General features: G+C 39.5%; 2 protein-coding genes across 3 annotated transcripts in view; one reads left to right on the forward strand and one right to left on the reverse strand.

The window, feature by feature from the left end:
• Window positions 1–9,219: 9,219 nt before the first annotated feature.
• Window positions 9,220–88,872, forward strand: PAPSS2 (3'-phosphoadenosine 5'-phosphosulfate synthase 2). Of its 2 annotated transcripts, XM_082673754.1 has the most exons (13): window positions 9,220–9,357; window positions 59,928–60,045; window positions 63,802–64,037; window positions 65,279–65,417; window positions 65,958–66,076; window positions 66,206–66,319; window positions 68,573–68,684; window positions 71,822–71,836; window positions 75,166–75,371; window positions 83,214–83,349; window positions 84,606–84,874; window positions 85,950–86,179; window positions 86,987–88,872. In XM_082673754.1, the coding sequence occupies exons 1-13, from the start codon at window positions 9,328–9,330 to the stop codon at window positions 87,126–87,128; spliced, it is 1,866 nt and encodes a 621-aa protein (XP_082529880.1). In that variant the 5' UTR covers window positions 9,220–9,327; the 3' UTR covers window positions 87,129–88,872. The 2 variants fall into 2 exon arrangements, with proteins under 2 accessions (XP_082529880.1, XP_082529881.1); XM_082673755.1 differs by lacking the exon at window positions 71,822–71,836.
• Window positions 88,873–97,306: 8,434 nt separating this feature from the next.
• Window positions 97,307–144,179, reverse strand: part of ATAD1 (ATPase family AAA domain containing 1) — a 55,806-nt gene continuing 8,933 nt past the window's right edge. The window contains exons 3-10 of the mRNA XM_082673758.1: window positions 139,235–139,333; window positions 137,276–137,396; window positions 131,892–132,092; window positions 125,402–125,508; window positions 112,150–112,239; window positions 109,064–109,114; window positions 100,789–100,922; window positions 97,307–99,005 (exon numbers count right to left, since the gene is read on the reverse strand). Of these exons, the coding sequence (XP_082529884.1) occupies window positions 98,885–99,005; window positions 100,789–100,922; window positions 109,064–109,114; window positions 112,150–112,239; window positions 125,402–125,508; window positions 131,892–132,092; window positions 137,276–137,396; window positions 139,235–139,333 (924 nt within the window). The 3' untranslated portion in view covers window positions 97,307–98,884. The remainder of the gene's footprint in view (window positions 99,006–100,788; window positions 100,923–109,063; window positions 109,115–112,149; window positions 112,240–125,401; window positions 125,509–131,891; window positions 132,093–137,275; window positions 137,397–139,234; window positions 139,334–144,179) is intronic.

Below are 144,179 nucleotides of genomic sequence, written 5' to 3' on the forward strand. Positions count from 1 at the left end.
TTGCTTTTAGACCCTCTCATTGGACAGAGCTAGGAAATATAAGCATGTATACTAACACATTTATATACACATGTCTATATTTCTATATCTACCTATCTGTATATATATTAAAAGCCTGTGAGTTCATGCTAATACCTCTGATTCCAACCCAGCCCTAGCAGGTTCATCCTAGCTTTCCTGGCTCCTCATTTGTAATTTTTTTCACTAACAGTGAGAAACCTGGCTCTTATTACCCATAATATATTTACCTATTTGTTCAAACTTAATACACATATAAAATAGTCTCAGAATTGCTAACCCATATCCCTGTGAGAAGCAAATTTACAAACGAGAGAACGGTGTTTGCATACAGTTCTTTTTGTCTTTAGCTTCACAGTGGGCAGTCAAAATGCTCTTTTCTAATGTAACATAGGTTAGTTCTTTGCCACTGTCTTCAGTGTGGTCATGTTATTCATTTATAACACACTTATGTTCATATTTTACCATTTGTATTTTATTTTGGATTTCCCCCACATACAGTTTTTTTGTTGGTCTGTTTGTTTGTTTTTAGTTCACATTCAGTAAAATTTACTCTTTGCAGTATACAGCTCTATAGGTTTGACAAATGCCCAGTCAGGTGTCTGCCTCCACAGTCATGGGACAGAACTATTAGGACAGTTCCATTGCCCCCTAAACCCACCCGTACTGCCCGTTAGAAATCAAACTCTTCTCCCAACCTCAACCCCTGGCAACCACTGATCTGTTTTTTAATCCCTGGAGTTTTGCCTTTTCCAAAATGTCATTTAAGCAGAATCATGAAATATTTGGGGGGGGGGTCTGGCTTTTTTCAGTTAGCAAAATATTTTTGAGATCCTCCTGTGGTATGTTGTTTTATGAATCAGTAGTTTCTTCCTTTTCATTGCTGAGTACTATCCCATCATATGGATGTACCACTAAAAGGTAGTACATCCATTCACCAATTTATTCATTCACCATTTGAAAGGTAGCTAGATGGTTCCCAGTTTGGGGTGATTATGAATAAGGCTGCTATAAACATTCATGTACAAGTTTTGGTGTGAACATAAATTTTCATTTCTTCTGTGTGAAACCTTAGGAATGGGATTGCTGGGTCACATGGTAAGTGTATGGTGATATATCGTTTTTAAAAATAACAGTTTTGTTGAGATATAATTTACATACCATCAAATGTGTTATACAATTCAATGTTATTAGTACAATCACCACAGAGTTGTGCTACCATCACCAATTTCTAATTTTAGGACATTTTCACGCCCTGCAAAGAAACCCCATGCCCATTAGCAGCCACTTCCCTCAGCCTAGGTCTGACTTCAGCCTAGGATTCTCTTGGTGCGCCCTGTACACATCTCTTTAATGGAGCTGACCCACCCTTGTATCACAGCTCAGAGAGCTGGTGGAAGACCATTTGCAAGTAAGAGCCCTGTCCCCTCTTCCCTCAGCCTAGGTCTGACTTCAGCCTAGGATTCTCTTGGTGCGCCCTGTACACATCTCTTTAATGGAGCTGACCCACCCTTGTATCACAGCTCAGAGAGCTGGTGGAAGACCATTTGCAAGTAAGAGCCCTGTCCAGGCTTGACCTTGCTTGGAAGCAACTTCCCCCTCCCCTGACTCCCCCAGAAGGATCCCTCAACCGGGCTCTGATTTCATTCTTTAAGTCCCTTGTTCCCAAAGTGTGGTCTGAATTATGTTTGTAAGGGGAAAAAAGGAATGTTGTTTTCTTACTTTAAGTAAATAACTAAATTTTAAAAAGTAACCAAGTGTAATAATCCATACCATTCCTCCCAAACAAGAATTACAGAAGGGGGTAGGGTGGGAAATTTCCTTTATAATTCCATAGGAATTACTTTACTGCATGTGTGAGATTCAAGAAGCCTAAATAGATGAGATACCATGTGCTAGAGAAGAAACTTGATCGTTGTATCAATTCTTCCCAAATTAATGCATAATTTATTTATTAACAATTCAATAGAAGCCCTATACAGTTTTAGGGAGCAGGGCAGGGAGGCTTAATAAAATAATTTAGTAATTAGTCTGGAAGAACAAATGACCAAAAAAGTTCCAAGTTATAATTTATAACTGATCTGCTTCTCATAGTGGCTCCCTGGTGGAGAATCATAAGGATTTATTACTCAACAATTGCAAGGGGACACCCCTGCCAGCTAACATTTTGCATCACGGAGGAAGCACCACACACCAGTAGAAGAAAGGATAGATTTTTCAATAAGTAATGTTAGAAAAAATGATATGGTGGGACAATATTTTCAAAATATTAACTGATTTTTATACCTAATATTCCCCTGTCCTGGTTCTCTACCATTCGCGCAAGACCATTCTGGGCTCAGGATGGAAAGTAGAAAATATAACTGGGGTTTTCCCCCGGTTTTAAAGCCTAAAGCCCTTAAGAAAAAGAAAGAGCTCTGAATAAACAAAGCATCTGGGAGAAAAGCACTGAGGCCTAATTAAAACCCCTCAACCAGAATTAGAACTAAGCGATCTTATGGAAGAATTCCCAGGATGGGATTCAGGAATGTGTGATTTTATAAATGTAAATTTTGTGCACTGGTGGGCTAGATTAGTGGTTCCCTACCTGGCTGCAAAGTGGAATCACCCCCAGGGTTTAACATATTCAGAGCGGGCCCCATCCCAGAGATCTGTAGATTGAGAGGGAGAGAGGGAAATCCAGGAACCTGAATTTTTTTTTTTTAAAGCTTCCAATGTGATTTTAATGATTAGTCAGAGTTGAGAATTCCTGGTAAAGTCTATTTCCTTCTTTGTTAATCCTGTAAGACATTTTATTCACTGTAGTGGGATGGTTTTTAAGAATATCATCCAAGGTTATCTCCCCAACACACCCTTTTCTTCTCTTTCTACTTACTTTCAAAATTTCCTATAAAAAAATGAAAACATATGGGGGAGTTGGAAGACCTATATTTAAGGCAATGATCTCAGAACGTGGTCCCTGGATCAGCAGCAACAGCATCACCTGGAAATTGGTTGGAAATGCAATCCACGCTACACCGCCAGGGTGAGAAACTCTGGGCATGGGGGAGGGGGAGCAGTCTGCAATTTCACACAAGGAATCTTGATGCAGCCTCAGTTTTGAGAACAAATGACTCTCTTAAAGTCAAACTTTGAAAACTTCTGATGCCTGGGACCCACCCCCAGATTTTGATTTAATGAGTCAGGTGTGTGGTGTCCTCAGATGGTTATAATATACAGTGAAGTTTGAGAGCCCTTGGGGCTTCAACAGAACTTCCCCCTGTTCAGAGCAGAATTTTCTTTCTAAACTAAAAGTGAAGAAAAGAAAAACAAGTGTGTGTGGGGGCTGGATTTAATGAAGAAAAGACAGTGTTTTAAGAATAGGGGGATTTCAAGGTTCAAGCCTAAGTTTGTTTCAGCAGTGCATATTAATAATTTGGGCCAATATTTATGATTTTATTATAATGGGACTGTTGCCCCATTTATCTTTAGGAGCCTAAGATTACCCCTATGATTACAGTTGTATTTTTAGTTTTTTTTTTTTTTTTTTTTCCTGGTATGCGGGCCTCTCACTGTTGTGGCCTCTCCCGTTGCGGAGCACAGGCTCCGGACGCGCAGGCTCAGCGGCCATGGCTCACGGGCCCAGCCGCTCCGCGGCATGTGGGATCTTCCCAGACCAGGGCACGAACCAACGTCCCCTGCCTCGGCAGGCGGACTCTCAACCACTGCGCCACCAGGGAAGCCCTCTTTCTTCTTTGTTTTTCCTTCTCTCTTTCCTTTATTCCTTTTCTTCTTCCTTCCTTAAAACTACTGTCTTAAAATCTACTAAGTTTAGTTGGATTTTTCTAATAATTTAAATTTAAGTTAAATAATTTGTTAATTCAATAGTTAATAGTTAAATAATTTAAGTTTAGTTGGATATTTTTCTAATAATTTAAAGGCTCTAAGTGACATAGATCAAGTTATCTTCCACCTTGCTAAACATCTTTAAAAAGAACCTGTTGAAGACTGAAAATGCAGCCAATTAATAGACTCAAGTAATTGATTTGCCTGCCATTAAACAAATGCAACTTGTTTCCACTGAGGTTTGTTGAATTTTGGAGTGAATTTTCCTAAATACCCTAAATGTTTCTATTTTGCAAAATGTGTGCACATACTAATAAATGTACTTCTTTTTAAACTAATACAAAGAGTAGACAAAAAACTATGTACTGGATTCCACCCGAGAAATGGCAGAGGAGCGTTACTCCTGCCGGGAAGTGTAGGCCTTTCCTCTGGTTGCCTAAGTTCTGTGGGCGGCCTTTTGGTAATTGGGTCAGAGTTGTGCAATCTGGCTGTCAGCAGCTTGTCTCTGCTCTACCTGGGTCTTCAGTGACAGGCTGAGGCACTTGAAGGAGGCACAGGGGATACCGGGGTAGGAAATGAATGCTTCATGCAGCTGGAAACATCAGTCCAGGCAGCCTGGACCATCAGTAGGGTCACAGATCACTCTCCTATCTAGCTTTCTTTTATCCTTGAAACGCAGGTTAAATTATCACCACCCATTGGAATCTCTTCGCAGTCATCACGCGTGCGCGCTTTCCCTATAACTTCGAATATCCCTTTATTCTGGCACTTAATCACATTCCTTGGAATTGTTTGTGTACGTATCCATCTCCTTCACCTCAGGACGGTGACTTCTCATCTTTGGACACAGCAAATGGCTCTATGACTAATGAGTAAATACAAGGCCAGCCACATGGCTAATGCACCCCGATGAGCATAAAGAGAACATGCAAAATCACGGCGCTGCCTGATTGTACATGGCACGTCCTCTATTACAGCCTTCAGCCTTCCCCCACTCTTCCGTTGTATCTCCTAGACTCAGCAATACAGATACTTATAATTTTCTGAACATACCGTGTTATTTCATGCGGCTCTCTGCCTTTACATTTTTGAATTTACACATACCCTCACTCTATGGAGGGGAAGGCTGGCAGAACCCTACCCTTCTTTCAAGTCTTAGTTTATGTATAATATTCCCCAGGAAAAAACCTGACATCTCTCTCCACTCTCCCTCCTTTCAAAGTTGAACTCTGTGCTCCCACAAAATCCTTCCTTTTAACTGACTGGCCAGTTTAATCCACGCTCTCCATTTCTTCTGGAAAAGATAATGCCTGATGCCCACAGCACACTCGGTGTTCTTTGACAGTAGGACACACTGGAATGCCCACACACTTTAGCACCTCCACTCCCTACGCTGGATGCTTACTGAGATCCATTGTGTTTATTTCCAAACCTATTTATATAAGCCACTTGTACCTATTAGTGTAACTAAGTAATTTAGTTAGATGTGACTTAAGTGAATAGCATATGAGTGGGAAAAAAGAGTTGTGTTTTCCATGAGAATAGATGGATGCTTTGGAAAGACCCTTAATTTTTAACTCTATAAAACATCAAACTGGAAATTGTTGAAGTTGCCTATGAAAGTGGTTTTTGGAACTCCCACCAGTGTACCCATACCACAAGAGAAACCTTTAGCCCTACATCAAAGATTAATGAAGTGCATGTGTTTAAGTCAAAATAAAATATCTAAGGTATGCATGTATCATTTTTACCTGTCCTAGTAATATATTGTAATGTACTGGGGTGGGGTTGGGAGGAAGAGACTGTCTCCTTCACTAGATTGTTTCTTGAAGGCAGGGACCATGTCTTGCTTGTCTTGGTAGTACCTGTGTCTGAGAATGGGAAGAATATTTGAATCCTAGAGGACTTTCTCTAAGGACTTCTTGACCCAAGGAAATGCTACACTTATTTCTGTACACGGGGTTTCAACAATTAGGTCCCTTTTATGAATTACAGCCACTAGGGGGCAATGCAACTGCATTCCTTTGGAACGGCCAATCCAAGGAAGATGCCTCCAAACTAGATCCCCTAAAATGTGATAAGCCTCCCTAAAGTGTATTGGGGAACCTGTGGCATAAACATCTCATCAACACCATCATTCTTTGTATATGTGTTTCCCTGTTTATTTGGGGAAGCTGACTCCATTTTTTCTAAACAATGAAAGGACCAAGTAGTAATCACCACCTTATTAAGTTAGTTATTATAGCTGAACCAATTCCTGGAAGGAAGAAAACAAAAGAAAAACAGGAAGAAAATTTTGAAACCCTCATGCAAATGTTGCGAGTAGTATCAAGGATTGTAAATTGGTACAGTGCAGGCCACAGTGTCTTACAGTGGAGTCTCAGAGGAAACACTACTGAGAAAGTTATGGAGAGTGTGTCCAGATGACTGAACAGATCTCAACCCTTCCTTCCTTCCCCTAAATGAGTCTCTTCCCAGTTCTGATGTTCTAGATTCATAGACTTCAAAAATTAAGCTGCTGGGCTTCCCTGGTGGCACAGTGGTTGAGAGTCCACCTGCCAATGCAGGGGACACAGATTCGTGCCCTGGTCCAGGAAGATCCCACATGCCGTGGAGCGGCTGGGCCCTTGAGCCATGGCCGCTAAGCCTGCGCGTCCAGAGCATGTGCTCCGCAACGGGAGAGGCCACAACAGTGAGAGGCCCGCGTACCGGGAAAAAAAACCAAAAGACAAAAAACAAAAATTAAGCTGCTAGTTGCTCATACCTTTTCAGAAGGAATGTCCTCTCCTAGGAGTAAGAGGGTAGTGAGAGGAAAAAGAATTCCAAACGTCACCTTTAAAAGAAAGACCCTGGGAAAATAAAAAAGAAAGATTATTTTACTTTTCAGTGAGTTGCCATGCTGAATTACAGCTAAACTGATGATCTGTGAAGTTAAGGGATCTTAAACATCGCGGTTTGAGTCCAAGGGAGCTGAGGCCTCCTATTTCACACGTCTTTGAAAGTAATGAAAGAATATCTGTTCCAAAGTACTCTGTTTGAGAATTAATTAAATCTAAAACAAGATAAACAGTCCAGTTTGCAATTATCATGGGGGTTTTGAAGTAGTTGAACTAGAGGCTGAGTGATTCACTGCATCTGGGGAGCTGACTGACCTGGGTTTGAGTCTCAGCACTGCCCCTAACTAGTGAGGAGGGTCAGATTACCTCTCCTCTCTCAGCACCAGTTTTGCATTGCCCATCTGTGAAATACAGGGAGAGGGAAACTGGACAAACGATCGCAAAACCTCCCCCAGGTCTAAACAGTCATATATTTCTTTTCCAGGAAGTTGCCCTTATGGATTTGCCCTTAACATCCTTCTGTTTCAGCTTTTAAAGAAGCAATATGAAAAAAAAAATCATGCAAATTGCTATTTCTCTATCAACACTTAATTTACCTTTTCTCTTAGGGCAGAATCTGGCAGGGTTCAAAATATGGCTGGAACTGATACAAGTGGATTTTTCCAATAAAATTAGAATGGGATGTTACTGTTTAAACCCCCAAAATTCAAAACATGCTAGTTTGTGTGCAGAACAGAAACTCAAACCCAGCATTTGCCCTCTAGCTGCTCATATCTGAAGGGAGTGGTGGCAGCTTACTTCAAATGAGTAAGAAAATAAATATACTGATATTTCAAGACTGGACAAACATGTAGGCTGCCTTTTAAGTTTCTGACTCCTGATTTATTTATTTTTTTCCCAACTTCCCATGGAGAAAGGCAATCAATGAACGGATATTCAGATCTTTAGTGTCTGTCTGGAAAGCTGACAGTCTTCCAGAAATACAATTAGATATGAAAGAAAAGTTCCAATCCTCCCTTCCTTAGGCTATCACTTCAGCCTTTTCACAGAAGGAAGACCAAAGTTGGAATGGGCAGTGTGGCCCTTGGGCATCTTCATGGTTCTTTTGTACTATCCTATTGATCTGTTTGTCACATTGTGCAAGGAATTAAGGTACAGAGGAGTGTGAGGCCTTGTGACTGCCCTCAAGGTGCTGTCACTAACCATAGCTTCTCCTTCCTTACTTTTGCTTGTCCCAGACATTTGAGTTAAAAGAGTTGCCCTCTGACAAAACCTTGGAGCCCTAAGGTGTAGTCCATAAGCCTTGTCAACTTGGGCCTCCTCTTACTTTTTTGCCTCAGGGCCCATCCTGGTTTCTGAACACACGGAAGTACTATAGGAATGCTTTGGGGGATGGACTGAAACAAGTGGCTGGGCTACTACTGACCATTTTCCCGGGCTGGCCTTGCCTACTCAACTTTGTGAGTGGAGCAGTGCCTCAGCTGGCCCATCTGTAACAGGAGGAAAATATTGTGAGCTCCAAAGGAGTGAATGCATGTAAACCCCTTAGTCCCGTGAATGGTGCATAAGGTGCAGGCAGGCGCTGCGCCTCCTGATTTCTTCTTTTTTTTTTTTTGCGGTAAGTGGGCCTCTCACTGTTGTGGCCTGTCCCGTTGCGGAGCACAGGCTCCGGACGCGCAGGCTCACGGGCCATGGCTCACGGGCCATGGCTGACGGGCCCAGCCGCTCCGCGGCATGTGGGATCTTCCCGGACCGGGGCACAAACCCGTGTCCCCTGCATCGGCAGGCGTACTCTAAACCACTGCGCTACCAGGGAAGCCCTTCTTCTTCTTCTTCTTCTTGATCATCATCATCATCATCATCATCATCGTCATCATCGTCATCATCATCATCGATGCTGATGCTGGTGTAGAAAGCCTGGACTGTGGAGGCTGACGGCCTGGGTTTGAATCCCCTCACTTGGAAGATAATCTTGAGAAAGTCTGAAAGCCTCAACTGCTTCATGGGAGAAAGTAGGACTCGATTCCTGGGTCAGGGGCCACAGGAGGCTGAAGGCAAAGGTCAGCAGAGTGCAGAGAGAGGACCAAAAAATGTCAACCGTGGCTGTTATTACTGCAAATGAAGACAAGCTGGGCATCGGTGCCCACTAAGGACCATGCCGACAAGCCTGGCAGTTTCAAGCTGGTCCCAGAGGCAGGAAGCCTTCCTTGGAGAGGCGCGGGGGTGGGAGGTGGGGGAAGCTCAGGCAGCCACTGGGAGTGGGAACGCGGACAGCGAACTTGACCTCCGACTGCACGCGGGGCGTGTCCATCCGAGCCCCCGGCTGCAAGGTCCTGCCTCCGACCCGGGCTGGCGGAGCCGCTCCGGGGCGTAGGGGGCCGGACCCGGGACCCCGCCCAGGAGGCGGCCGGGTCCCCTGGGTTGGGCGTTGCTGGCGGAGCCGACGGGGCGGAGAGGAGCACGGCGGGAGGAGGAGGGGGAGGGGGCTGGTCAAGGGAAGTGCGACGTGTCTGTGGAGCCTTTTTATACCTCCTTCTCGGGAGTCCGGCAGTAGCCACTGCCGCCGCCACCGAGCGTCCTAGCGCTTCCGCTCCCAGGAGCTGGGCTCCGAGTTCCAGCGCGCAGGGCACCGCCGCAGCCAGCCAGCATGTCGTCCGGGGTCAAGAAACAGAAGACGGTAGGCTTCGAGTCTCCTGCCTTCCTACTCCGCTCCAACCCCGGGACGCTCGGAGGCGAGCAGCCCCGGCGCCGAGGCTGGGGCGCGGGGAGGAGGAAGAGGAGGAGGAGGGAAGCAGGAGGGCGAGGCTCGGCCGGGACTCCCGGGGCAGCCCTTGTCGGGCAGCCCCTTCCCGCCCCGCGCCTCTGGGAACCTGCGCCCCGTGGGGTCGTCACGGCCGGGACAGACCTCCGGAGCTGGCAGAGTGGGTCCCAGTTAAGAGAAAGGACCAGAGATGGGGAAATTTCCTTTCTTCTCCAAGAGCTTTTCCAGACCCATCTTTTCTTCTGAATGAGCTCCGCGCGGGTCCAGCGGGTGGTGGGCTGAGGGAACTCGGTCCTGCCAGGTTTGGTCGCGGGGCACACGTCAGTGAGTCATTGGGGTTTTGTCCACGGAAACTCCTTGGAGTGGACTTTCATGACAGACATTCATAAAGGAAACTACGACCATCTAGACGTAAGGGAGGAAATTGCATTTCTACACTGGCAGGACTCTAGCTTGATTCAGCTCCCTGTTGGAATCGGGTGGCACCTCAGGTTCAGTCATGGGGGGCCTCTCAGCTTGGTGGAGTGAGATGAGGGGACTGTTTTCAGGAGGCTCAATCTTATCCAGGATTAATCTGGGCCATCCTATTGTGGGAAATAGAGAGTTCCTCGAAAAGTTTCTTTCCCACTTAGTGATAGGGGCTCCTATAAAATTTGCATCCTTAAACATGGCAGCAGTGATCACAGACTCTTAGAGTCGGAAACAGCCTTGTAGCCACCATTTGGGCCACACCAGGGGTGGTCTGCAAGCCTTGTTCAGATCCCAGCCAGCAGTCTGCTGAGCGCTCACCTTTTCACTACCACACTACAAGCCTCAGACGATTATGGTGGTTAGGGAATGGGCTGACCTCTCTCAAACAGTTAGACTTGCGCTTGGCACATAGTAGGTGATCAATAAATAAATGTTTATTACTATTATTATATAATACTTATTACTGAAATATCTTTGAGGTGTTTTTGTGGCAGGTGGCGGGAGAGGTGAAAAAAACATGAATTGGGGAAGGGGAGTGGAGGGGCCATGCAGGGGCCAGAAGTGTGGACTTCAGCACCAAGGGGAAGGGAATGGGGGCTCTTTGGTTTCAGGGAACCACACTGGACCCGCAGGAAGATCCAGGGGGAAGGCGGCATCAACTTGAGAAGGAAGAATGGTCGGGGTCCAGTTGCCTTTTATAGGAGCGATTTTAAAGTGGAGAGACTCTCAGTATTACATTCGAAAATATTGTTAAATGCAAGTCACTTGTGTTTTATTCCTATTTAATTTTGTTAATTTCTGTAAAATTCTCAAGGGTATCTTCTAAATGACAACCTGCTGTGGCACTTAGTAGCCTTTTATATCAGTGAGGTTTTAATTCTTACCTCCTTGCTTTCATCAAGAATTCCTTCCCAATGGGCTTGCTTTGTCAAGCATTAGTAATGAAGGGATAGGTGGTCTTTCCCCTTCATGCCTCCAGTCAGCAAGAGCCTGTGAAGTGAAAGGTTTGAAAACATGGGTTTTACACACTGATCGCGGCAACTGCACAGACAGAGAAAGTGAGAAATTTGAGGGCCGGAGGGTTTGGTTTTTGTATTTACACATTTGGAACCTTCTATTTTTTGTTTGGAGGTGTATGTGTGTGTGTGTGTGTGTGTGTGTGTGTGTGTTCTGCATAGGATGAAATTAACACCTGAAACAGCTAGTAGGACTTGTGAACTTTTAATTAGCCAACATGGTTATAATCCAGGGCACCAGCACAAGTTCCCCAAAGGGGCGGATAGACACTATTGGGTAAAGCAAGTCAGCTGTAAATGCATATGAAATCTCTCAAGCTTTAAATATTAATTCAAAATGTGTTTTGAAACTTTGCAAGCCAAAACAAAATCTGTCCACATGTGTGACCTCTGAACTAATCAATTATTTGAGAAGTGAGTCTTGCTGATCTAGGAAGGTTTCCTGGAAGTGAGGCTGGGCTGATCTTTTTAGGGACTCGCAGAAATCATTACATTATGTTCTCTGTTGTCAACAGGGGATGATCAATTCACACCCCAGGTACTGCAGTAACTCCAAATATTTGTTGAGCCCCTACTGTGTGCCAGCCAGGATACTGGGGTGAATACATCTTTCCCGGGGTTTTTTTAGCCACCCTCTCTGGGTGAATATAGCCTTTTAGTTCAGACCACTGTTAGAGGAGTAGGTAGTTTTGGTTTAAATGTGAGAAGGTAGGATGATTTTCTCACAAGCTTGAGAAAAGTAAAAAAGGAAAGTTTCTTTTATAAGGGAAGGTAGCACATTCCTCCTGTGTTAGGCATCCTTACCATGGCAACCAAAGACAGCTACGTGTCACAGCCCTCCCTCCCACCCTTGATTTACTTCCAACCCTGGCCACCTCCCATCCCGTCGACACACACACATAGATCCCAGGAGAAGGAAGGAGGCAGACTGCAGCCAGAGGACTGGAAAGAAAGGCAAAGGCCTGGTCCTTTCTTCTTGCATCATGTCCTGGATTAGCATTTTTCAAGGCCCACAGACAATGTTATGTCCTGGACACAACCAATCTAAAAAAGTCAACTGAGATATTAAAATATTTTCCAAAGGGTCAAACAAGCCAGTGTTTGGAAGGGAGTGAAGGGCTACTGAAAAGTTAAAGCTCTCCCTAAATGTAAGTGATTATCCACCTTTTTATTATTTTAAAAACTCTGTACAATATTCCGTTATTTTCCTGGAGGTAGCTACTTTTAAAACTATTTGAAGATGCTGTGTAAGACAAGACATGAATTTCCAGATGAGCAACCATTGGAAGGAAGGAAAAACAAATACTTCCCAGAGTCCTGGCTCTAAGCTGTGCTGTATTTCATTTCATCCTCACAGCAGCCTTCACCCCAGAAAACCGAGCCTCACTTCTAGGGGAGGAGAAATGCCAGGAGCAGGTCAGGATTTAAATTCAAGTTTGTTCAACTTTGAAGCCCCTGCTTCTGCTCCCTCTATTTCTCTGGCCCATAAATTTCCTCATCTGTAATGACTTACCCCTTACAATTGTTGTGAGGAGTAAATAACTCCTAAAAACTGTCTTGCTCAATTCTAGGCCCATATGCAGTTGCTACTGTTATTATTTTTATTACACCATACTGTCTTGGTTTGCCCAGCAAGGAGAAGAAAGCACAGGTCAGACCATTCCAAAGGCTCAGTAAATGACAACCATGAGAATATTTAATAAAAGCAAACAAATAAAGAAGTATAGAGGTGATGATTTGAATTCTAATTGTAAAAAGCTGAGTAGAAGACAAAGGTTGATAATTAGTGTGGGCATACCAGAGTAACCCAAATAATCAGCAAGATTTTGCCAACAACCTTGGCCAAGAAAGGCAATCTATATATAAGTAAATTTTAGACTAATTTCTCTTCACCCTTCCTGTGCCTTCAACTGTTTCCAGATCTATCTTAAAATTAATGTTGTCTGATTCATGCTGTTATTCCATGATCATCTCTTTGGACTTTTACCGTTAAAGATAAATATCATTAACTCTGAGTTTTTTTTATCTCTGAGATAGTTATCTTTATCTTTCAGCACTTTGTCTTTCTGTTAATGCATGTGGCTCTCTGGTTTGCTTAGAGGATAATTAGGCTGAACTCAAACATGGAACCTTTAGGGAATGAGAGTCTGAGAAAGGAATCAGTGATGTCAATTTCAGTCCTAGGCGATTACTGTTTATTTCAAAACCTGTCACTAAATAGTAATGGGCACTCATCTTTGTGTTTGGAAGTCTTTGGAAAACACAGAAACTAAAAGTAAATAAACATAAATATAATGGCATTTCAACTAACCTTTCATCCCTTAGGTGATTTGCTCATCCGACAGGTGAAATGGCACCTGTCCCCAGCAACTTTGCATAGAGCCTGACACTGAGCAGGTGCTCCGTAAATATTTTTTGCATAAAAGGCTGCAAATTCGTTAGTGAATGAATTTGTTTTTAGCATCTCTATTTTGCTTAGATTTCCCCCACTCCCCTCTTACCTGTCTGCTCTTGGGTGCTTGCTTATTTTTGCCTGGATATTCATCATTACCACTGAAAAATTTCCTGTAGGGATTCTTTGAGGCTTAGGATGAATGGCCTTCCCCCCACCCTGCCAACCCCCTGGAGGACTTGCTTTTGTCTCTGCCAGGTGCCTGGTGGCACTACTAGTCTGGCACCACTTTGACCTAAACTTACCACTTAAAGTTTTTTGGACCACCCAGGTGACGTGAATTCGAGCTGCAGTTTTGCACACAGGGACCAGCTGGTGAGTACAAGTCCTCATGGACTACGCCCCTGTGCGTCCTTATGTACACTTCCCATGTCAAGGCCATTGTCCCTGCAGTCTTTCGAGGTGGGAAGTGGGTTGATTCTGGTTCACTGTTATTTTTAGGGGGTGACTCTTGGGAAACTCAGCTTAGTGTAGACAAAGGCCTTTGTATTCTCCCCACTTGGGTACGTTCTAGTCTTCGATTTCTGTTTCACCTCCCCCGTGAGGCTGTCAAAATCCACGCATATCTGCCCCTTATCAGGGCAAAAGTGCCTCCCCGCTTGCTTACCTCTTAGGGTCTTGCTTTCCCGCACATTTTGGCCTGGTAGTTCCTTACTATCTTCACGGGTATTTGATGTTTCTAATTAGATTATTGTATATTATAGCCTGCACTTGAAATTTGTTTTTATGAAGGATTGGACTGTATAACCTAGACCATCATCGCTGGAAACAAAAAAATCTCTGCCTTTTCTTGATCCCTGTGTATCCTTAACATTTCATATCGTACCTTTCCCTTATTATACCTAGGACATTCTTATAAAAGGAGTACTTTAAGAACAAGTGAACTTAAGTCAGAAATATTTAATTTAAATTAAATATTTAATATCCTTTTAAAATATTAAATATCCTTTTTCCCTACAAAGTGCTAAGGTCTGGGCTGGGGGCGGAGGAGGTGAGCAGTGCTCACCTTGTCTTGTGGCCTCTGCCTTACAGGCATCCGTAGAGATGTGCATTGTCCTGTCTCATCCTTAGTGTTGGTCCAGTTCAAGTGCATTCCTGTCTGAAAGCTCCTTCAGTTTCAGCACCTTTCCTTGCTTCTCTCATGCTCTCGTGGGTACTTTGAGGTCATTGTGCTGCCCCAGCACAACTCTGGGGGAAATTCGGTTAGGCTGTCTAAGATCTTTGACATTGCCCCCCTACTCCCAGAAGGGTGGGAACTGCGCTTCTGCTCTGGTGTGACCATGCTGGGACTTTGAGGGGCTCCAGGGGCTGCTGGCATCTGTCCCTGCTTCCTCTCCCTTGGGATCTGTTGAGGCTCAGCAGCACAGCCAGTGCCCCTGCTTTCTGGATCCCCGAAGCTATTTGGTTCCTCTTACCGCAAGCCCAGCACCAGGCCCAGGACACCACTCCCCTTCTCAGACTCACACTGGCATCTAAGCTCCCTTTGTTTCTGATAAATACTAAATAGAACTTTTTCAGAAAGGTTAATTAACATTAACATTGGATTCGTGACAAATGTGGTCTTATGGATCCTCTTTCCTGCCTTTTGATCACCAAATAATTTTTTTTCAGTTTAGAATAAGTTGGCACACAAGATGGAAATATTTTTTTCTCTCTGCAAAAGAGCCATTGTATTAAAACTTAAAATCTAACTTGCCTCTGATAACACATGGTGCGTAAGGTGACTTCCATCAGTTGGCTGGTGTGACTTCCTTTAAAATCTAATCAGCAATTCTTTCTGTATTTCACATTTACTCCTGAAGTTGATTTTTCTATTACTGGTATTGTGAAAACATGTGTGCAGCATAAACATGGCAAGCTCAATCTAATATCTGTGTAGCACCAAATTAAATTTTGGCAAAAAAAATGTGACCTGTTATCAAGCTTTTCTAAAAGAGTTACATAAATATATCAAATGCTACATCATTAAAAGTGATCATTTCTATGCTAGGTTAATATTTGCTTTAAATATCTAGTTAACATCTTTATATGTTTTGTTATAAAAATATGGATTTTTACCCACCAAGCATCTATGTCCAGTCTAATATTACAATTACGTTTTTTTCTTTTTAATGCATGCTGAGGGTGGGCTTGAAAAATTATTTGCAGACTTTGCTTGGAGACCTAAACCACCTACAGTGTAGTCTGAGATTTTATCCCCATTACTTCATTCATCTATACCTTCCCTAATCATTTATTTATGGATAACTCATGCTTTCTCAACTTTTAGCAAAATAGGCAACTAAGATGTTGGTGATGATTTTTATTTTTATATATTTCCTACTGTTAAAAACCTGAATTAACTTTTCGTCCTCTGCTGTGATTCCATTGTATATTATTTTGTTTTCCTTTAAGAGCTCTAAAAACTTTTCCTTTTTTAGTTTGTGTCAGATCCTCACTTACGTATTTATTCACTTCATTCACTGAACAAATATTTTTTGAATGACCCAACCAGGACCTTTCGTTTCCATTGTTTACTAGAGCTACCAAAGCCTTATATTCTTATTTATTTATTTATTTATGTTTGGCTGCATTGGGTCTTCGTTGCTGCACGCGGGCTTTCTCTACTTGCAGTGAGCGGGGGCTACTCTTCGTTGCAGTGCGCGGGCTTCTCATTGTGGTGGCTTCTCTTGTTGCGGAGCACGGGCTCTAGGCGCGCGGGCTTCAGTAGTTGTGGCACGCGGGCTGAGTAGTTGTGGCTTGCGGGCTCTAGAACGCAGGTTCAGTAGTTGTGGCGCACGGGCTTAGTTGCTCCGCGACATGTGGGATCTTCCAGGACCGGGGCTCGAACCCATGTCCCCTGCATTGGCAGGAGGATTTTTAACCACTGCGCCACCAGGGAGGTCCCCAGCCTTATGTTCTTTAATTATAGTTTTTTAGGCCATTCAAACACTGTCTTTAAACTATTCAAAACATAGCGTTTACTTTTTCTAACTGCAACACCCCACCCACAACTTGTGTATTCTTTCAACCTTCTGCCCAGTCAGTATTACAGTGACCTTGCGCCAAAAGCAATAAAATTTCCAACTGATTTTTCATACATTTTTTAAAATCCCTTTTTTTTTCTCCTAAATTAAAAATTTAAATTATTTACTTTTTATTCAGGCTGTTCCTACTTTAAAAATGTATTTTTTAAAGAACCCTAGCACTTTACTTCTGGAAGGAAAATTAAGAGCTCATGTTCAAGCCGTTCAAGTTGATACACAGTATTTCAGAGCTTTGCTAAGCCCCACGACCATCTTCCTGGCCAGCTGGTTGGTGAAACCACCACTGAGCTGGAACTCTGAGCACCTAAATACAGGCCTAGCACTTTTCTCTTTATTGTGTGCCCTTTGAAAGAGGCCTTTCCCATTTTCTATAGCTTTCTTTTTTTCTTTTACATACTGAGAAATAGTTTCCATAAATTTTAAAAAAAAAAAAAAACACTCCCAAGTTGGTTATCAGTGAGTCACAGTTACACTTTTTTTTTTTTTTAAATAAATTTATTTATTTTTGGCTGTGCTGGGTCTTTGTTACTGTGTGCGGGCTTTCCCTAGTTGCGGCCAGCGGGGGCTACTCTTCGTTGCGGTGCGCGGGCTTCTAATTGTCATGGCTTCTCTTGTTGCGGAGCACGGGCTCCAGGCGTGCAGGCTTCAGTAGTTGTGGCACGTGGGCTCAGCAGTTGTGGCTCGCAGGCTCTAGAGCTCAGGCTCAGTAGTTGTGGCGCACGGGCTTAGCTGCTCTGCGGCATGTGGGATCTTCCCAGGCCAGGGCTCGAACCTGTGTCCCCTGCATTGGCAGGCGGATTCTTAACCACTGTGCCACCAGGGAAGCCCCACGCTTACACTTTGATTTAGCTTTAGCATCTTGTTTTGATATTCTGGAGATAGAAAACACGCATCAGAGAGCAGTGTTTGAAAAATGTAACTTTACCATTTTGAAATATTTTTCATGGGCCAGTCTGTTTCTCTTTAGAAAATTCAACTCATACCCTCCCAAACTCCCCAACCTCACATACTCTTCCTTAAACCTTCTCAAACAGTTTAATTATTTTATCAAAAACAGGAAAAAAGATAATAATGATTGCATAGTGTGCAATACAGATAAAACTATATTAGGCAAAAGTTGGGGCAAGTTCAGTTATACATTAAGGTCTCAGTTCTTGTTGTAGTTCTCGGAATTTCCAGTTTTATCTCTAAATCCATTCATTTCCATTGTTTCCTAAGTTCATGAAGTACAATGAAGTCGATCACAATAATTGTGTGATCCTGCCAACCAAATCTAACTAATTGCTGAGTTCCAATAGAATCTTTTCCTGAATTATATGAATAAGTACAGCTCTTGGGCCATTGTGTCACTAATACAACAATGTTCCTAGTAGTTACTAAAAAATAAAATTAAAAAATTTGCTTTCATCTACTGTGTTTAAATCAGCCATTTGACTAAGAAGAGAGCTAATAAAACATAGAGATTACAATTCTGACTATGGGATTTGCATATTTATCAAGAGTTTCGATTTTTAGAGCATGTTTTGTTAGAAAATTCCCACTCTGTTGTGACTTGTTTATCATCTGCATTGAGAACCTCTGATGTGGCAGGCACTGTTTCCAGAGCCTGCCTGTGCATTAACTCATTTAGTCCTCACCATCTCCTGAAGCAAGTTTGTGAACACATAGTCAGGAGGGAACTCATTTAACTGAAATAAATCTTTAGAGAGTTCCCCACAGGAGAAGTTAAAATCTTATTAGCTCCTCTGTAGTTAATAAGTTGTTTATTTCATAGAGGGAATGAGACAAACGCCAAGTAGCAAACACAGCAGGATTGGGCAACTAGTAATATATTACTGCTTCATTTGTAAAATATTTTGTCAGCTGCCTACTGCTGATATCTCAACATAATAATAAAGAATTCTATTGAGACATTCCCCAGCACTTTTGTAAAAAGAATAAGCGGCATACACTCGCAAATGCATGTTACCCTTGCCATCACACACATTTCTTTCTTTATGGTGACATAAGGTGAATAATTGGAAAATAAATTTTCTTTGTGCTCAGACTCAACAAGTAGGGGTAATAGTTTTTATTGCCTAGTTTTACTACTAGGTCAGTATTCAACAAATGTGAACAGAATGATTTGTTTCCACTAAAGCTGCTAATACTTGAGCCAAGTTGTAACAGTGATTTGTCAATGATAAAAGGAAACCAGGCTACCCATGTATTTTTCACAAAATAAAAATTTGACCTACCTGGAAGTCAAGGCTTAAGGATATTGGCAACCAGATAATGCTTCCATTTCACTGGGGACCAATGAGGAGTGCCTGGAAATTGTGAGGTCCTAAATGGTGCTTTCCATGACGTTTGGAAGAAACATTTGGGGAGTTTGTCTCATTCTGTCATCATAGGTCGGGAAAGTCTTAAGTTTTCAGCAATCCTGGGCCATAGCCTCATTGACAGCCACTAGGAAGACTTGGATTCTGATTGCCAGGAGACCACTGTGTAAAAGGCCGGAGCCCACGCTCAAGGGGAGAAGAGCAGCGTTGGCTGCGTGTAATTGTAGGGGCTGAGATCGAAGTCCTTTAATAGAGAGGTTACCTTATTTAAATGAAGGGAGTAGTAGTGACAGTAGAGAAATTAAATCTCAGAATCCATGCGTTCACAGTGTGAGACACCTTGGGTACAAAATTCTGTTAAAAGGATGTGTTGCCTCTGCTTACTCAGCCATTCAGTGAATGGAAAAGTCTGAGTCATCATAAACACCTGGTTTCTTCCATTTTCTTTTCAGTGTTGAGGCTCTGGTTTAGTAAGTCCTTTAAACATCACATTGTGATGTTCATTCTTGATTAGGTTAAGAGTCTCCCTCAAGGTTGAGGAAGGTACCTTGTTGATCCAGTTGAGTTCCTTAGATAGGGGAAGGGAACAAGTATTTATTCGGGGACTTTCCATACAGGAACTCATCTCCTCCTCACAGTAACCTATGGAGTAGTTGATGTTCTTATCCCCATTTTATAGTTGAGAACAGTAGGCTTATTGAGATTAAATAACTCGCCTTAGGATGCATTAGTGTGAGTGGCAGAGCTGACTCCCTCCTAAATTCGAATGCCATGTTTTCAATGATTCTTTTTTTTTTTCATTCGTTAATGTAATAGATGTTATGGATACTACAACTGTCAAAATGAAGATTATTCTGATGATTGAAACATACATTTAAACTTTGTGGATGCAGATTAACGCAGTGAAGAAACTGAAAAGATTAGGTGGTCGCTTTGAAAGGGATTTTCCTCAGGTGCTTTTTGGAATGTTGTATATAATCTTTAGAAGATGTGGATTTGAGCAAATGCCATTAAAAGGCAATAAATGTTAGTTTGGATGACGCTTTGCGGCCAATTTTAGGAACGGTAGTGTTTGGAATCGAACCCAACATTTCACCTTAATAATACAAAGCTTCAGTGTTCTAGTGGGTGAATGCATATACCCAAGAAAAAGTGTCCTTAGAAATAATTGCAGTGACTTACATGTAACTCTAGACCTGGCCTTGTTCATTATGTGGGCGCTGCACAGTCGAGCATTCATGAGTTACAAGTTCCCAAAGCCCCACAAGCTACAGGCCTGTTCTCTGGATGTACTAGAGGTTTCATTGACATTTCCACAGCTCAGCACAGAATTTTAATCTTTCATGGTTCAAGGAGCTTGTGTCATATACACAGCCTCATTACCAGAACCAATTGCAAAAGAATATGAAGAAAATACACAGAGGTAATGAAACACAGCCTTCAGTGGAACACTTACAGGGCTGGTGTTTAGAAGGGCAGCTAAGACCTGTGCTGAACACTATAATTGTGTGGATTAGAGCATCTTCTGAAGGCAGTTACACATTTCTAGGAGACTTGATTTGATGTGTATTGTGTTTCCATGAGGGCAATTGCCCCCTCCCTGAATTATAGCAGGGTTCCTCTGGGTCTGCATTAATACCTTTCTTTCATCATACTCATCAAGGCTTATTCATAAATTCTTATTAATTATCCTAGCCGCTCTCTAGAATGGGTGGGTATAAGGATTACAAATCTTTACTAAAATAAAGAGATGGGATAAATTCCCTACGCCTTCTGGTGAGCCCATATAATAGTAGAGACAACCCAAGTTTGCCAAGTTCAGTGGCCTAGTTCTTTGTTTGGTCTCCAAGCAGACAGAAGCTCAGGGACACCTGAATGATATTTAGAATGAAGGCTTTCATATTGGGATTGTACCAAGTTAATTGTGTGCTGTGAAACACCATATGGCCTCATTTTCATTGAGACATCTAGTGCTGTAAACACTACAATACATGAATTAAGTGATTCAGCTAATTATACCCATTTTTTATATGCTTCTAAAAAAATAGCACGTGATCCTTTAAATAGAGAAGGTTGTGTATTCAAATTTTATTACCATTTTTTCGGTGTTGTGTCTGTATGTTTATTTTAATGAGGAGACTGGAAACTAAACCATTTCTTTGCTGCTAATTCATGCTGGATTACCTTCTTATTTCCATGGGACATATGAATTCTGAAGCCACGTCTGTCTCCATGATAGCACCCTGCTTGGATCTGTGTATAGTTGCATATAAAGTATAGAAGGAGTTATTACCTTAAAAAGCTGATTTAGACAGAGACTTGAGGAAAGAGAAGGATACAAGAGTCAAGGAGGTATCTGGAGAAAACTTGATCCTGTAGACCAGCAGTTAAGAAATTATGTCCTGTGGCCAAATCCAGCCCTCATCCTGTTTTGGTATAACCTGTAAGCTAAGAATGGTTTTTAAATGGTTGGGTAAAAAATCAAAGGAAGAATTATATCTCACAACATGTGAAAAGTGTATGAAATTCAGATTTCAGTGTCCATAAATAAAGCTTATTAGAACACAGTGATGCCCATTTATTTACATGTTGTGGCTGCTTTCACTGCAGAGATGAGTATTTGCAATAGACTCTATGGCCTGTAAAGCTGAAAATGTTTATTATCCGCCTCTTTAAGAAAAGTGCGCCACCTCCTGCTTTTGACAATGGGGGACCAGTGTTCAGTTCCGACTGACAGGTCAATGGCCTGTCAGCACATCACTCACATCTGACTTCAGAAAGCTGAGTACCCAGCTCTACTTCATGAGCCCCCAGTTGAATCGTGTTTGCTGTATTGCCATTGTTTTGTTTTAAAAAAAAACATTATTTTTTAAAAAGTTCTAGGGAACTCATTGTTATGTCTCTTTTAATGATATTATTGAAGATATTGTTCATTAATTACAATGCATGATATTCTCTTTATAAAGATCCATGGGAGAAATACCTCTTCAGTCTTAGTACCAGAAAGGCTGTATTTTTTCTGAGGGTTTGTGTGTGTGTGTGTGTGTGTGTGTGTGTGTGTGTGTGTGTGTGTAATCCTTTGGAAACTGTGCATTCTGTGACTGTCCAGCTTTATTTTTGCCAAAAAGCTCGGAAGCAAATTTGTGGCTCACTTTCTGTTTTTGCACCAGCTTCGTGCTTGGTATCATTTCACTTTATGCCCCTTCTGTTGTTTTCTCTTTTTCTCATCCACTCAGAAGTGAGCTTTTGCTGTGCTTTATGGATCCTGTAAGTCACTGTACATGTTTTAGGAACTATGCAAAACATTAAAACATAATTAAAAATAAGATGCATTTGAACTTTAGCTCCAGAAACTCACAGAGCATTTCTTACGGTCCCACCTCAGAGAGCCCTTCACCTTTTCCCTACTGTTTTGTGACTTTCCAGCGCTCTGTGTCTGCAGGACCTTATGGAAGCCAATCCTTGAAATGCTTATTAAGTGCTTTGTGGTCTAATGTTCTATCCTTGCTGGAGGCGTATCATCAAACCCCCTCAAGATGGATAAAGATATAGATCAGAAGTTCTTCATCTGGAGTCCAGAGGATTTAGGAGGGTTGTGAACTTAGATGGGGAAATTATATTTATAACCTATAATAGAAATGTCTCACTTCCTTCAATGATGATCACAGACAACAAATCATAGCAGTATTAACAGTACCTGTGATTATATCAGCAATGGAAGTTACAGATATTTTCATATCACGTAAGTTGTTGCCGATATTGCTGATGTCATGAAAATAACTGTGTTCTTTATTACTCCGAAATTTAGATGATTACTATAGCTGTCTACCTAAACATCAGGATCTTGTTTTTTAATATGCTGATAAAGAAGGACATTTATTACTGTCCTGTAATTTTACAAAACCATTTTGATAACTAATTCATTTTTTTTTCTTTGCAGTCATTTGTGTTTTATGCATTTAAAAACATTTTTCTGAGAAAGGGTCCATAGTCTACCAAAGGAGTTCTTGACTCAAAAAAGGATAAGAAAGCTCTGTGCATGGGTACACCCATGCAGGCCCACACACACAGTTTTTACAGGCAGTTCCAGGATTCACAGATGCCCAGACAAGGCCCATGTCTAATATGCAGTTTAAGAACTCAGGCCCTATTGGCTAAAATCCAAGATAGAAGGTCACATGAGGGAGGGTTTTTATTTTGTTTTATTTTCTGAGGCCCAGTTCAAATGAATTCCTTCTAAGAATCAACCTGCAGTGCTTAGTCATAATCTTAGTCATAGTATTGATTCTGGCTGTTATCATTTAGCATTATCTCTTTTATCCAAAAAGCAAGGAATGAACATGTCTTCGTAAAGTAACCTCTTGGCTTTTGCCATATCAACTCTTGATGTTTTTCAGTGAGAAATTAAAAACCTACCATTTCACACTGTTTGATTTTTAATTTCTATTGAAGAGAGCTTTGAGTCTTTGAATGGTCAGAGCTTGATATGTACGTATGTCATAAATTTGGAATTGGATAAAAAGTACCAGTGCCACCAGATGTTAATGACATAATACCTTTCATGTTCTGTGCCTTGAATGTTTTTATTGATGTTATCTTTACTAATCAAGCATATTTTTTTGTTCATGAAGCCACAGTTCATGTGAGAATATCATTCTCGGATGATATTTGTGTGTTGTACACCCCTGCTTAGGGTTTGCTTTACACTTGCACGGCTTTTATGTTTTTTTGAGTTCCATTTCTTGTGCTGGTATTCTGAATTCTCCCCTTCATTTATTGAGATCTCGGTGGGACCTTAGAGGTTATCTAGTTTGGTGTTTCTCAACCCTGCTACATTTTACAAAATATTGATGCCTGGACACCACTCCCAAGAATCTGATTGAATTGGTCTGTGTGGGGTTCTTTAAAAGCTGGGTAAGAGGTTCCTCAGTTCTGCCTGCCTTGAGAACCAATGCCTAGCTTAATTCCTTCCCCATACAAATGTGGAGCATTGTGACATGCCTGAGGACCTCCAGCTAGCTAGTAACAAATGGGTTTTCTCTACTTCAGAATGCTGTTTGCTATTTTCAGATTTTTTTTTTCAAAAACGCTAGGCCATTTACCAGCTAACGCAGACTTCTGGGATGGCTGCGTTCCTCACAGAATATTTAAAATTAAATATTATGGCTGGAATGTTTAAAAGCTTGCCACCCTTGTCCTATTTTAACATTACCTAATGAACAGACAGCTTTCTGGAAAAACCCGGAGATCATTCTTTCTTAGTCAGTTGTTCCTGGCTGTGGTGACAACTTATCCCTGGAAATTTGCCCCATTCCCAAATCACAATGAAGAGAGTGGCTTGTTTTTGTAAGTAGCTTGTGATTCCTGATAATGTAAGTCTCCAGATCTTACTGTTGAACCTGGCACGTTCCAACAGGAATAAATCTAAAAAGATTCCCTTGTCACATTTGATGGCCTTGAATATTAAAGACCCACATTGGAAGAACTCTCCAGAAATCAGCCTGCCTTTCCATTGTGATTTGTCAGTGTAACTCCGACATTTCTAGGAAAAATACATAAATACCTCATGGGCAGAAATGCTGTCCGTTTATATATTTCATACCTATCATCTGAATTTACTAAGAATGAATCAAATTAATTTATAACCATCTGCCTTTTCCACCCAAGCTAATAAACTTCTTGCCTTGTTTTGTCTGATCATGGATTTTGATCAACTTTATTTATCTCATTGGGTTTAAAAATTAATAATGCATTGCCTTATATGGCACTTATCTTCATAGAGATTATTCATTCTTAATGTAGTAAATGAAAGGAAAAAACAGATTTAATATAGATATTTGACTTAAAAAGATTAGATGGCTAATGCAATTCTTTTTTTTCTAATTTATTTTTTATTGCAGTATAATTGATTTATAATGTGGTATTAATTTCAGGTGTACAGATTTCAGGTATAATATATATATATTTTTTTCAGATTCTTTTCCCATATAGGTTATTTCAAAATACTGAGTATAGTTCCCTGTGCTATACAGTAGGTCCTTGTTGGTTATCTATTTTATACATGGTAGTGTGCATACTTTAACTCAAACTCCTAATTTATCTCTCCCCCTGCTAATGACAATTCTTAAATTAATGGCAAGTTTTCTGATCTACAGTTGGTTTCTTTAGGACAGCAGCTTTCTTTTTGTTTCTTTTTCCTTCTGTCCCTTTTTTTGTTAATTAATTAATTAATTTGGTTGCGCCGGGTCTTAGTTGTGGCAGGCAGGCTCCTTAGTTGCAGCATGCGAACTTTCAGTTGCTGCATGCATGTGGGATCTAGTTCCCTGACCAGAGATCGAACCCGGGCCCCTTGCACTGGAAGCGTGGAGTCTTAACCACTGCGCCACCAGGGAAGTCCTCCTTCTGTCTCATTTTGAAGTGAATTTCGTTACAGGTATTTTGAAAGCAATGTGTCCATATATATTAAACCTAAAAGAATTAAAATTTTCCTTTTCCTATAGTTCTCCTATAAAACTATCAGGACAGAAAATAAATTTCACCTACAGCAGCTCAGAATACCTTGGAATCAAAAATGACACAGTGGGCTTCCCTGGTGGCACAGTGGTTTAGAATCCGCCTGCCAATGCAGGGACATGGGTTCGAGCCCTGGCCTGGGAAGATCCCACATGCCGCGGAGCAACTAAGCCGCCTGTGTGCCATAACTACTGAGCCTGTGCTCTAGAGCCCGTGAGCCACAACTGCTGAAGCCCACACGCCTAGAGCTCGTGCTCCCCAGCAAGAGAAGCCACCGCAATGAGAAGCCCGCACACCACAACGAAGCGTAGCCCCCGCTCACCACAACTAGAGAAAGCCCACACGTAGCAACGAAGACCAACACAACCAAAAAAAAAAAAAATCTCCAATGCCTTCTTTAAAAAAAAAAATCTGATACAAAAATGACACACTAAATGGCTTGGCCTCTAGAGAAGAACAAGAAGAAAAGGGAATTCTGCACTAAACCCTCTCACCAGCCCTGTACAGAATCAGCACCAAGAACTGTCAAGTAAATTGCCTCCCCAAGGAAGCTCTGTGTTTCTCTTCTAGATCATCTTCATTTTTGCAGGCAATATAATTTTGAAATTTTGTAGAGTAGAATCCCTTTATCGAGTTATTACTGGAGAGCTATCTGCTATCTCTTTATAGGACAACAACATTATCTATATAATATATAAGGTTTATATTATATGCATGCATGTGGATTGTACTTTGAACCACTTTATGTCTAGGGCCGATTCTAGATCTGTACCTGCCAAAGGATGAACATTCAAAAAAATGTGATCACAGAGTTGAGAAAACAATCTCTTCTTTTTAGCTATTCTTAGCCTTATGAATATAGATAAGCATTTAAATGTATATTTTAATAATTAATTTTGAAAAGAAAATATTTGATGGAACAAAGATTTAAGCAATAAAAAAAAACCCATAAAACTATGAGGAAAAAATATAGATCTTTTATGATCTCACAGCTGAGAAGACCTTTCTAAGTGTGACACAAATTCAGATACCACACACACACACAAATATACACACACACAAATTTTTTAATTACCTGCCAAAATTAAAAAAAAAATTAAATCAAATCAAAAGACAAACAACAACCTAGGGGAAAATTTCTAATTCAGAGAAGACACAGTTCTGCTTTCCAAAATATACAGCACTCCTACAAATGAGTATTTAAAAAAATCAGCAATCCAATAGAAAAAAATGTGGAAAAAGAACATGAATTTCACAGAAAAGGAAATACAAATGGCTCTTAAACATATGAAAAGATGCTGAATCTCATTCATTATAAGAAATACAAATGAAAAGTATGAGATTGAATTTTTCATCTATCAGATTGGCACAGGTAAAAACTTACGCCAACATGTTATATTGGCACATGAGTGAGACAAGAAACAGTCTCATACACTGCTAGTGGAGATGTATATTAGTACAATCTCCATAGAGGTGTTTGGAAATATCTATTAATATTAATATTGAGCATATCCTTTGAACTAGCAATTCAAATTCTGGAAATTTTTCTATAGAGATCTTGCAAATAGGTAAGATGATGTACATGCAAGGATATTCTTGGTAACATTTTGTAACAGAGGGTTGGAAACAGCCTAAATATCAATCAATAAGAGAATTCTTTAAGTACATGTTATGGACTATTTTGTTATTATAATATATGCATAGTAGAAATTAATTTGCCACTGTTAATAAAGAACGAGTTGTCCCCTAGTTATACCAATATGGAAAGATTTCCAAGCATTTTGTTAAGTAAAAAAGGCCTGGTGCAAAAGAGTATCTATAGCCTCGTAACATTTGCGAGAAAAAGGAAAAAAGATGCATATAGTTATAAGTGCATAGAATATCCCTGGAAGGATGCGTAGTAAATTAATAGTATTATTGCCTCCAGCAAAGAGAACTGAGTGGCTGGGTAGGAGATTTACTTTTCAAAAAGAGAAAGCTATATCTATCTATCCATCCATCTAGATAATAGCAACTGTGAAAAGTCTGTGATTTTATCCCAGTTGCAATCTAATAAGTTAACTTGCCATAGTTGCATGGTTGCTGGCAGAAAACAAAACTCCTGAGTCAGAGACAAAGGGCTTTATTACTCATAGCACAGCAATCAGTATGAGCATCAGTGTGTGTTGGTTTCTCTTGCCCCCATCTCCCAAGCGGGTGACATGGGTGCATCTAGATGGATATCCGCACAAGCAGTGAGTTTTATTATAGGAGAGGAACTGTAAGTGAAGGGAACCTGAATCTTTTTTATGATGGGAAGTAGAGAGGCTGACCCTTTGCTCTGGAGGAGACGTTATCTCTCTCATCCAAGGCCGTTCACTATACAAACATCCTTGAAAAGATAGTCTGAAATAAAAGGCAATTAACACTCTGAACATCAAAAGATGTACAGAAACACAAGAGAACAATGGAGAATTGTCTGTCTCTTGTTTATTTGTAAATATGTGCATTCATATACATATATGAGGTTTGAAGGCTAACAGTAACTCCTGATCATTTGAGCCTTTCAGATAAATTGTGTGGAGTGTGAACTCATTGGTTATTGTTCAGATTGCTAGGCCTGGATCTGGTGTCACTTAATTGCCTCCATCAAAGAATGCTATGTCCATCCACCTCACTATTCCATTGTATATATGTGCCACATCTTCTTTATCCATTCATCTGTTGATGGACACTTAGGTTGCTTCCATGTCCTAGCTATTGTAAATAGTGCTGCAATGAACATTGTAGTACATCTCTCTCTTTTTTTTTTTAATTTATTTTATTTATTTATTATTTTTGGCTGCATTGGGTCTTCGTTGCTGCACGCAGGCTTTCTCTAGTTGTGGCGAGCGGGGGCTACTCTTCCTTGTGGTGTGAGGGCTTCTCATTGTAGTGGCTTCTCTTGTTGCGGAGCATGGGCTCTAGGTGTGCGGGCTTCACTAGTTGTGGCTTGTGGGCTTCAGTAGTTATGGCTCACGGGATCTAGAGCGCAGGCTCAGTAGTTGTGGCGCACGGGCTTAGTTGCTCCACGGCATGTGGGATCTTCCTGGACTAGGGCTCAAACCCATGTCCCCTGCATTGGCAGGTGGATTCTTAACCACTGTACCACCAGGGAAACCCCCATGTCTCTTTTTGAATTAGGGTTTTCTCAGGGTATATGCCCACTAGTGGGATTGCTGGGTCATATGGTAGTTCTATTTTTAGTTTTTTAAGGAACCTCCATACTGTTCTCCATAGTGGCTGTATCAATTTACATTCCCACCAACAGTGCAAGAGGGTTCCCTTTTCTCCACACCCTCTCCAAAATTTGTTGTTTGTAGATATTTTTCTTTTTCTTTTTTTTTTTTTGCGGTACACGGGCCTCTCCCTGTTGTGGCCTCTCCCGTTGCGGAGCACAGGCTCCAGAAGTGCAGGCTCCGCGGCATGTGGGATCTTCCCGGACCAGGGCGTGAACCCGTGTTCCCTGCATTGGCAGGAGGACTCTCATCCACTGCGCCACCAGGGAAGCCCTGTTTGTAGATTTTTTGATGATGGCCCTTCTGACTGGTGTGAGGTGATACCTCATTGTAGTTTTGATTTGCATTTCCCTAATGATTAGTGATGTTAGCATCCTTTCATGCGTTTGTTGGCAATCTGTATATCTTCTTTGGAGAAATGTCTATTTAGGTCTTCTGCCCAGTTTTGGGTTGGGTTGTTTGTTTTTTTGATAATGAGCTGCATGAGCTGCTTGTGAAGTAAGTCAGAAAGAGAAAAACCATATGCTAACACATATATATGGAATCTAGAAAAAAGAATGGTCCTGATGGACCTAGGGGCAGGACAGGAATAAAGACACAGACGTAGAGAATGGACTTGAGGACACGGGGAGGGGGAAGGGTAAGCTGGGGCCAAGTGAGAGAATAACATTGATATATATACACTACCAAATGTAAAATAGATAGCTAGTGGGAAGCAGCTGCATAGCACAGGGAGATCAGCTCGGTGCTTTGTGATCACCTACAGGGGTGGGAGGGAGATACAAGGGGGAGGGGATATGGGGATATATGTATACATATAGCTGATTCACTTTGTTACACAGCAGAGACTAACACAACAATGTAAAGCAATTATACTCTAATAAAGATGTTAAAAAAAAAAAAAGAATGCTATGGCCACGAACTCCATTCTGCACCTGATACACTATCTGTAACTACAAGTTATTGGTCAGGAGAGGCCCCAACTGAGAGTGAGAACATGTATGAATCCGCACAACTCATTCTCCCCTACTGTAACAAACACCGGGAGTTGCCACCTTGGGCATTTGTAGTACTCTCAGATTTGGGAACTAGACGCACTGTTTTTCTTTAGCTCTGGAGTGAATGCTAAAGAAAGTGCTTCCTTTATTTGGCTTCATTTAGCTCAATTGCACACTGAAATCAGTTTCAGACCTGTGCTTTGCAAAGTATGAATTGAAAATGGGTGGCAGCGGGGAGGGACTTTCTTGGCTTTGGCACCTGGATAACAAAGTAACCCAGGAACAGGCTTTTATTCATCAATGGAACACACTGGATTTGTGTCTCAGAGTTCAGGGTGGGCCAGCAGGAGTCCTGGTGGGTCTGTGGAGGGATGAATTAGCGTCCTGTTGGAAAGGTGCTGAGCCCCTCCTGAGTCACCTTGAATGCCCTCTTTTTGCAGCAGCCACAGCAATGGCCCATATTTCTAAACTTTTTATTTAAGTATCGTATATAACATATGTATATGAATATATATAAATCTTAAGTGTCTGCCCGATGAATTTTCATAAAGTGAACACACTTGTATAACCAGCACCCAGATTAAGAAACAGAATACTGTCCGAATCCCAGAAGCCCCTTCCAGTCACGAGCTCTCCCTCTGAAGGTAATCATCTGATTATTTTGGCCTGGTTTTGAACTTTAGAGTACAACTAGAACTGGATATCATACACGCTGTGTATGGCTTCTCTTGCCTCAAGTTATATTTATGAGAGCCCTCCATATCGTCTGTACTGTTAGTGTGTGGTTGGAATTTGTTCATTCTCATTGCTGCATAGCAGTCAGGGGTGATTTTGTTCCTCAGGGGACATTTGGCAACGTCTGGAGACATTTTCTGGTCATTACAACTGGGGGGAGGGAAAGTTGCTGCTACCCACCCTACAATGCACAAGGCAGCCCTGCAACAGTGGCCCAAAATATCACTAGCGCTGAGGCTGAGAAACCCTGCTGTATAATAATAATATTCCATCATGTGAATATACCACGATTTATTTACCCACATATTCCTTAGAGCCTCAACTTCAGCATTCATGACCATTATACAGCTCAGGCCTGGCTTCGAAATTCTTGAAACTATGCTTACCACAGTCACATCAGACTAAAAAAATTACCAAACAGGATATGCTTTTTACATTTAGGATAAGTGTTAGAATCTAAATGAAGTATTATGTGTAGTCTTGGTCATAGACAAAAATTGTATATTTTGGAATCACTACAAGAATTTGAACAGATTCTCAATGAGAGAATGAAATGGGCTAAATCAAGTAAAGATGTGAAGGACTATTGTTAAAAACAGCTTTATTGAAGTATAATTTACATATCATAAAATTCATCTAATTTAAATGTACAATGGAAAGATCCCTAGTAAATTTATAGAATTGTGCAACCCTCACCACAATCTAATTTTAGAACATTTTCATTACACCAAAAAGATCCCTTGTGCCCATTTGTAGTCATTTCTGTTCCTAGCCTGAGTCCCAAGAAACCAACAGTTTACTTTCTGTCTCCAAAGATTTTCCTTTTCTGGATGTTTCCTACAAATGGAAACATAAAATAGGTGGTCTTTTGTGTCTGGCTTCTTTCACTTTGCATAATGTTTTCAAGGTTCATGCATGTTGTAGCAGATATCATTACTTTATTCGTTTTTATGGCTGAATAGTATTCCATTGTATCTGTGTGTCACATTTTGTTTATCCATTCACAAGTTGATGGACATTTGGGTTTTCAGTAGGGACTGTCATGAAAATGAACATGGAGTATTTTTCTTTTAATTGAAATATAGTTGATTTACAATGTTGTATTAATTACTGCTGCACAGCAAAGTGATTCAGCTATATATATATTATATATATACATATATATTCTTTTTCATTATGGTTTATCACAGGATACTAAATATAGTTCTCTGTACTATACAGTAGACCTTGTTGTTTTTCCATTCTATATATAAAAGCTTACATCTGCTGACCTCAACCTCCCGCTCCATCCTTCCCCCAACCCCCTCCCCCTTGGCAACCATCAGTCTGTTCTGTATGTCTGTGATTCTGTTTCTGTTTCATAGATAGGTTCATGTGTGTCATGTTTTAGATTCCACTTATAAGTGATATCATATGGTATCTGTCTTTCTCTTTCTGACTTACTTCACTTAGCATGATAATCTCTAGTTACATCCATGTAACTATTTCATTCTTTTTTATGGCTGAGTAATATTCCATTGTATAAATGTACCACATCTTCTTATCCTTCCATCTGCGATGGGCATTTAGGTTGTTTTCATGTCTTGGCTATTGTCAATAGTGCTGCTATGACATAGGGGTGCATGTATCTTTTTGAATTATAGTTTTGTTCAGATATATGCCCAGGAGTGGGATTGCTGGATCATATGATAGCTCTATTTTTAGAGCCATATTGTTTTCCACAGTGGCTGCACCAACTTACATTCCCACCAACAGTGTAGGAGGGTTCCCTTTAACATGCAGGATTTTGACGCATAGCTAGGTAAATGGCAAACACAAGTAGACTTTTGAAGAAAGGATATGATTCTGGGTCAGATAATCTGTATTATTTTCAAGGATAATTTGACCAATTAAAAAAAAGAATAGGAAGGGGAAAAGACTGGAGAATGATACAAGGAATATTAGACTTGCAGGAAAAGGAAACCTCTGACATTTACCCATACAGACCCTAGCACTTTTGGAGGCATTTTATAACCAAGTAGCCTAAACTACAGGGCAGCAAAGCTCTGCCTTAAGGCGAAAGATAATAGATAATTGGTTGCACTAAGAGAAGTTCATTAAACACGCCTCATTTTAGTATCTTATGTTAAAATAAATCATAACTCAAAAGGAGAGACCATTACCAGAATGGATACATAAGGGACCAGCATATCCATTAACAAAGAATGGTATAGAGAAAGGGGCACTCAGGTGAAGTCAGGGCTTATACTTCATTGGATTGTGAAGATCACAGACAAAAGCAGCACGAGAGTATTCTTTAAATCATAAGGCAATCTCTACAGATATTAGGGCTTACCCCTTACTAAATAAAGTAAGACCCCCCCGAGGCTAAGCATATGGAAATTGGTCGTTGAGAGCCAAAGTAATTACCTAGAGGTAGAATTGCCTCCTCTGGAGCTGAATTTGTGCCAAACACCAGTGGAATGGGGAGCTCCCAAAGTAATGAACCCCTAACCCCACACCCTTCACCTTCACTGAGGGTGTTCACACAGTGGGAACATATTCTTTAGCCCCATGGGATCGTGCGGTTTCATGGAATGGAAGTTGTTCACTTTACTAGACCTGAATAATTATGCAATAGGTGTAGGTGTGAGGGGTCAGGTGAGAATGGAGAGGGTCAGAACACTTTTTGTAAACAGGTTCCTTCTCCTTTCCTCCCCTTCTCACTCCCTCCTTCCAAGGCATAACTTTTTTTTATATAAATAAACAAAATTCTTAACATAGTAAGAATTTTTTTTATGCAATAGAATAAACAAGATAAGGGACTTCTCACATTACAAAAAGACATCCTTCTCAAGGATTTGTTTATACAGCATTACATATACAACATTATATACTCAGTAAGGCAAAATGAAGCTGAACTGTTTAAAAAATTAAGGTAAAGCAAATCTTATAAGTTTTTTTTTTTCTCATTTTACTAGAAAGGAAGCTAAACTATATCACAAGTTCAAGTTCATATTGTTGGCAAACCTATTAGTGTTTTCCAAGCTTATTTGGCCAATGCCCACTTTTTTGTTCCCACAGAAAACCATAATCTCTCGAGGGACAGTCTGAAGAACACAGTTTGTGAAATGTTGATATGGCCAGACTTCATTTATGGTTAGCGCCTTATTTACATTACTGATTGAACTCTCAAATGAATCAGATTGGTTAGTTTAGATGAGAAATTGAGTAGCACTTCATTCCCATTGAACAAAGTACCAGATTTTTCTAGTGCCTCCAATGAGGTAAGTTGGCTCCACTATTACTGACCATAAATAATATGACATGTGGCACCACTCGTCAGCCAATTGCATTGCTGCACCCAAATGAATTATTTGTCTTGAAATCTTACCCTCAACATTCTAATCACCCAATCTAAGTTGAATGAATATTTGTTGTCTTTAGTGTGTGTATATTCAGGCTTAATCTGGCACTCTGGCTGCCAGAAAACATGTAATCTCTGTAAATAACAGATAAAACAAAATTAAAGTCTAATATTGGAAAATGTAAATGACATCCAAACTTTTAAAATCATATTTGTATCATGTCATTTCAAAGAAATTCAAGTGTGCATTTCTATCCAGGTTCAACAAATGTCCTATATGAGAGAGAAAGAGAGAGAGAGAGGAAAGAAGGAAGGGAGGGAGAGAGTAGAGGCAAGGGGTGGGTGGGGAGGGAAAGGAAACACAAAAACTATAACTTTTGCTTACCTGATCCGGGTTCCCATCTTGGGAACCTGGATCAGGTAAGCAAAAGTTATAATTTTTGTCCATAAAAGATCTGAGTTTGCTTAAGCTTTGTCCATAAAAGATCTGTGTTTATGTCCATAAAAGATCTGTGTTTGCTTACGTTTTGCTGAGTTAGTTTGTTCCCGTGGGTCTTACTGAAGAGCAAAGTATAACACGCAGCACCCCTTCCCGAGTCCTGCTGGCACAAATTAACAAAGGGACAGCTTGTGAGGTTGGCACAGGCTTGAGGCTGATTTTTCCAGTTGAACCAATAAGACCTTTGTTTTTTGAAGCAGATTTAATAAGTAACATCCGAACAGGGCATCTTTATAATGTACACTCTGAGAGGATTTCCCAGGGCTATATAAAACCACCTTAACTCCATGGGAGTCATTCTCTAAAAGCTTGAGTTGGAGCTTTAAGATTAAGTCCTTAAGATGGAAAGTGCATATATGATAATCACGCAGAATATTTGTAATAGAGAAAAGTTATGAAGCACGGCATCTAAAAATATGTTTGAAAAAGAAAGAAAATATTTAGAAAAACAAGCATGAAACGATAAAGAATAGTCCCACCATCAACGTCAAACCATCTGCCTCAAATAAAGCTACTGCTGACAGTGTCGCTATTAGAAGATATGCAGAGCATATAAGTGGGGATGGCTGCGGTGCTCCTTTTAGGCTCCTCTGCATAGGTAAGTGGAGGAGACTGAGTGAGTCAGAAGGAGGAGGAGTGTAGAGGAAAAACACAGTCAGATTGAGAGGTTGAGAGGGAGAGCCGAGCCAGTTGACTGTGCCCAGAGTGAAGACGAAGCATCTGGAAGCCTCTCTTGTTCATTCAAGTAATAGAGATAGAGGGTAAGGAGGCTTTTAAGCCCTGAGATGCAGTTTGTGCTTTCTCCACAGATTCTGAGGGTAGTGTAGAGTATTCCTAATTGTGTAGTTCCCACATGCAAACTAGGCCCAGAAGCACAACAGTTCAACAGTGTGGGCCTTGTGTATGTCTGAGGGAATAACGCCTCACATCCACTCTGTTGCCGTCACCTGACAAGAACCAAACAGAATTCTGTGGTGTAAATTTGCATTAGTGTGCAAAGTAGCCGCATCCTGCAAAATTGTGGTTGGAAATATTTTGTCTTGGTGTGGATTCATGAAGGTTTAAAAACATGGTCAGGCATAGAGAACAGACCTGTGGTTGCCATGGGAGAGGGGGTGTGGGAGGGAAGGACTGGGAGTTTGGGATTAGCAGCTGTGAACTATTATATATAGGATGGATAAACAGCAAGGTCCTACTGTACATATAGCATGGGATATATTCAATATCCTGTGATAAACCATAATGGAAAAGAGTACATATAAACAACAACAAAAAAAGGATGTCAATATGTGTTAAAAAAAAAAGGCATGGTCAGGGAACCAGTCTCACCAAGAGCCACTTTCAGGTTCCTCCACTTATTATTGCTTATACTACATAGAAGCAAAAAAAGTAAGAGTTGATATGCAGCCTGTGCAGCCATTTTGAATCCGTTTATAGTCACATTGTATCCATACATGTCTACAAAACGCAGCAAAATAAAGAGTTGTGGGGTGATCGTAATGCATGATCAATGAAGACTGAAGCCAGCCCATGGGGTTAATCCAGTTAAAAAAAACCCTAGTCTTTCCCCTGCGGACCTAGATTTTTGCCTTGACTAGCTGGATAATTGTTGCAGGAGTTTCCTTCTGTCTGCCTGTGTGAAAGCAGCCATGGGGTATGTGATTGAATGTAGACAGTTTGTCATTCAAGTTGTAGTTGCGAAGGTAAGCCATGTTCCATGTGGGTCCTCAAGGAACGGTTCATCTATGCCCATCACAAGTCTAGTTCACGGTGTGACATGTCAGTTGCACATTCAGCTGTCTCAGGAGGTCCACCTTGTCTTTGAACACTACACATTATTTGCTTTGCCTGTTTTTGAGCTCTAGATAAATGAAATCATACAGTATGCACTCCTTTTGTGTCTGACTTCTTTCAACATTGTGTTTGCAAGACCCATCCTTATTATTGTACATCATTGTATATTGTTCATTCTCGTTGCTGTTAGCATTTCCATTGTGTGAAACACTGTGATTTACTTACCAGACTACTGTTGAAAGGCAGTTGAGTGTCTGTCAATATTTATAACAACCTGTGAGGTAGGTGCTATTATTCTGTCCATTTTGCAGATGGGAAAACTAAGGCTTTGAGCAGCTTTAGAATTCATTTATCTCAAGTCACACAGGCTACTGTGGTCTAGCCAAACTTGAGCCCAGGTCGCCTGACCTGAGAGCCTGTGATCTCCACCCTCAATCTATTTCTTTACTGAAGCAGTTCTTTGATCTGTTTTTTGTCTTCTGTCATTTTAAATGATTCAGTTGTGAACCTATGGGAGCTGGACCAGGAGACAAATTTCTGTCACCGGACCACACATGAACTCATCCCTCCCCCTGAGACTAAAGCTTTGTTCCTAGGTCAAGTTTACTGAGCTTAGAGTAAGGGCTTGCCCAGGTGGTTCCAGTAGTTCACCTGATGTGTCCAGATCCCTGTAAATGCTGTGTGTGGTCTCAAGCTGGGCTCCCCACTTCAAAAATATATTTAAAAGCTGAAGAGACTCTTGAGAGGAGAGTGAGCACATCTATTGTGTTAGTATATCTCTGGCTTTAACTGTTTTGGTTCCATGATACGTGAAGAAACCTGAGGACTGTTTTGGGGTTTTTTGTTTGTTTTTTCTATATTGAGGATTTTTTTTTTTCTGTATTGAGCCTTCTATGGCTGTTTGTAGGAAAAGAAATGTCAGTTCATACTTTATTTTTTAAGAAAATTTTCACAAGTGCATTTTTCTTCCTGTTGCTTCCTGGGAGACATTCAAGTGAAGGTTACAGATTAACATTGGAAAGAAAGACCAATTTTCTAGCCTTGGGGTCAGGAACCCAGTACAAGGAAGTTTATAGGAGGCCAGTTTTTGGCCTCTTCCTGGATGGAAATGGCGGAGCATAAACGGGACCACCCTCTCCCGAATTCCATCGTTAGTAGCAAATGAGATGTTCTGCTCTTGCGTCTCTTCATGACCATCTTAGACCAATGCAGAAGTTTGCTGGATCTTTGGTGTGATGACAGGAGAGAATACAGAGGAGACCTGTACCTCCCCTCAGAGGACAGACAATCCCTACCCAGGAAGGCAGCTCATCCACTTTGCTTCCTGCTCCAGAACATACGGGGTAATTTTGACAGCCTTCAAATCTGGATGGAAGTTTTGTTTGTTTGTTTTTGTTTTGTTTTTAAATGAAAAAGTTGATTGTTTATATATGTATAGGTAGGTTTTACAAATTTTTAAAAGGCATTTAATAAAAGTTAAATGTGCGGTCCACCCTCTGTAGAACTTCATCCTTTTCTTCCAGACACTCTTTTCCACTGTGGAATTTGTGAGCTGTGCTAGCCAGAAGAGCAGCAGTGTAAAAAAAAAAAGGCAATTTTACTCATTGGTGGTTAGAGGGGGAGGGTGCAGCTCTTTAAAAATGTCCGAATTCAGTCTTTCTCCATTTCTGAAACTGCATTCTCTTCTTCGCAGTGTCTTCATATAATCATCCTCATGCCCCACCCCATACCCCCTTGCCCCGCCAGGATTCTGCATTCCATCTCAGCCACTCCCCTAGCCAATGAACCTGCTCACTTATTTCAAGGTAATGTGGGAAAGCTGTATTTCTTAAGATAGAGTATTAGGTCTTGCTGGAAAAAAATATCTAAACTTTGAAAAATATTATGTCTGACACTTCAGAACTGGCTGTAAAACTCTAGTCTCTTTAGATAACACATACTGTTCTCCTATAATGTGTTTGTCTTTAGCAGTTACCAGTTTAGAACGAAGACTTTTAAGCTGTCCTTTCCCCTCTGATTGACATCAGAGAAGAAGGGCATTCCATTCCTATAAATTATTGAAAATAATTTATAAAGAGAGAATTTCATAAATGGAGTATTAAAAAAGAATGAGGCACAGAGATAAACATCTTCAGTGTTCAAATGGCTTATGTATGTAGTAAAGGCAAGGCTAGAACTTATTTTCGGAGAAGTAAACCCCTAGTAAGGTGGCAGATAAAATACAAGATTTCCAGTTAAATTTGAATTTTAGATAAACAACAAATAATTTTTTAGTATAACTATGGCCCAAATACGGCACGGGACATACTGTATTTTTATTTGTTAAATCCGGCACCTCTAACAAAAATTTTCAATATGGTTTCAGCACAATTTCAATCAATTAATATTTTCTGAGCACTTTCTGCCCAATGGTTAGGCTCAGAGGTGGCCTCAGGCAGGCCTTGTGTGTGTGTCTTTCACCATTGTACCCACAGCTTCTAGCACAGTCTTTGGCATATAGTTAGTGCTCAATGAATATTTTTTGAAAAAATTAATCAAAGGAATAAAAGAAATCTAGAATATGATGAATTTATGACCTGTGTAACTTAGGTAGGAACACAAGCTCACATATATAACAAGTTAATGTGACTAATGCTATCTTATTTTGGATTTTAACTAGTTAATTTACTGACTAGACTAGCTCATTTATGTAAAGGATCCAGATTCTGAATATGTGAAAGTTTACTCCCACTTCGAAAAGAAGTGATAACCGAACAGGAGATTGAACAACAGTCTTATCTAAATTTAATGCAGTCTTCTTAATTATCTATTTAAAACTGCCCTACTGGACATATTGCTACCTATCTTCTTTCACATACACTTTTGTTCTAATGTTCTAATCAAGTAAGTCATGTATCTGTAATACATTTATTCCTGACAGGATTGAATTTGATCAAGAGGAAAACGAATGTGTACTACTAGTCAGGTATAACCTTCCATACTATAAAGTAGAAATTATTGATCTGTATTGTTTCTCCAAGGAATTTATAACTCTTTATAACACTTTCATTTATAATAGCACTAAATAAAAAAGTTGATTAATGTAATATTTTTCCAGTGTAAAAATTAGGCATATGGAAATTCTTATTGTTATTGTTAGTTTCACTATTTTGCAAAATATAATGATATAACACACAAGAAAATTTAATATAATCATAAATTCAGATCTCAGGATTGTAAGGACCTTAAGTATATTATTTATAATTGAAGCTATATATTCTCTCCTCTTTTTTTAAAAAAAAATATTTATTTATTTATTTATTTGGCTGCGCTGGGTCTTAGTTGTGGCATGTGGATCTTCATTGTGGCATGCAGGCTCCTTTAGTTATGGCATGCAGGCTCCTTTAGTTGCAGCATGCAGGATCTAGTCCCTGACTGGAGATCGAACCCGGACCCCCTGCATTGGGAGTGTGGAGTCTTACCCACTGGACCACCAGAGAAGTCCCTTCTCTCTCTTCTTCAGAAGAAAAACCTGAAGAACTATAGAAATTTGCAAGGAACAAAAACCCAACCACCCTTATTTATTCAAACTTCCTTGTGAGACTGACTGAAACAACAGTCTATTTATCTCACTTGCTTGAAGTTGTACTCAATTGAATTATACATTCAATCCTACCAGTTGTGTCCAAGCAATAGTATAACCAGAAAAAGTTGGAGTTCCAATTGAAAGAAAAGACTGATAAATTTAACTATATTTAAAAAAAAAAGGTATGGCAAGCAACACCATAAACAAAGTTGTAAATAACACCATTCACAAAGTCAAAGTACAAAGAGCCAGTGGAAAGATTTCCTAATATATAAAGAGTTCCTATAAATCAATGAGAAAAAGACCAACAATGCAATAGAAAAATGGGGAAAGGGTACAAATGAGAGTTTGAAAAATAAATAAATAAAGAAAATACAAACAGTCCTAAACATAACAAAAGGTGTACAACATCACTCATAATAACAGAAATTCAAACTAAAATCATATTGAAATACCATTTTCATCTATCAGATTGGAAGAAATCCAAAAGTCTTGATAATGTACTCTGTGGCAATGCCATTGGGAACCTGGAACTCCCATGTATTGCTGGTGAAAGTATAGATTGGTATAATCTGTAGAGAGTGATTTGATTATATGGATCAATAGCACAAACGCCCATACTGATTGACCTAGTAATCTCACTTCTAAGAATTACTCTCATAGACATATATTCACAAGTGAGAAATCAAGGTAATTCATTATTGCATTGTTTGTAGTGGTACAAAGTTGGAAGCCTTTGAAATTTCTATTAAAAGAGAGCTAGTTAAATAAATTATGGTATATCCATACAATGGAACAATATGCAGGCATAAAATGAATAAGAAAACTCTGCATCGATGTGGAAAGATCTGCCAACATAGATCTGAAACAGCAAGGTGTGTAATAGTGTGGAAAGAAGGGTTAAACAAATAGTGTATACATGTTTTAAAATTTACTTCTATTTGTATAAATAAACTGACAGGATATACAAGAAACTAATAAAAGTGCTTACACGTTTTCAGAGGTAGGGAGGGTGGAGATGGGGCAAATGGGTGATGGGCGTGAAAGCAAGACTCTTCTGTATACCTTTTTGTATGTATATATTGAAAGTTTGTGAGTCATGTAGCTATTACTTATTTAACAACTAAATAATAAAAAAGAGTATGGCATTGCATCGGCCCAGAAGCAAGAGACAGCTTAAACTCTGAGGGGAACTTCAGGGATTCAGACTGACACCTGTGTGTAGAGTATGAAAATGGAGAGTGTGAGCGATGAGAGGAAAAGACGCAGGAGGTGCCACGGAGGAGGCCTGATCACTGAACTGTGTCAGAGCTGGCAGGTGGGAAGGAGTCAAACCAGGGGAGCAAAGGTGATTTCTAAGTCTTAGAATGAACAAACTCCCTGCAGAGGAGGGAGCCCAGGAATGGATCTGGGGAAGGGCCCAGGTGATTTCTAGGAGCCAGATCTAAGTAGAAAGGAGTGGAGGTCAGGACTATATGTAATGAGATAAGCAAGATGCACATCTTCTAGAGCCCAGACTGTATCCTCTGGGGTGTGGGGTAGGGAAGGCTTCTTCTAGGCAGCATTTATGCATTCTCGTGCTTTGTCAGCCAGCCCCAAACACATCTTTACCAAGAAGCCATGGTAACTTCCAACAACTTATTTGCCCCCTGTGGTCTTATTTCTAAACTGTGCTTTTAAGATCCCCAAAGATTGCTCGACTTGGAATAAGAAGACTTGGATTTGAGACCCTGAGTGACCAGCTGTTATGACCTTGGGTAAAACACTTTGAACCTCACAGTTTTGAACCTCAGTTTTGCCATCTGTGAAATAGACACGCAGAGACAAGCCATAGTCTGCTGTGTTTTGTGAAGCTCAGGTGCAGCTTTAGAAACTCTAAGGTTTCTGTGACAGGTAAGGGACTGATTCCTGGCACTGTTTTTGTCTATGCTTCTGTCAATAGACACAGCTGCGCATTCTGCACCTAGATAAGATGGCCATGCATGGTTTGCTCTGTGCTGAGTTCGAAAGAGCAGGGCATGAGGAGGTTTCACAGCTGGAAAGTGAAGGAGAATGCCCTGGAGTTTTGAGGGAAATCATATTTCTTTCTACACTACATGTTTCAGGGAAGACTGAACAGAGGGAAGCACTGGGGCAGTCTTCATAATTTGAAGTATCATCATCCACTTAATTATTATTATAATTATTTTACTAGTAAGTGAACTATTTTAATTATCATTAGTAACAACTATTTGTCTCATTTTAGCTAACATTTAGTGAGGGCTTAACTACTGGCCAGGCCCTGTGCTGTTTTATGTACATTTTCTTATTTAATCCTCATACAACTTCACTAAGGCAGAAAATGTTATGAAAACAATTCTACAAAAGAAGGAATGGAATGGTTAAGTAATTTGCTCAAGGGCACGCAGCTGGCACGAGAAGAACCAGGAGGCCCTACCAGTCACTCTGACGTGGAACCCATGTTAACCTTTATGCCGTTCTGCTTCTTTAAGGGAATATACATCCAGTTGAGGGTGGGAGCAAGAGTTTCTGTCTTTCTGCACTGTGAGTTTTATTCATATTGTTAAATTCATCAGACAATACTAACAGGTTTGGCTGCCTCCAAATCTGTAACTCAGCCAAGATTTTGAAAAAATGTTTGACATTCTTATCACCCAATCTTACCACCTGCGCAGCCATGTTCTTCCAAGTCTATCTCAGCCCCTGGCCCTCTACCTTCGCCCATAATACACATTTGGATAACGAATCAAATTTTGTGAACTATCCTGGGAATGAAAAATTAGTTTGAGTAAACATACTTAACATTCATTCAGTAAATTCTAAACTCCTATGATATTCTAGGTACATGGATTCCAAGACAAATGTGGATAGAGCAGACTGGCAAGTTCCCAATCTGGTGAAGTGGACAGACATGTCAGTAAATACAATAGTCCCTCCTTATCCGCTGTTTCACTTTCCGCAGTTTCAGTTTCCCGAGTTGAACCATCGTGTGAAAATATTACATGGAAAATTCCAGAAATAAACAAGTTACGAGTTTTAAACCGTGCACTGTTCTGAGTAGCATGGTAAAATCTTCCACTGTCCCGCTCCGTCCCGTCTAGGATGTGAGTCATTCCTTTGTCCAGCATGTCCATGCAGTAAAAGCTACCTGCCAATTAATATAGGAAAACACATAGTATGTGTAGGGTTCAGTACTATCTGCTGTTTCAGGCATTCACTGGGGGTCTTGGAATGTATTCCCTGCAAATCAGGGGGGACTACTGTGACCATAATTAACATAAGTTCTCTAGTATCGTTAGTGTCTCCTAGATTTGCCTGAGCATTAAAGTCACCTGAGGCACTTTCGAAACAACTACAGGTTCCTGGGCCCTACCCCAGACCAAATGAATCAGAATCTCTTGGGGAGAGTCCTGGGAATCTGTGTTTTTAACAAATACCCTCTCAGAGTCTTACATCAGAGTCTTAAGTAAGTTTGGGAAATGAACTATCAGTAGAAACAGGATACTGTGGGGTCAGAGGAAGAAGCTAAGTCTGTCTGTGGGTGGGGAAATTAGCCAAAGGCTCACAGCAATGTTTACGCCACACCTTCGTGAGTGAGTAAGAGACAAATCGAGAGAAGGGCACTCCAAGCAAGGAAAATGTGGGTGAAAGCACAGAAGAACGGCGTGGTGGGGGCTTGTTCTGGACTGGTGCATGGGGTTCAAGGCCACGAAGGGCAGTAGATAAAGCTGGACAAGGAGGTCATGGCACCAAATTGACGTCTCTGGACTTTACCATAGAAGCCAAAGGATTTTAAGCAAGAGAATTTTACTCTGGTGGCAAAGGAGAGAATAGCTTGAGAGAGATGAGGAGTCCAGTTTGAAGGCTGTCAGGGAGGTTCTCGTGAGTGATTAGCTAACAACAGTGAGATGATTCGAGAGGTATCTCTTAGCTAAAATTGACAGGACTCAGTGATAGATTGATTTTTTTTTTAATGAGGGAGGGTGCAGTAGGATGTCTCCTAGCTTAAATAATAGATAGATTTGTGGGCCATTACAAATGATGAGGAATATGGGAAGAGGAGTAAGGGGTGATGACAAGAAAATGACTTCTTGTCGATGCTGAGTTTCAGTGGCTCTGGGTGACTATACCTGCTAGGCATTTAAATATTGATATTTGGGGCTTCCCTGGTGGCGCAGTGGTTGAGAGTCCACCTGCTGATGCAGGGGACACGGGTTCGTGCCCCGGTCCCGGAAGATCCCACATGCCACGGAGCGGCTGGGCCCGTGAGCCATGGCCGCTGAGCCTGCGCATCCGGAGCCAGTGCTCCGCAACGGGAGAGGCCACAGCAGTGAGAGGCCCGCGTACCGCAAAAAATAAATAAATAAATAAATATAGATAGATAGATAGATATTGATATTTGAAGATAGAGATTTTGCACTCCATACATATTAATAGTAGACAAAGCCTTGGGAACAGGTGAGAGTCACTAAGGGATGTGTAGGGGAAGAGTGGAAGGGCGCTGGAGAAGAACCCTGATATCTAAGGGATGCGGAGGAGGCGTGTGTGAAGGAGCCTCTGGAGGAGACGTGAGAAGGCAGAAAGGCACAGGGATAGAATAATATCTTGGAAGCTAAGGAAAGAGGGAGTTTTCCAGAAAAGAGTGGTCAGTGGGATAAAATGGAAGGGAGACATTGTTTTACGGATTCGTGGCCTCTCAGTTTCTGCTCCCAGTGCCTTGATTTGGCAACTCTAGTACAGGTTCTACATGAATCTCCAATCTAAGGACTGAGTAGGTAACTGACTGGGTGTTTTGTATAGCTTAAATTCTTAAGAGAACCTCACTGATTCAGCCCGTGCATTGGTTGCACTTGGGTCAATGCAGTACAAGCAGCGATGTCTGGGGAGAGTAGTTGGGGAGGCTGAGTCTGTAGCTGTGCCCAGGCAGACTCACTAAGTAGAGTATGCAGGGGAAAGAGATCAAGTCAGATGAACACTGAAGATCTTGTCAGTGCCGATCGTTATGGTGATTACTGATTAGGCGCTGTTTTAAACAATTTACATGCAGTAATTTAATCTGTTTGAACCTACTGCGGGGCACAGAAGTCATATTGCAATGGATTAGAGCCCTTTACTCCTAATAATGACAGTGAGTCTTGAGAAAGGCATTAATCTGGTTCTTTCACAATTGCCCTTTGCTTTGTGCTTCTTTACAGAGGCAGAAGCCTTCTCTGGGTCCACTCTTTTTTGTTTTTAATTGAAGTATAGTTGATTTACAATGTTGTGTTAGTTTCAGGGGTACAGCAAAGTGATATATATAATCTTTTTCAGATTCTTTTCCCATTTAGGTGAGTATACTTCCCTGTGCTATAAGTAGGTCTTTGTTTCTGGGTCCGTTCTTAATGATCAAATGGAAGACTGCCTTCTGATCTTATTTCCTTTTCCTGAGTTCTCTTAATTGCATCATGAAAATATTACACATAAAAAGAAGTCTTTGAGCTGGGCAGATATGACCACACGAGCGTTCTATGAGTCGGTTTACTCCAGAGCTTGATGGGTTTAAGTGACCTTTCTTATCCTTAGGAATCTGCCTCACTGTGAACCAAGAATATAGGCAATGTAGCAGATGAATTTTTAATCTGATTTTTTTTGAACAGAGAGTAAACAATGTTTCCATATAACAGCCTTTTGATGTAAACTTTTCATAATGGTGATTTCAGGCCATTTCAAGCTGATGGGCTCTTTTAGTTCACAATAATATACATTTTAGTTGCCTGTCTCTGGGTTGTTTATGTTATATTTGTGAAGGAAAAAACAGTGAAATAATCCATGTGAGGATGTGCTCATAGAGGATGTGGTTCATTTAACTTATTCAAGCAATGCATTAAATAAGTGTCCAGTTCTGTATTCTATTGGATTTAAGTGTTAATGACTTAGATTTCAGCACTAACTGAAATATGTTAGGTCCCATCAGCTTAATTGATTCTTAAAGAATATGGGAAACTCACCAGAACTACAATCACAAATTGTTATACACAGTTCCTTGATGCAAATTTCAAAGAATATTTTACAAATGCATTTGTGAATGGGAGTTCTGTTTATTATAAGGTTTGGACTGCTTTGGCTGTTTTCTGTAGTGATGGCTGTGAGAAGACTTAGGACATGGCAGGTCTCACTTTAAGAAGGGGGTAACCTTCTGCAGGATACAAAATTAATGCACAGAAATCTCTGGCATTCCTATACACTAATGATGAAAAATCAGAAAGAGAAATTAAGGAAACAATCCCATTTACCATCGCAACAAAAAGAATAAAATACCCAGGAATAAACCTGCCTAAGGAAGTGAAAGACTTGTACTCAGAAAACTATAAAACACTGATGAAAGGAATCAAAGATGACATAAACAGATGGAGAAGAATCAATACTGTGAAAATGACTGTACTACCCAAAGCAATCTACAGATTCAGTGCAATCCCTATCAAACTACGAATGGCATTCTTCACAGAATTAGAACAAAAAATCTTACAATTCATATGGAAACACAAAAGACACTGAATAGCCAAAGCAATCTTGAGAAAGAAAAATGGTGTTGGAGGAATCAGGCTACCTGACTTCTGACTATACTACAAAGCTACAGTAATGAAGACAGTACAGTACTGGCACAAAAACAGAAATGTAAATCAATGGTACAGGATAGAATGCCCAGAGATAAACCCATGCACATATGGTCACCTAATTTACGACAAAGGAGGCAAGAACATACAATGGAGAAAAGACAGCCTCTTCAATAAGTGGTGCTAGGAAAACTGGACAGCTACATGTAAAAGAATGAAATTAAAACACTACCTAACACCATACACAAAAATAAACTCCAAATGGATTAAAGACCTAAATTAAGACCGGCCACTATAAAACTCTTAGAGGAAAACATAGGAAAAACACTCTGACATAAACCACAGCAAGATCTTTTTTGACCCACCTCCTACAGTAATGGAAATAAAAACAAAAATAAACAAATGGGACTTAATTAAACTTAAAAGCTTTTGCACAGCAAAGGAAACCATAAACAAGACAAAAAGACAACCTTCAGATGGGAGAAAATATTTGCAAATGAAACAACAGACAAAGGGTTAATCTCCAAAATATACAAACAGCTCATGGTGCTCAATATCAAAAAAAAAAAAAAATCCAATTAAAAAATGGGCAGAAGACCTAAACAGACATTTCACCAAGGAAGACATACAGATGGCCAAGAGGCGCATGAAAAGATGCTCAACATCACTAATTATTAGAGAAATGCAAATCAAAACCACAATGAGGTATCACCTCACACCAGTCAGAATGGCCATTATCAAAAAATCTAGAAACAATAAATGCTAGAAAGGGTGTGGAGAAAAGGGAAGCCTCCTGCAATGTTGGTGGGAATATAAATTGATACAACCACTATGGGAAACAGTATGGAGGTTCCTTAAAAAACTAAAAATAGAACTACCATATGACCTGGCAATCCCACTATTGGGCATATACCCTGAGAAAACCATAATTCAGAAAGAGACATGTACCACAATGTTCATTGCAGCACTATTTACAATAGCCAGGACATGGAACCAACCTAAGTGTCCATCGACAGATGAATGGATAAAGAAGATGTGGCACATATATACAACGGAATATTACTCAGCCATAAAAAGGAATGAAATTGAATTATTTGTAGTGAGGTGGAGGGACCTAGAGTCTGTCATACAGAGTGAAGTAAGTCAGAAGGAGAAAAACAAATACTGTATGCTAATGCATATATATGGAATCTAAAAAAAAAAAAATGTTACTGATGAACCTAGTTGCAGGGCAGGAATAAAGATGTAGACATAGAGAATTGACTTGACGATACGGAGTGGGAGGGAGAAGCTGGGGTGAAGTGAGAGTAGCATCGACATATATACACTACCGAATGTAAAATAGATAGCTAGTGGGAAGCAGCTGCAGAGCACAGGGAAATCAGCTCGGTGCTTTGTGATGACCTAGAGGGGTGGGATAGGGAGGGTGGGAGGGAGGCTCAAGAGGGAGAGGATATGGGGACATGTGTATGCATATGGCTGATTCACTTTGGTGTACGACAGAAACTAACACAGTATCGTGAAGCAATTATACTCCGGTAAAGATCTATTAAAAAAAAAAAGAAGGGGGTAATCTTCTTAGCCATAAAGGTGGCTGTAACCACAGTTTAGAATATGTCATTTTATTGAGTAGTGATACTAAAGCATATGTGCGGATGAGGACCAGAGTTTGTTTAAGGATATCCACATCTGTCAATCAGCCAGCAAAATATTTATTAAACTTCTATTATTCATTCAACAAGTGTTTACTGAATACTTAATGAAGTCCAGCTATGTCACATTTGCTTGCTCTTTTTAATCCTTGCAGCAGTTAACAAGAATTATAATCCCACAATTTGGGGAGACTTAGAGAGGTTAGACTTAACTCATTCAAGGTTTTAGTGGAGTCAGAAGTTGAATTGACTCTAAACTGTCCAGCCTCAAAATCTATATTATTTCCTCTTAGCTGTGCCCTGTTGGGAAATCAAAGCTGTATAAGCTACGGCCCCCACCATGTAGGGTTGACAGTGAAGTCTAAAATACAAGTCTCTAAGTCTATAAAACATTAGATATAAGTCTAAAATATCCAGGATCTAATGGGGACAGGAGTTCAGCAGAGAGGCATCAAGGAAGGTATTTTGAACACGGGGTTTGTGCTGCTTGTTTATTTTGGCCACACCATGCGGCTTCCAGGATCTCAGTTCCCTGACCTGGGGTTGAACCCGGGCCATGGCAATGAAAGCCCAGGATCCTAACCAATAGGCCACCAGGAAACACCCTGTGCTGCTTGAAGAACAGGCAGTGTGTGGTTAGGTGGAGGGTGTGAAGAGATTCTTCCAGATAGGATGGGCTGAATGAGAAAAGGTGCAAAGCCAGAATGAGCTGTGTTCAAAACCTCCTGCTTGGAATAGAAGTTCTGCAGCCGAGAGTAGAAAAGGTTATCAAAATGGTCGCTGGAGCCTGCAAATGAAGGGCCTTAAATTCCAATCTAAGAATTAGGACTTTATTCTGTGTAAGGACTTCATTCAATGGGGAACCATTGAAAGTTCTGCGTACAAAAATAACATGATTAAAAGGCGTTTTAGAAAATTTGTCTGATTGTCAGTTGGAAGAGGAAGTGAGAGAACTAAAGATTATTAAAGGGGTTCTGAGCCAAGGGATGGATGTGATGAATGCTTTACAACCTTGGGGAGACCAGGACGAGCAAGATTCACGGGGGACAGTGCTGAGGAATAAGGTTCAAAAAGCCGGGCCAGGGCTTCCCTGGTGGCGCAGTGGTTGAGAGTCCGCCTGCCGATGCAGGGGACACGGGTTCGTGCCCCGGTCCGGGAAGATCCCACATGCCGCGGAGCGGCTGGGCCCGTGAGCCATGGCCGCTGAGCCTGCGCGTCCGGAGCCTGTGCTCCGCAACGGGAGAGGCCACAGCAGTGAGAGGTCCGCATACCGCCAAAAAAAAAAACAAAACAAAAAGCCGGGCCAAGCCACGGGGATAGTTATTCATGGCAGTGGAGGGCAGTCCAGCCAAGAGGAGACTCCAAATTATGGTCAAGAAGACAAGCAAAGGTCAGAGCTGGAGAAGGAGTTCATAGCATCCGGAGGGCTGAGGAGTGAAATGTGATTATATATGAGAAGCAAGCCAGGAGGACCTGGAGCAAGTTCTGTTGGAGAGGGTGACACAGATGAGGCCGCTGGTTCTGGACTAAGACTGAAGACCATCTGGAAGCCTGCTCACCACGTAATGGGGAAATAGGCCTGAGCACTAAAGTGGAAGTCATGGTAAGGGTCTAGGTCAGGGTGTGAACAGTGGAAACTGGAAGTAAGATCCTTATATGAGAGATAGATACTATGAAGAAAAACAGGACCTGTAGATGGATGATACATAATTAGAGAGGAATGAGAGCAGTGGCTCCTATAAGCCCTCAGAGTCATTTTAAGAACAAGTCATATTCCAGAGATTAGCTTGGAAATGAATTATGCAGGCCTTGGAAAAGTTTCATCAAGAACCTTTCTCAGGCTTCCCTGGTGGCGCAGTGGTTGAGAGTCCGCCTGCCGAGGCAGGGGACACGGGTTCGTGCCCCGGTCCGGGAAGATCCCACATGCCGCGGAGCGTCTGCGCCCGTGAGCCATGGCCGCTGAGCCTGCGCGTCCGGAGCCTGTGCTCCGCAACGGGAGAGGCCACAACTGTGAGAGGCCCGCGTACCGCAAAAAAAAAAAAAAGAACCTTTCTCCATCAGGAAATGGTTTTTTAAAACTGTCAGTCTAATGTGCCAGGAATATTGCTACCCCCGGTATAACCATGGAATCTAAACTTCCCCTGTCCTCACTCACCATCTTTCCACCTGCTTCTCAGTGCAGGTGTGAGCTGTCCCCACCCAAATCGCTGAAGGAGGCTTTTGGGTCCAGGTGTGAAGATTTGTGAGCATCTGTGGGTGTGTGAACCCCTCTCCTGGGGGTCCTGAGAAGGAACTCCACACACATACACCCCCAACTTCCAGCCACATATTTCTCCATCCTGAGTCCACTCTAGGACAGTTGCAACTTCCGGATTCTTTGGTCCAAAAATATTAACTCTTTTACCCTGCAATAAACTTCATCTAATAGCTTCACTTCCACTTTCCTGCTTCTGAAGCAAAAAACAGCCATTTTGAGGGTTTTTTTTTCTCCCCTAAGGAGTTTCAGATCTCCTTTTTCCTCCTCCTTTTTTATGTTATTTACTCACATCCCTCCATATGGAAGATTAAGGGCTGCATGTGTCATAACAGGAGGTTTGGGGACATAAGGAGGGCTGAAAGAGGCTGAAAGAGAATTAATTCACCTCCATTTTGGAGGGACAAAAGGGGCTCAGAAGGGGGCACTGCTAGGTTTCACCAGTTTCCTCTAAAACCAAAATCTTTCTTTCTTGTAATATTTTAGAATGTCGCCATAAACAATGTGGGTATGTCACAACTTATCTATGTGTTTAACTCTTATCAATGTCTTATCTATTTATCTTTCTGTCCTTCCTCTTTACTCCATGGTGTGCTTATAAAAGGATTTCTCAAATAACTCCAAGTAATTTTAATCCTTAAATTAGAAGTAAAATAATAGAGTCAGTGATTTTAAGAAATATGATCAGGAAGATAAAGAATCCAGCAGTGCAGAAGCCAAGGTGATTATAAAGTATTTTATTTATTGCCAAATCTTGTAAAAATGCACTCTTAAAAAATAGACTTTATTTTTTAGAACAGTTTTAGATTTATGGAAACAATTGAGAAGATGATACAGAATTCCCATGTATCCTGCACTTAGGTTACACTGTTACTAACTTTAGTGTGGCACATTTGTTACAATTAAGGAACTGAAGACACATTATCATTAACTGAAGTACATACTTTTTTCAGATTTCCTTAATTTTTATCAAATATTTTTTTCTGTTCCAGGATCCCATCCCACATTGCATTTAGTTGTCATGTCTCCTTAAGCTCCTCTTGACAGTGACAGCTTCTCAGACTGTCGTTGTTTTTGATGACCTTCACGCTTTGGAGGAGTACTGATCAGGTATTTGGTAGAATGCCCCTTTCTTGGAGTTGGCGTGGTGTTTTTCTCACGGTGAATGGGAGGTGACATAACGTGGTTGTTACGTCAAATATGATGTCAGGCCAGAGCAGGGATCCTGCCTGGTCTGCCCAGTGTGCTCCCTGCCCGATTGGCAACTCCTAACAATTGTACCCCTCGTGGCGCAGGCCTCTCTCTGTCCCCGCGGCGTTGGGGGGCGTCAAGAGGGCGACAAGGGGGTGGTGTTGGCGCCCGGGCTCCTGGGTTCACTGGGTCCGGCATATAGATATATATGATTTAGAATGGGATTAATGTTATTTCCTCTGTAACCTGTTTCCGCATTTGGGCGTACAGCATGATATAGTCTGAGGTCAGTAAATACAGATGTACACATTCCGCATATGGATATGCCATAAGCTATTTAATTGATGGAAATTTTGATGGCTTCTATTTTAAATAATATTATTATGAACATCTTTAGGTAATGATTCCTTTTTCTGTATTATGATGTTGAGGTTCTTTGAGAATTAGCGAGACTAGCAGGGGAAATCATAGTGAGGCGTTGCATGTTCTCAACAAGACTTGACTAATTTTATTTCCATGGAAAAATGTGTTTTAAACTAAAGTTGAAAAAAACATTTTTAAAGAAGGAGCTTTTTTTTTTTTTTGCCACATAACTTGGCGGGATCTTAGTTCCCTGACCAGAGATCGAACCCGGGCCCCGGCAGTGAAAGCACTCAGTTCTAACCACTGGACTGCCAGGGAATTCCCAAGAAAGAGCTTTTTATCTTCAGAATTTTAAAACATATTACAGAGCAACAACTATCAGTACCATAGGTGTCCACACTAAAAGTAGAAAAATTCTGTAGAAATACGTAAGAATACATAACTTATAAATACATAAGAATTATAAATATATAAGAATTCTACAAATAGATTCAAACTACTAAAAGATTTTCAAAGTAATAGGGAAATGAATTATAACATATTTTGAGATCACTGGATAATAATGATGGAAAAGAAATAAAATTGACCCATGTAAGCACATGACACATTATTAAAATGTCAGATGTATCCAAATAGATAGAATAGTTTAATCATAGTTTAATCATATCAAAATAGGGGTCTAAAGAACATATTTGGCTCAGCTATGATGAATGATCAAATGGAAGACATCAAAGACAACAGGAATATTTTTATATATTCTTAAAATACCTTTTAATATGATATAACATATTACATATAATATATGTGCTATGTAATAAAGTGTATATCAAAAGGAAAGTGAACAAAAAGTGTATATTATAATTAATAAAATTTTTACTATACAAAATACAGAAAAAAGTACCAATATGCTTTTGGCTGCACCACACAGCATACAGGATCTTAGTTCCCCAACCAGGGATGGAACCCATGCCCCCTGCAGTGGAAGCTCAGAGTCCTAACCACTGGACTGCCAGGGAATCCGCCCACAATACATTTTTGAAAAGTGGATGAGGTCATTGCCTAGATTGTCCTTACTTAATACCAAAAGAGACAAACACACAAATATCATAAGTAACTTACAACATGGAAAAATACATATTCTTACTAGTAACTAAATAGGTACGAAGTAATCTAGGGGGGAAAAAACATTAAAACTGCAAACATAACAAGTTAGTTGGAATATTTAGAAACAGGTATATTGTGGTAGCCTGGTAACTTGGCTCTGTCTTTCTGGAAAATGAACTGGCAATACATAATAAGACTTAACGAAAGTTTATAACTTTTCATACTCAGTTGTTTCACTTTGGGCTATAGACCCCAAGGAAATACTCTGAAAGGAAATAAATATAAATAGATATTTGTAATGGTAAAACATTTGAAGCTACTCAGGTTAAGTAATGAAAATGAAGTAAGAATGATCTTTTGATTATTTACATTTTTATGTAGTATCAAAAGCCATGATATGCGTGATATCATTTAGTCCTCAATGAGGAAGCTGTGACACAGAGGTCCCACAGCTGGGACTGGAAACAAGGAGTTCTGTCTGGGCAGGAGTAAGACCTGCACTTGGAGTCAGGAAGCCTGGCGGTGTGTTCTGTGTCATGCAGGTGTGGGACTTCAGCCGGTAGTTTGAGGATCTGCAAATGGGTCACAATGCACAGTTTCCTCAGCTCCCGGGCTTTGAACAATAAGTGACATAATGCCTGTGAGAGTGAAGCTCCTACCATGAGCCTGAGAGGGTGATTACTGAGGTTGCTGCTTTCTGCAAGCAAACCTTTAAATGAATCTTCAAACTGCACACCGAGGTCAGGGAGGTTTGGGACACTTTTAATTAGCAAGACAGCAATGAAACCATAGCCCAACAGCAGTGAGGCCAAGTTCAAAGGCAACAGCAGAGTTGTCATTAGAGAAGGAAAGTGGATTTCTTTGCACTGAGGGGGAGGCAGGAGGATGTAGAGGGAATTCAAATCCACTTACTTGTTTGTTTGTTTATTTTAATTAATTAATTTATTTTTGGCTGCGTTGGGTCTTCGTTGTTGCCCGCAGGCTTTCTCTAGTTGTGGCGAGCATACTCTTCGTTACGGCGCGTGGACTTCTCATTGTGGTGGCTTCTCTTGTTGTGGAGCATGCAGGCTTCAGTAGTTGTGGCTCGCAGGCTCTAGAGCGCAGGCTTAGTAGTTGTGGTGCACAGGCTTAGTTGCTCCGCGGCATGTGGGATCTTCTCGGATCAGGGCTCGAACCCGTGTTCCCTGCATTGGCAGGCGGATTCTTAATCACTGCGCCACCAGGGAAGTCCCACTTACTTGTTTTTGATTGAAGACATTAGGCACACATCAAAAACCTTTGAGCACTGAGGAACTCGTAAACTCACCTGCGCTTTCCAGCTTCCTCTTTCCTCCAGCGCCCTCTCTTTCATAAGCCTACTCACTGTAGCACAGGCTCTGATTTTGCTCCAAGGGTGCCCCGCCCTGCCGTGAAATCATTTGAAGTCTTTTCCCCATGTAGCATCTTTTCTTCTAGTCATGCAAAACCAAGGCCTGCCGTGACCTAGCCTATCCCACCCTGAGTTCCAGAAGCTCCTTCATACTCCCCTTTAAGCATCTCCGATGGGAGTGAGGGGTAGATCTGGCAGAGATACTCACTGCAACCCTGGGCTGGGTGATCAAGTCCCATCTTTACTAGCTCATGAGGCTAACCTGGGGCAAAGGCCATCCTCATGCCAGTGACTAAGCATTCATGACTGAGACAGCCAGCAGGAGAGCAGTTAGTGTGGGGTGGGTAGAACAAGGAGGCTTCAAACTGGTGCACCTTGGAGAGGCATGTTACTGGCTGGGCTTTGAGTCAAAGAAGATGATAATCAGAACGGCAACAACATCCTCCTCTGCTCCTGTGCGTGCGTGCGTGTGCATGTGTGTGTGTGTGTGTGCTTCATCCCTACAAAATTGCTTTCCTATCCATTGTCTGACTTGATCATGACCCCCCCCACCCCACACCTCCCCAGACTTTCCTTAGAGTGGACCTAAGCCTTAGAACACTTCTAAATCTGGGTGACTTAGGCCTCAAACTACCATGATGTCTCCGGAGTAGATTAATGCCTCCTGGGCCTCATAAGCCTCAACAGCTTACCTTGTCATGTATTTTCTTTGATACTTTATATAGAAAATTATTTAATCCATTCAGCAGCCCTATGAGGAAACTATTCTTAGCCCCATTTTACAGAACAGGAAATGGAGGATTGACGATGTTTATCACTTGCCCAGGGTCACTGAGCAAGTAGGTTAGGAAGAGGGTTTCAAACCCCGATTTGCTTGACGCCAAAACCCATCCTCATGTGACTCCTGGGAGTTTTTCTGGGTCAGTGACCTGGAAGAAGCTAGGGATTTTTGCATTTTTTTCCCTTAGGAACCCAGAATAGAAGTATGCCACCAACTTTGTGGTTTCTGGGCCACTTCCGGTTAAGTGTCAGTGTTAGACGAGGTGCCGAGGACGTCTCTGCTCCTTTGCTACTCACAGGGAGGCATTTGTTCTTTAACATGTGCTTTGCTTTCCATAGAGAGAATCCTTTTTCTGACAGCCACTTTCTTTCCGAAGCTTAGAACACCATATACTCTTAAGAAGGAAGGAAGGGTTTCAACAAGGAAAAGAACAGTTTTCGCTGCCTCACCCCTTTGCAGTTCAAATATCCTTCAAAACATCTGCTTCTATTTTATTTGTTTGCCTTTTGGAGAAAATCAAGGGTAAATTTGAGATAAATAAGAAGCAAAATATCTTCCCGAAACAAACAAAAAAGCCCCAGTACCTGGCCATCTGAAAAGATTTCATTTGTTTGTTTAAAACATTGTTGGAGTGATAGAAAATCTGGACAAACACCCATGATTAAGATGCAGTTAATAAAAACCAAAAGTTCAGAGATTAACTATTACATACTGTAAGAGAGTCGTTCCTTCCTGTGGACTCTGATGTTTTTGGAAAACCAAGTGCTTGTTGGGGAGGCAATTAACAAGATGATAACAAAGTTTCCACAGAAGACTAGCAAAGCCTGGAGTTTATTCTGGATCTCAGCCTCTAGGGAGAACGAACAGCCAAAAGAGAGGAAAAAAACCCATCTCTGTGGACAAATTAAGCACCGGTGGGCATTCACGTGCACAGGTGGGCAGCAGCCCCTTAAGTCAAACGCGCTGTGATGGGATCCGAGCCCTCTTCCACAAACGCAGCTGTGCTGAACAATATCATTCCACCATCTGAATCTTTTTTCATTTTTTAGGCTGCATTGGGTCTTTGTTGCTGCTTGCAGGCTTTCCCTAGTTGCTGGGGGTGGGGAGCTTCTCATTTCAGTGGCTTCTCTTGTTGCGGAGCACAGGCTCTAGGCTCACGGGCTTCAGTAGTTGTGGCACACGAGCTCATTAGTTGCGGCTCGTGGGCTCTAGAGTGCAGGCTTAGTAGTTGTGGGGCATGGGCTTAGTTGCTCCACGGCATGTGGGATCTTACCAGACCAGGGATCGAACCCATGTCCCCTGCATGGCAGGTAGATTCTTAACCACTGCACCACCAGGGAAGTCCCCCACCATCTGAATCTTATTAGGTATTTTCGTATTTGCTTAGTTTTTTTTTTTAATGGTTCTTTTTTTGCATGTGGTAAAATTTACATGTAACGAAATACCCATCTTAAGTGTACATTCCCTGAGTTCCGGCAGATGCAAACACCTATGTACCTCAAACTGTTATCAGGACGTACAGCATTGCCATCACCCAGAGGCAACTGCTGTTCTGACTTTGCAAATTAGTTTTCCCTGATGGGGGATGTCATATAAATGGAATACATGTAGTTTTTTTGGGTAAGACTTCTTTGACTCAGCAAAATGTTTTCATTTATTATCATCCTCATTGCATATATCAGTAGCTCATTCCTTTTTATTGCTGATTAGTATTCCGTTAGAAGAGTATTCTGTAATCTGGGTGTTTTGTTTTGTTGTTGTTGTCTATTTTCCTATTTGATGGACCCTTGGTTATTTACAGTTTTTGTCCAAAAAAGTTGCTAATCATATTCTTGTACGAGTCCTTTTGTGGGTATAAGTTTTCATTTCTCTTGAGTTAATGTCTATGAATGCAATTGCTGAGTCCTAAGGGAGGTAAATGTTCAGCTTTACAAGAAACTGCCAGGTTTTTTTCTGAGATGGTTGGACCACTTTACACCTCCACTATCAACATATGAGAGCACATGGGCTTCCCTGGTGGCGCAGTGGTTAAAAATCCACCTGCCAATGCAGGGGACATGGGTTCTAGCCCTGGTCCGGGAAGATCCCACATGCCACGGAGCAACTAAGCCCGTGCACCACCAACTACTGAGCCTGCGCTCTAGAGCCCGTGAGCCACAACTACTGAGCTGGCGTGCTGCAACAACTGAAGCCCACGCACCTAGAGCCTGTGCTTTGCAACAAGGGAAGCCACTGCAGTGAGAAGCCCGCGCACCACAACGAAGAGTAGGCCCGGCTCGATGCAACTAGAGAAAGCCCACACACAGCAACGAAGACCCAATGCAACCAAAAATAAGTAAATAAATAAAAATAAAATTAAATTAAAATTGAAAAACAAACAAAAACGTATGAGAGCCCATCCTTGCTGACTTTAGATGTTATCAGTAGTGTCTCATTTTGGTTTTAATTTGCATTTCTCTCATGACTAGTGACATTGAGCCCTTCTTCATGTGCTTATGGGCCATTTGTGCATCTTCCTTTGTGAAGTGACTGTTCAAATCTTTTGCCCATTTTTATAAAGCGGGTTGTCTCTTTATTATTGAGTTGCAGGTATTCTTTATATATCTTCATGTCAGAGGATGGAGGGAACGCATAGGCCCACTGAACTAAGAAGGCATCTTGAGACTGAAAAAAGTGAGGCAGGCGACTCCATATAATCAATGGATCAGTTATTATGGGGTAACTTACTCACAGGATGGGATCACGATTGTGTCCACAACAATCCAGAAGCATTCACAACTGTACTCCGTGCCACCGAGGGGCCATTGGGACAATTTTATATTAACCTAGAGTATGGGGGTAGGTACTTGGAAGAAGGACGTGCCTTTCTATGTCAAGACTTACGAACGGGTAATGAGTTTCATGGGCATCAGGAATACGTCAGTGAAGGTTTTCGTCATTAGGGACTAACAGGGCATAGAGGAGAGGTCACCAGGTTCTAATGATTATTAAACAATATGTATTAACTACAAAGCCCTCGATGACAGAGAAGTGATTCACTTTACATTACAGTCCCTGGCAGGGTCAGCAGAAGAGCAGGAGAGACTGTTAACGGCCCAAGATGGCTTCAGTTATGCTAACAGCCATACACTTCATACAGTAGAGAGATATATGTCTGAGACCCACACTCTCCTCTGAGGGGCCCAGTTACTTGATCTTTTTGTCTGTATTTCCCCCTAAAATGTTGCCAGGAATTCTGCTTTGTTTAGTATTATATTTCCAGTGCCTAGTATGGCCCCTGGCACTTAGTAGGAGCTCATTTACATAAACATTTACTGAAAGAATCAATGAATGAACGGATGAACTGACTTGTGGACCTGATATCCACACACAGTGTTCTTGAATTTAATGGCAGGGATTAACAAGGAAATGGAGAGAAAGAAACTTTTAATGTTTTCCTTGAGCCATAAAGTGTACTTGGCACAAAAGACCCAGGATACCTTCAGGGGATTTATTCACTCAGGGAAAACATGGCTAGAATAGCTCATGGACTAGCCTCGTTTGTCTCCCTTTATGAGTCCTCTCGTGCAAGTCACCCCTGCTGTCTCCTATCCCGACCCCTTCCAAGTCTTGGGTTCTGACCAGGTTTGATTGATGGATGATCAGAGCGTCTAGCCTTGGAGAGTTTTAGGTAACTTAACCCAGCCGATCCCAGCTTTCAACACCTACCCCTTGGTTCCCGCTGACACTGATAATGCTGTTCCCTGCCAGCTGGCCCCTTAGTTGGGCTCTGTGCCTCACTAGCAGGCCCACCCCATGGGTGTGCACTGCCTTTCTGAGCCCCCAAGGGCCAGCAGGGGGCTCCTTCCTCCTTGGTCTTGAAGTGGATTTCCTGGTGCTAATCCAGGTGGCTCTCCTGCTGCAGCTGTACACTGAATAATCATTGTCAGCGTCCACATTTGTAGGGAACTTGGCCATTTACAGAGCATGTTCCCATCCATTATCTAGATAAGCCTCCAAACAGTCCTATTTGTATTCCCCTTGATTTTTTTTTTCCCAAAGGAAAGGCATAAAGAGGTGATTTAATTTGCTCCAGAATGTAAGAGTTGCCCTCATGTGACCCAGAGTTTTCTAAGACTGTCTGGGTCTTGCTCAAAGAATATTGGAGATTTTTTTTTTTTTTTTTAGCTCTGGCGGGTATACATGTACAGTGTTTAAAAGGCTTCATAGATTTTTACAGTTCAGCAACTTGGATTACATCTGTCATTAAAAATTTAATTACCATACCAAAGACACACATGGGCAGTTCTTAACCTTTTTATTTTTATTTAACCATCATTATGGTTTCCCCTGACCCACCCCCTTCCCCTTTGGATCACATCTTCACATATTATTTTTTTTAATGTCCACCACAAACTGTATTTATTGACTCATTTTACCTTTTTTTATTCATCAGACATGTACCTTCCAGTCAGAGTTTAGGGTCAGGCTCAGATAATCTGTGCCCTCAGGGGGCTGATTTTATTACAGCCAAAATAAGTACATTCGAGATTTGAGTTAACCTCCAAGACTAATAACTGGTACATTTCCATTTCTTCAGGCCTTTATGAAAGATTAAAAAGTTCATACACTGACCCTTGGGAAAGTGGAAGCAGATTTTAGTACTTGTGAGAAAGGAGTCCTATTTCGGGGATAAACTCTCAAGTTGCTGACGTCTATGTCTGGGTGGGAACAGGAGGGGTATAATGGCCTCTAACTCTTCGTTCTGTGATTGGAGCCTCTCCCAGCTCTCTAGAGAGGAGCTCAACCAGCCTCACCCTATTATTTCCTCAGCGGCTGGAGTATTTGGGCTATTTTCAGTTCATGCCCGTGGGACTTGGGAAGAGCATGCATTTACTGAAACAGAGACATTCCCCTAACCATTACCTAAAGGTACACATTTTAATATGTCATGGAACCAGAACTTTTACATTGCATCAATAATTGCCTCATTCAAATTATACTTTCAAAGGGCAGTGATGGGTATGCTAAAGGCAGTGTCTGTTTCTAAATTAGTAGAGTTAATTAATGTTACTCTGTGTGCCAATTATAAAAAAAGGAGTTTCTGTTAGGGAAGACTATTTATGTAATCTGTTATTTTATTATATGTATACATATGAGATTTATTATTTTATTAATTGAATGCTGTGCTTGCTCTTGTTTTGTAGGAGACCCAGCAGAAATCCACCAATGTTGTGTATCAGGCGCATCACGTGAGCAGGAATAAGAGAGGGCAGGTGGTTGGAACAAGGGGTGGATTCCGAGGATGTACCGTGTGGCTGACAGGTATGCTGTGTTGAGATCTATATATTTTTTAATGGAAAACTGATGGTGACACACAATTTTTAGGAAGATAGTGTCACTACATATTACATGTGTATTTCAACATTCGAAGGAGGCTGAGAGCTGTGATAGAAAGCTTGGGTGTTAGTCCTAACTCTACCCATCAGTGAGAAATAGGACTTCCATCAAGTCATGGAATGTCTCTAGTTCTCTGTTTTCACCTCTTTGGCAGGAAAGGATGGGACAAGTTGATTATGACATTCCCATTCAGCTCTAAGGAATTCTGTAGTTCTTAATTTCATGCCTAAACACATTTACTGGCAGTTATGAACGGGGCTCTCCTAATTTGACATCAAGCATTTGGCTGTCCATTAGAGAGATTCTTTATTCTTTTCTGATGTTTTAATATTCTAGGGGGCTATTTTACTTATTTTAAAAAATTAAAATCTGTGCAAGAAGCAAAACTAATGTTTTCTGCGTAGCTGAGTATTGTCCCTTGTGTATAAAAAAAGAACTCATTCCCACCGAGGTGACCAAATGAATCTCCCTTTTCTTGTGTTTATATAGCCCCAGAATGTCAAAGCTAAGGGTTAGTGACAGAACTGGAATTAGTCCTCGGCTGTTACCTTATACTCTGAGTACAAGGTAGAGGAAGTTGATTCCTGGGAATGCAGGTCCGACATAGGCTGGACTCAAAAGAAAAAAACAGGTTCATTTCGTAGACATAATATTTCATATGGAGATGAACTCAGATGCAAAGATATGTCTATCCAGGTTATGAAATCAACTCATGTGTTACTGTTTGCTCACAAATGCTGATTTATTCTAACCTGAAGATAGTTCTAGAAAACACAACAAGCGAGGACCTGCCTTGCGTCTTTTCTTGCTATTCTGAGCCTTTCCTATTCCTGTCTAAAGCAGCCTCATTCTTCTCTTTCAAGTTATTTCCTAGTGCCTGTGGCACTTGCCCTTGGTTTCCGGCTTTCATTCATCCCTGGAAGAACAACTTTCCCTGCTTCCAGGGTGAGGCTGGACAGAGGGCAGGGAGGCTGCTGTGTTCTAGAAGGCAGATTCACCTGCCGCAATTCCTGATATGTTTCCCCCGCTCCCTCTGAGAGATGTGACGTGCAGCAGTGAATAAAACAGCATGCTCCAGACGTTTCCTTCTTGCTATGTGTTTGCCTTCATGAGATGTTTTGCCTTCATGTGCTTGTCCAAATTTTGAATCAGGACATACCCACAGAGTCCATTTTTCTTTCTTTTTTTTTGCGGTAGGCGGGCCTCTCACTGTTGTGGCGTTTCCCGTTGCGGAGCACAGGCTCTGGACGCGCAGGCTCAGCGGCCATGGCTCACGGGCCCAGCCGCTCCGTGGCATGTGGGAACTGCCCGGACTGGGGCACGAACCCGTGTCCCCTGCATTGGCAGGCGGACTGTCAACCACTGCGCCACCAGGGAAGCCCAAGTCCATTTTTCTTAATGTAAAACACCCTTGGAAAGACAAAAAGAACAGATAGAAGAGAAAAAAAAAATCTCAAGGGTATACTTCCTGTCTTTTCTTACTCTCAAAAAGTCATCTTTTCCTAGTTTATTTTTTTATTCTCATATTACAGACATTGGATATTGACCAGGCAAATCAGGAGAAACCAAATACTTGAAATCTAGAGAGTTGGAGGTGGGTACCGGCTTCACCTACATTAGCTGTGTGATTTTGGACAAGCCAACCAACCTCTCTAAGCCTCGGTCCCCTTATTTGTAAAATGAGAATAAAGATAATACCTGCCTCATAGAGGTATAGGTAGAACAAAATGAAATAAAGCATATTTGCACTTAGCACAAGTCCTGGTCCCTAGTAAAACTCTCAGTAAACGTAATTGGTGTTACTTCAATGTATTAAAATAAATATTCCAATGATCTATTTTAATACAGCTAACTGTGTTAGAAATTTCTATTGTTTCTCTCATTTTCTGATGCAAGAGAACGTACCAGAGATTCAGGAGTCCCATTTCTCCTACCCCACAAGTGGACATAACTTTTAAGAGGAATTTATCACATGAATTTCTATCCAAATGCAACTGAATTACATAAAGATGTAACAGACAATGGCTTGATTTACAAAGATTGCCAACACATTCTTCACGTAGCCGTTTCTTCTAATGATCCTCTGTCAAAGCCAAGGGCATGACTTTAAAACATAACTAAAAATATGGAAAATACTTGTTTACCTTTCATACATCACCTTTCTTTCCAAGTCTCTCTGTCCTGCATCCCTTCTTTGCTCTTACTTTTTCTTTTTCCTCTTTCCCCCTGCTGTCTTCTCTGTATTAACAATTTCTTGACTTTCTTTTCTGCCCCCGTCCTGACTCTTCCTCTTCCGGGTGCTGTCTGACAGTGGCTTGGCATCACTGCATTTTTCTTCAGGTTCAGAGATCTTTAGAACAACTGAACTTTTAGAGGGCTCCTTTTCCAGGGTGGTTCAGATTTTGAGCTCTTAAGTAATTTTGGCGGGTAGCATCTCATTCCCTTTCTGCTTACATTCTCCCTCATGTAGAAATTATAGTGTGTGTTCCCAATCACTGTGCTTTGAAACCGTGGTAAAAGGCACCTTGTAACTCCACTCTCATGTAAAGACTCCAGACGCCTAAGAGTATATGGCAACTCTAACTACATCTACAGCGTAGCTCAGGGTGGTTCTCTGTCTTTGTGTTTTGAGAATCATTTTGGAAAATCTTGAAAACAAAAGGACAATATGTTGGTTCTCTTGTCAGATGGGTGCCTAGCAGCATCTACAAGGGAGGTGGGCCTCCCAGTCTCCAAGGGCTGGCTGTCCCTCCACTCCAGCTGATTGCTCTCATAAGGGGATATGAGGACACCACTGCCAGAGCCTCTGATTTTCTTTCAAGAGAAGCCATCATCTGAATTTGTATGCACAACTTTCTAGTCTATAAAATACACTGCGGGCAAAGTGTTACCAACTCAGGTCCTTGGACTCCTTAATCAATAGAAATTGATAAGAGGCCAGACAAGGGATTCAGGCAAGGCTTTATTGAGGTCCCTGCTGCAGCAGGAGGGAGCGAAAACAAGAAACAATCGCCCTTGCTCACTCCTAAGGTGGGGCGAACCGGTTCCTTAAATGGGATGCGAGTAGGGGCAGATGGGGGGTCAGGCTGGAGCGGTGGCTTAGGGGGTCTGCTGACCCTCTTGGTGGTGCTGTGTGCAGGAATCACGCGCAGTACCCTGCTTTTGCTGCCTGCACCTCAGGAATGGCAGCTGGTTTCTGGCCTTTTTGTATCTTACTGTTTATAATTTGCCCCAACTGTGGCCGCGTGCAGGTATTTTTAGTCCCTTATAGTTTCTTTGTTTTCTGTTGCTCCAGGAGACGTTTGTCCAGGTGCGAGCACTGTGGTAAAGGGTCCCAGGTCCCAGCCCATCCCAAAAGCAGAACACACCAAGGACCATATGCAGCCTGCCAAGGTCTCCCTATTGACGAACGCCTTTTGCTTTGAAAGGCTATAATCCTAACAAGGGACAAATAGTTTTTTCAAGATTTGAAAGAAATGCTAGTACTTGACTTGTAGTAAACTTTGCTTTTTCTAGATTTGAATGGTTTTGATTTGAGGGCAATCCAGTGATTGTAAGGAGGGTTTAATTATGCTTGAATTAGGTAAAAATTAGGATCAGTTCACAATTCGGATCAGAGCACAATTTATAATCTTAAACAGTCAGAGACAGTGCCTGTCCTGTCTTGCCCATTCTGAACAGGTCTCTCTGGTGCTGGAAAAACAACGATCAGTTTTGCTCTGGAGGAGAATCTTGTCTCCCACGCCATCCCTTGCTACTCCCTCGATGGGGACAACGTCCGTCATGGCCTCAACAAAAACCTTGGATTCTCTCCTTGGGACAGAGAAGAAAACATCCGCCGGATTGCTGAGGTGGCCAGGCTGTTTGCCGACGCTGGTCTGGTCTGCATTACCAGCTTCATTTCTCCTTTTGCAAAGGTAAAATGCTTTGGCAGTGCACACGATTGCCACACATAGCACCAGTGCTCTCAAGCTGCCAGGATGAGGACCCAGCGGAGGGGAGGACAGAGGAATGTCATACTTCCAGTCTCCCCCACTGGCTCTCCTTCCCCCACTTACTCCCTCATTTCCTCTCTTTAATATTGGTTACATAAAGAGAGTTCCTTCATTTCCAGATGCCAGGGCACCAGGTGACATAAACCCTTCCACTTTCACAATGGTAAGGTACACTTGGCCAGAGTTGAAAGGAAGAGAAAGTTAAACCAGAAAAATTCCAAAGCTCAGTAATTTTATTGGGTTGGCCGAAAAGTTCCTTCGGGTTTTAACCAAAAAGCCCGAACGAACATTTTGGCTAAGCCAGTATTTCTCCAGAAAGTCAGAGGCTTTAGCTTACTAAAGAAAACAGCAGTTCATCGCCAATGCATCAGGTTATGTGTGTTTAATGTTGAAATCAACGAGGTGGAGAGTTACTCCTCTTGTTTTAAAACAGGAAATTTCTGTGAATTACATATAAGACACTATGTACTTTGAACACATCCTTTGAATGAAATGCTGTCATATTGCCAGCCCTGTCTTTTAGTTGGGATTCTTTCCCATTTTCGTTTGTTTGTTTGTTTGCTTTTTTTTTTTTTGGAAAGTACTTGGGAGAGTTGTTTACTAGAGTGAAATTTCTGGAGTTTCTCTAAAGGGCTAGTTTCCTGACATCTCTGAAGAGCTCAAACCCCAGTGTTATCTTAAGGTCATGGAACACCAGAGCACACAGTATTTTGTGATGAAGAATTTCACTATGAAACCTCTTCTTACATTCTTTTTTTTTTTTTTTTTGCCAAGTTTTTTTTTTTTCTTTTCTTTTTAATTTATTTTTGGCTGCGTTGGTTCTTCGTTACTGCACATGGGTTTTCTCTAGTTGCAGTGAGCGGGGGCTACTCTTTGTTGTGGTGCACGGGCTTCTCATTGTGGTGGCTTCTCTTGTTGGGAGCGTGGGCTCTAGGCATGCGGGCTTCAGTAGTTGTGGCACGTGGGCTCAGTAGTTGTGGCTCATGGACTCTAGAGCACAGGCTCAGTAGTTGTGGCGCACAGGCTTAGTTGCTCTGCGGCATGTGGAGTCTTCCCAGACCAGGGCTCGAACCTGTGTCCCCTGCATTGGCAGGCGGATTCTTAACCACTGCACCACCAGGGAAGTCCCTCTTCTTACATTCTTAAAGGTAATTATTTTCCAGGATCGTGAGAATGCCCGCAAAATCCATGAATCTGCAGGACTGCCATTCTTTGAGATATTTGTAGATGCGCCTCTAAACATTTGTGAAAGCAGAGATGTAAAAGGTCTCTACAAACGGGCCCGAGCTGGGGAGATCAAAGGTAGGAGAGCCAGTTCAGCGGTATCTTTGCCACTTACTTGTGCCACCAATTCTTATTAGTCTGTGCCCAGAAATCTGTCTGAAGTTTCAAAAACCGTTTTCCAAAATTGCATATAGTGCACACAACTTTTTATCAAACCGTAATATCTTCAAAATGTCCATGGGCTAGTTAAAAGGTGGGCTTGTATTTTTCAAGAACTATCACCCCAGCCACAGCAATCAAGTTTAGAGAACTAAAATGGATATGTGTATGTGTGTAGGAGGAATCTTTCAGTTTTCCTCCTGTTTTCCTTTTCCATTCTAATCAGCTGCAGAGGGCTTGGACTCAGACAGATTTTGTTGATAATCGGGACTTTCTGTATTGAAACCACAGCTGTATATGTTCTTATCTATGGCTAGAGGGCAAGGATAGCTGTTTGACCTTTTCTGTTTTAATCTGAATACAGCAGTTGAAAACATTATTGCAACATGTGTTATGTCTTAGTGAGTAAAAAGATTGTTCTGTTGGTGCAGATGTGATTTTCAGCCTTCTGCCTTGCAGGGTTTACGGGTATTGATTCCGATTATGAGAAACCTGAAACTCCTGAGCTTGTGCTTAAAACCAACTTGTCCTCGGTGAGCGACTGTGTGCAGCAGGTGGTGGAACTTCTACAGGAGCAGGTGGGCGGACTGAACGTCTTTTTTTTTTTTTTTTAATAGTTTTATACAGTCATAAAAGATCATCTGTTTACTGAAGTGTTCTTTTTATAGTTTTCATTCCAAACTGTTACCAAGTCTGCTTCATTTCAGAACATTGTACCCCACACTATAATCAAAGGCATCCACGAACTGTTTGTGCCGGAAAACAAACTCGACCAAGTCCGAGCTGAGGCCGAAGTGCTCCCTTCGTTATCAATTACCAAGGTAAGATGGTGCCCACTGGCTAATGGAGACTTAGGCTTACTGTCAGTCATTATAACCCATTTACAGTTACTCTTAATTAATTAGGAAGGTAGACATAAGGAAAATGCAATGCCTATGAAGAAAAACACTTCATTTTGCCGATTTTTTTTTTACCTCTTCTTCAAGAAAATCTCTCATCAAGTGTTGCCCCAGGCAGCTGATCAATGCCATGTACAGAGGCAGACTGGGAACGTAACTTCTGTATTTGCAGAGGACAGTTTTATATGGTTGTCATTATACCTTCAGTGATGCCGGCGCTCAAGCATTAGGCAGTAATTGTTTGTTGGCAGGTGCCGAGAAAATAGTTTGTCCAGAATACAGGTGTTTCTTGGACCTTTGAGAAGGAATTTGAAGAAAACAAGAAGCAACCCTGATCTAAAGTGACATGAATGCCTTGATCTTTTTCCTACTCTGCACATCCCACTCTTCCCTCATCAGGGAGAGTTCAGTCTGAGGAGAGGGAGCTGTGGTTGCATTGATTTTGCAACCTAGAAGATGTTAAGATGCAATCCCAGCAAACAGCCCTGCAGATACCTTGGCCTGTTTACTGGTTAGTGTTAGTTGGTTCATATAAGGTGATCAAGTCTTCACTGGTAACCTTTTGGTATCCATTAAAACCTTGGACATTTTTTTTTCTTTCTTTTTTTTGCGGTACGCGGGCCTCTCACTGTTGCGCCCTCTCCCATTGCGGAGCACAGGCTCTGGATGCGCAGGCTCAGCGGCCATGGCTTACGGGCCTAGCCTAGCCACTCCGCGGCATGTGGGATCTTCCCGGACCAGGGCACGAACCCATGTCCCCTGCATCGGCAGGCGGACTCTTAACCACTGCGCCACCAGGGAAGCCCTGGACATTTTTTTAAGAGGCAGAGTACATTGGGAATGTCCTTCAGCTCATGAAGACCCCAGGCTTTAGTAAGTCGTGACGAATTTATAAACACAATAAATTCTGAGTTTTCCAATGCTCCAGGCAGGTGAGAAACACATAATCATAATTACAGTGCGGAATAATAGTTCCAATAACAAAATGGTCTGCAAGGTACAGAAGAACTTCAAAGAATCTAATGATTAATTCTCCCGATCCTAGGGGTGACAGGAAAGATTTCAGAGCAGTGGCCCATGAGCTGGGTTTTATTTTTATTTATATCTATTTATTTATTTTGGGCGGGGTTATTTTTTTATTTTTATTTTTTGAACTGGGTTTTAAATGATGAACAGGGTTTTCAGGTAGAGGGGAGGATGGGCTTGAAACCACGTGTGTGTTCAGACTGCACACTGTCTGGCACTGTTGGTGACTAGGCCCCCAGGTGGGGAGTGGTGCCAGGTGGACATCCCTGTATGAGCCCCTGGGGCCAGAGCTCGTAGGCCTGTCAGTATCATGCTAAGAATTTTAGACATTTGTCTTTTTTAAAAAAAATTAATTTATTTATTGTTTATTTTTGGCTGCATTGGGTCTTTGTTGCTGCACGCGGGTTTTCTCTAGTTGTGGTGAGCCGGGGCTACTCTTCGTTGGGGTGCGCGAGCTTCTCATTGCGGTGGCTTCTCTTGTTGCGGAGCACAGGCTCTAGGCGCACAGGCTTCAGTAGTTGTGGCACGCGGGCTCAGTAGTTGTGGCTCGCGGGCTCTAGGGCACAGGCTTCAGTAGTTGTGGCACGCGGGCTCAGTAGTTGTGGCTTGCGGGCTCTAGGGCGCAGGCTCAGTAGTTGTGGCGCATGGGCTTCGTTGCTCTGCAGCATGTGGGATCTTCCCAGACCAGGGCGCGAACTTGTGTCCCCTGCATTCGCAGGCGGATCTTAACCTCTGTGCCACCAGGGAAGTCCCTGGACATTTATCTTAGTGTCAGTGGTTTGCTCAGTTCAGTCAAATAACTAGCACATTTGGTGAAAAAAATGTAGCCAAACCAGAATTTTTGTGGAAAAAAGAATGAACGGTGAATCTTCAACACAGGTGCACATTGTAAGGATAGATAGAGCCTAAAGTGTTCAAAGAAATCATCCCAGTTTGAAATCTTTTCACCACTCTCCCACAGAAAGTTCTAGACTCGAACTTCTCCAGCCCCCCTAGATCATGGGTCAGCATTACATATGGGAACGCTTAAATCATAAAAGGTTCTGCCGTCATTCTCCTGTCAACTGAATAAGAAAGGACTGCCCTGGGGCCAGATGGCTGGGAAACGGAGCTTATGGAAATGTTCACCTGCTTTTTTGTGTCTTGCAGCTGGATCTTCAGTGGGTCCAAGTTTTGAGTGAAGGCTGGGCCACTCCCCTCAAAGGTTTTATGCGGGAAAAGGAGTACTTGCAGGTTATACACTTTGGCACCCTGCTAGACGGTATGGGTTTTTGTTTTTTCGTTTGTTTGTTACTCTTTATTATTAAAGAAAAAAATATTTCTCAGAAGTTTTCACAGGAACAAGAAATGCTAATCCTTGGTTCGTAAATCCTATTGTGAAAATATTTAGATTATTTATGGTGTGTCCAGTTATGTATAAGCTTCCATTTTTAGGATTTTTTTTGGTTATCCTCAAAGGATTATTGATTATCTAAAGCTAAGGAACCAAAAAATAAAGGTTTGACTTGCACACAAAGCCAAGAGAAGGTTAAGTCTTTTTCACCTCCACCTGCCCTTTGCTGACCGTGATATTCATAAGGCAGTGGACAGTCAGAAGCACCACTGGCAGCTGCTTGGACCATCCTGGGGAAGCCAGGATGGACTCAGCACTCATTGCTGACTTGCAGGATGCCTCCCATCCCCCAGCAAACATTATTGCAGCAGCTGCTTTCCTTGGTGGATAATAAAGGGTTGATATTCATGCTCATACGTGAAATATATTAGGATGGCTTCATCCACTAAACTTTAATACGGGGCGTTAAGGCAGCTTTCTGGGCAGAAGCTGAATGGCTCTTAGAGAACTGCTCCTGTCAAGCTTGGAATGATGTCTCATTCAGAAAACTTCCGGATCCTTCTCTGATATTTCCTTCCTAGAACTGTCTTGACCTTATCAAATAGAACTTATTTATTTCAAGATCTTGGGGAATACTGATAAGTGGGGGAGGGAATTTGTAATACGGAGCAGGGCTCCAAACCTTCTAGGTAGAAAAATCAAATCAGATGCTCTTTCCTGAGAAGGATGTTCATGTTCTAGGTTTGTGCCTCTGCCTGGGGAATGGGGCGTAAAGCAACCCCAGTTGTAGTTAGGTTTCAAAACTCCCCATACCCTCAAGAAGGCTCCTTAATTCCTATGTAAGTCAATTACTAAAAATACATACCAGGGATGTAATATGCTGCACACCTCTACCTAAGTAGAGGCAGAATATCATAGTGGATAAGAGTGAGCTGTGGAGCCAAACTATCTGGGTTCAGGGCAAATTACTTAAACTCTCTGGGCCTCAGTTTCCTCATCTGTAAAATAGGGATGTTAATAATAGTACCTACCTCAATGGGATGTTGAATGTTTAAAGGAATACAGTACCTGGTCCAATAGTAAATGTTCCATATATTAACAACCCCCTCACTGCATAAAATTAAAAGGACTTCAAAGTCTTGAACAGACCAAGAAGCTTATCTCTAGTCACATCTGTTTGGAAGTAGCACAGATAAGATGTTCATCAGCTAGCCAATAAATATTTATTGAGTGTCCTCAGATGTCAGGGTTTGTTCTAGCTGCTGGAGATAATACGAGCTTGCTGGGACAGGCAGTGCAGTTCATCTTCTGAACTCTAGTCCAGAGGGGTTTTCCCGCCACATCAGTGGTTGACAAACTTTTTTTTTTTCAAGTCATAACTATTTCAGTGAAATCTGAGGCAATATATACAACAGATAAAAATGGAACTGCTCCTTTGGAAGAAGCGGGCTCAGTCTTTCTCCCACCTGGACAGCAGCCTTGAGGGTGTCTAGGGAAAGCTGGTTGAAACACTGCCCTCTACCACACCATGACAGTCTCATGACAGAGCTTGGCTCGATGGCTTTTGGACTGAGTAGACACGGTTAAATTCCAAAAATGACGTCTCTCTGTATCAGAAGGTGGGCAAGGTATCATTTGTATGGATATCATTTAATTTTAACCAATTTATGAAAGTTTGAGTCACCACCATTGAAAATTTGAAATAATTTTTGTAGCCATAGACATGTGGCCATTTTCATCTACCATTAAACAATCGCACATTTCTTGATCACCTACAATCTGCAGGTAAAATTGTTTCTATTCTGACCCTGTCTCCCAAAAGTATTTTGTTGGTTTTAATTTTCTCAAAGGTTCACTATTTCCCCCTATAGTAAAAAAAAAAAAAAATTAGCTCAGTCTACTTAGTCCAAAAGCAAAATAAAAAATCATTTTTTAGTATTTTTGATGATTACATAGTATGAGTTACTCCCTATATTACTCAAGGGTCTATTTTCATGTCAGTGTATTATTTTATTTCTCACTGGATATAGCTTGGGGGGGCTGTCATAGATCCTCCAATGATAAATGTCACATCTAAATTTAAAAATGGAACCTTATGTTCTTGACTGGTGGCATCCAAGTAGGGTTAAGACATAGCAGCCTGATCATTTAATGGCAAGTCTTCTGCGGCTCTGATCATTTAATGGCAAGTCTTCTGCGGCTCTGACTTTCCCAGTCAGGGCTTGAGAGCTTTTCTATATACTGCCAGCATTTATTCAGCACATAATGTGTTCTGACCCTGGTGCTTGACATAGGACATCACATTTAATCCAGATAACACCACTGTGAAGGTATTTTGTCCATATGAGGAAATAAGTATTGGGAAGGTTAAATAACTCCCTCGAAGCCTGGATTCAAATCCAGGTTATCCTGGGACTGGGCACACTCTCATGTCCTGTAAACATCTGGAATTCTAGGACGTTCTAAAGCAGTTTGCCTGTATACCTCCCAAAGCCTGGTTTGGAATCATCTGACAGTAGTTATAACATCACATATTTGTAAGAGACAACTTCTTGCTTAAGTTGGAGGGGCTATTGACATATGTTATAATTATTTAAAAACATAATTATTGGGCTTCCCTGGTGGCGCAGTGGTTGAGAGTCCACCTGCCGATGCAGGGGACATGGGTTCATGCCCCGGTCCGGGAAGATCCCACATGCCGCGGAGCGGCTGGGCCCGTGAGCCATGGCCGCTGAGCCTGTGCGTCCGGAGCCTGTGCTCCACAACGGGAGAGGCCACAACAGTGAGAGGCCCGTGTACCGCAAAAAAAATAAATAAAAACATAATTATTTAAAAATGCTTTTGGATTGTATTGGACATTATTCGATACAAATTCTGGTTTCACCAGCTTTTTGCTGTCACATATGCTCTATTTTTAGAAATAACAGTAACAAAAAGCTCAGTATCTTTGTATGTTGTATGTATGAAGCTTCATAGTAGTTTGTTCCTTGTCATTGTTGCTTTACTATTATTTTGGTGGAAAGTTGAAAACAATGTGTTTCTTAATTTTGTTTGTATTTCTCTAGGCATGTTCCTTCCTGGTATGTACTTTAACTTTATAAGTAGTTAAATTATTATAATTAGATATGTTATATTAACTAGAAATGGTAAGGACATAACTAGAAAAAAAAATCTAAATGAACCAGTTGGAATTGCTAACAGTTCATGATCCAACCAGTTATAACAGAATAATGCTGCATTCTTCTGTTGATAGGAGTCCAAGTAACAGGAAATTTCTGGATCAGATGCAGCTGTTGTTTATAATGTTTTATTTGGCTGACAAATTAAACTTGTTTCTGAATTTCTGTTGCACATTTTGTTCCTGAGATTTTAAAAATTTATGATCCTCTCTGTTAATTACTTATACTGAGTGTTGGTCCCCATTTTGTTTCACAAATCTGGAAATTTTTTTCTATTGCATTTATAAAACATTTTTAATTGATGAAGGATAAATCAATTTTAGATACAATTTAACGTGGATGCACCTGGTTGGATTGTGGATGATTGTACTTCGTTTGTGATGAGTAATTATGCATGAATTTAATTTCAAGCTATGACAATTGATAGTTATAAAACTGGGAATAAATATGTACTCGCTGCAATTCTAAACTTCTGCACTGTACCGGAAGAAAAAGGTAAAATTCTGAAGATATCATTTATCTTGAGTATTGTTTTCATCATTGCTGTTTTTCCTTGAAAAAGATGAATTAAGCAATATAAAGTATTTGTTTTTGCCCAGAAATTGTCCCAAACAAATGATAAGCATATCTACAAGGTTAAAACAACAGGTTTGAAAATTATTTAAAGCAAAAGCAAGATTATTCAATTAAACATGAAGTTAAGTGTTGGACTAACTGTGGATAAAAAACTACGATACTCTTTTCCAAAATGAGTTATACTGCAGTAAAATAATCAGGGTGGTTCCCACCAGAGCTGAAGCACATGATGGAAAAAGGCCGAAAGCCCGAGTCAATGTTTAAAGCTATGGAGGCTATTTCAGCACAGAGTTAAATTGTAGGATAATTTTATGTATTAGAAAAGTTGATTAAGATGATAGGGAAACCCCAGTAAATCTGCTTTACCTGTGTGGGGTTGTAGCTACAGGTGTATGAGATCAGCTGGCACTGTTACTTGGTAGAACTCCCTTCCACAACATCCCACAGATTAGTCTCTTGACAGCCTGTCAGGTAGTGCTGTTTCCTTAGTTGGGATTTTCACTCAAGGCCAAGATGAAGGTGGATCAGAGGCTACGCTGGGCTGGAACCTAGTGGACCAAAGGAGGCGATGGCAACGAGCAAGTGGAGTATTCTTTGGATTTCAACCCAGAGTAATTGATGGAAGGCAGCACCGCAAGCACGTTGCAGGCAGAGCTGGGTTTCCACCAGCACCCAACCCACCTTTTGCTTTGCATCTTGTTTGACTTTATTTTGGTCAAGGCACTCAAGGCACTCTTTGTAAGCAGTGTGGTCATGCTATCCACAGAAAGCCTCTTCCCAGCAACCCAGGGATATACATATTATTTATGATCCCATTTTCCAAGTGGAGAAACTGAGGACAGAGAAGGTGAGTGACACAGGTAGTAAACAGGAGATCGCTTGGCTTTGAGTTTAGTGCTCTCTGCACAGGGCTTGCTTGGACTACTCTTATTGTCTGTGAACTTTGAAACAAAGGAGTTACTTGAGTGAGGAAACTCATACCTTCTGTGTACAGTATCTTCCTTGTTGCTTACGAGGCTCCCAGAGCAGGTTGCAGGATTTTATGACGGATGGGATTTCTTTATTGCTGGAAGTTGCTGTGTATATCCTGTGACATTCTTTATGTCCTAGTAACTTTTGGAGAGTATTTTAAATGTGCAAAGTGATATGCCTGTAGACTTTTGTTTCATAGCTAATGGGGGAGTATGATGCCCCAAAGAAACAGAACTCAGATCTCAGACCTTTAACTCTATCAGAAGTGGTCTAAATGTTGGATTTTGAGTTAGATTTAAAAGACTTCATTAATCTATGGTACATTTTCTCCAATCCATAAATAACAGCATTTGCTTCCTCTTTTGGAAATCCTGAGTTTGTAATAAGGAAGAACAAATTTTACTCCACATTGGATCTGTTTCTTTTACTTTAACCTTTTTATTCTATTGCTTTTACAAGTTAATCCCTAAAGGGATGTTGCCTATAAGCTTAAATTATACATAATGGCCCATCTCTGGGAACCCTGCCTCTCATGTGATGAAGTTTAAGCTAAAAGACCTTTGTTTAGCTCACAGAAAACATCCTGACTAAGCCCACCTGTGAATGACCTCAGGGAGGAAGAAATTAACATCCCCTCAGAGTCTGACTGGAACCAGAAAATGTTTGACTTTATCCCCTCCCCTTTTAGTATAAAAGAAGCCTGACTTCAGGGAAGGTGGTTCTTTGGGACACGAATCTACCAGCTCCCCGGTCTGCTGGCTTTCCAAATAAAGTTGCTATTCCTTCTCCCGGCAACTCATTTCTCCATTTATTGGCCGGTGGAGCGGCAAGCAGTACGAGCTTAAATTGGGTAACAAATTGAATGTTGTTTTTACTCACTTTCCTTTCATTCTCTTCTGAGTCTTGAACTTGGCAACTCCCCCCAAATCTCCCTGATATTCTTTAATGTTATACACTTAATTCTGTGCCCCCATTTTCTCACTGTAAGTACAACTGAAAGCCTGACATATTTGCTAGAATGTTAGGGCACCATTACAAAAGGGGAGAAACAGCTGTGTGATTTCTTTTACATTATCTGGCTTCACTAAGAAATCATAGTCATCCCTCCCAATCTGAGGGGGGTTGGTTCCAGGACCCAATGCAGATACCGAAATCTGTGGACGCTCCAGCCCCGCAGTCCAACCTCTGCATCTGCGGGTTCCTCATCCACGATTCAACCAAAGGCGGATCCTGTATAAGGTTTGCTATCCACGAGGTGGTTGAATTTGCTGGTGTGGAATTCGCAGATATGCAGGGCATTGCCAACCTTTATTTTATCTAGTTGGATTTTTAAAGACTTTAAGCTTCCTAGTGTGTTGAGGTCAGGATCAAATTTTAAAAAGAACTCCGAAGGGAGCCACCCCCTCGGGAGCCACCCCGAAATCAGTTACTGAAGCCACCCCTACCATTTGAAACAGCCCATTTTTCACAAACGCTCCATCTTTTGCTTTGAGAAGCCTCTTCTCAAAGGATTTATCACAGACGCTAGAGAAACTAGTGCAGCCAACATAACCATGTTAGAGTTAGGTCTTAATGCCTTTTGCAGGAAATGTCTGGAAGAGACATTGTGCACATTTGAGTCCTCTTTAAAGGAGCCCACACCTTGTATCCCACATTCATGCATCAAATGGCACTTTCCACAGACGGAGTGATTAACATGAGCATCCCCGTCGTGCTGCCCGTCTCCGCGGACGATAAGACACGGCTGCAAGGGTGCAGCGAGTTTGTCCTGACACACGGAGGACGGAAGGTGGCTATCTTACGAGACCCTGAATTCTACGAACACAGAAAAGAGGAGCGTTGTTCCCATGTGTGGGGCACAACCTGTGCAAAACACCCCTACATCAAAGTAAGTGGCATAACGTTTGGAAGGTCTTTCTTTCAACTTAGGATAAAAATAATTCTTTTTAAGTCCTTCGTGAAGGACTTAGAAAAACTGGGGTTAGATGGAAGAATGCGTTTCTAAGGGAGGTCCTGCAAGCTTTGCCTGGGGAAATGTTTTTAGATAGGGCAAAGAAATGACTTTTTGTTGGAGGGCTGGTCTAAACGGTCTCTTGAGTCCTCAGATCCTGTGATGGCTGTGACTCCCTCAGCTAAATGGGAAACAACTGGACTGGGGAGATAATTTAGTCTAACATCATGAGGGGAGAACCAGAATCATAGCTATGCTATGCACAAAACCACAGCCAGAGCTTGCAGCCCTGTCCATCTTGAAATTCACAAGGGAAGTCAATTTCTTCCTACAGAATGGATCCAGCTAACCTCTGGAAAGAGACTGGAAGTTCATGCTCTGTGGCTGTTGTGCGGAGGGGGGTGGTGGGTGACATTGTTTCAATAAACAAAAAGCACAGATAGCAGCAGAGTTTCCGGAGGGAAAATACCACATTTTTATCAGATTGAAAAATGTGTTCATCTGATTAGGATTATTTTGGAGTCAACCTGCCTAACGGCAAAGTAGACTAAAATTCCTCAGCCTCCTTCACAGCTTCTAATTGTTGTTGGTGATGGGGTGGGATTGCAGGGAGTGGAATTGTTGGGTGTGGTTCATTTCCCATAGAGAAAAATATGTGAAATTGAATGCAAAAGCTATCCCTTATCTGAGACTAGAGCATTAGGGTTGAAATTTAAAAAGACATGTACTAGTGATTCCCTAGCTGGAGTAACTAACTTTCAGAAAGTTCAAAGGTAATAGAGAACCATCTGAGACCCAGGAGACTCTAAAAAGCCTTGTGCTTGGACAAGGCACGTCCTCTCTCTTGTCCTCGGTTTCTTCATTTATAAAAGGAGGGGGCCAGACTCAGTAACTCTGAGATCTCTTCCAGCTCTGAGACTGTACACAATGGATGTTTGAATAAAACGGTTCAAATCTGTCAGACAAACTTCCCTTTGGTTTGGTTTTGTTTTTTTCAGTTGTGAAATGTTGCAGAGTAGGGAGGGCTTTTGCAAGGCCCCTGGTGGAACACAAGAGGTCAGTGGGGGAGCAAAGCAGCTCCTCATTTATTGGACACAACTAGCCACCCTGCAGATAAGCTCAGAGCCATCTGAACATTTTTCTCTCCAAGAGGCTGGGAGACAGGCCTTGAAATTACTGGACAATAGCTATTTGAGGAATTGTGTTCTGAGCCTTAATTATATCTTTGTCTCATTCTTTTTCTGATCATCCTTTAGGTTTGGGCTCTTATCTGCACTCAGTGACCTAAAGAATAGTGGCATTTCTTCATGCCAGCTCAGATATTTCCACTCTTTGGGCCTAACATCCACATATACATGGTTAGCACTAAAAGAAAAAAAACAACTAAGGAAGCTCGTAAGCAATTATGTTTATCTTGTCTTGCATCACGTGCTGGCAGTTGGAGGTCAGAATGTTTTCGATGGCAGGGAGAGTGGGGGTGTGATTTGTGGCCTTGAAAATATAGTCAGGGACTCTGTAGCATTAGGTCATTAGAAGGACTCTGTAAACATTCCTAGTGAGCTAATGGTGAGAAATGGGCCATGGATAACCAAAGAGAAAACCACTCACCCTGTATAAGCTACACTAAGCTACACTTGGAGCACTGAAGGTGTGTTTATGGGAAAGGAGCTGTCTTCACTGGACATTTTTTAGCACCTTGAAATTCACAGTAAAACTTAAACATGTTTTTTTTGGTTTTAGAACCCCAAACCTTCCAACAGTAATTCCTTCCAAAAGTAATTATGGGCCTTCTTGTGTTTCCATGTGGCACTGGGAGTTATATTTGCATGGAAAATGGTCAGAGTCACCGAGGAAATGGTCTACCTCTGTTGCATAGCCCCTCACTGCAGTTACCCTGACCTTCCATTCAAATCCTCCCAACCCTCTCTTTCACTAATATGGAACCACGTGACGTGTCACAGATGCGAGCATGAGGAGAGGAGCCGGTGAAACTTGTAAAAATAATGCTTAGTGGAGCCCTGTTGCCTTTCATCCATGGATCTCAAATCTTTTTCAAATGGTAATTATTTCTCACAATGTTCCTGTGAAGCACCTAAGAATCATTACTCCCACTTTACAGATGTAGAAACCAAGAGAACAGAGTATGACTTCCCAATGAAGGATAGGAATGAGAGTTTCTATATCCTTTAGCCCTTCAATGAAGACCACATCGTTAGTTAGAGCAACAGAATCACCTGGGGAGCTTTAAAAATTACCCATGACCGGGGCTTCCCTGGTGGCGCAGTCGTTGAGAGCCCGCCTGCCGATGCAGGGCACACGGGTTCGTGCCCCGATCCGGGAAGATCCCACATGCCGCGGAGCTGCTGGGGCCGTGAGCCATGGCCGCTGAGCCCGCGCGTCTGGAGCCTGTGCTCCACAACGGGAGAGGCCACAACAGTGAGAGGCCCGCGTACCGCAAAAAAAAAAAAAAAAAAAAAAATTACCCATGAGCGGATCTCTCCCTCAGAGTCTTTGATTTAACTGGCTTGGGCTCAGTCTGGGTATTGTGAGTTTTGAGGCTCCCTGTGATTCTAATATACTGTGAAGGTTGAGAACCATGGCATTAGATAATTATCTGCAGCTGTTTCTTGTGTGGCTCCACCTGGATAGATCCTGCAAGCATCTCGCACTCAACATGGGCAACTTCTCCCCAGCCTTGTCCCCCTCCTGTGTCCCCCACCTCCGTGAACAGCTCCGCCATCCAAACAGTGGCCCATGTCCAAAACCTAGATGTCATTCTTTTTTTCTTTTCTTTTTTTATCATGCAATCAATAACATTTATTTTCCATAATGAATTTCCTCAGTTTTGAGTGTACATCTCCTGGCATTCTGAAAAAAAAAAATATTTTCTGTGTTACTTTCAAAGTATTATTTTTTAAATTTAAGTATACTTGATTTATAATATTGTGTTAGTTTCAGGTGTACAGCAAAGTGATTCAGTTATACGTGTGTGTATATTCTTTTCCATTATAGGTTATTACAAGATGTTGAATATAGCTCCCTGTGCCATACAGTAAATCCTTGTTGTTTATCTATTTTATATATAGTAGTGTGTTTCTGTTAATCCCATACTCCTAATTTATCCCTCCCCCCCACTTCCCCTTTGGTAACCATAAGTTCGTTTTCTATGTCTGTGAGTCTGTTTCTGTTTTGTAAATAAGTTCATTTGTATTATTTTTTAGATTCCACAAATGAGTGATATCATCTTTGTCTTTCTCTGACTTACTTCACTTAGTATGATAATCTCTGGGTCCATCCGTGTTGCTGCAAATGGCATTATTTCTTTTTTAAAAAAATGTTTATTTTATATTGGAGTATAGTCGATGTACAATGTTGTGTTAGTTTCAGGTGTACAGCAAAGTGATTCAGTTATACATATACATGTATCTATTCTTTTTCATATTATTTTCCCATATAGGTTATTACAGAGTATTGAGTAGAGTTCCCTGTGCTATACAGTAGGTCCTTGTTGATTATCTATTTGATATATAGCAGTGTGTATGTGTTAATCCCAATCTCCTAAATTACCCCTCCCCTTGCCACCTTTGCCCTTTGGTAACCATAAGGTTGTTTTCTAAGTCTGTGAGTCTTTCTGTTTTGTGAATAAGTTCATTTGTATCATTTTTTAAAAGATTCCACATATAAGTGATATCATATGATACTTGTCTTTCTCTCTCTTACTTCACTTAGTAGGGTAATCTCTAGGTCCATCCATGTTGCTGCAAATGGCATTATTTCATTCTTATGACTAATATTCCATTGTACATATATACCACACTGGACGTCATTCTTCCTTCTTTCTTCTTCCTTGTCCATTCAATCACCAAGTCCTAACAGTTCTGCCTTCTAGGTATTGCTTGAAGGTGTTCACTTCTGTTGCAACTTGGGCCAGGGCACTTAATTTCTTCCCTGTCTCTTGCCCTACTCCCCTCGAAGCCCCTCTCCAATTCTTCAGCTAGAGTGGACCGTTCAAGCTTTATTTGGGAGCTCACATAAAGCTATGACTTCACCTTACCACCTCTAATCACCACCGCCCAAGATATTCCCCTCCAGCATCTCAGATGGTCACTATATCATCCTCTGTCACACTGTTGCATGTGCTGGTCCCTCAGCCTAGGACACTGTTCCTTCCACTCCTGCCTCCTCACTTTCTTTGTCACACCTTCCCACCCTCAGCAGCTCCTCTCCTGATGTACACGTTCCCTCTTCCTCTCTAGGTTATTTCCACTGTTCCTTTCCTTGCCCTCTTTCAGCCTGTTCACCATAGGTTTCTTAGTCTTCATCCTAGTGTTTGAGCTCATCCTTTCTCCTTTTTGCATTCCTGTCGTCTGTGATTCCAAGCCCCGTTCCTCTTTCACTGCTTCACTAGACTCCCTTAAAGCCTGTTCCTCACACGTGTGTCCAGTTCTGCAAACTCTAGCCGTGGTCCCACACCTGCCTTTGGCAGGAGGCTTGGAAGGAAGTGGGTACTTATGGGCCACAAAGCCCTTGGAAATTAGAGCCCCTGGACCTCCCTTCCTGATAGCTGGACCACAGTTCTGGGGACAGTTGAGCCACCTTGGGGATAGAGATGCTCTCTGTCCCTCCTGATCCCAGAAATGCCAAAAGCATAGTTTCAGCATTGTTTTCCAGATGTATTTTTAGGCTGGATGGTGAATGAAACAGGTTCAATATTGCCTTTGCCAATAGAACAATATAGGGTGGACCCCTTGTGCCCAGAATGAGTTACTGCATGCCCAGGGATCTGGGGTAACTCTTTCAAAATTTTATCTGCAGTTTAAGCAATGAGGAGAAAGTAAATGTCTAGGTATGGGTATTTGACAATATTCTTGTTAAGTGATTCTCCTGAGCACAGAGTTTAGAAGGGGGTCCATGAAAAAGCAAGCAAATCCCTTGCAAATCACCCTTTCTCTACCCAGGGTTTCCTTTGTTTCGGGGGCTGTCCTGTGCAATGTAGGATACTGAGAAGCATTCCTGGCCTCTAATCACTAGATGCCAATAACACACCCTTCCCCACTCCAGTTGTGATGGTCACAGTTGTCTTCAGATATTGTCAGGTGTCGCCAGGAGAGGCAAAATCGCCCTCTGTTGAGAACCCTGGCTCTAGCCCAACCTCCCATTCCCTGAAAACCTCTGGAATGCAAGTCATTGTAAACTCCAACATCTGGCCATGACAGGAAATTGAACCAGGGGTATACCATCACCACCTTGATGTCTTCTGTATTGGTGTCATAAATCAATCAGCTTTCTCTCCCCTTTTCTTGCCTCCCTCTTTTCTGCTGCCATTACAGGCTGGCCACACTCCTTGGACACTGCAAAAGGCAGTTATGGAATTTGATCAGGGGAATGAGTGCACAACTATGATTGACTGAGAAGTAATACGTTCTGTAATGTTTGTCTCAATGACTGAGGAGAGACACCTGCTCTCAGTCGTGACTTGTGGCACTGCAGCATCATACGGAACATATTTAAGTTTATAGAAAACACAAAGGGTTGTCATGTTTTTCTTTGCTCAGGTTGAGATAACATGAACACATAACAATGTATAAGTTTCAGATGTACAACATAAAAACCATGGTTAGACGTCACAATGTGACAATGTGGCAATGCATTACCCATATGTGTGTTGTCAGGCCTGGGGCCTCTTCCATCCATCCTTGTCAAGGAAAGTGCCAACCCTCTCCTTTCATCAAACACTGTCAGGCTTTTCTTTTTCATTACTTTGACCATTCTTCACACCAGGTTCACACCTAATATTTGTGCAACCCAGGGTAACAATATGAGCTGAAGCCCAATACCATATTTAAAAGTTACTTATCTAACTAATAAACTTAAATATGTTTTATCTTTCTACTTTGGCCAATATGCCTTGATCACAATCTGGAAGGCCAGGTTCAAATTTAGGCTTCTCGGTTCTGTACCAGAACATGGTAGTGTGTGGACAGCTGGCTCTTGGCCTGCAGCCAACCCTTCCTTCTCTTTCTATGCTTGGCCTTGCCCCATGCTGTGGAGGCCCTCTGGGTCTGCCTGTGGGCACCCCAGGCTGAATGTCCCAGGTACGTATCTTATGGTGGAGAGTAAATGCAGACTTCAGGTGGGCCTGCCCACCAGGGTTTCCTTGCCCTGACAGAAGGGGCACAATTGAAGACGCCAGAGTTGGGCCATCTAAAGTGTGGGACAATGTATAGATGGTTCTTTCTAAAAGTCTCCATGTTCTGTTCCTTACCCACCCTTCCCTGAAGTCACTTTTTCAACTGAGACTGGATATCGAAAAGTAGAGTATTTATAGTGACCTCAGTGAAAAATGAGTCTTGTCATCTATCATCTATCTATCTACCATCTATCTATTTACTTATTTAGGTAAAAAACATGTAACATAAAATTTACCATCTTATCCATTTTTAAGTGCACTATCCAGTAGTGTTAAGTATATTTACATTGTTGTGAAACAGATCTTCAAAACTTTTTCATCTTGAAAATCTGAAACTCCATACCTATTAAACAACAACTCTTTCCCTTCCCCAGACCCTGGTATCAACCATTCTTTTTTCTATGAAGTTGACTACTTTAGATACCCATGTAAGTGGAAAAATACAGTATTTATCTTTTTGTGAATGGCTTTTTCACTTAGCATAATGTCTTCAAGTTTCATCCCCCTTGTAGTCTCTGGCTGGATTTCCTTTGTTGTGAAGGCTGAATAATATTCCATTGTATGTATACCATTCACATTCATTGTTCATCCATTCATCTTTCAATAGATATTTGGGTTGCTTCCACCTTTTAGCTATTGTGAATGGTGCTGCTATGAATATGGTTGTGCAAATCTCTGTGAGACGTTGCTTTTAATTCTTTTGGATGTATACCCAGAAATTGGATTACTGCATCATGTGGTAATTGTATTTTTAATTTTTTGAAAAAACTCCATACTGTTGCACCATTTTACAGTCCCACCAACAGTACACAAGGGGGTTCTCCACATCCTTGTCCACACTTGTTATTTTCTGTTTTTGATAGTAGCCATCCTAATGGGTGTGAGGTTGCATTTCTCCAGTGATGAGTGATGTTGAACATCTTTTCATATCCCTGTTGGGTTGGCCATTTGTACATCCTATTTGGAAAAATGTCTGTTAAAGTTGCTGATTTTTAAATTAGGTTATTTAATATTCTATATCAAAGAAGAATAGCCACATGATAGAAAAAGGCTATTCAGATACTCTTCCCTTTTCCAACTACCTATCTGTAGTTGAATTTTCTTTACATATTTCAGCCAAAATAACATATTGCCACAGAATAAATGCAAAAGTAGATACGAGAATCCAGCTGCCTTCTATTAAGTCAGATAATGAAGAGATTTGCAAACATGTAAAACAATGCCATTTTTCTCTTATGTTTTAGGAAAATATTTTTCAGTAAAAAACAAAATGTTTATGTTAATATTTAATAGACTTATTGTTAGCTTTAAGTCAATAAATATTTTTAAGGGAATTAAGTTTTAATTTCTAATACAGAAAATTATAGATATAACCAATATAAACAAAAGCTCTTTGCAGGTCCTCAATAATTTTTAAGAGTAATAAAGGATTTGAGAGACCAACAAGTTTGATAAATACTGTGCTTGAAATGTTGAAGAACTGAAGGCAGTTCTTCAAGTAAGCCAAGATTGGTTCAGAAGAAGAAAAAATTTTAGATAAAATGGAAAACAGTATTAATCACTAACAACTTTAATAACGGTCTTTCTAGATGGTGATGGAAAGTGGGGATTGGCTGGTTGGTGGTGACCTTCAGGTGCTGGAGAGAATACGGTGGAATGATGGGTTGGACCAATACCGCCTGACACCTCTGGAGCTCAAACAGAAATGTAAACAAATGAATGCTGGTATGTAGCCTGGCTCTACGGCATTTGTTAACACTCCTAACCCTCCTCTGCTTACAGAATTAAGGATTATCAGGAAACAGCATGTTTATAGTTTTGAAAAGCTGAAAATTTTTATCATCTTCTATTGATATGTCTGTTGATATGGAAACACCTTATAAAGTTGAACTACTGCAATATTATGCAGTAGTTAAAAATATGCACTGACCCAGAAGGATACCCAAAATATATCTATTAAGTAAAAAAAGCAAACTGGGGCTTCCCTGGTGGTGCAGTGGTTGAGAGTCCGCCTGCCGATGCAGGGGACACGGGTTCGTGCCCCGGTCCGGGAAGATCCCACATGCCGCGGAGTGGGTAGGCCCGTGAGCCATGGCCGCTGAGCCTGCGCGTCCGGAGCCTGTGCTCCGCAACGGGAGAGGCCACAACAGTGAGAGGCCCGTGTACCGCAAAAAAAAAAAAAGCAAACTGCAGAACGGTATGTATAGAATAATTCTGGAAAATAAAATAAAATGTAATAATTGCTTTAAAAACTCAAAGCTACTTCTGTGTGTAGCAGAAATCTCTGGCAGCATGTGCACCAAACTGCAGATGGCAGCAGCTACCTCTAGGGGTAAAGCGGGACCAAGGGGAAGGGAAGATTTTCACTTTACATATTTTGAAAAAGAGAGAGAAAAAGTAATGATAGGATGATGGATGATTTTTAAATTCTATTTTGGGCTTTTCTGTATTTTCTAAGTTTTCTCTGATGGATATATATTATTTCATAACAAGAAAAATTAAGGCTCTCAGGAGTTCATCACTAATTGGAGTAGTTTTGAAGACTTCCCTAAAGTGAAGGAGAAATATTTTTATATCTTTAAATTGTTAAACTTTTGCACAGACCCCAGAAAACGTTCCTTATCAATATTCACTTCCCAGGGAAATGAGGCTGGAGCAGGGTGCAAGAGGACTGATTAATACTGGCCCCTGCCTGAGCCTTGGTTTGTAGGAAAGGTCCTGGCAACAAATGTTCATTTCTGAGTCAGGCTCTCCCTTTAGGGCTTCCTACCTTTGTGTCCTATTCCTGTCTAAGCAGTCTGGCACTGGTTGGTACCTTTCGAGTAACACCCCTAAAGGTCCAGGTGGATTCTCCAGCCAGTCCTTAAAAGCAAGTGGATGTAACAAGTTCACTGAACAATAGACACAGCTGCACCTTTTCGTTTCTGTTCTTGCAGACAGTGCATGTCTTTGACCGTGCTGTTTCTGCTTTCCTTTCCCAGACGCAGTGTTCGCGTTCCAGTTGCGCAATCCTGTCCACAACGGCCATGCTCTGCTGATGCAGGACACCCGCCGCCGGCTCCTGGAGAGAGGCTACAAGCACCCGGTCCTCCTGCTGCACCCCCTGGGGGGCTGGACCAAGGATGATGATGTGCCCCTGGACTGGCGGATGAAGCAGCACACAGCTGTGCTCGAGGAGGAGGTTCTAGATCCCAAATCCACCATCATGGCCATCTTCCCATCTCCCATGTTGTATGCTGGCCCCACAGAGGTAAGCAGCTCCCTGGGCTGGGCTATGGGACTCAGCATCTAATTTTACTTAGACGAGCCAGTGAGTTTCTGGGATTCTTCTTCATGAGCAGATTCTAAAATCTTCTGGTCTCTTTACTTTATCAAACTTAATTATGTTTCCATATAGTATTTGTGAAAATGCTAGAAACACCAAATCAAACCTGTCATACACTGCCTTTGAGACTGTGGAAGTTGGTATGTGAACGAGGTGTTTAACACAGCTTACCTGGGTTACAGGGCAAGATGTATCTAGCCCAGTATTTCAGCTGTTCCAGTTACTCTTAAGTGATTCACCATGCTCGGTGAGCTATATTAGAAGGGAGAAGATGTCTTTAAAACCTTAATGTCTCCCTTTCATCATAACACACTGAGCCTATCAAACAGAGACTTTCTTTGTCCCACTGCACCCCCAGTGTAGTGGATTTCAACAAGTTTACAGGAACTATGATGAATTGAAAAGGTCTCAACCCTTTGGAATGCTCCAAACTGAGTTTAATGAATTAATTCTCTTCAACCAGATCAAAGTTCCAGGCCCCTGGCTCTCTTCCCCATCCTTTATATTTCTATCTGAGCTCTAAAGAGGGCAACTTATTTTGAAATCCCAATGCTGTGTCGAAATGTAATCAATGTCTGCGTATGAAGGTTAATTTGCTCATTACTGACAGTCAGATGGTAAAGAGATATTGGAGTTTGTAATTTCCCTTAAACTGTGATTTATTTTGAATAGGGAGGAACTGGAAAGTAAAATCCACATAGTTCTGTGGAACAGTAAGATCTGAGTGTCACTGGTCTGTTAGTCTGGAGAGATTAGGAAATATAAATTCATGGTCTAAGAGGGAGGATTCTTATCTTTAAAGCTCCTATATCCTACCCAATATAACCAAAAAGATGACAAGAGCAGGAGTCTTGGACACCTCACTGACTTCCTTGCAATTATTAGTTGACCCACATCGCTGAATTACTTTTAAAGCAGAATAAAGGGGTGTCTCCATAAACAGGGACCCCACAGGATTGGCCAGTGATGACCAGCATGTCCTTTATGTGATGTTTCCTAGGTCCAATGGCACTGCAGGTCCCGGATGGTTGCAGGGGCCAATTTCTACATTGTGGGCCGGGACCCTGCAGGAATGCCCCACCCTGAGACCAAGAAAGACCTGTATGAACCTACTCATGGGGCCAAGGTCTTGACCATGGCCCCTGGCCTCACCTCTGTGGAAATCATTCCATTCCGAGTGGCTGCCTACAACAAAGCCAAAAAAGCCATGGACTTCTATGATCCAGCAAGGTAGGTTTTCAGAGGAAAATTCTTATTTTTTATTTTTTAATTTTTTTGCGTTACGCGGGCCTCTCACTGTTGTGGCCTCTCCCGTTGCCGAGCACAGGCTCCGGACGTGTAGGCTCAGCGGCCATGGCTCATGGGCCCAGCCGCTCCGCGGCATGTGGGATCTTCCCAGACTGGGGCACGAACCCACGTCCCCTGCATCGGCAGGCGGACTCTCAACCACTGCGCCACCAGGGAAGCCCCAGAGGAAAATTCTTTATATCAACATCTGTACAGCTGGAATGATGAGGCAAAATTTTGGAGAGCTCCCCAGTACATCTCCACATGCTCCTAATTGGAATGAGAGTCCCTTGAAAGCTAAGACCTGGTCTTGCACATTTCGTGCCCCCTAAAGTTGTAGCACAGCTCCTTGCATACAGTAGATGGTCCATAAATATTTCTTTTTTAACATACATTCCTTGAGCATGCACTGAGTGCCTGGCACATTATGTGAAAGGAAGTAAACACAGAAAAAGATTTCAATGAGCATTTATAGAGCACGCACCACGCTCAGAGCTCACATAAGTAGGCAGAGCTAATAGAAGATGCCTCCCATGAACTGAGTAGGTACACAGTATTGAATGGGTAGCTGCCATGATTTCCCTTTCTTCTGCCAGTTCCTTTACTGAAGATTTAGTGAATTGCTTATTTTAGAAGATGCAGCATTTTACAGAAAGAAAAAATGTGGTCTCAGAACCCATCCTACTCCTGGGATCTTCAAGGTAGATGTTATTTACCTATGTTGAGTTCTTTGTTGCTACCCTCTGACAGGCACAATGAGTTTGACTTCATCTCAGGAACTCGTATGAGGAAGCTGGCCCGGGAAGGAGAGAATCCCCCAGATGGCTTCATGGCCCCCAAAGCATGGAAAGTCCTGACAGATTATTACAGGTCCCTGGAGAAGAACAACTAAATGCCCTTCAGCACCAGAGTTTCTTTCTGAAGTGCTCTGTGATTTCTTTTTCTATTTTTGTGATTAGATGCTTTGTATCCAACTGCTTCTCAATGATTGACTTTAAAGTTAATGTTTTATAATGAGGTAAAAATGTTCTCTATAATTTAAAGTCAACACATATAAACACACACACGTGTGTGTGTATATATATATATATAAAGTAAAACTGAAGACCAAACCTTAGCAGGTAAAAGCAATATTATTATTTCAGAATGAAATTAGTTGTATTTTCTACTGCATCTGAGCAGTAGGTCCCAGATTTCGTAAAGCTTTGACCATGTGTCTAGTTTACTTGCCAAAAAGTAAAGCATGTCTCCCAGCTTAAGTCTTGCCAACCTGCATTCTCCCATGTCATATACCAGTAGTAAAGGAAATGAGATGGGCAGCCCCTTCTATACAGCTGACAAAAAAAGAAAACCTAGAAAATCTCACCCCAAATGAGGAGTGGCTCATGTCAAGATTCTTGCTAGTATTTCCCTCGTGCCCGTATCCAGCCTTACTGCCCAGTATCTTAGTTGCTGAACTATGACCTGACTGGAGAAACCAAATGTGTGAAAATGTGAAGTTAATCTCAGAGATCTATGCAACCTAGTTCTGCCACGGAACTTATATTATCTAATAAGAAAAGAAGTCTTAATAGTTTTCTGTGAATAATGTAACTCCAGTTAAACGGTGTCTTTTAATTCAATAGCATACAGGGCTTTGATGAAAAGATTTGCACCCAGGCCTCAAACAATCTGGCAATGTTGTGGACATTTAATTTTTCTCCTCTTTGCTGTGGTCATTGTGTCTATGGAGAGGCTGCGCCTATTACCTGCAGCGGCATCAGCTGTGACCAAAAACAATTCAGACCATCAGACTAGCGAGCTGCTGGAACCGGACAAAAACGCAGGAAGCTCCAAACTTTTCATCTTACAGGTGATCAAACTAAGACGACGCACAAGCACAGGCTTCATGAACTAATGAGCACTGTAACAAAAGTGCCAAATTGGCATTTTGGAAGTACTGGTGGCACTGAACGAGCACCCAGGCCACTTGACTCCCAGGCTGCTGCTTTGTCTACCCTGTACAACACAGGAGCTGGACCTGGTTTCCCTCAACTGCTTAACAAAACTCCTTGAACAGAGGGCACTTCTTGGATGCTGTAAAGTCCGGAGTTTTCTAAATGCAGCTGATTTTATTGCAGTTGAAAAAAATACTTTCCCAAAGACTCATGCTGTTCTGAAACATTCAACCTCTGATGGCTTTACCTTCTGGGAGGCACTCTTGCACCTTCTGCATAATTCCTTGTTACTAAGGAATATATGAAGAAATAGTACCTTTTGTACATAGGTCTCTCTGGAAGAGACTTAAGACTGGAAAGAGAAAACTGTGATTTTTTTCATACTCAGTTTTGTTTTTTTAAATGCTAAACCAAGCTAATGAAAGTTCTTTTGAGAATAAATCACAGTGGCCACAGCAAAGTATGACTATCTTTAATAGCACAGTGCCTGTATTCTTTAATCAGAGGTCCTCACTACTGCCTTTTTAAAAAACAGCATATTTATTGAAAACATGAGACAAGATGTAGGTGCCTTAACCAATGTATTTTGTGATTTTTTTAAATATATTTAAAACTGCTCTTCTGCTTGAGTACCACTTAGTGCAAATGATTATTTCTATGTACAACTGATGCTTGTCCTTATTTTAATAAATTTCTCAAAACGAAGGCTGAGTCTTTTCTGCATCTCGTATCAAGTGTGCATTGACATCTGTTGGTTGAAGCCCTTGTGACTTTGTATAACTGGAGAGAAACAGCAGCTCTCTTTCAGACCATAATCAAGAGGCTGTTTACCCTTGTTCCTGTCATCTTTTAAACTGTGCTCTCCATGTGAATGACACGTGGTTTCAGCCAAGCACTACAGTTCCTCAGGGACCTCACCCCAGGATTTCAGTGCACTGGGATCTGACAAACTTTAAAAATTTTTCCTAACTTATTGTTCCCTTTTCTTCAAAGTGCCTCCATAGAGTTTCACCAGCAGGGTTAGAAGCAGTTGTGCTTCTTCCACACCTCCACTCACCTCAGCAGTTGCTACTGGTGTATGCAGAAAGGATACCTGTTTCCACCCACACTTTCAGTGGCCTTCAGACAGGCCTGCAGCTTTGGGGCTTTTTCCCTCCTTCAGTCCCTGCCTCTCTTCTGTCCTGAAGGCTTCATGCAAGGTTTTGTTCCTGTCCTCACTCCAAACAAAACTGGTGTGACAGCCAGCTCAAAGGTGCCACTTGTTACCGCTTCCTCTTTCTCCCCAGATCCTTACTTGCTGGCACCTGGACAAAGTAGAGCAGGGAATGTGTAAGTAGATAAAGATGTAAGTGGTGCTGAGGGAGTGCAGGGCAGTGCGAAGGGCATATGTAAATCATTCATTCAGATAACGGTGGACTTACAAATCTATCAGCATTTATATCAGGCCACAAGATTCCTTTCCAATCCATCTTCCCTGCAAGAAGAAACAAATCTTAGTGATTTGAGAACAGCAAGTTCATCTTTGTTTTTTCCTCATCTTCCTCCTATTAACCTGACTTTTAGGTCTAGCATGGATCTTGAATATACTTTCCTGATGGGTAAGTAATCAGGAAATTAGATGAGCACCAGAGCAATCAACAATGTGTAAAGGTTTGAGAGAACACAGTGCAGCTTTTGCCTTTGAGATTTTGAATGATACAGGTTTCTATTATTTATGTCTATCCCACTACCAATAATGCACAAATTATCAAGAATTAACTATATAGATATTTAAAGAATAACCACTAATTTTTTTCTTCTCCCTAGCATTCATTTAATTCTTTGGTCAATATTAGCTATTATTGGGCCACTCATCATACATATTCACCAAATGATTAAAGTGATGTATACAAGCAATTCACTAATACTCCAAGGGTGCCTATTGTTTTTGCTTATATTGTAATTCTATTGAAATTATTACCGAAAATAAATGGATCAATGATGAGCTTGGACATTTTAGTCTGATAAAAACCTAGACAAAATAAAATACTTTTTTACGGGGCTAGGAAAGAGTGATGACGCAAAGAACTCTTGACAAACTGAGAAACAAGCCTTTCGTAGGTAAGTCTTGTAGTTCTTCAATGGCTTATCTTTAGTAACGGAAGTAACCTCCCCTACCCACCAAGCCATTAGCTTTTCCATAGATTTCCTCATTTGGATTAACTGCAGGAAAGACCAGTCTCAATCAGTAAGAAATCTAAATTATAGAATGTTTTAAAAAGTAATACAGTTTTATTACCTTCAAATACATAAGCGACAAACAGAGGGGCACAGCTTTTTAAATGTCATAACATGTAATTGTTGGCAGCAATAATACATACTTTATTTTGGTAAAGTTCTTAAATAGGGTTGGCTTGTTTCAGAAACTCAGACCTGCTCTGCACCTATTTTACTAAAATGTTTGTGAAAGCTCTTACTGTAATGTATTAAACACACTTATGGGTAAAGAAAAATCTTGATTATATTTATTGCATAAGCCTGTTTTCCATAAATAGTTCAAAGGTAAACTTCAGCTCAGCACAGGTTTAAAAAATAATGGCCTACTTCCATGTAAACAACTCCAATATTGATCTGGTCTTTTAAACTAGTTAAAAGACTGGCGTCTATAAATGTATTCACCAAGAAGAACCTCCGTTTATGGAAGAAATTAATTCCATCAACCACTAAGGAGGTTGTACCCCAATCCTATCTTCAAATTATAAAAAAAATTATATAAAGTAGCAGATCTTTGGACATTCAAAGTAAACCAACGAAAAAGCTTACAGCTTCAAAAGAGCCCAAGAAACAAATTTAATAATCAAAAACACCACGTACCTGGAAGTGTCTATGACTTTACCTAATGGCATGTTTCATAACTTATGCCTATTAAAACAAGTCCAGGGACTTCCCTGGGGGCACAGTGATTAAGAATCCGCCTGCCAATGCAGGGGACATGGGTTCAACCCCTGGTCTGGGAAGATCCCACATGCCACGAAGCAACTAAGCCTGTGCGCCACAACTACTGAGCCTGCGCTCTAGAGCCCATGTGATGCAACTATTAAGCCCACGTGCCGCAACTACTGAATCCCATGCTCTGCAACTACTGAGCCCCTGTGCTGCAACCACTGAAGCCCGCGTGCCTAGAGGCCGTACTCCACAAGAGAAGCCTCCACATTGAGAAGGCTGCGCACCGCAACGAAGAGTAGCCTCCACTCGCCGCAACTAGAGAAAGCCTGTGCGCAGCAATGAAGACCCAATGCAGCAAAAAAAAAAAAAAAAAAAAAAAAAAAAAGGCTCCATTCTTGAAGACTCCAATTTAAAGAAAACAAAAACAAGTCCATTTACCAAGGCTGACACCCATCAGTAGCTAAGAAAGTCACCCAGTTTAGAAGTCCTGATGATCAGGTCAGTATTGCTAAGGCCCCAAAATGTCTATCAACACGGCCACTGTTGCATCAGTGTGCTGTTTAGTGAAAACTGGGATGGGAACTTAAAGCACGTCTATTTCAGCATTTCCATTATTGCACAGATAAGGAAATGGAAGCCCAAAAATGTGAGATGACAACTCTAAGGACGTGATGACCTGCAGACATGTTCACTTGCTAGTTTCCAAGGCATTTTCATGTTTCTTAAAACAATAACAGAAGGTACACATTATGATTTCTATTTACAGATAAGGGAACAGATGCCCACGAAAGTAAAGAGATTTTGCCCAAGGCTACACTGTGCATGCGCTCTCTAGCGCACTCTCTAACATAGAGTTCCACAACTGGGACTGAAACTTATAAAGCTGAAAATGAACTTTACGTGACTTATAATAAATCCCTGCACAATTTCTTCTGCTAGAACGTAGAAGGATGCAAAAGACTTTCACTTCCATATAGTAACAAGAAAAGGCCAGACAAAATAAAAATAATATTTTTCTGGGAGACAAGCAAAGAACAGTAGATGCAAGGACTTTTTCATTAACTGACTTCCAGGCAGAAATAAGCCCTTCTGAAATGAGCAGAGAGCCTTGGTACTTTTTTTTATACCAGGGTAGACTCCTGAGAATGGATACAGTGTGTGGAAGAGCAGGCCTCCCTTGAACGGAGAGACTTTGCAGGCATGTGGAGAATTCAGCCAACACTCAGACAATAGTGATTGAAATCTGGAAACACATTTAAAAACAAACTGCTAGGCTCGACAAGTCCTCTTCCCTGGATTTTTCAGAGAAAATGGCAGAAGAGGGGCTCAAAGTCTTGTGCATTCTCATGGTGACTGGATGCCAGAACCCTGTCAGAACTGAATATAGAGAAGAATCACAAACATCTGAACCTGCACCCAAACCCCTCCCAGCTCAAATACTGCCAAGATCAAAAGGCAACTGCCTGAGAGGGTAGGGGTTGGGCTAGGCCTGGTCTACTCAATCTTGTTAAAGCTACAGCCCAGACTCAGCCTAACTCTTCTCTAAGAGAAATGGCAATGATCAGCCCTTCACGCTAACTGCCTATCAGAGGAATGGGCTTGTACTTTCTGGAAATAAAACAAAAACCCATGTTATACTTCAGTCTCCACTGTTCTGTTTTACACCTACTATCTGTAACAACATAAATTACAAGTTAAAAAGTGATCACCTGGCTGCAGAGTTGGGCATGCCAAGTAGCAATCCATCATCAAGTGGTAAAGCTTACGGGATTGGACCAAACATTCCCTAAAGGCCTGTCCACACAAACTGTAATGTACATTGCTCATATGTCCAGCATGCCCACCGGAGTCATAATACTGCCCTTGGCAGTACTAGCCTCGTGTGACCAGCTGGTCATTTACCACTTTCTTGTCTAGCCAAATTCTCCACAATACTCAATTTTCTTTGGATGAAACCCCACTCTCCTTTTGCAGTTGACCAGTAAATCCAGATACGCTTGGCCCTTGAACAATGGAGGGGTTAGGGGTGCCGACTCTCTTCACAGTCAAAAATCCCCGAATAACTTATAGTCGGCCCTCCGTATCCACAGTTCCCTGTATCCGTGGTTCTGAACCTGCAGATTCAACCAACCACAGACTGTGTAGTACCGTGGTATTTACTACTGAAAAAAGTCTGAGGGTAAGTGGACCAATGCAGTTCAAACCTGTGTCATTCAAGGGTCAAGTGTACTTTTGCTCTCAAACCATTTAAGCCAAAGGAGTTCCTGAAGGGTCATTCTCTCAAAGCTCCAGAACCGCCAGGAGGTGATTTTTGACCTGGCTTTGCACACTTCCAGGATTTTGAATCTTGAATGGGGCAATTTAAACATCTGGAGTTCATTTAATCCAGTAGAGGAATGAAAGCAAGATTCTTAAGCAATTCCTGTTAAAAAAACTTCTGGAGCTTTCAGAGTTCCTAACCTGAGTCCAGTTCTTCAGCTGCCCTCTGATCTTAAGAGCTCCTCATATCCTTCAAATAAATCCTTTATTGCTTAGGTCAGCTAGAGTTGATTGCCTGCGATGGAACCCTAACTGGTACTCTTCACAAGGCTATGACTGTGGCCCGGGAGACAATGCTCATCTCCCTCAGACATGTCTGCAAAGGACTTTATTTACTGGATGATATATTACCATTCCCTGTTTGAGTATCTTGGTCATTCTTAGAATTTCTGGAAGCTATGTATCTTCAAGACAGTGAGGCATACTCCACTGTGTTCTATTCTCAGCTCCAAATCTTGCATGTCGGTAATTATTTCAATGTTTGGCTCTAGTTTTAAAACTGAGCTGTCATGATTCACAAACCTGTGTCCTTGATAGATTCCACAGCAGCACTAACATTCACGGAAACTGTATCTCAAAGCAAACAAGCTTTTATCTAAAATTGTTCTCAAGCAGATTTATAACAGTAAATATTAGCCAATCACAAAAATATACTCCCAGTTCAGTGTTTTGGTAATGAGACCCTTATGCGGTGTTAGTATTAACAGTGTAAAATTCACACCAGTGTTAACGAAGGAGGTTTTATTTTTACTCACATGCTAAATGGTTTTTTTTAGGTTTGATCTCATTTGCTTTTGGCATCTGTGCTATGCAGGCATACCTTGGAGATATTGTGGGTTTGGTTCCAGACCACTGCAATAAAGCAAATCTCTCAGTAGAGCAAGTCACACCAATTTTTTGGTTTCCCAGTACACATAGAAGTTATGTTTACACTGTAGTGTAGTCTATTGAGTATACAACAGCATTATGTCTAAAAAAACAATGTACATACCTTAAAAAATACTTTGTTGCTAAAAATGGTAACCATCATCTGACAATGCAGGGTTGCCACAAACCTTCAATTTGTTTAAAAAAAAAAAAAAAGCACTATTTGTGAAGCACAATAAAACAATGTGTATACCCTTACATCTTTTCCTCAATACAATTTCATGAACATGATGACCTGGACAGTTTGCGGTACGCGGACCTCTCACTGTTGAGGCCTCTCCCATTGCGGAGCACAGGCTCCAGACGCGTAGGCTCAGCGGCCATGGCTCACGGGCCTAGCCGCTCCGTGGCATGTGGGATCTTCCCGGACCAGGGCACGAACCCGTGTCCCCTGCATCAGCAGGCAGACTCTCAACCACTGCGCCACCAGGGAAGCCCTAGAGCTGTAACTTTTGACAACATGGATGGACTGAGAGATTGTCATATTAAGTGAAGTCAGACAGAGAAAGACAAATATATCAGTTCTTTGTAGAATCTAAAAAACAAATGATACAAATGAACTTATTTACGAAACAGAAACACGTACAGACAGAGAAAACAAACTTACAGTTACCAAAGGGGAAAGGGTGGGGGGAGGGATAAATCAGGAGTTTGAGATTAACATATACACACTATATATAAAATAGATAAACAAGAACCTACTGTAATGGAATATTACACAGCCATAAAAAGAAACGAAATTGAGTTATTTGTAGTGAGGTGGATGGACCTAGAGTCTGTCATACAGAGTGAAATAAGTCAGAAAGAGAAAAATAAATACCGTACGCTAACACATATATATGGAATCTAAAAAACAAATTAAAAAAGGTTATGAAGAACCTAGGGGCAGGACAGGAATAAAGACACAGATGTAGAGAATGGACTTGAGGACATAGGGAGGGGGAAGGGTAAGCTGGGACAAAGTGAGAGAGTGCATGGACTTATACACTACCAAATGTAAAATAGATAGCTAATGGGAAGCAGCCGCATAGCACAGGGAGATCAGCTCGGTGTTTTGTGACCACCTAGAGGGGTGGGATAGGGAGGGTGGGAGGGAGACGCAAGAGGGAGGAGATATGGGGATATATGTATATGTATAGCTGATTTACTTTGTTATAAAGCAGAAACTAACACACCACTGTAAAGCAATTACACTCCAATAAAGATGTTAAAAAAAAAGAACCTACTGTATAGCACAGGGAACTATATTCAAAATCTTATAATAACCTATAATGGAAAAGAATCTGAAAAAGATTTTATATATATATAAAATACATAAATATATAAAAAAGATTTATATATATTTATATATACACACACATATCTGAGTCACTTTGCTGTTCACCTGAAACTAACAGAACATTGCAAATCAACTATACTTCAATTAAAAAAAGAGAGAGAGAGAGCGCGAGCTGTAACTTCTGAGACGATTAGGGAACTCTATCTTTGATAACTAAATTTATAACAATTTCAGTAATGAAGGCTCTCTAAATATTCTGTCAGCTCTAAATGGAATGATTCTATGGCTTTATTTGAGGCTTCCAGTTGGTGCTGGGATTTTAGCCATGCAGGATATATGCTTAGCATATCAGAATTCTATTCAATATTCTGACCTTAAGAGAAGCTAAAAAGAGAATTATAAAATATACATCATCGAATTCATTTCCTTTTTCCAGAAGAAGCTGTAACCTCTGTCCACAAATAAAACAATTCTAGTTTAAAAAAGAAAAATTCCTACCAACGGAATTCCTACCATTTTTATTCAGGCACACTCAAAGCTTGAGACATCCTCGACTCCAAACCTTCAAGTTATAGCTACTAAGTAATATTAGATTATTGTGGTCATACAGAATATTTAGATTACTCCAATCCAGCTATTGATAACATGGTGAGTTCTGCATCACCCTGCAGATGCAGGGTTGAATGAGAAAGGAGATAAATGGAAAGGGGATACTGAATTGATTCAAATATTGAGTTTCTAAACTCTATTTTAAAAAGGCCAAGGAATAGTTTGAAACACATCAGACTTACCAGATGTCTTCCAACAATGAGGCTTTTAGAGAAACATCACAGGTGATCATTTCATCTCAATCCCTAGAGTAGAGATCTAGGGATCATGGAAATAGTTTAAGCATGGAGAATACTTAAAAATTGAGCCTGGTCAAACAGATGTGTACAACAGTGTGTAAAAGCGATAAAATAATGTGATAGCAAACATCTGAACAGTACTATGGAAGGCACTATGCTACGTGCCTTACATACATCATCTCATTACACACCCTATAAGATGACTGCCACTGTCACTCCATTTTATAAATGAGGAACTGAGTCTCATTAAGTTACGTGTCTAGTCCACGTATACACAGTTAATTAATAGGGAGCCTGGATTTAAACTCAGGCAGTCTAACTCTAGATCCAGTACTTTTAACTGTTAGCCAAAATGAAATACCTTAGAACCTAGAATCCAATGCATGCCAAAAGCTTACATCAAACATGTCTACAGCAAAGGATATATAACACTAAATGTTCCTTAAAATCATAAAGTTTCCTCAATTACTTTAAGATATTAAGATGCCTAGATGAGTCATGTGTTGTTGGCTTTCGTTTATTTCTCTAACTTCATTTGATGATTCAAACTATGATAAATTTAACTACTACTACTGGATATTCTGAATTTAAAAGAAGATAAAAAGAAAGGACATGAAGAGAGATGTCACTCCTATTTTTGATCAGTATTACCATCAGATTAAAATTAAATGACTACTGAAGTTCATGCTAAAACAAAATAATGGTTATATACTAGAATGTATGCTATAAAAGTTACACAGCAAATGAAAACAGTCCAAGGGCAAGTTTTATAAACCAAAACAACCCCAGAAAATTTTACATAACTGAAGAAGACAAAGGAGTAAGTAGAGAAAACTCAATTAAGAGGGACCTCTTTATTACATATTTATAAAATAATAGTATAATATAGTTATTAAAAATGGAGATGAAATATTTTATTTTTGGTATCTTATGTTTTGCATTCAATTTTTCAATCATCTTCACAATTTTTCAAAACTTGAACCTCTACCCCACCCACCATTCAAAGAACAAATGAAGAACAAGCTATCCAATGGGTTCTAGTGAGAGACTTAATAGCAAAGAAATTAATCCAGTAGCTCATGAATTAAGATGGAGAATTTTCAAAGAAATACAATAAAAACAAAAATTCAGAAGGTACCTCAAGATCATATTGTGCCATTTTCCTCATGCTGTGTGTTTTAAGTGCCTATAACAGAATTCTGGTTAATGAAATTTTGGACAAAAAAAGTGTCATATTTTGTGCACACAGCATCAAATGACTACAGATACAATATGGGGATTCTGCTGTGCATATCTGTACTAAGTAGGGCATAATTTATAATATGCGAAGAAAAAAAATTTAAATTACAAAATGGGTATTTTTAGCACATTTAGTAACAGCTAGTTGTTTTAAACTATCATTTCATTTTTGATGACCAAATTATATGTGACCATAATTAAAGAACATATAATTTTAAAATACTACTAATAAACCATGGTTACAACAGAACTGTTACATTAAATGAAGAAAGGAAAGTCACATACATGTACTGAATGGCACTGAGGTTTTTCAAAGCCATTCTTTTGAAAGGCTTTCAGTCCACCTTCACATGTATCAGTTAAAAAAATGTCTCTACTCAGTGTGCTTGCAGAAGGAGATGAAGTCAGTTCTGATCACCCAAGTGGCTGACAAGCACTCAGTGCTGATCACTGAGCAAGTCTTTTGTCTCACTACCCTGACAACCATAACTGAGCCACATCTAAGTCTCTGATGCGGCAACTCCAACTATTCAACTGCACAGAAACACCTCAGAAACACAAAAAAACACAAACAACAACTGAAACAAGTGACAACTAGAAATGGCTGAATCACTGTACCTTTTAGACACAACCATTAACCTTAGTTTTGTGATATGCTATTTGGTACTTTTTGATTCAGTAGTTGGAGTAAAAAAAAGTTTCTGTATTCAAACCTATTTACAGAATGTCAATATAAAATGTGTGAATATATACATTTAATATACACACATGCACGCACGCACGCGTGCACACACACACACACACACACACTCACATATCTAGAAACCAGCACTTAGCCATGTCCCCAATTCTCACTAATGACTCAGTAAATCATTTGTTACTTTAAGACCAGCTTAGATGCTATAAGGCTGTAACATATGGCTAAAGAGGTCAAACACAAGCACCCACACTCAGGCTAATTAAATTGTTCCTCCTCATGATTTTCCACAAGTAGTAATACCATTTATATAACAACTATATCTCAATAACTTAGAATTCAGAGTATAAAACCAGTGTCATGAACATATAACTCCCTCACTGTTTAAAGAACACTCCTCCTTCTGTTCTATTTCCACTAATGGTAAGAGGGCACACCAAACTGGATCACATTGAACTGTACAAATTATCTTTACTCTCAATCTAAACAAACGTGAGTTAAAACATTCTGAAATGCTGCATCCTTTGATTTCTTCATCTTTTCAATTGCCCGATGCAGGTCCTGTTGTTGCACAGGTCGAATTTCATCTTCATCATGGCTAAAATGCAAAAAAAAAAACCCACCAAATATTCAAATAATTTTAGAATACATCTCCCTAAAATATTTTACCAAGACTAAAAAATGAAGTCTCTTACCCATCCAAGACCCCAAAGACAACCACAATTTACAGCTTCACGTGAATTCTTCCAAGGAATTAATCTATGCATATAAATGTCTTAAGAGATTTTTAAAAAGCACTTACCAGCAAGAGGTAGGAAGCTAAAATGGCTGGCTATAAACATTATAGCTTGGTAACTAAAATCAAATACTTCACACTAAGAATATAAAGGTGTGAAAGTTGATCTGAATGGATTATAATTCTAATCAAGGATTCAAAAGCTTTCCCATTAAAACTGGAATTAAAAAGTAGCAGTCTTATCATGCATGTGTTTAGCTTTTGATAAACAAAATAAAATTCATTCCTACTAATAAAAACCAACTACTCTAAGTCCTCCCCACTTCAATAAGGAGAAAAATATGATCCAATATATAATGTCTCCTTTGTAACTTATAGACACTCAGGAAAAATAATTCAGGGAAAAAGTTATGATAACCTAAGTCCATTACCCAGACTTTTTGCATTGAAATATAACATTTTCAGGGTTTTAAGGACAGCAGAAAAACAGAATTTTCATTAAAATAATTTATTTAAGTAAAATTTATTCATAGGGTTTTTTTTTCTCCTCTTAACATATACAAGAATAAAAATCTTCAGAAGATAGATTCTTGGCTACAGAGGTCAAAAGTATTCCCAATTTTAGTGCTAGAGTAGCTGGATTAATCTGGCAACAAATAAATGGAGTGACCCTCTCCACGAAGGGGCCCAAGGGTACACTAAAGATAGGCCCAGAACCAGTGCAGGCACAGCTCCAGGTTAACAGGGTAGCTTTCATGCAAACCTTTCTATACCAAGAGAAACCTTTTTTGGCAAAGCTTGCTAGGCAATACAATGTAATTAAACACATAAGTAAGACAGGCAAATCCAGATCACTTGGAATGAAAGCCTCAGGAGACGAAGAAGGGAGACTAAGAAACAATGGGGCAATTCTGTACAGGTACAGAATTCATTCGACACAATCCCCCAAAGTACACTGGTCTGCTAAGAGTCACGTTAGAAGGTTGGTATTTTGAACAGGGGCTTAGAAATGCAGGGTTATACTGGTTCAGGGCAAGTGGCCTTATGGGAAACACAGGATTTTGTTCATCAGAGCTGCATTATTCCATATTCCAGTTCACTAATACAACTGGTACAAGACTGGTTTCTCAAGCTCAAGATACTTTGAAACTGCTTTCAAGTTTGCTGTAGTGACAAATGACTTCTTTTTTAGTAAATACATTATTAACAAGTTGAAGTCTAGTCCACAGCAACGTTCCCATAAATGTGAAATTTCTGGAAGCAAGGCACTCATTTCCATAATGTAGAAATTTAAAATACAAAAGCAATCCAGGGACACCAGAGCAGCTGTTTTCCTGGTAGAGATGGGTAAGCTTAAGTTTGTCAGCTTTCTGTAACCCAGCTCATGGATTTCCAGTAGAAATTCAGCTTTTACTTCTTGCTCTTCATTTCAGATGCTTCCCAAAACCACCCTCCCTTGCAAATTCATTTCCAGAATTCTCCTTCAGAAAAAAGGCAATAAATAACGTTAGGGGAATTTTAAATTCCAATTTACCTTTTTATTCCATAAGCAGAGTTGGTATTATAAAGCAAAATAAAAGGAACTATCCCAAAAGCTCTAAAAGGGTTTGACAAATATTAAGAGATCAACTCTAAATACACATACCTTTCTTCTGATGTAGAATTAACATATTCCCTGACACAGAGGAGGGCAGCATCTCGACACATCTCCTTTAGGTCACTTCCTGAAAACCCATCAGTTTCCTGGGCAACTTCCAGCAGGTCCACATGCCTATCCACCTTAAACAAATATAAAATATGCTTTAAAAAAATGTAAAATATACTGCAAAAGATATATCCAAACACTCTTAGAATTAAAGAAAGTTAAGCATATTGGAACAGCATGGGAGGAGAATCAATAGATAGTATTTTCAGTCTCTAGAAGTTTTCTTTTTTTAACCATAAAAGCTTAAAATTTGAAATCTAATTTTCAGTAATTGTCATTATGACCAAAACATAAATAAGTCTTACTAGATATATCACAGAGTGATGGGGAAGAATAGGCATTCGAATATTGCTGGATTGACTTTGGTGCCTCTTAGGAAGGTCCCACTTTGACACTTCTTTATAATATAGTCAACATACTTGGCAAATAGCCTGGATCATTAAGTCCTGAGACCTGATTTTTGTAATATTATGATATTACAAAAATCATATTCTACTAAAATATTCTAACCCTCATTTTAACTGTACTGCTTTGATATTCTACTACCTCAACACTAATTCAGCACCTATGGTTTTGCTCCCCAACCTAAGCTTATACAGTCAAGCCAATTAAGTGATCCTCCTGGGTACATACAGACTTGGGATAGTTAAAAGCTGATATGTAGCTTAAGAAGAGAAAATGAGAAAGAAAGAAATTAATTATAGTAACTACCATGTATTAAATGATTCTTATATATCATTTGCTGTATTAAGTACTTTTCATGGAGTATTCTCATTTAATCCTGACAGGGAAGTATTCTCATTTTCGTTTACAGAAAATAGTAAAACCTGCAGAAGTTAAATAAGTTGCCCAAGGTCACACCATTGCCAGAGCCAGGGTTTGAACACAATGCAGTAAAGATCCAGCTGTATTTTTTCCCCCATATAGCTAACCGTTTGTCTTAACATTTATTTTCCCCAAGTTGACTGGAAATACCATCTTCATTTGTTACTAAATTCTCATTTGTCTTTATGGAAGACCCCGGTGTAACTCTACACAAGGACAAGAGACTTGGAGGTAAGACAACATGGGATCTACTGTTAACTCTGCAACTGTGACCTCACATGACAGTGTTCTCAGTCCTAAATGTGGAGATTAAATAAAGAGAAATCACATATTCTTTGATAAAAAGAAAACTGCACCCAGAAGGTAGGTGTGGAACAGGCAAGGAAAATGGTAAACTACATACAGATAAATCTAAGCTTTAATATATAAAAACAGTAATAATAATCATTTAATTTGGGGTAAAGAACTAAGTAGCACTAAAAGAGAATGTGTAACTTCCAAATGACTAGAGGAAGAGGGAAAAAGGAATGAAGAACACAAGAGCAACACTAAAGAACGAAGGACGGGTGGGGAGGTAGGGGAACTGGAGGGGGAAAGGGGAAGGTGTGGGCCGGGGGTGGGTGGGGGGAGTCCAGGGAGGGAAAAAAAAGCATAATACATGGAAAGCACTAAAATAAAAAAGAACAAATGCAAATTTATCAGTAATCACCACAAACACAAACAGAAATCATTACATAATGATAAAAAATAATTCACCAGAAAAATATAACAAATGGACAAACCCACAACAATACTGGGAGATTTGTAACAACAATACTGGGGATATAAGACGATAAGTTCCTAGGGCTAGTTATAGTTAGAATCTGTGATCTAATGTACAAACATAAAAGCTGACCAACTGATTACAGGCATTCTGTATAATCTGGTATCAGTCCTTTGTTGGTTATAGGGTTGCAAATGTTTTCCCTGTGACGTGTTCTTGCACTTTGTTCACTGTATCTTGTCATACTTCAAGAAGCCTTAAGTCTGATTACAGTCAGACTTTTCTATTCTCTTTGTAAACTTTTTTGTGTGCCTCAGAAACTCACTTTCTCTATAGTTTGTAACAGTGAAAGAGAAAAAATAACCTACACTTGTACCTGTATTATGTATCTATCCACACACATTTATGGAACTGATACACACAACGAACTTCAGGATAGTGCTGAGAGTTCTCCACAGCAGGATACCAATGATGGTGTGGGGTGAGGGAGCGGGGGAGGGGTCGACATGAAGCAAAATATATTAAGATCAGGCTTCCCTGGTGGCGCAGTGGTTGAGAGTCCGCCTGCCGATGCAGGGGACACGGGTTCGTGCCCCGGTCCGGGAAGATCCCACATGCCGCAGAGCGGCTGGGCCCATGAGCCATGGCCGCTGAGCCTGCGTGTCCGGAGCCTGTGCTCCGCAATGGGAGAGGCCACAACAGTGAGAGGCCCGCGTACCACAAAAAATATATATATATTAAGATCACCTTTTAAATCCAGGTGCTAGATTTAAAGTTATTTGTGTGTATGTCTAAAATAAAAGACCTTCCAAATTATTCTCCGAGATGTTAAAAATTAGTCCTCCTCCCTCAAAAAATCAACGCCTCCACCCTATCCTTTGCCTTCTCCTTTGTTGGGCCACACTATGTTCTAATCACTCACAAATCTTGTGCATGACAGGGTGATAAAGTCACAAAGATGAACAAAACAAGTATAAGAAAAGAATAAACAGAAAATTCCAGTCATTGGGGGAGAAAGATTAGTAAACAGAGATAGCATTCCATAATGGTTAAGAGAAAGGCTCCATCACTACTTTGCTATGTAAACCTGGGTAACTCATTATATAACTTCTCTGGATTTCAGTATCCAGAGACGTGTAAAAGAGTATTAATATGTACTGCTTAGATGAATTGAGGATTAAATAAAACGATGTGTATCTTACCACAATGCTTGGCATACAGCAAGCACTCTTAAAGCAGCCCTTTTTATTTTAAGATAATGGCTCTAGATAAACCGTGAAGTAAGGAGAATTATTTTTATTAGGCAAGTATGAAGGCAATTCCCAAGTTAAAAAAAGGTTTTGAGTACTGGGAGCAAAATAGGAATAAATTAATGAACGTCCAAAATAGCTTGAAAGAATAGCACTTATTTGTGTGCGGTTATTCACTATATCTGCCATTGACTGTACACTGCATGATAATCAAAGCATTTTACATATATTATTTAATTTAAATTCTCAAACCGACTCTATGAGATTGTTGGCATTATCTCCGATTTCCAAGTGAGAAAATGAGGCACAGAGATGCTAACAATATTTGCTCAAGGTCACACAGTAGGAAATGGTCAAGCCAGAATGGGATCCTCAGGTCTGTCTCCTAAACCCATGCTTGTTAACTATTCCCGCTGTTACAGACAATATATAAATTCAGGTTAGTCTGTATAGGGAACAAAAACTATCCTTACTGCAGTGTCAGACATGATACTTGTATTAGATATAAATGTTATTAGTTCTAATTCTTTCATACTTAAAACGTTAAGCCCAAACCAGTATACTATCTTTTTTAAATGAGTGGGTTTTGTTAAGGATCTATCAATAAAGAATTGTGAAAGACTAAAAAACAGTATCATTTCAAAAGCTTCATTCTTTTTTTTTTTTTTTTTTTTGCGGTATGTGGGCCTCTCACTGCTGTGGCCTCTCCCGTTGCGGAGCACAGGCCCCGGATGCGCAGGCTCAGTGGCCATGGCTCACGGGCCCAGCCGCTCCGCGGCATGTGGGATCTTCCCGGACCGGGGCACAAACTCGTGTCCCCTGCATCGGCAGGCGGACCCTCAACCACTGCGCCACCAGGGAAGCCCAAAAGCTTCATTCTTTTCTTCAGAGAAGAAAAAACTCAAAATATAAAAGTCTAGCCATCTGTTTGCATCAAAAACTCTAATTCTGCTCAGGAATGTATACGTATGATAATGCTCATCTTATTAAATAAATGTGTGCTACTGATTTGAGGCATCTTTTAACAAAATTACATTAATTTCTTTCATATTCCATTGAAGTAACAATATGCCTCCAGCATATAAATACCAGCTAGTAGGAAATGAGACATTTCCATGTCAGCAATTATCCAGAGAGCACTCATATTCTGCATCATAAAACTGATTAGACACTAATTCTTTGTACTTTCATAAATAAGAAACAGAATGCTAAAAATTGTCTGTACTAATGACAAATGTAATTCTAAAAGAATTTCCAAAGATACTACTGTTAAAAAAAGCAGAACACTAAAATCAAAGTTTAAATTAGGCATAATGAGTAGTGTCTTAAATTTAAATGCTAAAATTTAATGGCCTGTGTAAAGTATGGCTATCATACGAGACAAAGAGCTTACATCTCATAATTTACATTCATCATCTATATATCAATGACCTATATCACCTATATTTACACTAGACCACATATATGGGGTTCAAAAATGTTAACTTCCAGCCACACTTCATTAAAAATTTTTTTAAATAACTGTATTAGTTACACTGAAGTCTCCACAAAATTGTTCACAACTACCTTGTAATGCCTGTTAAACTTCTAGCCACATCATAGCCATTCTAATTCAGAAGATCTTGTGAACTCATTTAATCCCCTTTGTTTTCTTCTCTGTTCATCAATGCCAATCCTTATCAAAGGTTGACCAATGGAGCCTGTTTTATCTAAACAGTACTACAACTACACAATGTCTTCTTGAAAGCAGTAAACAAATATTCAGTTAAAAGGCAAAATGTAATTTGTTGATTTCTCATTCATGGAGAAGAGTTCCTTACCCAGAATATATGAAAGGTTTTAGGAATTTCCCTGAAACTATACAAAACATTTCAAGTATATACGCAGTTTTTAAAGGAAAGATGACATAGCTTTATCTCTTTATTAAAGGGCTCTATGATCCCCAAAATGGTTAGTAACCAATGATCTAATCTCTGTAATTTGTTAGACACTTTAAACTTTAGTAAATAGCATATATGTTATTTTGATATATTGTAAAGAAATAAATGAACAGAACACCACTGAAAGATACAAGACTTGAACAACCAGAAAGACATAAATGCTTCTGGAGAAAGAGTCAACATCAAAAATATCTTAATTCTCTTAAATTATGATCCACCAAAAACACTAGTGTTTGTTTTTTTCTTGAATAAGACAAATTAATTTAAAATTCATACAGAAAAAATAGCATACCAAGAAACTGTGGGCTGGGGGACACCAAGAGGTGTCTAGCCCTACCTGATGTTAAAACTTACAAGACCTTAATAATTAAGAGTGTGGTGGGGACTTCCTTGGTGGCGCAGTGGTTAAGAATCCACCTGCCAATGCAGGGGACACGGGTTTGTGCCCTGGTCCAGGAAGACCCCACATGCTGCGGAGCAACTAAGACCGTGAGCCACAACTACTGAGCCTGCGCTCTAGAGCCCACGAGCCATGACTACTGAGTCCACGTGCCACAACTACTGAAGCCTGAGCACCTAGAGCCCGTGCTCCACAACAAGAGAAGCCACTGCAAAGAGAAGCCTGCACACCACAACGAAGAGTAGCCCCCGCTCGCCGCAACGAAGACCCAACGCAGCCAAAAAAAGAAAAAAAAAAAGAGTGTGCTGCTGGTGAATAAACACAGAAAAGACCAATGACCTGAATTCAAAGTCCAGAAGCATAGCCAGTACACACGAGAATTTAGTATATGATAAAGGTGGCTTCTCTAATGAGGAAAGGATGGACTATTCCAAAAAATGGTGTTGGACAACTGGGTATCCATTTGGAAAAACAAAAGCAAAATTCAATTCATAGCACACATCATACATCTGGATAAATACCAATTATAGCAAAGATTTAAACGTAAACCATAAAACCATAATGGACATCCAGATATTATGTATCTCCTAATGAAAGAATATAATTCTACCCAAGAAGTAGTCCTCTCTCCAGCTGAACCTAATCTCATCCAGTCTCTTGATCCAACTACCAATTTTAGAGGAATTACTGCTCCTTGTATAATGAGCAAAATTCAGACTATGGAAAAATTTGGACAAACCTAACGTGGTTTTTTCAACAAATAAATTGAAAGGGGAAGAGGGAAAGGACGAGAGACATGAAGGGAGACTCTATCGTCTATAGATTAAAAGATTTAAAATCTGAAATAATTGAAAATTACAAACTTTATATGGATCCTGAGTCAAACAAAAACATGGTTTTAAAAAAAAAAGACGTTTAGGAGACAACTGGAAATTTGAAGAGACTAGAAATTCAATGATAGTAACAAATTTATGTCATTTTTTGCTTAAGTATAACAATGGTAATGAGGTTAGGTTAAATAAAGAAAAGAATCCTTCCTTTTAGAGCTATAACTAAAATATTTACAGATGAGAAATGATGGGAAAACATGGGAGGTAAGGAAGTAGATAGGGTATGGATGAAGCAGAATTAGCCATGGGATGATGGTGATTCAAGGAAGCATGAAAACCACTTAAATATAAATATGCCTCACTACGGGAAGCTATTTGGTTTCTTAATTTAGATAGCAAGTTCAAATAGTGAGTTTACATATGAAATTTATGATAGTGAGGAATACCATGTTATTAAAATATACTTGGTTACAGAGTTTTGGAAAAACAAGTAGCAAGAGCTGGAGAATATGGAAACTTCCTTTACAAACATGGTAGTGGAAAAGGACTTTTAATTTAGATCAAAACTTAGAAGCCATAAAGGGGGGAAAAATCCAGTAAAATCAAGACAACCTAGGAAAAAATATTTTCAACTCATATAAACAAAGGGCAAATCTCCCTAATACATTAGAGTTCCTACAAATCTACAAGAAAAAAAAACATTCTAATAGAAAAATAGGCAGAGAATATGAACAGGTATTTCACACACACACACACACACACACACACACACAAATTCTAGAGGCTCTTAAACATATACTGCTCATTTCATCCCTCAATGTAAATTAAAACTATAATGAGATACCATTTTCTACCTATCATGTTGGCACAAAGTTTCATAACATTCTGTTGGCAAGGCTATAGGGCAACAGGCACTCTAACATTGCTGATATAAGAGTAAACTGGGGGACTTCCCTGGTGGTGCAGTGGTTAAGAATCCACCTGCCAATGTAGGGTTCAATCCCTGGTCCAGGAAGATCCCACATGCCTGTGCGGCTCAACTGTTGACCCTGCGCTCTAGAGCCTGCGAGCCACTACTGAGCCTGCGTGCCACAACTACTGAAGCCCGCGCACCTAGAGCCCGTGCTCCGCAACAAGAGAAGCCACTGCAAAGAGAAACCCATGCACCGCAACGAAGAGTAGCCCCCACTTGCCGCAACTAGAGAAAGCCTGTGCGCAGCAACGAAGACTCACGCAGCCAAAAATAAAAATAAAATAAATTTTTTAAAAAAAAGAGTAAATTGGCATGAAGAATTTGGCAACTACTACCAAAATTATAAATATCATACCCTTTGATCTAGCAATTTTTCTTCTGGAAAATTCACCCTACTAATATTCCTGGCACAAGTGTGAAATGACGTATGTACAAGGTTATTCAATGCAGCATTTTTATAGTAGTGAAAGACTGGAATCAACCCAAATGTCCTTCAATGTGGCACTGATTAAATAAATTATGATATATCCATATAATGGAATCCTATGCAGTGCAAAAGAAAAGAAAAAAGAGAGAGAGAACAGAACGAGGAAACCATATGCTAATATGGAATCTCAAAAATAAGAGAAAAGAGCAACAGAGAACACTGGATATGGTTTATTAATATGGCTTATGTAGAAAAGGGGAGAGGAGTAACGTTACATTCTAATTTGCTTGTATAGGAATAACACTACCTGAAAAGATACAGAAGAAATATAAGGGAGATATGAGACTTTTCCCTGTATACCATTTAATATATATATTTTAATTTCTGAAACGTGACTATAGCACCTATTTTTAAAATACAAACGATTGAGGATTTTGATTATCATACCTTCTTAATTCTAAATTCCAACTTCAAAAACTATTGCAATTAAATAAAACCCAAAACCTCCCCATACTTCTCTGCAAAAACAAATGTATCTTATATAACAGGAAACCAGTCTGAAAAATATCAAAGAGGATTTTAATCTGTAGATATGAAAACACATGGCTTTTTAAAAAGCAAATTACCTTTAATTAGTTCAAATATGCCATAATAATTGAGTTGTATGAGCAGCCAAGAGTTTACAGTAATTTACAAGTTGAAAGCTACATTATTCCCAGGTTCTTTTTTCATTTCTGTCTAAAATGATTATGAACATAAATATTTTTATATTTATAGGATGGGGAAAAAATGTAATTTTCTACTTACATTTTCATTTTTCAAGATGAGTTTCAGGATTGCTTCTCTTTGTTTTAGAGCCTAAAAGCAGGATAATTTCCAGTTAGCATTTTTTAAAAAAAGGATCAACTAATTTTCCTAATATTTCTTCCTTTCCTTGTAAACTACCTGACAATACCTATAAGAAATGACAGAAACTCTGACAGGTCATGGAAACTTTTGACTAAAGCAAGGTCTAGATTCTAGACTCTAGATTAATCATTTGTGGTTGTCTTACTGAACTGTATCTTCTTATTCTGAATCCCCAGTGCCTAGTACCATATCTGGAAAATAACATGCCCTTAAATGTTTCTTGAGTGAGTAAATGAATTCCTATGACTACCAATGTCTTTCCTCTACAGCTCTGCAAAGCTCCTTTTCGTAATTTAGGAAACTTCTGAAAACTCACTGCTGCCATAAAATTTTTTATCAGTAACTGGAAGAGATGGCAATAATAACTGCTTGGTTCTTCCATTTAGCATGTAACTTCCATGTCCACTAATTTATATTAGTGAATTTTATTTAGTGTTAATAGCATATTAGTTTATATGCTTGTATACTCCCCCTGCAGCGATGCTTCATATTACTAGAGAATAGAAGCTTTTATAGAATACCTTACATATACAGTAAATATGAATGCTTTTAAGGATTATTATGGCTGAACTCATCCCTATTCCCACAACCACTGAAAAAAACAGAGCCGGTTACAAAGAGTACCAAATTAAATGACCTGAAAAACAAAACCAAACTGCTGTTTCTGTAATTCAAATGTGTTAAGTATGAAGGTTAATTTGGTATGTTAGGCAATCACCAGCAGGTACTTTTTGTTAATAAGCATTTAACTTGGAAAGAAGTTTTAAGGTAAGGTTAAAGGTAAGGTAAGGTTAAAACACTTTGTTTTTTTTTTGTTGTTTTTTTGTTTTTTTTTTCGGTATGCGGGCCTCTCACTGTTGTGGCCTCTCAGGCTCCGGACGCGCAGGCTCAGCAGCCATGGCTCACGGGCCCAGCCACTCCGCAGCATGTGGGATCTTCCCGGACCGGGGCACGAACCCGTATCCCCTGCATCGGCAGGCAGACTCTCAACCACTGCGCCACCAGGGAAGCCCCATACACTCTGTTATCATAGTTAAACAGTAAGAAAAAAAATTATCCTATAAACTGCATCTGTGTGTTCACTAAAAACAGAATGAAGAGGGGGATTATAAAAATCCCAGTTTCTACATTACAGGTATGCAAATTTATGACAAATTTGAAAAAATCTTTTACAACCTATTTTGAACTCATACAAAAATATATTAAATTTGCAACTTTAGTAAAGGCTACTTTCCATGCTGTTGTACCCTATGTTCTATTCTACTGTACATCAAAACCCTTTGTTTGCTCTTAGACTATAAGCAGAGATTCTATCAATATAATCTTTACCTTCAGAACCACTGAGGTGAACTGATTATCTCTAAAAATATTCTGATGTCTTGGTAACAAAATAAGATCAAATACCTTGTGTGAAGCATACAAAGTTTATCTAATCCTTCAGCAGTCAGCCTTTCCAGCCTCATCCCCACCTACTTTCCTTGATGCCCCCTAAGTGAACTATCCCCAGAAGTCACCATTAAATATGTGCTTCCACACCTCCTTGCCTTTCTTTGTTCTGGTAGAAAAGCATTTCTCTGCTTCACTTGACTGTCAAATTGCTACCATCTTTCATCCTTCAAGGTCCAGCTCGATTCTGTAGGTTTCACTAACTCCTCGGACAGAATTATGTTTTCATCATCATCTCAGGTCCTCACAGTTCTTTAAGCATACTTTTGTAAAGTACACTTTTTTTTTTTTTTTTGGTCACGTGCCACGCAGGATATCTTAGTTCCCCAACCAGGGATCGAACCCACGCCCCCTGCAATGGAAGCATGGAGTCTTAACCACTGGACCGCCAGGGAAGTCCCCATTTTACATTATTTATTTTTGTGTCCGGCTCCCCTGCAATACAGAGTTCTTTTAGGACGGGGCCACGTTCTATTCACCAGAGCCTGGCAGGTGTCTGACACATATTAATGCTCAATAAATATTAGTCATATTAAGTACATTTTCTAGTCTCCTATATCACATTAAAAAATCTCTGCACCGAACCATCAGGGAGATTTTCTAACAGACTGCCTAAGTAAAGGTATATATACCCTCAGAGGAATCAGAGGCTGCAGCTGCAGCAAAGAGCCAGGCAGAGTAACTGTGCAGAGGCCACAGCCACCAATGTCAGGAAACCATGTTTACTGCTACAAACTGTTAAGCTGAAGAATATAAAATGGGGCAAATATTTTTAGGCCAGAGATTTTAATTTTGAAAGAAGTGACAGTCTAAGTTCTTCTACATAGCAATATACGTGACATGCTGATTGTATGGTGCACATAGTCTATTACTAACCCTGTTTGTTTTTTTCTCCTTTAATCTAAAAGCAGACAAAAATCAGGATTTAGGGATTTTGTGCAAAAAAGTATCAAGTTTTAATCCTCTATTTGAGGGTACTTTTAAGTAGCAAAAAAGAATGCTAGAAGAAGATACTTACTACCAGTTCAACACCACCCTCACATTTGCATTCTTGTGTTAAAGTGTAATATCATAGCTACTAGTTAATCATTAATCCTGCCACAGGAAAGCACTGCCGATAATTAATCAAATAAATACCAGGTGTTCTTCCTGTCAGGCCTTCAGAATGGTTCTTTAACCCTAAAACCCTAATTTCATCCTATCCTAAACCAAAACTATAATTTACATTTTCTTATGTATCTTCCATAGATAACTTTGCTGCATTCTAAAGAAAATCACTGAAGTGTCTAGACAAACTTGAGGTAATGAGATACTTTGAAGAGAAGCAAATAACACTGATCTTAGGAAAGAAAAATTTAAAAAGCAAGAAAAGGAGTGGAAAGGACGAAAGTAATTAGGGGGATTCTTGCCCTATTCCTTCCCTGCCTGTCATAAATAATAAGTCTTATTTTTTAATCATTCCCTTTGTGAAATCACAGATAAAGACATGTAAAAAAGCAAATATTTAACTGTTCATAATATCAATCAAATCCACCTACAGGCTGGTTGATATGAAATCTCGTAGGCATTCTTCTCATTATAGCTGAGTCAAGATCCTGAGGACGATTAGTAGCTCCCATCACTATGACCTAAATATATAAAGAAAACAAAGGTATTAAATATACCAGTAATACTCCTTTCAGGTTGTTATTACTAGGGTTTAGAAGATATAGAAAATTAAGTGGGGTTTAAACTAAATCTTCTATAGGAAATCTGATTGTAATCCAGTATTACTCAAATATTTATAGATATAAATCAGAGTTAATCCTGAATACATCAAATGATAGCAAAGCTGGTAAGCCTGATGCATTTCGCCAGACTTCTAGTAACTAAAATAATACATTATTCAGTTACCGAGGAATCATAAAAATTTTTTAAAAACTATTGTATTTTGCAAAATATGGTTACTCAGTGGCTACATGCTGAATAACTTAAAGCTATTTATGTTACAGCTTGGGAGTATATATGAGGGGACTACTTCAAGTCCTTTAATAATATTAAGGAGAGAATCATTTCCCCTACCAGAATCTGAGGATTCTGGTAATAGTAATAGATATCATCTATTTTTTCCTCTGGATTTCACATCATCATTTCATGGCACTATCAGCACTGCAGGTGACATCTTTTCAGTGCTAATAAAACCTCAAGCAATCCAATTTTAAACAAGGGCAACAGAATAAAAGCAAACATCAAAATGCTGGGTAGAATATTAAAAAAAAAAAAAAAAAGAAAAAAAATTGCTGGCGGCCCCGCCAGCCTCTGGGTCTATGCCACTTATTTATAAAGAACGTAGAGACGAAAAATCAACACGAATAAAGACAAAGATATACAAAACTATTTAATTTCTGAACGGCTTCAATATTACCATTATTGTTGATATTTCTGTATAATATATAAGCACACATCTGTTATCCAAAATGAAATTTATTGGTATTCTAAGGAAAACTTTTATTTCAGCCTAAGAGGTCTTAGATTTCTGAAATAATCTGAAATCTAACTCCAGAACAACATGTTGAAAAATACACTAACTCTTATATTCTACTTCTTTATTTTTAGGCTATGCTGTGCAGCATGTGGGATCTTAGTTCCCAGACCAGGGATCGAACCCGTGCCCCCTGCATTGGGAGTGCAGCATCTTAACCACTGGACTGCCAGGGAAGTTCCTTATATTCTACTTCTACTCTTTACATTTAACATTACTCAACTGCCAAATTACTTTCAATTAACTGTGAGAGGTTGCCACCTAGAGGGAAAAAATATACATACAAATTTGAGAAATAGTTCCATAATATAATGCAATTTTGTATTTGGGTCAAGTGATCCTAAAGTCAAAATATTAATGCTCTTACCTGTTTTTCTTTACTGACTTTCTACAACTCTATAGAATTAATAAGGAAAATTTCTACCTAATGTAAAACAAAGTCTTTAAAAGGATCAAATGAATTAATTGTATAAGATAAAGGATGAATATAGTATATTTTGAGATAGAGTATTCATTAGATATTAAAAGAGAGTTCAAAGTGATATGGAAGCTTGTTGAAGACTGATCATATTATGTTGTAGAGAATCACAAAAAGCACTGTGGTTGAGTCAGCACCTGAAAAAAACTGAAAAAGGGGCTGTACTTTGAGAAACATTCTAGGTAAACAGCCTGAAACAAAACAAAAACCCATTACGAAACATGAAACACTAAAACTTAGGATCAAGATAAATCTAGCACAACATGGCCTAATGAATTTATTTGGGGTGGTAACAGATATTCACGATGAAAAAGCAAAGCAAGAGTGACTGACATCACTTAAAGAAGTAAATTTTAAGGAGTGATTTTAAGGGGCAAAGAAGATAACCTTTACACATATATTAACTCATTTAGTGCAAATAAGCTAAAATTAAAAATGGGAAGCAACAGTAATTTTTTAGTATTTATGCAGCAAAATTAATGTACCTTTTAGGTATTAGGTAAGACTTCTAAAAATCTTTAAAACAAAATATTAAGATAAATTTTTTACCATTTCACATTTAAAACAATCAGATCTAAATATATGCCTCAAAAGCTGAACTATGTCAATGAATACCCTAAAAATAATGTTAGCTTTTACGTCTCAAGTCTCTCAAGATGAAGAATATATCATCGACTAACTTGGATTTCCAGCAGTAGTGACAGGTTTAATTGGGCCACTCAACTATTTTTGTTTCCTCTGTTGCAAGGAAACAAAGAGAGTAGGCTGGGGTACTGGGCTCTATCCAAAGTCACAGAATAGACAATTTTAGAGGAAAGCTAACTGGTTTCAATTAAAGAAGATGTCTAAAACTATTATTCAAATTAGTAACAGCCATTTTAACCCCTTCAACACACAAAAAAGTTAAAAGCAACATCTTTATTTTCTTCCTCAAAAGTATGTCATAATAGAACAGTAAATACTATTAGTATAATAAAGAATAATGGTTCTAAAAATTCAATTTGCTGTATCAGAACCACACTGTGGGGCTCTGGAAGAAGTGGCTCAGGAGTGTATTTCATCCAAATTATTTTATAATAAATATTATTATCATTATTTCCTTGGTTTTAAAACAATACTCTGATAAGATATAATAGTAACTATCAATATTTCTCTCTTACATGGGCTAACTATTCAATTCTCTGCATACTTCAAATACTATTGCTTAGGAGGATAATTAGTTTTTGGAAACCTGCAAACTAAACTCATTGAATAGATTTCTCAGAACCAATGATTAATATAAATTGTTTCTAGTAATTCACCAGAATTTATCTATGTTGTGCTTTCTTCTCTAATCATCGAACAAACACTAAAGGCAATTTTCCCTCAAAATGAAATTATACTTTCATAACGGTGATGTAGGACATGGGACTTAATTTTCTTCTTGAGAATCAGGTGTCTCAGCACTTTTGATTTATGGTAATGTGGCGGACAAAGGAGATCCTTAAACCCTCTGGCTACAAAACATGTAAAAATAATAAAATATTTTTAAAAACTCAAATTAATCAATAAATCTGCAAAAAAGTAAAGGAATTAAGCTGAATCTAGCAACAAAGCCTATACATGATGGAGATAAGCAAGGGTAGAAGTTGACCACATACCATATGGACACGTACAGATTTTAAATAGTGGCGTGCGTGATGAGAGACCAACCTACATAAAGTTGGGACTCATGAGGTACTATGGCCTGAGAAAAGTGGTGAAATATTAGAAAACCTATTTGGCAGAGTCAAGCCTTGGTTCTTGGAAAGATATATAAACACACACACTAAATCTCTGAGATTTCATGGTTCATGGCCAGCTAACATGGATCTTGAACCTGAATTTACCTGTCTTTGGAAAAGAACACAGCAGAGACAAGTACAAAATCCTCTTAGAACAGCAAACCGTCAATGTAGATTCCAAAAATTCACACACAAAGTTCTACCAAATATGATTTTTCCCATGAAATCACAAAACACACAAGGAAATAACCATCTTAAACTCAAATGATAGAACAAGATGTACAAATACTTATATGCTAGAATTACTGAAGATGGACTATAAAATTAGTGTTAATACATTTAAAGGAATAAACAAGAAATAAAAAAGAAATCACATAGCAAATACTTATGTAGCAAATATATACCAGATACTGTTACAGGCACTTTACTCAGATTAAATCCTTAAAATCCTACAACAATTCTGAGGTGGATACAATTCTTCCCTTTTTATAGATATTACCCCCTCTATTCAGACACAGGGTGATTATATAATTTTGCCAAAGTTACAAAGCTAACTGATGCCAGGGCTCTGCTTTACTAATCCAACTGGCAAGAGACCACCAAAACTGATCTGGCAGACCTGAAGAAGAATTTCTAGAGCTGAAGAATATAATAACTGAACTAATAAGCTCAATGAAAATGCTACATAGCTGAAGGGATCCAAATGAAGCCAGAATTATCTAATTGGAAGAAGTAAAGAAATTACCCAGAATATAGCACAAAGAGATAGAAAATATGAGAGACGTTAAAAAACATGGAATATAAATAAGGTATGTCCAAATGGCTTTTGATAAAATCACAAGGAAAATGGAAAAGAAAAAACATTTGAAGAAATAATGGTTGAATTTTTTTTTTTTGGCAGTGCTTGGGTCTTCATTGAGGTGCGCAGGCTTCTCATTGCGTTGGCTTCTCTTGTTGCAGAGCATGGACTCTAGGTGCGCAGGCTCAGTAGTTGTGGCGCATGGATCTAGTTGCTCTGTGACACGTGGGATCTTTCTGGACCAGGGCTCAAACCTGTGTACCCTGCATTGGCAGGCAGATACTTAACCACTGCGTCACCAGGGAAGTCCCTCTAACTATGTTTTCTTAAAAGGGGCAAAAACAGATTACAAAATAGAAAATACCTACTGAAGTTAAAACAATGAAAGAACATTATTAACCTTCCCAAAACTCTTCTATGAGAAAAGTTTTTATATACATGAGATATAAAATAGGTGATTCATGGAAGGGGGGGGGAACCCAAACAGAAAAATGGCTCTAGAAGTTCCATTTCCAGCAATATGGCAGAAAACCAAACATGCCAGAAAATTTTTTTAAATTTTCTTTTAAAATACATTATTGATCTGGCAAGAAAGTATGGAATATTCAGAGGTGAAGAACTAGGTGAAAATGGGAACTCAAAGATGTAAATTGAACAATATAGCTGGCTTTCTCTCTGGGGGAATACCAAGGGACCTTAATTTTGGTTTTCACAGCCTTTCAGTGGGAAGAGACAAAGCCTAGGACAGAAGACTGTCATGTATAAAATTGGAAAGGTGCATGTGACAGGAAGTGGTTAAGTATCAGCAACTCATGAAAATGAAAGTATAAAATTAAGTTAAATTTAAAATATATATATATGTAAATAAGTTTGACTACTCAAAGTACGGAGAGGCCTGTACCAACTGGAAGCATCCTTTTGCTACATTAGTCAGAAATTAGCAAGCAAGGGAAATGTATTTAACCGCCTTACTTCCCTGATGTGTGACAACGTACTGTCAAGTTGTGTGGCACTGACAAAACTAAAATACACAGTTGATTCTCTTTCTAGCTTCTTTTAATCATTCCTTAGAACCTTACAGAAAAGGAAATTACAGTTTAGAACATCTGAGAGCTTGCAAGGAAAAACATGCAGCCCCACTTTAACTAAGAAAGGATGGACCTGGGTTGGAAACAAGATGTCAGAGTAAAAGAACTTGCACTCGCCTTCTCTCATGAAAACACCAAAATCACAACTAACTGCTGAACAACTATCAAGAAAAAAGACTTGAACCAATCAAAGAAGATATTCTACATCCAAAGACAAAGAAGAAGTCACAAAGAGAGCATAGGAGGGGTGCAATCGTATAATATATAATCAAATCCCATACCTGCTGGGTGGGTGACCCACAAACTAGAAAGTAATTATGTTGCAGAAGTTCTCCCACAGGAGTGAGAGTTCTGAGTCCCACGTCAGGCTGCCCAGACTGGGGGTCTGGCATCAGCAGGAGGAGCTCCCAGAGCATTTGGCTTTGAAGGCCAGTGGGGCTTGATTACAGGAACTCCACGCATGGAGGGCACACTCAAGGTCCTGTGTGTACCAGGACCCAGGGAAAAAGCAGTGACTTCACAGGAGCCTGGAGAAGACCTACGTGCTGGTCTTGGAGGGTCTCCTGGGGAGGCAGGGTGGCGGCTGTGGCTCACTGTGGGGACAAGGACACTGGTGGCAGAGGTACTAGGGAGTATTCATTGGCATGAGCTTTCCGGAAGTCTGCCATTTTGACATCAAGATGAGGCCCCACTGTAGGATCCAGTGCTGGAACGCCTCAGGCCAAACAACCAACAGGGCTGGAGCACAGCCCCACCCATCAGCAGACAGGCTGCCTAAAGTCTTCCTGAGACCACAGCCGCCTCTAAATGCACCCCGTGACACGGCCCTGCCCACCAGAGGGACACGACCCAGCTCCAATCTCCAGTGGGCAGGCACAAGTCCCTCCCACCAGGAAGCCTGCACAAGTCTCTAGACCAGCCTCATCCACCAGGGGACAGACACCAGAAGCAAGAGGAACTACAACACTGCAGCCTGCGGAATGGAGACCACAAACACAGAAAGTTAAGACAAAATGAGATGGCAGAGAAATATGTTCCAGATGAAGGAACAAGATAAAACCCCAGAAGAACAACTAAGTGAAGTGGAGATAGGCAATCTACCCGAAAAAGAATTCAGAGTAATGATAGTTAAGATGATCCATGATCTCGGGAAAAGAATGGAGGCACACACTGAAAAGATACAAGAAATGATTAACAAAGAGCTAGAAGATATAAAGAACAAAGAAACAGAGTTGAAGAATACAATAACCGAAATGAAAAATACACTAGAAAGAATCAACAGCAAAATAACTGAGGCAGAAGAACAGATAACTGACCTGGAAGACAGAATGGTGGAAATCACTGCTGTGGAACACAATAAGGAAAAAAGAATGAAAAGAAAGGAGGACAGCTTAAGAGACCAATGGAACAACATTAAACACACTAACATTCACATTACAGGGGTCCCAGAAGGAGGAAAGAGAGAAAGGGCCTGAGAAAATATTTGAATAGATCATAGCTGAAAAATTCCCTAACGTGGGACAGGAAACAGTCACTCAAGTCCAGGAAGCGCAGAGAGTCTCATGAAGAATAAACCCAAGGAGGAACATGACAAGACACATAGTAATAAAGTTGAAAAAATTAAAGACAAAGAAAATATTAAAAACAACAACAGGAAAAAACAAATAACATACAAGGGAATCCCCATAAGGTAATGAGCTGATTTTTCAGCAAAAACTCTGTAGACCAGAATGGAGTGGAGTGGCGTGATATATTTAAAGTGATGAAAGGAAAAAACCTACAACCAAGAATACTCTACCCAGCAAGACTCTCATTCGATTTGACAGAAAAATCAAAAGCTTTATGGACACTCAAAAGCTAAGAGAATTCAGCATCACCAAACCAGCTTTACAACAAATGCTAAAGGCCACAACTGGAAACAAGAAAATTATGAATGGAAGCTCACTGGTAAAGGCAAACATACAGTAAAGGTAGAAAGTCATCCACATGTGGATATGATATCAAAACCAGCAACTGTGAGGAGAGTACAAAAGCACGATACTGTAAATGCATTTGAACTTGAGACCAGCAACTTAAAACAATCATTCATATATATATAGACTGGTATATCAGACCAGTATATCAAAACCTCATGGTAACTGCAAACCAAAAACCGACAATAGATATACATACAAAAAAAGAAAAAGGAATCCAAACACAACACTAAACATAGTCATCAAATCACAAGAGAACAAAAGAGGAAAAGAAAACTGCAAAAATAAATCCAAAACAATTAACCCAACGGCAATAAGAACATTCATATCAATAATTACCTTAAATGAAAACGTATTAAATGCTCCAACCAAAAGACATAGGCTGGCTGAACGGATACAAAACAAAGACCCACATATATACTGTCTACAAGAGACCCACTTCAGATTGAGGGACACATACAGACTAAAAGTGAGAGAATGGAAAAAGATATTCCATGCAAATTGAAATCAAAAGAAAGCTGGAGGGCTTCCCTGGTGGAGCAGTGGTTGAGAGTCTGCCTGCCAATGCAAGGGACACGGGTTCATGCCCCGGTCTGGGAGGATCCCACATGCCACGGAGCAGCTAGGCCTGTGAGCCATGGCCGCTGAGCCTGCGCGTCTGGAGCCTGTGCTCTGCAATGGGAGAGGCCACAACAGTGAGAGGGCCACATACCGCCAAAAAAAAAGAAAAAAAAAAGAAAACTGGAGTAGTGATACTCATATCAGACAAAACAGACTTTAAAATAAAGACTGTTACAAGAGACAAGGAAGGACACTGCATAATGATCAAGGGATCAAACCAAGAAAAAGATATAATAATGGTAAATATATACGCAACCAACATAGGAGAACCTCAATATATATGGCAAATATTAAAAGCCAAGAAAGGAGAGAGTGACAGTAATACAATAATAGTCGGGGACTTTTAACATGCCACTTTACCAATGGACAAGATCATCCTAAAATGAAACTAAATAAGGAAGCACAAGCTTTAAATGACACATTAAACAAGATGGACTTAATTGATATTTATTTATAGGATATTCCATCCAGAAACAACAGAATACACTTTCTTCTGAAGTACTCATGGAACATTCTCAAGGATAGACCATATCTTGGGTCACAAACCAAGCCTTGGTAAATTTAAGAAAAGTGAAATCATATCAAGTATCTTTTCTGACCACAACGCTGTGAGACTAGATATCAATTACAGGAAAAAAAAACTGTAAAAAATACAAACACATGGAGGCTAAACAACATGCTACTAAATAACCAAGGAATCACTGAAGAAATCAGAGAGGAAATCAAAAAATACCTAGAAACAAATGACAATGAAAACACGAAGACCCAAAACCTATGGGATGCAGGAAAAGCAGTTCTAAGAGGGAAGTTTATAGCAATACAATCTTACCTCAAGAAACAAGAAAAATCTCATAAACAACCTAACCTTACACCTAAAGCAATTACAGAAAGAAGAACAAAAATACCCCCAAAGTAAGCAGAAGGAAAGAAATCATAAAGATCAGATCAGAAATAAATGAAAATGAAATGAAGGAAACATAGCAAAGATCAATAAAATTAAAAGCTGGTTCTTTGAGAAGATAAACGATAAACCATTAGCCAGACTCATCAAGAAAAAAAGGAAGAAGACTCAAATCAACAGAAGTAGAAATGAAAAAGGAGAAGTAACAACTGACACTGCAGAAACACAAAGGATCATGAGAGATTACTACAAGCAACTGTAGGCCAATAAAATGGACAACCTGGAAGAAATGGACAAATTCTCAAAAAGCACAACCTTCCGAGAATGAACCAGGAAGACATAGAAAATATAAAGAGACCAATCACAAGCACTGAAATTGAAACTGTGATTAAAAATCTTCTAACAAACAACAGCCCACCTATCCTTCTCAAACTCTTCCAAAATATAACAGAGGGAGGAACACTCTGAAACTCATTCTATGAGGCCACCATCACCCTGATACCAAAACCAGACAAAGATGTCACAAAAAAAGAAAACTACAGGCAAATATCTCTGATGAACACAGATGCAAAAATCCTCAACAAAATACTAGCAAACAGAATCCAAAAGCATATTAAAAGGATCATACACCATGATTAAGTGAGGTTTATCCCATGAAACCAAGGATTCTTCAATATATGCAAATCAGTCAATGTGATACACCATATTAACGAAGTGAAGGATAAAAACCACATGATCATCTCAGCAGATGCAGAAAAAGCTTTTGATAAAATTCAACACCCATTTATAATAAAGTCTCCAGAAAGTAGGCATAGAGGGAAACTACCTCAACATAATAAAGGCCATATATGACACACTCACAGCCAACATCATTCTCAGTGGTGAAAAACTGAAACCATTTCCTCTAAGATCAGGAACAAGACAAGATTGCCCACTCTCACCACTATTACTCAACATAGTTTGGAAGTCTTAGTCACAGCAATCAGAGAAGAAAAAGAAATAAAAGGAATCCAAATCGGGAAAGAAGTAAAGCTGTCACTGTTTGAAGATGACATGATACTATATACAGAGAATCCTAAAGATGCTACCAGAAAACTACTAGAGCTAATCAATGAATTTGGTGGAGTAGCAGGATACAAAATTAATGTACAGAAATCTCTTGCATTTCTGTACACTAATGATGAAAAACCTGAAAGAGAAATTAAGGAAACACTACCACTTATCACTGCAACAAAAAGAATAAAATACCTAGGAATAAACCTACCTAAGGAGGAAAACAGAAAACTATAAGACACTGATGAAAGAAATTAAAGATGATACAAACAGATGGAGAGATGTACCATGTTCTTGGATTGGAAGAATCAATATTGTGAAAATGACTATACTACCCAAATCTATCTACAGATTCAATGTAATCCCTATCAAACCACCACTGGCATTTTTCACAGAACTAGAACAAAAAAATTCGCAATTTGTATGGAAACACAAAAGACCCCAAATAGCCAAAGCAATTTGAGAAAGAAAAACGGACCTGGAAGAATCAGGTGCCCAGACTTCAGACTATACTACAAAGCTACAGTAATCAAGACAGTATGGTACTGGCACAAAAACAGAAATATAGATCAATGAAACAGGATAGAAAGTCCAGAGATAAACCCACACACATACGGTCACCTTATTTTTGATAAAGGAGGCAAGAATATACAATGGAGAAAAAGTCTCTTCAATAAGTGGTGCTGGGAAAACTGGACAGCTACATGTAAAAGAATGAAATTAGAACACTTCCTAACACCACACACAAAAATAAACTCAAAATGGATTAAAGACCTAAATGTAAGGCCAGACACTATAAAACTCTTAGAGGAAAACATAGGAAAAACACTCTATGACATAAATAATAGCAAGATCCTTTCTGACCCACCTCCTAGAGAAATGGAAATAAAAACAAAAATAAATGGGACCTAATGAAACTTAAAAGCTTTTCACAGCAAAGGAAACCATAAATGAGACAAAAAGACAACCCTCAGAATGGGAGAAAATATTTGCAAATGAAGCAACTGACAAAGGATTAATCTCCAAAATATACAAACAGCTCATGCAGCTCAATATCAAAAAAACAAACAACCCATCAAAAAATTGGGTGGGGGCTTCCCTGGTGGTGCAGTGGTTGAGAGTCTGCCTGCTGATGAAGGGGACGTGGGTTCGTGCCCCAGTCTGGGAAGATCCCACATGCCGCGGAGCGGCTGGGCCCGTGAGCCATGGCCGCTGAGCCTGCACGTCTGGAGCCTGTGCTCCGCAACGGGAGAGGCCACAACAGTGAGAGAGGCCCACGTACTGCAAAAAAAAAAAAAAAAAAAAAAAAAATTGGGTGGAAGACCTAAATAGACATTTCTCCGAAGAAGACACATGGATGACCAACAAACACATGAAAAGATGTTCAACATCACTAATTATCAGAAAAACGCAAAACTACAATGAGGTATCACCTCACACTGGTCAGAATGGCCATCATCAAAAAATCTACAAACAATAAATGTTGGAGAAGTGTGGAGAAAAGGGAATCCTCACGCACTGTTGGTGGGAATGTAAACTGATACAGCCACCATGGAAAACAGTATGGAGGTTTCTTAAAAAACTAAAAATAGAACTACCATATGACCCAGCCATACCACTACTGAGCATATACCCAGAGAAAACCATAATTCAAAAAGACACATGCACCCCAATGTTCACAGCAGCACTATTTACAATAGCCAGGACATGGAAGCAACCTACACATCCATCAACAGAGGAATGGATAAAGAAGATGTGGTACATATATACAATGGAATATTACTCAGCCATAAAAAGGAAAGAAATTGAGTCATTTGTAGAGACATGGATGGACCTAGAGAGTGTCATACAGAGTGAAGTAAGTCAGAAAGAGAAAAACAAATATCATATATTAACGCATATATGTGGAATCTAGAAAAATGGTATAGATGATCTCATATGCATAGCAGAAATAGAGACACAGACGTAGAGAACAAATGTATGGATATCAATGGGGAAAGGGGGGATGGGAGGAATTGGGAGATTGGGATTGACACTATACACTATGATACTACATATTAAATAGACAACTAATGAGAACATACTGTATAGAACAGAGAACTGTACTTAATGCACTGTGGTGACCTAAATGAGAAGGAAATCTAAAAAAGAGGGGATATATGTATATGTATAGCTGATTCATTTTGCTGTACAGTAGAAACTAACACAACATTGTAAAGCAACTATACTCCAGTAAAAATTAATTAATTTGAAAAAAAAAGCTTAAAGACCCAGATGTAAGACCATATACTATAAAATTCTTAGAGGTAAACTCTTTGATATAAATTGTGCAAGATCTTTTTGGATCTACCTCCTAGAGTAATGAAAATAAAAACAAAAATAAACACATGGGATCTAATTATTAATTTCTAAAATATGACAAACAGCTCATGCAGCTCAACATCAAAAAAACACACAACCCAATCAAAAAATGGGCATAAGACCTAAATAGACATTTCTTCAAAGAAGACATATAGATGGTCAAAAAGCTCATGAAAAGATGCTCAAGATCACTAATTATTAGAAAAATGCAAATTGAAACTACAATGAGGTATCACTTTACACCAGTCAGAATGGCCATCATTAAAAAGTGTACAAAAAATAAATGCTGGAGAGGGTTTGGAGAAAAGGGAATCTTCCTACACTGTTGGTGGGAATGTAAATTGGTACAGCCACTATGGAGAACAGTATGGAGGTTCCTTTAAAAACGAAAAATAGAGGTACCATAGGATCCAGCAATCCCACTCCTGGGCATATATCTGGAGAAAACCATAATTCGAAAAGATATATTCACCCCAAAGGTCACAGCAGGACAATTTACAACAGCCAAGACATGGAAGCAACCTAAATGCCCACTGACACATGAATGGACAAAGAAGATGTGGTACATATACACCGTGGAATATTATTCAGACACAAAAAGGAATAAAATAATGCCATTTGCAGCAATATGGATGGTCCTAGCGGTTATCATATTAAGTGAAGTAATTCAGACAGAGAATGACAAATATCACATGATATCACTTATATGTGGAATCTAAAAAAATGATACAAATGAACTTACAAAACAGAAACAGACTCACAGACATAGAAAACAAACTTATGGTTACCAAAGGGGAAAGGTGGGAGAGAGGGATAAATGAGGAGTTTGGGATTAACATATACACACGACTATATATTTTTTAAAAGTGACATAAGAACTGAGAGTAAAGACTATAAGGATTTATGATAAGAGTCAAACGAAGTGTACAGAATACTCATAGCCACTTGTCACTTCCTTTTCCTTGACATAGATGGTTCTAATACCCTGGTTTTCTCTCTTATTCTTGTATTTGTTTTGAGCATTTGGGAAATCTTTTGAACATTTTATTAATTACAAAGCCCTCAAAATGGATGAAGATATACACAAATCATATTCTTTCAGATTTTCATCATTTATTGGTAAGTATAAGTTATGAAAAATAATTCTGTAAATAAGGTTAACAAGCAGCCAAATTTTCTATTAACACCACCACCAAGAATAACACAAATTAAAGCAGATTACTTTCAAATACCTGGCAGCTGTGATCAGTATCCAATCCATCCCAGAGACTCATAAACTGAGCTTTCATCATGGCTGTAGCTTCATGGTCAGAACTTGAACGGTTTCGTAGAAAGGAGTCTAGAAGAAAAAAGTCCTTAACCTTACAAATCAGTAATAAATTACTCTTTACATAATTTCAAATCGTTAATTAAAAGCTGAAAATTTTATGAAAGATTACAAAGAAAAGGGTTCGAATATGCCTTTTCATACATTATTCTGATATAACTACTTTGACAAATTATCCAACAAATTAAAACAATCAATTCACAATCCTCATTTCTTTCCTAAAAATACATTCATACCAACATATATAAGAGAAGTAAAGGATCTAGTGCTGAGAGGCTAAAAAAGGATCATGTAGTGTCTTAGAGCAAAAGTCTGTGTGCTTTGGTCCTAACTTTCCAGGTTCTCTGCATCCTATGTGTTCTTAATTATGGGATCACATCCTTTTTCCTCATACATTTTTCCTGGTAATAAATAAAAATGATACTGGAAAATCTCAAAACACTATTAAGTGGGAAAATATAGGACAGGAAATGGTTTAAAACATACATACTGGCATGCATGTACATATACGTTATACAGGGTGAAAAAACCTTTAATGAAATACACCAAAATGCTAATAACTTTGGTTATCTCTCAGTGATACTGATGGACAATTTTAATTTTCTCTTGAATTCTTTTCTGTCTTCCAAATTATCTATAATGAACATGAAATACTTTTAGAACGGGGAAAATATTTTCCATCTAGAACGAAAGGACTGAAAGGTGGTATATCCTAAGAATGAAAAAAAGACAATAAAAACAAATCCTATATTTTCCAGTACAATCCTGTTTCAAATGTTTTGTCTTGTATCCCTTCAAATCACTGGCATTTCTCAATAACTTTCACATTTCAACATTAAAACTAAAACTTGAAGTCTGTCAATCATACATGCAAGTGACATGAAAATGCTTTTTAATGTGCTGGGTCCAAGCTTTAAAAAACAAAAAAATTTTTTACAAAGTAATTACAGCAAAAACACATTACTATGACATGATAGTTTTGTGATGGCAAACATATATCCTGTATTTTCTTTTACAGTTCTAATCGTGTATAATATGTACCATTGTTGTACCATGTATTGTACCATGTGTTGTACCATGTACAATAAATGTACCCATTTATTCTGGATGTATAATCTAGTCATTTTAAAATTGCTTATTTTTTAAAGATAAATTGTGTAAATTTAGCTGCCTACTTAACTACCATAATTCTGCTATTAATTATTCTTAAATTATCTTCATTTCTAAGAAGTGGTCTGGCAAGATGGCTGCTTAAAATAATATGAAAAACTTAAAATGCTGGATCAAAGTATAAATAACCTAACTATATCAGTAGTTACATTAAATGTAAATGGTCTACAGTATGCAATTACCTGTTTAAGATATTAGACTGGATTAAAAAAACACAAAACCCAACTGTGTACTGCTTACACGAGACACACTGAATATAAAAGCTCAGAATGCTGAAGACGGTGGAAAAAGACATGTATGTAAACACTGACAAAAAGACTGAATAAGATTTTTTTTTAAAGTTAATGCATATCTGATAAATAGTGCTAGAACAATCGGACATCCATATGCAAATAAACAAACCTCGACACAGACCTTATACATTTCACAAAACTCAAAACAGAACACAGACCTAAATGTAAAACAAAAAGCTATAAAACTTACGAAGATAATACAGGAGGAAATTTAGGGAACCCTGGGTTTGGTGATGAACTTTTACATACAACACCAAAAGCACAATCCATCCAAGAAAAAAATGTGTAAGTCGGAGTTTATTAAAAATAAAATTCCTGCCCTGTGGAAGACATTATTAAGAGAAAAGATAAGCCACAGACTGGAAAAAAACATTTATTGTATAAAAACATATCTGATAAAGGACTTGTATCCAAAATATACGAAGAACTCTTAAAATTCAACAAGAAAACAACCCAGTTAAAAAATGAGCAAAAGGGCTTCCCTGGTGGCGCAGCGGTTGAGAATCTGCCTGCCAATGCAGGGGACACGGGTTCGAGCCCTGGTCTGGGAAGATGCCGCAGAGCAACTAGGCCCGTGAGCCACAACTACTGAGTCTGCGCATCTGGAGCCTGTGCTCCGCAACAAGAGAGGCCACGACAGTGAGAGGCCCGCACACCACGATGCAGAGTGGCCCCCACTCGCCGCAATTAGAGAAAGCCCTGGCACAGAAACGAAGACCCAACACAGCCAAAAATAAATTAATTAAAAAAAAAATCCACCTTCAAAAAAAAGAAAAAATGAGCAAAAGATATGAACAGAGACCCCACCAAAGAAGATATACAGATGGCAAATAAGCATATGAAAAAAAAGATGCTCAACAATATACGTCACTGGGGAAGTGCAAATTAAAACGAGACACCACTACACACTTATTAGGATAGCTAAAATCCAAAAAATTGGTAATACCAAGTGCTGGAGAGGAGTGGAGAAACAGGACCTCTCATTTACTGCTGGTAGAACTGCAAAATGGTAGAACTGCTGGTGGAACTTTTAAGTGCAAACAGCCACTCTGAAATACATTTGGTAGTTTCTTACAAAGTTAAACACAGATTTACCATACAATCCAGCAATTGAGCTCCTAGGTATCTATCCAGCTGAGTTAGAAACTTTAGTCCACACAAAATCCTGCATATCTCTGTTGTTAGCAGCTTTACTCATAACTGCACAAAACTGGAAGCAACCAAGAGGTCCTTTAATAGATGAATGGATAAACAAACTGTGGTACAACCATATAATGGAATATGATTCAGCAATATAAAGAAATGAGCTACCAAGCCATAAAAAGATAATGGAGGAAACAAATGCATATTGCTAAGTGAAAGAAGCCAGTCTGAGAAAGCTACATGTTACATGATTCCAACTGTATGATATTCTGTAAAAGGCAAAACAATAGAGACAGTGCAGCTAGGAGTTTGGGAGGGAGGAGTTTGAGAGGGATGAACAGGTAGAGCACAGGGGATTTTTAGGGTGGTGAAACTATGCTGCCTGATATTGTAAGGGTATATACATGATACTATGCATTTGTCAAAGACCACAGAACTGTACAACACAGAATGAACCTTAATATAAACTATGGACTTTAGCTATTAATAACATACCAATAATGGTTCATTAATTATAACAAATATATCACATTAACACAAAGTATTGATAATAGGGAAACTGTGTGTGTGTGTGTGGATATGGGAACTCTGTACTTTTTGCTCAAGTCTTCTGTAAACTTAAAACTGTTCTAAAAAATAAAGTTTAGTAATTAAAAAAAAAGGTTACTGAATATCTGAGATTGCAAGAAGGAAAGAAAAAAAATCCTGAAGATCAGGAAAAGAGAGAACTGAAAAAAAGAATGGTGAGATTTTGAGATGATTATGCCACTGTTTGTGTGTGTGTTTGTGTACACAACAGGAATGCACGGGTAGCATCAGGAGGTTCTGCTTTGGTGTTAATATCCATGCTGAAGCCGAGATGCCCAAAAGGATGTACACTCACAGAAAGTATAGACAAGAAAAAAAGTTCTGCTCACCACTACAGGGAGTTAAGGACACTTGTCTGTCTTGGCCTGGGCTCTGGAGGGAAATATGTCCCCCCTGAAAAATTAAAAACCAAGATCACAGGGGCTCTCTCTCAGGCCTGAAGTCTAAATTCAAACTGTCATTCAGTTTAGGAACATCGAGAAATTAGAGCCTAAAGCCTCTAGGTGGAAGACAGAAAAACTACTCTGGATTATTTTAGGCAACACAGAATTCTCATATAAAAGCAAGTCCTAAGCAATCTAGAGTTAGAAATGAGACACGGAAACAAATCACTATGAAAGAGAGTTAACAATATAAAGAAGTAAAATTTCAAACAGAACAATCCAAAGAACTATATAAAAATAGTATGTGGGCTTCCCGGTGGAGCAGTGGTTGAGAATCCGCCTGCCGATGCAGGGGACACGGGTTCGTGCCCCGGTCCAGGAAGATCCCACATGCCACGGAGCGGCTAGGCCTGTGAGCCATGGCCGCTGAGCCTGCAGGTCCGGAGCCTGTGCTCCGCAACGGGAGAGACCACAACAGTGAGAGGCCCTCGTACCGCAAAAAAAAAAAAAAAAAAAAAAAAAAGTTTAAAAATTTGAAGACATAAAAGGGATTGAAATTTTAACAGAAGAGCAAGTTATAGTGAAAATAGATAAATTTGAAAAATAAACAAACAGAACTTCTAAAATTCAAATATGATTGGCAGAATACAAACCCAATTGTTGCAAGATTGAACACAGCCAAGCAAAGAATCGCTTTTTATTACTTACTCAATGACTGACTGACTTGAGTTTCACCATTATTTTATGTATCGACAAAAAATTTTAACTACTGCCAATTAAATTATAACATGCTATCCCAATTTCAGGGATGTTAAAATGTAAAAAACTAAAATAAAACTATGTTTTAGAACTGACGAAATATGGTAGAGAACTAGATGCTACAACTATGGAAATGACTCAAAATTAAGTAGAGAGTTGAAGAAAAAATATATATATAATAAAACAGAAGTCTTGCAATATTCAATAGCAACTAGAGAGAAAAGATAGATTAATTACAAAGAAATATTAGGCTATAAGCAGAATTCTCAAAAGCGACAAGAAAGACTGGTAGACAACAAACTTTTGGCTTTAAAATGCTGAAAGAAAATAATTCTGTATCATTTAACAATAAAAACAGAGTCAACACATTTTCACACAAAGACAACTCACTGTACTCACAATCATTGCTGAAAGAATTTTGACAGACTTCAGTAAGAAGGAAATTAAATCCAGAAAAGGCAGGTGCAAGAAGTAATAGTGAGCAAAATAATTGGTAAAGTGGATCTCTAAACAAGCACTGCCAGTATAAAAATAACAATATGGAAAAGTAAAAAACAAGAGAAACTGTTAACAAAAACATATAAGAGATGAGAGGAATGATTAGTATCCAAGAGTTCTAAGGTCCCTGTATTATTTGGGAAGATGCGAGAAATAATTAGCCTAGACTTTTAAGACAAGTAGCTGTGCTAAATGTATGCTAAAAGAAAAAGAATACAGTTGACCCTTGAAGAAGGTACGAGTTATGGGCGCTGAGCCTTTCCATAGTCCAAAATCCACATATAATTTACAGTTGGCCCTCTATATACACAGTTCCTCCGTAGCTGCAGTTCATGTGGTGATAAGAGTTTTTACTGTTGAGAAAAATCCACGTATAAGTGGGCCCATTCAAACCTGTTGTTCAAGGGTCAACTGTACATAACTTCTAAACCTGTGTGAGGGAAAAGGGAATTAAAAACGTGCAAAAGTCCACTAGATTGGTAAATATCCATAAAAAGCACACAGTTATGTGGTAGAAATAAATCTAAATATATCAGCTTTCAAAATGAAAGCAAACCGACCACAGTTCCTGGTTAAAGAGCCTTAGATTAAAAGTTTTAAAAATCCAGCTATATGCTCCTTTGTGCAAAAGTCAAAGCAAAAATCCAAAATAAATGGAATAAATTGATGAGAAAGATACACAAGGCAAACAAGTAACCAAAATATCTATACCTATCTTTATATATATTTCTATATAGCTTATCATATTACATATAATTATAATAGTAAATTTATTCAAAGCTACAGTTTTAATTACTGTAGCTTTATTATAATATATAAATTATAATAAAAATATAGATGATCCATAAAATAGAGAAAAAGCCCACTAATATAAAAGTCATGACATACAGAGAAAGATGATCTATTTATAAGTTGACTGTCCATATGGCAAGGAATTAAACTAGATTCCTACTTCACGTTATATATTTTAAAAAGGAGAGTATTTATGGAGGTAGTGAAGGGATTTGTAAACCAGACACAAGAAGTATAAGCCATAAAGTAAAAAAACTGATAAATGTAACTACATTTAAATTTAAATCTCCATAAAAGAAACTATCATAAAGTGAAAAGATAAGCCAGTCTAGAAAATATTTGAAATCGTAATAAAACATCATCAAAAAATTACTAAGAAAACTGCAAATAACCCCAAAGAAAAACCGGCAATTTACAAGCAAGGAAACCTAAATGGCTAGTCAACATGTTAAAAGATGCATAAATTTACTAGTAAGCAGGGAAACACAAAACAATGATGACATAATTTTTGTTCTTTAAGTTGACAAAAATTAATGATACTGCCTGAAAAGATAAGTTTTGGGGGAGTATGTAGGGAAACAAACTGTATACTGGTGAGAGTGTAAACGGGTATAATCACTTTGAAGAACTGGTAATCCTAGTGAGGTTGAAGATGGACACATCACACAACCTAACGGTTCAACTTCTAGGTATCTACCCTGGACAAACATATGCATGAGGAAACATGTACACGAAAGCCCACTGCATACTGTTTAAAAACATAGCATACCTATTTCGTCTATAAAGATGATGGAAGGCTGTAGCTTTATGGCAAGGGAGAAAACAGCGGCAGCCAGTTTCTGAGATTCTCCATACCACTTATCTGTCAGTGTTGAAGGCTGAAGGTTAATAAATCGACAACCTGCTTCTTTGGCTGTAGCCTTGGCAATCAACGTTTTACCACAGCCTGGAGGCCCATAGAGAAGTACACCTGGAAATTAACATGTTATTTTATTATTTCCTTTAAGAGAAAGAGATATTTGCTAGTTTATGGGAAAATCAACATAATATTAATTCTGTCCACATGAAACTTTTTCGCAATATTCACTTCCATTTTTATTAATCTTTTCTTATAGTAGAAAGGAAGGTGCTATATTCTAAGTTTGTGTCAGTGATGACATGTATTTGGGATTATAGCACCCTTGTGCTTCCTCCCTTCATGAAATGGTCCGGTTCAGGATATTAAAGACAATCATCTTGACATCCAAACTCACACCTCTTGATCAATGGCTGACAAATAAAATCGTCTAATGCCCTTCCCCTTCACGAGCTAAGAGCCCTATAGCACAATGACAACAGCCCAGAGAAAATGAACAACTTCAAAATAGACTGTAGAAAACACTGTTTTGCTATTGCTCAGAGACTTAAGATAATGATCTTTTCTTAAAAAGAAATCACCAGTCACTCCTGTTTTAATTTCCTAGGAATAAAACTATATTATTAACCTAGAGTCTCCACTGACAGCAATTTGCTGCTAAATGCAATTTAAGGTAAGTCTTTTAATATATAAAAGATCTAAACAGACTGAGGTCTTGAGAAATTTGGGGAATCATCACCAACTGTTTTTCATCTAAAATGAGGTAGCATTTTCTAAGTTAATATAATACTAAAATTATGGCCCTGACTACAGATCATTTACAGACAGGGCTGACAAAAATCATCATCTGAAAACTTCTTTAAATATTTCCTTAATCTAGAGCTTCTCGACTTTTCTCATGTAATAGCACTTAAAGAATGACAATATTGGGAACTCCCTGGAGGTCCAGTGGTTAGAACTCGGTGCTTTACTGCTGGGGCCTGGGTTCCATCCCTGGTTGGGGAGTTAAGATCCCACACACCATGACCAAATAAATAAATAAATAAATACAATTTAGGCAGCATGCTGGGGTAAAATGGAGAGAATTTGGAGTGATACAAAATATTTCTATTATGTAATAAAAATAAAAAACAAAATATGAGGGAAGAAAAGTAAGTACTTTATATAAACCTCCCCCCGCCAAACTTACATTTTTTTAAAAATGAGAAACTTGAGCTTGGTTCTATAACCTACCAAATTTTTTTCGTGCCAAACATTTCAAAATAATGTTCAAACTCCTCCTCAAGCACACACAGATATTTCTAGTGGTCTTAATAATTCTTCAAGATTCAACTAACTCATGTTTAATCATTTTAAATTAAACCCTTCTAAAGCTGATTTAAAAATTTTAATCCATAAGCACTGCCAGTATATGTTAATTTTGTCAAGGAGTCCTTGCATTTTTTAATTACGTTCATTTAGGTACTAAAAGTTCAGTTAAGTCAGTTAAATTTGAACCTTCTACTGATACTTTTAGATGGCTCATGTGAACAATACAGAATATAGTCTAATGCCATCGAATTCAAGTGAAGCTGAAAACATATGGGATAACATATGGAATTATTACATTTATTATTTTGATCATATAATTTAATATGGAATGCAGGTCTACTAGCAAACTTTTAATATGTATTACTTGAATCTCAGGTTTTTAGAACTAATGATGCAAAAGTCTTCATATTTTGTTGACTTTGCAGCTACACCATCACTTCATAAACACATGGAATACTCTCAGACTGTCAGATTTGTTTCAAAGTATTCATTTATCAGTTTGAATATTTTATTCCTAATAGTTTAGTTTTGGTACCTCCTAGTAGGATTAAGTTTTCCTAATTATTTCAGGGATTATAATTAGTATTATTAATTGAGCAGTTATTTACTAATGTCTAAAAATTTAACATGCAATGAAAACTTTTGGATTTCATAATCTTCTGGAGGATGGAGCTGTGACAGATAAGGTTCACATGAGGAACAATCAATGCTCACTTCTTGACCTGGGTGGTAATTACATGAATGTTAGCTTTAAAATTATTTATTCAACTGTTTAATCCCCATTTCTGTATGTATCTTAAGCTTCACTAAGATTCATGTTGTCCCATCTGATACTTTATCAGTGAGTACAGCAATAATATTATTTGAAAATGGCACGTTTTCTATATCCTTTGTTGAAGTGGAGTCCACCATGTTAATATTTATGAAGATAAACGAGTGGTTCTGCAAATGAATGTGAGGCATTTAGCTTTAATTATTAGTTTTATAACATTTTAACTAGTTTTTAGAACTTAGTCTGATATTTTACAACCATTTTCAACAGAATTAAACATGTGTTTATTATTTTGTACTTTGTAGAGACTTAAAAATTCAAACCCCTCTTTAAGATGGATGTTTTGGACAAAGGCTTCACTTCCTAAGTACTGCATGCAAATAAAGATTTAGGATGAGGAAGAAAAGAAGTATTGGGACAAACAAATCCAAATTTGAGATAATCCTCATTAGTGAAAAATATATTATCTTATTAGTGACCAACTTTTCTTTCTTCCTTTTTCGGACTAGTTTATTTACTTTCAAGGTTTAATAAAAAATTTGTCCAAATGGTGGAAAAATAAATATCTGTAAAACTACTTAAATACAGAGTACTGGGGGGGGGGGGAAGTTATAGGCCTTTATGACCTCAGAAAGTCCATCTTTCAAAACATATATTTCTTATCTACATTTTAAAGAATGCATCAAAACATGGAGTATGATGACATTCACAAGCATAAAAGTTATGTGCCAAAATAATGATTACTGAATTCAGATTTTATAGAAGGACCATACAGCATTCAAATGGATTTTTTTTTAATTTTTTTTTTTTTAAATATTTATTTGGCTGTGCCGGGGCTCTTAGTTGTGGCAGGCGGGATCTAGTTCCCTGATCAGGGTTCGAACCCAGGCCCCCTGCATTGGGAGCATGGGGTCTTAACCACTGGACCACCAGGGAAGTCCCTCAAATGGAATTTTAACTATTGTAAATTTTTAAATGTTTGGGGGGAAGAAAGGGTTACATTTTTTAATGCAACCATCAGTATTTTATGGCATGTTCTTGTAACCAATAAGTGACACCATATCTTTATACGTTACTAAGTATGATTATCATGTGTCATACATTCATGACGTAACAAATCATTCTCAAATTAACTTTCTATAGTCTGTGAGGCAGTGATCAATTTCAGCTTAGACAGCAATGAACTAAGGAAAACATAAAACTGGCAATAAAGCAATGAGTCTAAGCTACGTAACCTATTTCCAGTTCCCAAATGGAACAAGTATGGTACGCAACTGATTGTATACTCCGCTTCTGTACACCAATATCCAATTTATGTTGGGGGTCAAAAAGTAAATCAATGATTTTTCAAATTTTTGTTCTTGGTAAAAAATTTTCCAAAAATGCAAAGCTGAAAAAGCTCAAATAGTAAAACTTTTAGATCACATAATAAGGAAATACTCATGTAACTTAAAAAAAAATTTAAATACACATAGGAACCACCTTCAGTTTTAGATAATGCTTTTAAATAAAAAGCAGATTTACATAAGGCTGTTAAAGTACTCCCTCATAATTTGGTATCTGCTATGCTAATTGGGGCTTTAAACCAAGTCCAACTGGTGAAGTCACCCAGTTACCTGGCCTAAGCCATCACTGATGATAAAAGCTTTCTCTAACAGCATAAAAAAATTTCCTAAATTCATTAACATTGTGAAAATGAGACATAAAAATTGACAAAAGTTCTTTCTTGTTCACACTATAAACAACCTGCAAGAGGGTACTGAAGAACTTAGTAATCCAACATTTGCCTTACTCTTGATGTGGGCTCAGATAAATCATTTGAAATTTTCTTTGGGGGAAAAAAATTTCTTTTTAAATCACAATAGAGTAAATGCTTCTTGTTAGAAAAAAAGTAGCTTTGTTGTTTCAGAAAGTAGAATACATAAAAAACAGATTTGTTGGCTTCCCTGGTGGCACAGTGGTTGAGAGTCTGCTTGCCGATGCAGGGGACACGGGTTCGTGCCCCGGTCCGGGAGGATCCCACATGCCGCGGAGCGGCTGGGCCCGTGAGCCATGGCCGCTGAGCCTGAGTGTCCGGAGCCTGTGCTCCGCAACGGGAGAGCCCGCAGCAGTGAGAGGCCCGCGTACCGCAAAAAAAAAAAAAAAAAAACATTTGTTGTTTTAGTTAACAAAAAGAGAATGCCATTTTTGGTGGTAACTGTCAGCCTCTATTTACTAGAAACAAAAATTTTCTACTTCATAAAAATGTACAGTTATTGGCTTCAATTATCTTTGAAATATAAATTAATGCACTTTTTGATATAGCTGCAAAATTAGTAAGATTATAAACTACAACTTATACATGTTATTTTGATATTTCTAAAGATCCTTTTCTGAGAAATGCACTTGTCTAATAATTTGATTTCAGTCTTGACTAGCAACCTCTCTAGTTTTGGCAATACAATAAAGAGAAGTTTCTACTACATGGCAATACAATAAAGAGAAGCTTCTACCAGAAGCTTCTACTAAATAAGCTACGCTACAGCGTTTGTATTTGAAAGCCATGGCAACACACTTCTACAGATCTCACTGTCAATTATCACGTAAGCTACATTTGAATCGCCTTTAACAAGTCTTAAACATGATCAATATATGAATGGCCAATAATAAAAGTATTATATTTAAGGATGTAGTTATAAATACTTTCAATTCTTGAGTTCCAAGGCTTTTGAAGTAATCACTAACTAGGAATAAGAAAATGTTTCCCTTAAAAATAAGTAGTATTTAATTTCTAGTTCATCTGTAGTTCACTATTTCCTTAAAAACAAAACCAAACAAAAAACTACCACTGCAATCTAAAATAAAATTACCAAGAGGAAAAAAAATCACTAGAATCATGAAACAACCAGAAGTCTTACCTTGAAGACAAAAACCCATACTGTTACTTTGAATCTTTTTTTATCCTCTATTTCCCTAATTTCATTTTCTTGTAAGTAATAAAAATGAATTTGAAATAAAGGGATTATTCTGACATGTAACTATGGGGAAAAACTTTACCTAAATTTGGAAGCTGAAGAATAAGCAATTATTTAAAAATCATTATTTATAAAACAGTTCACTGGATCTCAGCAGTCTCTTGAAAACCCAACTTCAAAAACACCAGTTCTATAATGGCAGAAAGTTTCCATGTGTTCCAGATTTTTAATGCTTTAGCAAATATAAAGTTTTACCATACCTTTTGGAGGCTGCAAAAGCCTGGAATTTTCAAACAAATGCTTCTTTTTGATAGGTAAGATGACTGTGTCTTTCAGATCCGTAATGACATCATCCAAACCTGCTATATCACTCCAAGTAACCTGGTAAAAGTTAAGGTCAGCATGAAGTTTTACAGCTAATGTATGTTCACCGAAGTAAAAAAGAATCCCCCCAAATGGTAAGTCTTAATTATACCTAAATAATAAAAGTTTAAAATGATATATTAATATAAGTACTTTTAAGCAATACTGAAATTATTAAACTACCATGAGCTGAAATTTAATAGTCAACTACCTATTCCAAAAAAAAAAAAAAAGGCCCTAGGTCCAACACTCAAAACTCTGAGTTTTAGGATTTAATAAGCTGACCTCACTCCATTAAGATGAGGAAATACTCTGCCAAGAAGAATGAGAGCCAGCTCTGACAGACAGTTCAGCACTAGCTGAGTGGCCTAATTCACAGACGATGCTGTCAAACATAATAAGAATGAATTTAGAAATAAGGCTTATACTCACCAAACTGGGCTTCTGAATTTTACTAATTAAAAGTAAACTGTGTCAAAACTTGTCTTATATCTTTATAGAGAGTAAACGGGGATACATTTTTTCAAAACTGATAACAGCTTGTGTATTTTAAAGCCTTCTGACTCAGCTTAAAAAAATTTTTTTGGGGGTGGGCACTGGATAAACTAACTGAAAAAGACCTGAAAAACAAACAAAAACAACCTAGCTTTAACTTGGAAGAGTAAAGGGGCTGGAGGTGGGGCTGTTCGGAAGCAATAGTTACAACACATTTATTTTCCACCATAAAAAAAAAAGTGAAAAAGCGCAGCCAGATCTGAAAAAATCATCACTGACTTTCACTTGTAGCTATAACAAAGAACTGAGTTCATTTCAAACAGAGGATTAATTCTGGAAAGGCATGTATGTCTCTGTGCACACAGATATTAATAGACATTGTAGATTTTTATTTCCTAGATTTGGAGATAAGGATATTGTATTTCACTCTACTTATTTACACCTATTGTTACAGAATATTCACAGAGGATTTTAGAGTTTATAAATTACATTAATCTGATGCTCAAAATAATCCTTTAGAAGTAGGTAGAGCAGGTATTACATTGTCCCTGGATTATACATGAGGGAACTGAAACTCAAAGAGAAAATAATTTACCAAGGCCATAAATGGAAAAACTGGGATTCAGAATCTTATGTTGTCTATCATACCTTATAAAAAAATCTAGATTTGAACTCCAAGTCAAATATCCACATGACTTAAAGCAGTAATTTTATATGCCACAAAGGTGAATATATAAAAGTACAGGTTTAACTAAACAAATGTGCACAAAAAAAGTTAAGACAGCAGGCCCGAGACGATTATCCTTGGAAAGTCCTGCTTGCAAGGCTAGCCCCTCGCTGGAGTATGGGAGATACTTAGATTTTGGGAGAGTTTCCTCCATTTTCCTGATGAGAACAGCTCACTGTGCCTAAACCGTTTGTGCAAACAATATGGTTTATGGTGGATACATGTTTTGCTTATGGGAGTCTAGAATTTTGACACATGTTAGGAAGATGCAGTCTATGTGACCAGTCCCAATTAAAACCCTGGGCCCTAAGTCTCTAATGAGCTTCTTTGGTAGATAGCATTTGACAGGTGTTCTCATAACCTGTTGCTGAAAGAATTAAGTGCACCCTGTGTGACTTCACTAGAAGACTCTTGGAAGCTGGTGCCTGACTTCCTCCAGACTTTATCCCACGCCCCTCTTTCTTTGCTAATTTTGCCTTGTATCCTTTTGTTGTAATAAATTATATCCAGGAGTATGACTACACTGAATCCTGTGATTCCTCCTAGAGAATCATCAAACCTGGTCATGGTCTTTGGGACTCTTGATACAAAATGCTAGACAAAAAAAATATTAAATAAGATTAAAGATACCTACATGCATGTTAAGAGGGTCTACTAGATGAGCAGCAATACTCATTTCATATTCTGAAAGCTTCACATTTTTCACACCGATTTGCTTCATTAATTTTTCTGCCTAGAAAGGAAAAACAAGCAACCTCCTTTAGTTTGATATTTAGACACTGGCACTCCATAACATGTAGCGAAGTCTAAAGAGCAATGAACAGACATACAAGATTTTCCAGAGATATTCTATGCCACTTGTTTCATCCTTCCCCATTCTTAAGTCCTTAAGTAAAAACAGATTTGAAGGTCTACTCTACAGAAACCAGGGCAATTTAAACCAGCTTTTGGGAAATGAGAAAATAGGGTACATGATTGAAGAGATATATACATGGCCTCTCATTGCTCCAATGAGATTTTAAGGTCCAACTTGATTTCTTTCCTAGCAGGATTATCATGACAGGTGAAAATGAAGCCTCAAGATGAAAGATCGAGGAGTTAAGGCTATCAAGAAATGGACAACTGGAGTTTCTTTCCTTCAATTGACAGAGTATCTGAAAACTGGTGCCCAACTTTCCTCAAATTACCCATATATCTACAACAGGTGTTCAACCTAACTAATTTCAAATTGTTCTGAGATACTATCCTTTTTAAAGTCAATTCTTGGGGCTACACAACCAGAGATAATAAAAATAATTTTCAATTAGAAGTATACTTGCATATATTTTTAGAGCTGGGCAAAACTAGCCTTAAAGCTATAAGCTCTAGCAAAGCAACACAGCTTTCAACTAAAATAAAAATAATGTTAACAGTAAAACATTTACTGAGTGTGCCAAATATTACGCCAAAATACTGTAGATGGATTAACTCATTGAATCCTCAGAGAGATCCTATGAAGTAGGTACAATTTCTCCCCAACACAGAAAAAGAAACTGAAGCGTAGCTCAGACTGTTACTTGTCTTAGGTTAAAAATTAGCAAATGGAAGAGGCAACATACGAATCCAGGCAGTCCCAACTCTAGAGCCTATACTCTAACCATCATATATATTACCTTGGTTCCCTCAGTTACATGACTGGAGTTTGTAGCAACTAAAGAGTCTTTAAAAATCTTGACATAATATATCCAAATTTCAATTAAGTGAACAGTTTTAGAAATGAAGGTACTCTGGTAAATCATATTTACCTAAATTTTTGTTGTTACATTTTCCTAGAATACTTTTGATTATATATAATCTTGCTATTTGTCAGGGGTATTGCTACTCTTAAAAAAAATCACATCAGGGCTTCCCTGGTGGCGCAGCGGTTGAGAGTCCGCCTGCCGATGCAGGGGACACGGGTTCGTGCCCCGGTCTGGGAAGATCCCACATGCCGCGGAGCAGCTGGGCCCGTGAGCCATGGCCGCTGAGCCTGTGCATCCGGAGCCTGTGCTCCGCAACGGGAGAGGCCACAACAGTGAGAGGCCCGCGTACCGCAAAAAAAAAAAAAAATCACATCATACAGCATTATAGTTATAGACTGGTTAGAGGATCAGGATGTGTGTTGATCATATCCTAGTAATATCACACTTTTTTTTAAAAAAAGTGCTATGAACCACATCATTTTTCCTATTTAGCCACGCCTCTGAATCAATGGATAAAGCAGCCTTTCCAAATTCTTTTATCTCTTTCTTACAAATATCTTCTCTTTCACTGACTTTAAATGTGTCAGCTATGAACAGTATCCTGTTTTCTGTACCTATAATAGCATTAATTTCTCTTCTTTTCCTTTGTTCTTCTATAAATGTGAAGCCATCCCACATGTGTTCTTTTTAGGCCATGCTCTAATACAGTGGTTCTCAACCAGGGGTGATTTTGGCCCCCTAGGGGACATTTGGCAATGCCTGAAAATACTTTTGGTTGTCACAACTTGGGTGGGTGGGGCAGTGCTACTGGTATCTAGTCAGCAGAGACAGGGATGCTGCTAAACAATCAAGAAGGAAAGGATATTCTGCCTCCCCACCCCCGTCATCTGGTCCAAAATGTCAGTATTTGAGAAACCATGCTTTTCTCTCTATTAGCTACTTGCCCTTAAAATTTTACTCTAGGCCACAACTGCCTCTTGCTACCTTTATTTATATTTGGAATTTCCTAAATAAAAATTATCAACTATGTTGTTTACTTTATAGAGACAGAAAACACTATAGTTGAGTTTACCTAGAATCTTTTCTCCACAACAGGAGTTCCATTTAACAATGTCTTCAGGTTGCATTAATAACATTGATAGGAAAGAGAAAAAAAAATTAACGTTTATTGAGCACCTACCACATTCCTGGCACTGTGCTGGATACGGTTTACAATCAACCCTTGAAACCATCCTGAGAAGTAGCTATTATTATTCTCATTTTTCAGATGGAGAACTCAAGGGTCACAGAAATGTAAAGAACTGGCAAGATTACACAGCTATGAATTAGCATTACCAGAGCTCAAACTCTGATCTAATTTCAAAGCTCATGTTCTGTTAAAACACTAACATTTCTCATTTGGGAGAGCAGAACATGCTTAACACACAAGTAAATGAAAAGAAAGCACCCCAAAATACATCATACCAGTACCAAACTGTGTTCCAGGAACAAGTTTTCCAATTGTCTAGCTTTGACACATTTAACTAAGCCCTTATTTCTAAAATGTTTTACCTAGAAAAACAAAATTATGATTGGACTACTTGAAAAATGGCTTATGCTCATGAAATGCTTTACTGTTTACAGCTTAATGACAATTATACTTTCTAGTCACCCACATTTGCTTGGTTTTTAAAGTGGGTCTCTCCCACTCTGAGGAGGGAAAACGGTGAACTGTGGGTGAGGAGTCAGAGGTAGGAGGGAAACTTACTTTTTACTTTATACCCATCTTTTCAACTGTTTCATAGTATTTTTTATCCTTACACTCTATTTCACTTTTTCTCCATTTAAAGTATAATTTAAAAAGTAAAGAAGTGGGGAAATAGGAAATAGTGAACTAATATTTCTGCCTAGAATGAGGAAGGAGGAAATGGAGTAAAGGAGCAGCAGAATAGAAACACTCATTTCATAAAGGTTCTAAAAGATTCATAAAATTGGTTGTTCTTCTGGAAGAATAATTTTAGAAAGTTAGAGATAGCACAACAAGAGTGAAAAAACAAAGATGAACTAATTCAACTTATTTCAAAAAACTTTTACTGAGGTCATAGCTGAAGTATTCCAATTTTAAGTGTAGATAGAGGAAACTGATATAAAGCTTTAAAAAATACATTTAAGTAGGAAATAGCAAAGAATTTGAAGAATTATCTTTATACATTAGGTATAAGCCTTTACCACAAACTTACATTAAAATATTAACAAGCACCCTTTTCTAGACATGCGGAGACAATTATCTTCTCTTTTAGCGTTAGTGCACTTATATCTTCTGACTTTATCATATAACCCAAAAGTTGCTGGATAAGATGGCTTTCTACTATAATACTCTTCTGCTATGTTACTGTATAAAACACTATAATGCACTGAGTTTTATCTCGAGTTTCCCTCTTGTTGCTTTTCTTTCCTCATCACTTCTATCTATCCCCTTGGCCACTCAGGCAACACTAACTGCTTATTCCTTACTGATTTCCCATCTGAATTTCCTTATTTACTTCAACTCAGTCTTCTAAGATTCAGCTCCAGTAAACCATGGTTTTAGGGCCACTTGATTGGTAATGCAGTTCACAATGGCTTCCTGGTGTCAACAAATGTTAGCTCTTCCAAATGGTAACTGGCATTCTATGATGGCTGCTCTTAAAAACACCTGGCAGTTGAGAGTTCCAGTTTAAGATTTCAGTGTTATCAGCCCTTCACAATTTCATCTATTACTTATATCAAAATAACTGAAATGAAGTTTTGAACCTTACAATATCAATGATAGGACTAAAAATAGGGAGACATTAAGTTAATGACTAAGGTCACAATATATGACCTTCATGTGTATGAATTCTCAGTAGTGAATCTTTCCAGGCCTTTGACAACTAAACTACAATCTCAGGAATATTATATAGTCTAATTAATATGCTAAACAAAATACTGTATATACAAATGCCCAGGAGAGGTCAAGCATTAAGTTATTCATCCTGTACTTGAAAGCTCTTTAATAGTACACATAGAGATTCCCTGTCTTCTAACATCTCAATTAATCCAACCCATCCTTTTATTACAGACATACCTATCAAAACTCTTGTGCTATATCTCAATATGATCCAACAGCGGCACATGCCCAGAAAACCCTTGTCCCTCTTTAACACTCTGCTGAAACCATCTCCTCTCTCATTACCAATTAAATATCCCACATTTAGTAAGGCTGCAAGTATTCCTGGCTTTAGACTAGAAATTATTTACAAATACCCTGTTTAATCCAAACGTAAGACTACTTCTAGGTTACTCTTCCTGATTTGAATGCACCTATGTCATCCTTCACCTTTCATCTCAAAACTGCACTGCCGTTAAGCTCACATCAGCCCCATGGATTATCTGGTAATCTCAAAACGTTATCTAAGCTTTTATAGTCAGTGTTCTTCCTCTGTGACCACAGGACTCATACCTTCCTCCTCTCCCACATTCACACCTGATCTTTGCCCTCAATACGCACTCTAATTCCTTAATTCCTTTCTATACACCAACTAAATTATCCCCCATCTGACTTCCTAAATGGCCTGTACCACAGAATGTCTTCCTTAGAAACATACGATTCCTTACACTTATTGTTATACCAGTTAGCCCTATCTTCAATGCAGGTTCAGCACCACCATTCAATTTATCTGCTCCCAACCTGCTGAGAAATGCTCAAGAAGTTCATAAAAACAAAACAATTGAGTTCCTAATAAACTCATGCTTTCTTCAATTATGCCCTAATGTTCCATAACCTACTGTGATTTATCTCGTTATATACTCATCACGTATTTACCTCAGCAGGTCCCAAACCTCCTCCACTCCCAAGCA

The sequence above is a fragment of the Grampus griseus genome, assembly GCF_964374135.1.
Source record: "Grampus griseus genome assembly, chromosome: 16".
Classification (NCBI taxonomy): domain Eukaryota; kingdom Metazoa; phylum Chordata; class Mammalia; order Artiodactyla; family Delphinidae; genus Grampus; species Grampus griseus.

Coding starts and splice junctions, on each gene's coding strand:
- PAPSS2 (XM_082673754.1), top strand. CDS start 9,328: ATGTCGTCCGGGGTCAAGAAACAGAAGACG. Junction 64,038..65,278: donor TCATTTCTCCTTTTGCAAAG/GTAAAATGCTTT, acceptor ATTATTTTCCAG/GATCGTGAGAATGCCCGCAA. Junction 66,320..68,572: donor CTTCGTTATCAATTACCAAG/GTAAGATGGTGC, acceptor TGTGTCTTGCAG/CTGGATCTTCAGTGGGTCCA.